Below are 130,601 nucleotides of genomic sequence, written 5' to 3' on the forward strand. Positions count from 1 at the left end.
GTGGCTGCTCCTCTATGTTATTCCCAAAAGCGTCGTACATTAGTATATATAATGGATGTTATACCATCAGCACCTAAGTTGTACCCAGATGTTCCCTATACTACACCTAACAAACTAAACGCCGAAAACTTTCGTCTGAATAAAGCGAACTTAATCTTGGCTTACTTGGAAGGGCAAACAAAACACTACGAAAAAGTTAGGAAGAAATACGTTAGAGCCCGGAGTACGCTACATAAGATTGCGATAACTTCAGGATCCATATCTGTTGTGTTAACGGGCTCTGGCGTTGCTACTTCGCTTACCGGACCGGGAATAATCGTTGGAGTTCCTTTGGCCGGCGTTGGGGCAGCCTGTGGTATTATTTCTGCTGTTGCTACGGGCATTATGAAACAGTTGTCAAGCAAAATATCCAAGCATGACACGACAATAGCTCTGTCAAGGGCTAAAGTAAATACAATTACCGATCTTGTCTCAAAGGCTTTGCGTGACAGAAAGATAGACGACGTAGAATTTTCGCTTATTCTGGCCGAAGAAGACAAATACGAGAAATTAAAGACGGACATAAGGAATAAAAAAACAGTCGTAAAAGATCTTTCCGAGGAATCTCGCAAAAAGATCTACCAGGAGGCAAAAGAAGAGCTTCAAAGAAAGCTTGCTCAGTAAACATCTGCTTTGAAAAAAGCGAGACAGGATTTCATTTACATATCGAACGTCAGTCTAGAAATTACGCGTAATATAAATTCAGTGAATTATTACGCGTAATATAAATTCAGTGAATTATTACGCGTAATACTAATTATTTGGCGAATTATTACGCGTAATATGAATCATTTAGCGAATTATTACGCGTAATATAAATTCAGTGAATTATTACGCGTAATATGAATTATTTGGCGAACTATTACGCGTAATACGAATTATTTGGCGAATTATTACGCGTAATATGTTATTGTCGCCTCGGAATCCATCCTAACAGGGGGTGGCTGGGGTCTATTTCATAAAATATTTCGTAGATTACGTTAGGGTAATAAGGAATATCCTTATCCAGCCGACAAAACATCCACTCGGCTCTGCACATATCAGAAACCTCGGGAATAGACTTACCGGTAATTTCAGACCAAAAATAGGGAATAGCTTTGTAATATTTCCCTAGTCTTAATTGTTTAAGCGTTTTCCGTAGACTTTGCGGGGTTGTCTCTTCTAAGTGGTCTATGATTTTCTTCCTTACTTCGTCGCTCAAATATACCGGTCGATAACCTTGGATATGACTCATCCAGTCCCTAAAGTATTTTATTCTTTTGTATGGGGTCTTCTTACGACCTCCATTGGCGTAATATTGCTCTCTGGTAGCATTTGGTACGGCATTACGAATATTCTTACCACATTCGTAACACTGTGCTGACGTGTCGTCTTCTATTTGCATTTTCTTACCACAACAAATATACTCATTTGGCTTAGTAGGTACAAACTTGGGTTTCAAGCACTTTACACAAAAGTCATAAACAAACTCTTTACAATCTTCGCACTCCATATATAGACTAACATATTTAACTACATAAACACGGGATGCGGGTAATCGCGGTACGAATCGAGGAATTCACTTTAGACGGGTAATCCTCCGGTGGTCGTTGCGCTGGAACCCCCATCCCCTATACTACTCAAGGAAAGCTGTCAACATAATAAAAACCAAACCTTAGGCATTGATTAATAGATTAAAACATTTCCCCACCGTATCTTTAGGAACTGGGCTTATCCTAAACTGCACTACATTTTTTTTCGAAGCCATAGTCGGCTTTTTATAGCAAGTAGGTGAGCCTGCCCACAACTAGTAAATCATTTTTTAGCCCCGCCCTTTCACATCTAAAAGAATAAGTGATACACTGACCAAAGTCTTTGTCCTGATTCATACATGAAAACAATGAACTCCGACATATAATAATACTTGTGTGACTTTTCCTAGTGAAATGACCATATTGATAGTTATTAAACCAGTAAAACCCCATAGGCTCAGGCCTTCTTTCCACACCTTGTACAAGGTATTCATATGTCTCTATCATTGCAAGCTCACCGTTTTTTTCACTTCGATGCAAAGGCACGGCTATCTTTCAAGATGGCGCAGGGAACTGTGAAGTGGACTATTGATTCAAAGACTTGTTCAAACACTTATCAACTCATTGTTATACATATTGATCCTGTAGTTGGATTCTCCGTCTAAAGCTTTAACAAGGAAACTTAAGCAACTTGTGGATCCTATCTACTAAAGTCTACTTACATTCGGTTTATGCTCCAGTTTTGAGTTCTCTGTTTCTCAGGGTTACACTCGATTTCGTGCAGAATTTACATGTGTTCCAGTCAAAGTCAGTGGAATTTAAAAGTGTATATTCTTGAGGTTTGTTATTCTCACTTTACCGTTGATATTTGTGAGTGTCGCGATTCACTAAATAGTCTCTTATATTTTTGAGACGACAATATTTTGTGGTATTATCGTTTCAAAATTAAGGTTTCTGGTTGGCTAACGATCGACGAAAACGAAAGCTTGAGCGCGCGCTTGTAGACACGAGTAAAAAACGTCTGCGCATGCTCTGAATCCGTATGGAAATCAGTCAAAACATAAGTAAATTTGACTTTCAAACATGCCTTATAAATTGGACTTCACAAAATGCCAAAACTTAGTGTCCATGCTTGAAACTTGGTCTGACAAAAGTATATTCTCGGCCATTTTCGTATACTTGGAGAAAACAAACATTTATTTTCTCACTCAAACTCTTCAAAATTCTTAGAAAAAGTGCTGAAGTGCACGCAAACGTTTTTCTCTGGTGTTGCGCGCGTCAAATTTTTACGCTAGTTGCATGCGCCATAGCGCGCGCTCATAAGGAGAATTTCGCCTTTAATCAAAGAAAATTGGTCAGTTTTTTTCCTTTTTTGTGTTTTAAATTCTTTAGAATCGCAATATAAAACTATTTACGATTTTGAAACGACAATACCACGTAATATAGCCGTCAATATTTCGTGGTATTGTCGTCTCAAAATTTTAATTAGTTTAAAATATTTAGTCACTGATTCGAGGCTAACCCTGAATGGATTAGTCTGCAATCAAGGAACCCAGCGGTAATTTGGAACTCAAAACTAGCCTTTTGGACGATAAGGTATTCAATATATTTTTCAGGTTCGTAACCCTGTCGTCTTACTGGTATTCATAAGGTTTTGTATAGTTGGGTTTTCATTCAGTCCTTTCGATCACGTTCAGTCTATTAGTAACAAGCTAAGACGAATATCATATTCTTTCTTGATTAACTGACATACACCTGATAGATGTTGTGTTGCTTCACTTATACAGCTCGGTGTACGATAACTAGTGGAAGAGTGACGTCAGAGTTCCAAGTGCACTCAAGATAATCACTTGAGTATGTATTTTTACCTGAAATATCGATTTTTGTCCTGCTTTGGCAAGGAAATCCAGTGGAGGTCCATCAGGATTGAATTTACGAACTTTGGTTTTGGGAGCCTTTGGTATTTTTTTTGGTTTTTTGGATGTGGTCCAAGGTTGGATAATTGAAGATGTAATGTTATTCATTGAAATGTTTGGAGCCAGGGTAACGTTGCTTTGAAGAGTAGTTATATTGAGGACCAGAGATTGAGTTAACCGTGCAGATAATGACTCTATAGTTGTAGGACTAACGGCCAGAGGTTGGGTTAGCATTGTAGAGGATGACTCTATCGTTGTAGCTTTGAAGGTCAGAGGCTGAGTTGGCAGTGTAGAGGATGACTCTATTGTTGTAGCTTTGGTTTTGAAATACTCCACATCAGGATTACTCACTATTGGATGATATTCATAGAATAATATATTTCAATATAAAGTTGAGCATTGGTAGTGGTCTGTGGGTTGATGGATGGGTTGATGGGTGGGTTGGTAGGTGGGTTAGTGGGTGTGTTGGTCGGTGGGTGGGCAGGGGGGTGGGTTAGTTGGTTGGGTTGGTTTAATTTTTATCATTATTATTATTTATTTTCATTATCTAAAAGGATTACCTATATGAGGGTTTAATAAATATATAAATCTAAACATATAAATACGAAAAGAAAAAAATACTCAAAAAAATCATTTGAGGATACGTTGGGATTCGACGTCTTCAAGCAAAAATGCACTTTAAATAATTCCAAAATTATTGATTCCCCACTGTGCCATACCCCCAAGACATCCGCAGATCTGAGGCGTCCATATAGAATACGGACCTGACGACAATTAAGCCCTTCCTTTACCCTTGTTTGTACGGATTAAGCAGGATGATGTTCAAGCCGAAGCACAAGAGGAGAGACTAGCCGGCCCCAACATTTTACGCACGCCACGGAATCGATGGTAAATTTGATGGCGAAAAGTCTAGTTTATCTGGTGCATTGTTTTCACGGCTATTGTTGTGCTAATTTCTTAAAATCTTGGTCAAGTGCAAAAAAAAATTCCAGGACATAGAGTAAAGCCCTGGTTGAGCGATGTCAGTACATGGATGGGTGACCTGAAACTAGTGCCTACTCAATCTTTGATTTGTATTTTATTCATTTCTTTTTTCTTTTTATTTAAACATATGTTTTCCAAATACATCAACCACGAGTGCGAAAGCGTTGGGGGTTCTAGGGGATTGTTATGAGTGAAACAGCGTCAAGATAAACAGAACAAGCCTTTTAATACCGACGCAATACGCTACAAAACAGACCCATCATGTCTTGCGCTTTAGCACTGGGTTTCCACACCTAACACCTTTCCCCTATTAAAATTAATTGACAATATATTTTACGGCAAATATATATCACTTAGGGATTTTAACTAGTGTGCTTCACACCTATCAATTCAGCTTGTACGACTTTTGTTTCGTAGCTTGTGGTGCTGGAGCTAATGTCTTGACCTGGGTGCTCTTTTTGCCAACAGCTGTTCCATGAGAATCTTTGTCCCTTTTTAACTGATTTTCTTTAGGTTTTTGTTTATGATTGTTATTCTTTAGTTGTACCCTGTTTCTCCTTAAGACTTAGCTATCCACTGCAACATCATATGGACGAGATTCATGTTTTCGTACTACTGTTCCTTTTTTCCACTCTTGGCCTTAGGTTAGGTCCTCGGGTTTGACTCTCACCACATCTCCAGGTTTCAGGTCTTTTAAGTCTTTGGCATGTCTGTCATAGTATTCCTTGGCTTTGTTGTCCTTTGCAATTTTTCTTCCACGGCATTCTCTGGAATCTCTGAGTTTAGCAGTGATACTTTAATTGGTATTTCTGTCCTGGTGCGTATAAATATCTGAGCAGGGCTTGTGTCCATGCCTACGGTTGGTGTATTTCGCTGGTCTAGTAAAGCTTCATATCGATTCACACCGCTCTTTTCTGACTGCTTTTCTGAACACTGACTCGGCTTTTCCATTGCTTTGGCGGTGATGTGTGGACTTGGCGTGTTTGATGTTCTTCTGTTTGCAGAATTATATGAATTCAGCTGAGTCATAATTCTTTCTTGAGTCACTCACTAATTCATCAGGAATTCCCCATCTTGCAAATCGCTTTTGCATTATGTTGATAGTTTCAGCAGGTTTTTACTCAAGTCATATTCAATCAAATCACTGTAATAGTCAACCATGATCTAAAAAATAAAATGATGGTCTTTGTTCCACTCGAAGATGTCTGAGCCAACTTTGGACCAAGGTCTGTCAGGTTGCCTGGTTTCTTGGTTGAAAAGAGTCGCAGACGTCGCAGCTGGCAATCAACTATCTGAGGCCAGTATAATGTGATTATCGTTCGCCTTACGATTGATTCTGTGCCCATGTGAGCTCTGTGCAAAGTTTGAATTAGTGAATTGCTTAACGCCCAAGGTACGACAACACGATCACCTGCGTAAATGAGAGTATGTGGACCGCGTGGCACTAATGAAATAGTAGAAGTTAATATAGGTAAGTTGTAGTGCTTGGGAACGAGGTTATTCCGGGCCGAAAGCCCTTGGAATTAAATTCGGAAAAATTAATTTCCGACCTCGCTGGGATTCGAACCCACGACCTTCGGAATTGTACTACCGATGCTCTACCAGCTGAGCTAGAGGTCAGACTGAGAGCAGGCCGGGGTGAAATAGATGTTAGGTCGCGGTAATTATGATGCAAAGATGAGAAGAAGTTAATATAGGTAAGTTGTAGTGCTTGGGAACGAGGTTATTCCGGGCGAAAGCCCTTGGAATTAAATTCTCATCTTTGCATCATAATTACCGCGACCTAACATCTATTTCACCCCGGCCTGCTCTCAGTCTGACCTCTAGCTCAGCTGGTAGAGCATCGGTAGTACAATTCCGAAGGTCGTGGGTTCGATCGCAAGAGAGGTCGGAAATTAATTTTTCCGAATTTAATTCCAAGGGCTTTCGCCCGGAATAACCTCGTTCCCAAGCACTACAACTTACCTATATTATCTTCACCTGCGTAAATGATTCCGTTGTTTATGGAAAGTCCATCTTTAATACTCCAGAAGGGTTAAATGTCAGTGGGGATGCTTTTTGTGTCTGTCCAACCATTGGCTATGTAACAGTAATGATAAAGGGGTAAATTATACACCGTGAAAAGATGAAAAAATGAAAAAACTTACTGAAATTTCGGACGCTAGTCATTCGTCGGAGTAAAAGAGAAAAAGGTTATGTAGCGGGCCAGTAACTGCAGTGTTTTGTCTTGAGTAGTTGCTGCGATGATATCTATTTGGAAGCGACTAGCTGTAATGTTTTCCGCTTCGTGATCAGATCCTTCAGAAAGAATGTTGGTGGTCTCTATTTCTTGTTCTATTCTACTTCTTGTCAGATTTATGCTGAGAGTATCAGCGATAAAAAGCTCATTTCTTTTCACATACTTGAACTCTGTGTCATATCCCATGATGATTTTGCATAACATTCTTTGTAATCTTATGGGATCCTCAACTGGCTTTCTGAAGACTGCTGCAAGAGGCTTGTGATGATTGTGAACTGTTGTTTTCCTCCCGTAAGTGTAGGTGTGAAATCTTGTAAAACCATATACGCAACACTTAGCATCTCTTTTTCAACCTTCTTTACGTACGTTTCGGTTAATGCTCTGGATACATAGGAGATAGGTTGGTTTTCCTGCATGAGACACGCTCCTAATCCACTTGAGGATGCATCTACTTGTATCTCTACAGGTTCAGATGGTTTGAAATATCTCAGCAACGGTGCTTAGGAGATTAGCATTTTGATCTCGTCGAAAGCCTTTTGTTCGTTTTCTTCCCAGATGAAAAGCGATTTCTTTTTTAGAAGTGCTCGCAGTGGTTCAGACTTAGTAGATAGATCTTCAGCAAATCTTGACAGATTTGTTACAACGCCCAGTAGTTTTCTGACTTCATCTTTGTTTGTTGGGGCTGGCATGTTTTGGATGCATTCTTGCTTTTTGCATCAAGTTTGATCCCTTGGTCTGTTAGAACCGCACCCATGTAACACAGCTCGGTTTTTCTTAGCCAAAACTTGTCTTTGTTGAGTGTCTAATGTTCTTTTGACGGCATCTGTCCATCAATGAGAGCAATCTTTGACCATGATTCTGTGTTGCTTTCTCTGTATCATTACCTTTCACCCCAGACAAGAATGTCATCTGCTATTGTTTTAACACCTTGCAGCCCTTTTAGATTATCAACTATTCAGTCTTCTCTGGAATTCTTCAGGCGCAATGCTGATACCAAATGGCATCCTGTTCCACCTCATTCGTCCCAGAGGTGTGTTGAAAGTAGATAGTAGGGAACTTTCTTTAGCAAAAGGTACATGCCAGAAGGCAGACTTGACGTCAGCAATTGAAAATTGAAAAGTATCTGGGCGTAACTTTATTATCTGATTTTACGTGTAAAGGTTATTTCTTGCAAGATAAATCAACGTCTAAGTCTTTTACGTAAGATAATGGATCTGCTCCCCTTGAATACACGTTTACTTTTTTACGATAGTTAAATTCTTCCAATTTTAGACTATGCAGATATTGTATGGGGAGACAAGAATAACATAGAAATAATGAAATTTCTACACTATATTACAAAATAAGTTTTCCCAGAACAAAACCAATAAGTTAAGTACTCAGCTGAGTGATTTTCCAGTATGCTTACAGCTCAGAAGACAGGTAGTTTCGAAGGTGATAAATCATGAAGCTTGGTTCGGAGCCAAAATCAGTGAGACACAAATCAATTAATTTCCTTGAAGAAGACAGGGATAAATGTGGAAATTAAAAAATCTGCCATCACCGAGGAAAAAACTACAAAAGACAAATAGAGATTACTTCATGGAAAGCGCGCGCGTACGGGATTTTCGCACGAGTTTGTGAAGTATCTGAAATCGAACGAGTGAGCGAAGCGAACGAGTGAGATTTCAGATACAAAACCAACGAGTGGGAAAATCCCGTACAAAGCGCTTTCCATGCTGTAATCTATCTATTTTATAGATACTGAGATTTTGTTGTTTTTATTTATTCATCTTTAATGGGTTCTCTAAAAAAATACAAAACTGCTGTATTTTAAAATTCTCATGGCGCAGAATGCCCGGACATATTGCCTTTGCCGCCTCATTTGCATACGCTCGTAATCACTGAAGCGCGCGGGAAGTTTGAAAATTTTGACTCGATTTACAAAAGAATGAGTCAATTTTGCGACAGACACGTTAATACAAGACAACTTTTCTTGGACTTGCGTTTACAAAATACCGGGCTTGCGGCTTGAAAACTAAAGTTGAAATATCAAAGTAATACTTCGCAGTTAAAAAACAGAAATTAGAACGACATAAATAGTATCCATTTGCCTTCGAAAACCGGTAATTTTTAAGAAATTTTATATGTAGGCAACTTTTGAACTAAAATTTACTTGTCTCATATGAAGAAATGTTGACGCTTGCGACCTGAATATTAAAGACTCTCTTGTATATTCAGCAACAAGCCCAAAATCATTATTAAACTATTTTGTTTAATAGTATCCATTTTCATCTAAAGATTTTAATGAGGATTTTGGTGAACATGGTTCATTATTATTCATAGAAAAGAGAACTAAGCTCCGCCTCCTCACTGCCTCAAGTGATCCATATGTACATTTTCGCTAAAGAACCAGCAGAATCATGAGTGATGTTTGGATTCATTTGTTTATAGTTTCTTGGCATCGAATGAACTATAAGATGCCGTATTCCAGTATGAGTCTAATCTTATAGATTACTAGATAGTATGAATCACTAGAATCATGAGTGCTGTTTGGATTGTTTATAGTTTCTTGGCAACGAATAAACTATAAGATGCCGTATTGCAGTATGAGTTTACTCTTAGTAGGTCTATGAATCACTAGAATCATGAGTGCTGTTTGGATTCATTTGTTTATATAGCTTCTTGACAACGAATAAACTATAAGATGCCGTATTCCAGTATGAGTTTACTCTTAGTAGGTCTATGAATCACTAGAATCATGAGTGCTGTTTGGATTCATTTGTTTATAGTTTCTTGACAACGAATAAACTATAAGATGCCGTATTCCAGTATGAGTTTACTCTTAGTAGGTCTATGAATCACTAGAATCATGAGTGCTGTTTGGATTCATTTGTTTATAGTTTCTTGGCAACGACTAAACTATGAGATGCCGTATTGGAGTATGAGTTTACTCTTAGTAGGTCTATGAATCACTAGAAGCATGAGTGCTGTTTCGATTCATTTGTTTATAGTTTCTTGGCAACGACTAAACTATGAGATGCCGTATTGGAGTATGAGTTTACTCTTAGTAGATCTATGAATCATTAGAATCATGAGTGCTGTTTGGATTCATTTGTTTATAGTTTCTTGGCAACGAATAAACTATAAGATGCCGTATTCCAGTATGAGTTTACTCTTAGTAGATCTATGAATCATTAGAATCATGAGTGCTGTTTGGATTCATTTGTTTATAGTTTCTTGACAACGAATAAACTATAAGATGCCGTATTCCAGTATGAGTCTAATCTTATAGATTTGTTTGGATTGTTTATAGTTTCTTGGCAACGAATAAACTATAAGATGAAGTATTCGAGTATGAGTTTACTCGTAGTAGATCTATGAATCACTAGAATCATGAGTGCTGTTTGGATTCATTTGTTTATAGTTTCTTGACAACGAATAAACTATAAAATGCCGTATTGGAGTATGAGTTTACTCTTAGTAGATCTATGAATCACTAGAATCAGGAGTGCTGTTTGGATTCATTTGTTTATAGTTTCTTGACAACGAATAAACTATAATATGCCGTATTGCAGTATGAGTTTACTCTTGGTAGATCTATGAATCACTAGAATCAGGAGTGCTGTTTGGATTGTTTATAGTTTTTTGGCAACGAATAAACTATAAGATGCCGTATTGGAGTATGAGTTTGCTCTTAGTAGATCTATGAATCACTAGAATCATGAGTGCTGTTTGGATTTTTTCGTTTATAATTTCTTGGCAACGAATAAACTCTAAGATGCCGTATTCGAGTATGAGTCTAATCTTATAGATTACTAGATCTATGAATCACTAGAACCATCAGCGTTGTTTGGATTGTTTATAGTTTCTTGGCAGAGTAAACTATAAGATGCCGTATTCCAGTATGAGTCTAATCTTATAGATTAGTAGATAGTGTAATATTCTTCCCCGTGCATTGTTATCCATGAGATGGTAATAAGGAATGGGGATAGCTCTGGCCTGGGACACGCCTAGGCCAAAGCGAGAAGTGCATTGAGGGTAATTCAAACCCGGCTTCCTTTGGGCGGGCGGGTGGGACAAAGACGATGTTTGACCGGCTGCCTCGAGTAGAGTGACACTATAGGACCACGTGAAGGGCTTTTATTATCTCATTTGCATAATCCCCGGGGACTCAAATTAGCAATGCAAATTGAGTTTGCATAGTTACTATATATACAATTAGGGTACTGGGTACTAGGTAACCGCCAAAATTTGAAGTGTTTAATTACAGAACTCATGGTTCTGGACACGGTACGGTCATTGTCCAACCCATGCAAAAACACTCTACTCCCCCAACACTACGTTAAAGCAAAATCTTAGCCTCACTAATCACCACCGAACCAAAGCATTCATTGCCTTTTAGGACCCTCAAAAGCCTGAGAGAAGCCTTCTAATGAATTTGCGCGTCTATACGTTTCGCCGGTATCAATAGGCAAATTCGCTAGTCTTGCTGCCAAAGTCTTTTGCGATGCCCGGCTACCCAAAAACTGGCTAAATTCGCACTCCAACGCTGATTTTTGCTTGGTATATCTTGACGAGTCCCGCTGGTTCTTAAGTTCCTGACGTCGTGCCACTATCAGCTCTTCATCAATCGTTAATTTTTCCCCGAGCCGTCGCACCGAGGTGTTTAGGGATGGCCTCTGATAACCACACTGTTGGCAAAACCTGAAGCTTTCATCATTAGGGTAGTTACACCGTGGACACGCCACTGCAAGAGTAAACAACTTGGGCACCCTTGGCAATTCCTAAGCACGTCAATGAAATACGACAATCAGAAGCGCGTTATCCGCAACACCCACATTGTAGCTGGACATGGTATGGGGCTGTAACCAGACTTAGACGGAGCTAGCAGGACATGACTATCTCCCTTTTCTCCTAGACACAATCTCCCTGAACAGCGCGCCATTAGCTCCGGCCACCAATACGGGTGAGGAGTGAGCGCTGGGACGATTGTAGAAAAAGGCCTCTTAAAGTTAGTCAACAATCGAAGTACAGGGCCTATCAGGTTAAAAGGAGGAAAGACATACGGATTCATCATGTTTGGTGCAGCATGCAGGTCTTGGGCAAATAGGTTTACACCCCTCGACATAGGGCTTGGGGCTGGTGAAAAATGGGGTAGAGAAATGTTGTTCTTGCCTCTCACTACATTAGAATCTAATGCCATTAGATCAAAGGAGTGGCCCGTCTTACCCCCAAACTCATCATCCACTTGCGCAAACGACTCTAGGGACAACTTTGTGTCGCTCCGCGACAACCTTCGGGAGGGGGCATCCGCTTTGTTAGAACAAGACTGGATAAACTGCAAGTTGAGATGAATATTTCGTGAAGAAACTTCCCAAAACAACTGCTTCGTGACTCTGACTAATTCGAGAGAGGTTTTACCCCCTTGAGACTTCCACGCTCCAATCATAACCTGACTATCAACAAGAGCGTCCACCCTAGAATTACAAATGTCATCGGGGAAAGCTCTTATAGCGTACACCAGTGCCTTCATCTCCTTGGCAGAAATGTTGAGCGTCTTGTCATTGACGTCCCAATAATCTCCAAAAGAGATGTCTCCGCACCCACGGTGAATGACACAACCCCAGCCATATCCGGAGGCATCCGTGGACAGAGAGAAGGTATGGTGTTTTTCGTCCCTCCAAGGAATGAATTCATCCCAGTTGTCAAGAAAGCGCCAATAAGACACTTCCTCTCTCTGAATCTCGTTCAAGATGACTGCATCCTTCCCCGCACGCTCGGGCCGAGCTTTACTGATCTCTCTGATAAACAGCTTTGCTGCTGGAACTGCCAATGACAAGGAAATGCATTTGCCTTGGAAACGCTGAAGCGTTTTTAGTGGTATGGGCTGTTTACCAGTGAGAATGAGTTCCCTTAACGCGGCAAAAGACTCCTTCTAGCGTTGTGGTATCAGGAATGACTGCTTCTCAGAGTCGACAATAAGGCCCAGGTATTCTAATGAAGTTGTAGGAACGAGAACAGACTTCTTTATACCAATTGTATAGCCCAATGCTATCAGCACGGACAGCACCACATAGAGGGCAGCCTCTGCTGCTTCGTAACGAAAAACTTTCTCACGCTCTTGTGGCAACTTAGCCCACCGACCGGTCGCAGTAATGAGCTCACCATTCAACCGATCATCTATGTACAACGAGCAAGGGACCCCTTGCGATCTCAAAAACCCTGTTGCTGCCCGACCGATGGTGTGATATATGTAGGGGGAGATTTTCCATCCAAAGGGTAGCGTTGTGCATACAAACCATAAGCCCCCAAATGAGAAGCCTAAATACGTTTGGGAGTTATCTGTGACCATCACGTGGTCATAGCCGGACTTGTCGTCACACTTTGTAATAAACGACGACTTGTAAACATACCGGGGAACATCCGCTAGACGATCTAATGAGAAGGGAGCATCTTTCATCCAGAGGTTCAGGAACCTCGCGTCCAGACAAAGCCGAGGTTTCGATGGCTCAACTATCAATGGCATCACCAGGTGCGGTGGGTCATCCGAACCCACCTCTCCCCATACTCTAAATGCACCAGATGTGAGACGCCCAAGTATCTCAGAGGAGATGAACTCTGAAAACTCTTTACAGGATGGGTGATTCGCAAACATCTTGCGCGGGGGTAACTCTGTCTTGTACCTCGACCCTTTGAAGGATCCCGAAAATGGCTGAGAAAATTTGAGGATGTCCACCTTGTTTTTTATCCACTCCTCAATTCGCTCCTTTTGTGGATGTTCTTGGAGCAGTTCCGCCCAAGCTTGAACATTTTGATGAACACCCCCGAATGAGAAATGTTTGGGGTCCCTAAGTTTGAGAGTATATAGATCCGGGACCACACCCGTTGAAATTACTGCTCTCCAGTAAACTGGAGTCTTTTCTCGCCCCTCCTGACCGGGAACGCCGTCGATATCCACCCACAATCGATTCACTTGGAATTGTCTTGGCTCGATTGCTTTTGCCATTCTACGGAATTCCCACCACTTGTCAACATCAACTGAAGGCTCGAACTTCCTCTTATGTCCCGTTGTCTGGAGAAAAACCGGTTCAAACCAGGATTCAAACACAGACAAGTGGATAAAGCCAAGACACATCGAAATAAGACAAGATATTTATTGACGCGATAGGATACCGACGGGTTCCCGATCAGGAGAGAGCAACTTCAACACGCCTGTACAGGTCGTCTGGTGGTTGGCCGTAGTGGACAACCAGCAGGAGTCGTTCCCCCCGATATGGAAGACCTAAAACAGTAAGTATCCACCTCTCTAAAGACAAGACGTATGCCCGACATGCACGTCATAATAAATTTTTTTTTTTTCTTTCGCATATCACACATCGGATTCCCTTTATTATTGATTGCATCCGGAGTATTTATAAGATGTCGGCCTGTTAAGTAGTATCTCCACTACAATTCCTACACGTCTTGGACGAGTTAAGCTTTCAAAAACAAAAACCAAGGGAAACCCCAAAATCCCACAATAAACAATATGAACTATAAATTGTTCAAACATGAACCAAGCATGTACATGTTTAAAACAATGCGACGATTGTTTGCTCATTAGTCCATTAAAGAACCACATTATTAACCCCCAGCATTCATCTATTATTACAACCATAGGCATTTCGTTACGTTTTAACTAAGCCATATGTTTTGCTAACAATATTCCCTCTTGCCACACAAACATTAACGCCCAACATGCAATATTTCCAGCCACACTGTCAATGTTCGAGTCTCACAGACAATATTTCACGCCTCACGGGCAGCATTCGAAACCACATGGCGATCTACAAATGTCACGGGTAAACAATTTCAAGCCTCACAGGCACTATTTCCACTATCGCGCGTACTCAATCTTTTAAGGGTCACAGAAAATATTATTAAAGTTCCACAGGCAATGTCTCAAGCCTCACAGGCAATGCTCAAGTCGCACAGGCAATGCTCAAGTCTCACAGCTTATATTTCAAGCCTCACAGGCAACATTTCAAGCCTCACAGGCAATATTTCAAACCTCACAGGCCAGGCAATATTATTCAAGCCTCACAGGCAATATATTAGTCAAGCCTCACAGGCAATATATTAGTCAAGCCTCACAGGCAATATATTAGTCAAGCCTCACAGACAATATTTCGAGCCTCACAGGCAATATTTGTCAAGCCCCACGGGCAATATTTTGAGCCTCACAGGTAATATTTCAAGCCTCACAGGCAATATTTGAAGCTTCACCAGCCAGGCAATATTATTTAAGCCTCACAGACATTACACATCCTTAACTGAAATACACCAGTTCATAAAGTTTATAGTGAATATGAAAACAAAATACAACAACAGCCGGAAAGATTAAACTTGGCACCAACGGCGATACCAGAATGCAAATTACGCGACTAGAAAACTTCGAACTAATATACGAAGCACACTAACTTAAAACTTCAGACCCAACGCTACGAACGACTAGGAACATAAACAACGCACTAGCGAAAGGAATATTACCTGAGGCGCTGCTTCCTGGACGTCAGGAGCAGCGGCATCTTGAGCGGGGTTTTGTGCTCCATCCTGCACAGCAGCATTCCGGTCCGCACCTTCGGGAGGATTTTGAGCAGCATTTTGAGCCGCATTTTGAAGCGGCGGCACATCTTCTACTGGTTTTAACACTCGAACAACTTCTTCTTGAGGTGGAACAACCGGAGCTTGTTCGGCCATATCACAGGAAGACGGGTTTGAAATACCAAATACTATAACAAAGACGATGTTTGACCGGCTGCCTCGAGTAGAGTGACACTATAGGACCACGTGAAGGGCTTTTATTATCTCATTTGCATAATCCCCGGGGACTCAAATTAGCAATGCAAATTGAGTTTGCATAGTATGAATCACTAGAATCATAAGTGTTGTTTGGATTGTTTATAGTTTCTTTGCAACGAGTAAACTATGAGATGCCGTATTCGATACTATGTACTTATTGACTGAGTGGGAGGGCCGTACGGGAAAATATTTGGCTCGAGGTGATGCCGTACGGACCGAGCGCAGCGAGGTCCGTACAAATGACCGAGAGCCAAATATTTTCTCGTACGGCCCGACCTAACTCAGTCAATAAGCATTTTATCATATGACCCTCACGAAAATAAAAATAATTAAAAAAAAGAAAGCGCGCGGATTCGAGCAGGGCCGGACGGGTTTTTCCGGCCCGCTTACGTCAACCCGTCCGGCCCCCATCACGTGACTTTTTCCAATGGTTTTATTAGAGCGCGCGAGCAGGGCCGTACGGGTCATATGATAAGTATTCGTATTAAGATACCTATGCCGTAAAAGTACAAGAATCTTGTCAATCATGAGATGATTGACAAGATACTAAATATTCTGTTTGAGTCATATGCAGTTCACGTGACGGCAATAACCAATAACAATGCGCTATTGGGATGCTTTTGTTTCAGCGCGCCTAATTTGAATATGTCCGTAAAACAATAGGCATTCTGCGCCACGCCTCCGAAAAGCTAAAAGCTTAAAAGCTACATGTAAAAATGTCACTATTTAAATCAAAAGACATATCTGGTACAAAGTAAATAGCAAAACGTTTAACTTCTAAAGCAAATATGAAACTGTTCTTTAGAAAATAACGAAATAAGCAACCAAAATCAGTGGTCAATGAAGTCTTATAAACTTTTTGTCAAAGCGGAGGGCTGTCTTCGTCTCGACGATTCAAACACACGCTTGATGCGTCATGAAGCTACGTGTTGACTCTGTTAATTTGAATGAGTTATCGGTGAAAGTCGGCGACTTGTTTAAAGTTTTTATTGTCATGTCAAACTGTCCTCATTGAAAAACTGCTCCACTGAATGGACCTGCTGCAAGGAAACTTGAACTTTTCATGAATGAAGATTCACGGCACTCGGTGCCCACTGCACTTTGTAAACTGTAAATTTTTGGAGTTGAGAAATTCAGTCAGCAAACTTGCATCTCTTCGTGTTTTGACAGAGTATTTCTGTTTTTGTTTTTTTTTTTTTGGTCTTCGATAAACTTGTCTATAGGTTTGTCTAGAGACACAAATCTTCTTGATTGTTCAGCCATCCTCACAAATATCTCCTAGCTCTTGATTAGATAAGTTTAATTTGAACTACGAACAACTTGAATACACTGAAAATATTTGAAAGCTGCTCGACAAAGCTACCCGCGATGACCGCGAAAACATGATTCGCTTCGACAGTGGTTTGCGATTGGACGAAACGCTTTTTTCACGTGTGACAAATCGTTTCGCTTTTCTGATTGGCTAAAAAAAGTCGCGAACTTGTTTTTCACACAGGGAAATTTCATAAGAAAATCTCAGTATGTATAAAATAAATTTGGTTTGTCAACTGCATGAAACTTGCTTGTCAACCAAAGATGCAAGGTTCAAACTGTTCGCGCGCGTTTCCCTTCCTGAATATTATTTGTTATATTAAAATGTGCTAATTTTGAAGTAAAAGTTGTTCGGAGTTTTTGCATCTGTATATTAACAAGAAATCATATATTAGCTTGAACGTAAACGATCGCTTCGCCGGTTGTTGCTAGCTTCATTTTTACAATCTGACCAATCAGAAATTACATAATAAAAATAGTTCAGGAAGTAAATGAGAATGCGCAAGAGCTAAAATCGATTTTTGAATGATTATCATAGGTCAAGGAAGTGTGGTCTCTTACTTCAAACTTTCTTGTTTTAGCTCATTCTATCCATGTTTATGTAATTTATACATGCTTTTAAAAATACCAGACTAAGAATGGGTATAATCAGAACAAACTAATAAATCAAAAGGGAAGCTCCATGTAGCGTGGGAGAAAGTTAAATTGTTTTGAATAACTCAAGAGGGTAATCAAAACTCTAGATATGGTCCAGAGAACGTTTTGACTTTTTTGGTTTTTGTCCTGCCGATGAGGGGGGAAGGGCTGAGGACTCAGACAGCCCAACGGCTTGTTGTGAAATTGGGTTGTCACTGCCGCCAGTCAAGAACATAAAAGGTACCATCTAATTACTTTTGATTGACGGCGAACTACTGAGTTCGCAGAACTTACAGAAAACCGCAGTAAAGGCTTGTCAAGTTATTAACTCTTTTTGTATCCCAATAAATACTCTATATTTTTGGTAGTGATATCTAAGCTCTAACGATAGAGAAGTATAAACGAATTGTATAGCTATTAATAAAAATACCCACCGCAAGCATAGATAACATTTAGGTACTTGTCCACGTCAGGGCAGTCATTACCAAAGTTTTCAGCATTAGCCACAAATTTACACTCTGGCTTATAATCGCACATCTGCTTTACTATGTCTTTTGTATGTAATATGTAACATGATCTGTCAGCATTCGCACCACTAGCACATATGACATCCATAGCACGGCCAAATGACGCTGCTTGGATCTCCAGGAGACTGGGACTAGGACAACTTAGGCTAATGGAGTCATTTTGGCAAACGTACTTTGAATTGACGTTATCCAGCTGAGGAAAGTCTAAAAGAATATGTGTTAGTATTATTCACTAAAATAGCTTAGTTATCTATTACGAAGAGGCTCGCAAAACGCAAAATAAACCTTGGCATTGTGCACCAGGTTTTTATCTAGTGCATATCACTTTCTGTTTTACTTTCTTAAAAATGTCCTATAGCAAGAGTGAAACTATGGGCTTCAACGTAGATGAATCCATTAGGAAAATAAATCCTAATAACCGTGAATAACCGTGATCATGTAATAAATGTCAGGAATTTCCGCGTAGCGCGGAATGGTTTCCTGAGGAAAATTGTGTCTGGACGGTATACTTGAAAGAATGTCCCTCACACAAGGATATAAAGAAGGGACTTATTCTACCAACAACAAGTTGAAGGCCAGCTAAACACGCGTTTCAAATATCAAACGCCGGAACAGCTTCGTAAGATAACTAGCAGCCCGTTCAAAACGTTGGCCATATACAATTTCTTAATTATATGATCATGTTTGCAGAATTGAAAATGACGCACTGCAGAAAGAAGTGTGTTAGCCAACAGACACATCTAATAATGATGTTTTGGGAGTGGACCAACAACAAGCCTGTGAATGTGATCATGATGACTAGAGCAAAAATAACCTTGAGTGCTTATTGGAACATCGTTTTTACGTGATGACGATGAATTGTATGTAGTGTTTAATGTAATATATTAAAAGGATTTCTTGCTTTTGAACGGCGCATCTTTTGCAGTGCATATCAAACCGCAGTTTCCAACTACACATTAGAAACACTTTTGTCTATAATCACTTATCTCTAATTGTGAAACGCACAATTGTCCAATCATGAGTGATAATGACTTTTGTCGCAAAAAGCCGAACCCTAAACAACTTCAACCCCAACATAAATCATTTCTAATTGCTGCTAATTCGTTCCACCCGAAGTATGAAATAAAAAAACCTGCTTTCAGACTAGGAAATGAATCGAGAGATAGTGATTGCTTTAGTTATTTTTTTAAGAATAACCACGTGACAGCAGCATGTTCAAGACTGAGGCCTTTTGCGCAGAAATGTTGGCAGCTTCAGAAAAAGAAATTTGCATAGCAAATAAGACATAAACTTAGTCTAGTTTTTAAAGATTCCTTTAATTTTTGGCTCGCTTTTCTTGCCTTAGTGCACAGTTCCAAAAGGGGGCATTTTTATTAACTCTGCCTAAAACTCGTTTTACCAGATTCCCGGCCAAAGTATCCGGTATCGAAAGACCAAAGCTAGCTTGGAGGCTCAAACAAAGCTTTTATGTCCCGCCTGAGATATTTATCTTCAAATTTTATCTGCATGTAATGAACGTATACAACGTTTCTAAAATATTCTTTAGATTATTTGCATGGTTAATATGTTTTACGTGCTGAAATAAGTTTAGAAATTATTTCTGTTAGATATCTTTGCAGGTCAGATGTAAACTGTAGATAAAGATCAAAAAGTGAAATGATTAAGGAAAACACAGGATGAAAAGTCTTTTTGAAATAAGGCCTTTTTTGTTGTTCGCTTTTCTTTCATTTTCGATTTAACCGTTTAGGTAGTTCCAGTTTCTTTTTATCTTTTTTATTTTATCTTAAGATCTTCCATTAATTCCTACAAATAATGCAAAAGCGAACATTGCTTTGCCTTATAAATTACTGTGTTTTCGTACACCCATATGACTCTCCACCACCTCTTGTCATTGATAATTAGTATTACACATATTTTATCATGACATGAAACACTTGAATTTGTTTCTTTTATCATGGGGTTGTTCCAGGCTTTGATAAGATAGAAAGTTTTATTTCTCCTAGCCACCATGTTTGACCGGTGATTCAGCACGGAACTGATTTGATTTTGGCAACACACTGAACTTAATTGTGAATTGGTTGAAGTTTAAAGCAGTCCCTGTAGTGTTTATAATCGAATGTTATTACAGCCATATTATGGTTACTTGACCAGAAATGTTTCACATTGTTTCGCTTTCGAGGTGAATTCCGTGCTTTCCTTTAAGTTAAATACTTTAAAATGTCACTATAGATTTTGGCTTTTAATCCACATTTACGATTTCATGTTTTGTATGTAATTCCCATAGAACTTATGGGCTTTGTCCTTTGGTTTTCTCAACAAAAAAACAGGTGGATTAGTGAAATTTATCGCACTAATTTTAGAATCCCATAAAGGCTTTATGTCTTTAAAAATCTAACTTTAAACCTTCGATTTTGAAAATTCCATGCAACAAATAGTTTTTAAAAAGTAGATTTGTTAGGAACTGTAGCCGGTTTTAACCGGCACTAATCTGACCGAATGTTTTATTGCTGTTATGTATGAAACCTCGAAATCTGTACACCGTTATTGACAAAACCCCTAAAAACATTGTAACAAACAACAACAACCAAATAACAATCATAGAAATAAATTCAATTTGAGATATTTATTTTTACCAAACGATCGTATCGCCAAAAAATATCATAAATGCAGCAAGTTTTTTCTCTACGGGTCAAGTTTTACAAAATCGAAAACTGAGAGTTTGAGTTTATTGTTACGGTTTCAAGGTGTAAGTAATCCTAGCATTTTTGATATTGTGTGTTTTATTTGCACTTATCACGAGCTTTTCAAAATAAGCTTCTTGTATAGCCAAAGGGTTTTACTTTAATCAGTTTAGCGTTCGGGTTTACTTAAGAAACCAAAATATTTGCACCTTCAAGGCTCTAGAAGTACCTTGAAGATAAAGAGCGCAGGATTTTTAATCTCTTGCGGAAAAAAAAACCCAAACAGCTGCGATTCCAGTTAAAGGCAGCAAAGGTTTCCCCTTTTCCCCAATTTTTACACAATTATTTAAGTGTCCCTTTTTATTGATCACACCATTATCATGGCTTGCTGGAATTAGAATATAGAACTTACCTGTTACTGCTGAGCAATCAAAGTTATTCACTTTCATGAAACTGACTACCACAATCAGCCAAACATATCTGCAAATCAGTTCCATGTTCGTTTTCCGATGTAAAATCGACAAGTTTGAAGTTTTTTCCTTGATTGTTCTTAGATCCAAAAGAAGTCAGCTCGCACTGCACTGTACAGCATAGTATTATATTGTTTACTGAAAAACTCTATTATCAAACCTCGGCATAAGCCTACCTTTGTACACTCTAATTGGATTTTTCTATGTAAATGGAAGGGAAGTTAATAATAGATGATCAAAGACTAGGCTTACTTTCTTGTTATCTCTCTCTTCCTGTAAGTACTGACAGTAAACCGTGTACTCATAGTGATAGCCGGCCGCCACATGACTGTATTTCACTTGCCGAAACCTTCAAATCTGAACGACAATAAATTCACAACACTAACTCTGATAAATCTCTAATAAGTTTTTTCGTACTATTAATATGCAATATTAAAAATTCGTTTATTTTCTTATCAAAAATTCGGTTTTAAATTGATTTAAAGTATTGATCTGACAGCATTTTTTAGCCAATTGAAACGAAAATCGAAAAGCGTATGAATGTCAAGAGTTCAGTTGTCACTTTATTCAAATCGATTTTCAAGCAGGTGTTCATTTTCCATCACGTTCAGTACGCATAAATATTTCCCCATAATTGTTTTCGATTAGTGGACAATATTTTTATAGCAAATAATTTTTTCTTGTGAATGGAAAGCTTTGTTGGTTGATGTTTCTGTTACCTCCAGCTGTGTGCGGAGTTCAAAGGCGTCGTACTTGATTGCATATTATTTCTGAGTAAACTACAATATAGCTCTTGCTTCAGAAACATCTTTTCAATTCTCGAAACTCGTTCTTCGTTGTAAAAAAAAACAAAAAAAAAAAAAAAAAACAACAAAAAACAGTAAACAAGCTTTACTAAGATCAATTCTATAAGTCAGGATACTCATTCTCTGAGTCTTTGATATTGATGGTCAGCATGAGATCGGCTATAAGCAATGACATCAAGATTTCTGGTTGTCACGCGCGTTTATACTATGTCGAAGAAAATATCTTTTTGCGAAGAGTTTTGGAAGAAAAAATTTTTCTTGGAAAAGCGATTGCGTTCATTTGATAAAGGACCAACAAGGGATAGGATACATGAGTTTATAGAAGCTTTTCTTGCACATAAAATATTGTAATGCAAAACTTGTAGTAGGTATGACCAAAATCTATACATTATCCAGATGAAGCGAGTAAAGTGAATTAGATATCTCCTGCGAAGGGACTCGAAAACAGGACGTAATTTGATCAGTCGTAGACGTGTTTCAAATGATCGTTCGTCATGTTCTGCATGATAAATAAAATACGATATATTATGATGCTGGCACCGTTAAGCAGCAGTGAAATCAGAAATACATGTTGCCATAAATAGAGACTATTGATCGAGAGGGAAATATCAGTGGACTTTTTCAAGAGGTAGGTGGTGGGGGGGGGGGGGGGGGGGGGGGGGAGAGGAAGAGGTTATGTTAACATTATTATTGCACCGAGTACGAGGTGAAAAAAGAAATATTCAAGATAAAAGATAAAACTTGAAAACTAATACTAGTCGAGAATGCAGGAATAAAACCAGCTTTTCAAGTGTTATATAAACATCCAAAGCGTGTTAAATTACGCTTTGAATAAATTTATAAAAAAATTAATATAGCTTTGATAACATTACAAATGCATATATAAAAAGAAAATACTTCTGGATTGATTTTTGTACGAAGATGCAAATTTAACCGAGCGCACCTGAAAAAGAAAACCTAATTAAAATGGTATTTCGACCAGCCAGAATGTATGCAAGTTATAATGCTTTATTTTAGTGCAGGGCTAGGTACAAATCATTGTTTTCAGCTGCATATCGTCACTGTACATGCGCAATAGGTGGTTAAACACACGTCGTTATATTGGATTTCAGTTACTGTTTTCTTTTTCAAAGTATACGTTATAACAACCAACATTTTTATAGCTTGGGTTAAAGTGACACATGCTTTGATTATAATTAACAAAGACTTTGTCAGAGTCGTAATAACATACATGAAAAAAATTACTCAATTCTGGTTGCCTTAGTGCAGTGTTGTTCAAAAGTAATACAGTGCAAAATGTGTAATTCAGTTGCATCAGTTTCAACTCTTTGAAAAACACACTCGTGCGAATTAATCCCAAATTTAACTTGAAACCGTATGATTACCTATACATAGCTTGCTTGATTTAAAATCTTGCTGTTTTTTTACTGCTTGATCATTTTCGCTCGTCAATCATTTTAAAATTAGGAAACTTTTTATGAAAATAACTTCCAAATAAAGATGGCTATAATAAAAGACAGAAAAGGTTTTGAAGAGGAGGCAGAATTTAAGTATACATCGTCCGATGACTCAGTAGTAGTATTACATTTAATAAGTGGTCTTGGTGTCGGCCATTTCTTACCATCCTCGTCAAGCTTATGTAAATCCATATACGGCTCAGCGGTTGGTTTAGTTGAAGTACCCGGTCGTGAGGTTCCCGTGTAGTATACGGGTTCGTTCGTTGATGGCTTCCTGGTTGATGGGATCGGTGGACGTTCTTAAAGAAAAGAAAAGGAATCATAAATAATAATAATAAAAAAAGGGATACGGTAAACCCTATTTGGATGTAACATATAGATAATATCTTTTTAACTAAGGTAGCTGTGCTTAAAAGAAATGTTATTATAAATGTTACCGTAATACTATATCCATTACGCTTCATCAAATTCACGCATCAAGTTTTACGCTTCTACAAACCCCTTCCGTCAGCGGGATTCCCTTTTAATCTTTAGTATTGAAAGTCATATAAGTCTATTTCTGGTTCAGTGTTATGAAATTGGTAGACTTTGTTGCTTGTTAATGCTTTCCCATTTCATATATTCATCGTCATGATCTTTACTTACGACATTTGTAGATAATGTTGAGGTATTTTGTGATGTTTGGGCACTTCTGACGATCGCCAAATGTATGGTCATTGGCGATAATGTTACAATGCATTTTACCATTACAGGCTTTTTTCAGATTATATAACTTCTCCTGTCAATGAAAAAAACATGCAAACAATTATTTATAGACACAAATGTCAAAATTGATAAAATCGATAAATTTAGATTGGATTTTCTGGAAATCCGTGTATCTCTTGAGCTGACAATAAGTATTTGCGGCAACCAAATTACAAACAAGGCCACGTCCACCACTACTAAAATAACAGGGTCAGAAAAACATGAACTTAGTTCTAGCTACTTTTTACAGAGCATGCACCAATTTTTTAACTATTATGGTATGTAACTACCTTTTTCTCATAAATCAGCAATGAAGGATAAGAAGCCGACTATATAAGTAAGTTTAGCAATTCAACTTCTCAACTACATATGTTTAAAATCACAAGAGTAATTATATATTGTGTGGGGTGTGACGTCGTATACGTGGTTTAAACCGGAACACATTGTCTTAAACTACCATAAAGACATGGTCAAAAAAATAAGCGATTACACAGGTGTTACGAAGTTCTTCAGTCCAATCCACCCTTTTTTAACTGATAATCTTACATAATTGATGTTTTCTCATTAGCCTGGTTTTCTCTTGCGACGAAGTTGTAGTCACAGGTAGTTCACGGATGAATCGAACTGCTCGAGCTCCGATACTCACTCCTATTCCGTCGCACGTGAAAACCAGCTTATGAAAAGCTCATTTTAAAGCTCATTATATTGTCATCGCAAAAATATCTAATATTTCCATTTTTATTTTTAGACTTGTAAATTTGTAGAAGGATATGATATGTCATTAATAAACCATACAAACCTCTTTGTCAAAGCCAATCATTTCACAACGACCTTGAGACGCACCATTCAGGCAGATTCCTAATCCATGTTCAGGGTTTCGTCCATAGAAAAGAGAATGTATTTCAATAGTTGTGTTCAAAGGACAAACTAGATCTGCCACGTGGTCTTCGCACGCAAACTTTGATATCGGGGATGCCTTGCTATCCGCATCTCTGACTGAAACAAATAAAAATCTCATGACAAACATGATGATGTACTTGGTATATCGACAATATCATTTTAAAGAGAATCTTATCATTATTTATAAATTCTCCCATGCAATGGCTAGAAATGACGAGGTAAAAACAAGGTATTTTGCGTGGAATTGCATTTTTTGAAGCTAAATCATTCACTGAAAATCGAGAGAACCTACGTTACATTTTGCAAGTGATTTTCAATGAAAAGTTTAAAAACTTTTGACTTTTCTTTCACAACAAATACGACATAAACACGGAAGTTGCGTAAAAAGCTTACTTCGAAAATGAGAGTATAATATTGGGAAGTGACAAATACATGCATGAGGCTCGCAATGGTTGTTTGTCCTCTTGCAGCAATAAAAAATAAGTCTGTTTTCTCTCTTTCCGCTATGGATTCAAGGAAAAGTTCATTCAAAAGCCCCTTAACCCAAAACTTGTAGCCCCACCCATAGGATAGTTGATATTGAGTCTATAGGAGAATGTTTAAAATAAAGCCTATAATGAAATAAAAACGTGCAAATATGTTGATAAAAAGACAAAACTGTCAAAACTGTCAGGATAATGATGATGTTTTCAGAGGGCAAAAGCTGAAAGTAAGTGTACTTACTGGTTTGTGAGGCAACTAGTACTATACAAGAGAAGAAAACAGCACAAGAAAAGACATCCGTACAATACATGCTGATGGAGTAGTATTCAAGCCTCCCAATTCCTCCGCTCACGCTTCTGTAACAGAAGTATCAGTCAGAAACAAGAAACACACCTTCTATACCTGATAACGTCTGATAGCGACTAGGTTGAGTTCAGTTATAATGCAAGTTGTCTTTCATAGGAGCTGTTTAAGTGTGTCAAAATAAAATAATGTGAATTATAGATATGTCGGATGTAATATTTTATTTCTTAATGACGTACAAAATTAATCTTTAATAGTAATGGTTTAGTCAATTGTCGTATCGACTTTAACCCTGAAGTACGGGATGAAAAGAATAGGAATTTTAACTTTTTCAAAGAATATTTTTGCATCATTATCATATAATATATATACAAGGCCACATATTGAACTACCCTCGCTAAAACTTTCAAATTAGCGGGCCAAATATTTAAACTTGGTTCATTCCAACGACGTCTCTAGAAACGTGTCTAGAGTAACCACTAATTATGTAATGCCTGTCATAGCAGTATAAGGATTGCAAAAACAATTTCGTATTACAATTGCTGTATATGCTAGGACAGACGGTTTGTTTTGGTTACTTGTAGATACTAAATAAGGTTTACTTTTCTTACATGTATTAAATTAATAATGATTAATTAAATTATAAAATGAATGAATTAAATTTACCTTCAGTAATGAATAAAACAGTCTATTTCATTGTACGGAGGGTAAATTTGATTAACTTATTAAGGAGAGTTAATCGCTAACGAAGCGACGCCGACGCTACTTGTCACTGATAGTACAGCGGTAAATGTTCATAGCTTGCGGCTTATTCAAAACAGAAAGGGGCGGGGAACATAAGAAGACGATGACAATAGCAACCATGATGATGCTGATAATGTAATGATAATGGCGTATAAGCCCTAGTCTTATTTAGTGAGTACATTCAAAACTGTTATAATTGTCTCTGTTGGTTTATTTCGTAGGTCCCTGCAGGCACCAATTTTCAGAAAAAGTAACAAACTCTTTGCTGAAGTTCTCTCACAATCTTTGTCTGTCGCTTTTCAACTCCCCCCCCCCCCCTCCCCTCTTAATTTTTTAAAGCCACCCTCCTTTTGTGTTTTTTCTTCGAAGACCCACTAATTTTCCTCCAGCCCTCTCACCCTCCAAGGCGTAAATAATGAACAATCCCTAAGCAATCTATCATGTTTAAAGAAATGTAAGCTGATTATGTAGGTATATTTTCCGTTCAATGAATGCGTTACATCCCTGCTAATGAAATATAAAAAAGTCAGAAGAAAAGTCTAGCCTTAACGTGTAGGCCCCATCTTTATTTGTGGAGAAAACTGTAGTCATGACCCTGGCGGCGGAGAATGAACTCGAGCTTTAGTTCTCTGTGTGATCGGCGTTAAATAAATTACTTTTACTCAAATATACATTCAACACAACAATGCAGTATCTACATACCCTCAAACAAATGATTGTACAGCTTTTCCTCATCAGTACGCAAAATGAGACGTTAGTAGTGAGAATCTAAAGACGTGGTTGCCAATATAAACTCGTAGTTTTACCTAAACCGTTTTTTTAAATCTAATCTCATAGATTGAAATGGAATTCAAGTCATTTGTTTAGTGTTGTACTGAGATGAAGCCACTTCGCTTACAGTTTGTAAAATGTTATAAATAATTAAGTGTAATAAACGTATGAAAATACTTGAAGTTAATCTACTTAATAACCTGTGGAGAGATAAGAAATCAATAGTCTCAAATCATCCAATCAAATCATCAGGAAGGTTATTAACATAGGAAAAAATATAAAGTAAACCCTCTCAAGACTCCTGCACAGCTTCTCGTGTTTAACCGATAGTGTTGTGTTTTTTTTTTGAGTGCATATCAGGGTTCGCTGGTTTAATTTCTGGAATAGTTTGTTCTAGTAAAAGGATTTTAAATTTTGAAATGTATATTAAAATTATATTGAAATATTTAGCAAAATATTCGTAGACTGAAAAACATTCAAAGATTAAGGTGGAGTTTGATTGTTAATATACCTGACCGTTGAGTGTCGGGGTTTTTGCAAACGAAAACAGCCGTGAGAACGGCATTTTTTTACACAGAATATCTTTTTTAAGATAATCAGCCCCTAGAAGGCATGACACTCTGCAAGAAGTGGATCGACTTTGGTTAAGAAGAATATTACAACACTATGAATGGTCTTATTTCTTTAACATGACCATTGTAATTTAAGCATACGATGGACTTAATAAAAGAAAAGAACACATTTGTACACAATCGAGGCTAAGACTGACCAAGGGCGAATTCAAAATGGGAGTGTCCGCCATTCTTGTCACGAGCAACTTATTTCCCGCTCTGAGTACATCTAGATTTAGCGAGTGTTCCCTGGTCATCTTTCAACCAATGAGAGTGTTCGTTATCTCGGAACATTTCGTAGCTCTAAACCAATGTATAGTGAAACATTTATTGTATTGAAGTTAGCCTACGGCTTCGGCCAATAACACTTGCCTCGACATCATTAATTCCGGATATCATCAAAACCTCTACTTTATATTTAGTAAGAAAACATTCAGCGCATATACAAACACTCGTTTTAAATATGAGTTGTTATGGATTTCTCAGTCGTTTTCACGTAGTACAAGACCACTCAAAATCCAGTAGAGAGAATAAGAGAAAAATATCAAATGCCCTTAGCAGGATTCGAACCCACGTCTTCGGTATTCTAATCCCATGTGTTAACACCGAACGCATAATTTATTACTACTATACTATGTCTGTTCTTTGCGTACATATTTACGGTGTTTAACTTATCTAAAGAGAAAAAATATCGCTCTGGGATCCTCACGAATACCCTACATTTCATTCTAGTCCGATGATGATATTTTGATATTTTTCTCTTATTCTCTCTACTTCATTATATACACACCGAACGCACAATTTATTACTACTATACTATGTCTATTCTTTGCGTACATATTTACGGTGTTTAACTTATCTATAGAGAAAAAATATCGCTCTGTGATCCTCCCGAATACCCTACATTTCATATTCTGCCTGTGTTACCAGCGTGGTTGGTCCTTGTAGTGTAGTGGTTAACACATCGGACTAGAATACCGAAGACGTGGGTTCGAATCCTGCCAAGGGCATTTGATATTTTTCTCTTATTCTCTCTACTTCATTATATACACACCGAACGCATAATTTATTACTACTACCACTGAAAATCCAGATCAGTAATGCCTGAGGTATACTACAATCCATTCGGACAAAAAAATAAAAATAAATAAATTATCGTCAGCTGCTTTACACTAATATACATTACTTTCAGTATTCTCCAAATAAGATTTGACGGATCTCTCACGATTCCTTGGAAACGTAGTATTTCTTTCTGGCGAACGAAGCACGTTTAAAAAAGTGAAAAGAAATTGCATAATATTCCAGAAACATGGTAGTCTTTTAGTGAATAAACGTGCGTCGCAGCTAGCCGTCGTAAGCCAGCATTAGTTAAAGAAACGATCTTGTCTGCAAACGATTTATCATTATCATTATCATTATCGTTATCGTTATCGTTGTCATTATATTTTCATTATCACTATCATTATTATTATCGTTATCACTATCGTTATCACTATCGTTATCGTTATCACTATCGTTATCGTTATCACTATCGTTATCGTTATCATTTACCTCTATATTTAAAATTTTTGTTTTTGTTTCTTTTTTTCTTTTTTGTGGTGATGACCAAAACATATGATTTTGCAATTATCAAAAAGGTCATTGAAAAAAAAGTCGTTAAAAAATCGTTGTCTCGTGATCTCATGAAGTTCACGTCCAATTTAGAAAGAGCTTTGTACTTTTTCAGATAAAGATCATTATCTGTTAATGCTGTATGCTGGCAAAAAATGTAGAGATCCTACCTAAAGCAAAAAATAAGAGAAAAAACTTGGGCTTTCACGACACTGAGTCAAGCACCATGTGGGAGATTAGTACTTGGATAAGTGACCTGAAATTCAAAATCACACAGCTCTTTTTTTGAAATGTTTTGAATTTTTTAATAAGGTGGCTGACAACTTTGGTAATAATAAACAGAAAATTAAAAATTGAAGAAAAATGGGGTGTCCCGAGCTTGTTTTTGAGATATTTTCACTCCGGAATAACATGCCTTTGTACAATTTTGGATGAAAAATGGCGAAAATCAAGCTCTGTACAAAAAAAAAAAAAAAAAAAAAAAAAAAAAAAAAAAAAAAAAAAAAAAAAAAATCATAAAACCGAAACTAAGGAAGAATTTTTCCGAGCGCGTAACTTACATTATTATATGGTAAGGTAATTTCACGCGCTATGATTGGTCAATTTGCGGTCCATAACTTACGGTACGGACCGAAAAATGAAATGGTTAACTGAGTGTACGTACTAAAAGTTTAAAACATTGAAATCTTCACTACAAAACATATTTCTGGATGAAAATCGTGGGGAAACCTTAATCAATTATTAAAGATAACTGAAAGTCACTGGCATTTAATGTAAACTTATAATACAAGCGACAACTTTTTCGATCAAACTTATCATACAAGCGACAACTCTTTCATACAAGCGACAACTCTTTCGATCAAACTTATCATACAAGCGACAACTCTTTCGTACAAGCGACAACTCTTTCGATCAAGGCTCTACAGACGCTCAGCAGCTGTGCATTTCTTTCTTCCGGCAACCTGCAGCTTTTGGAGTCAAAAAGTAAAATAATAATTCGAAACTTTAGCCTAGCTTGTGCTGTGGTTCTAAGAATTTGAAAATGGATTGACCACTTAACATGAAAGACGATTCATCATTTTTTGACGCGACAGCGCAGATCAGTATTTAGAAATAATCGGCCAGTTCAATTAGAATTTAAACGAAAATTCTAAAGTTCTTAAGATTGGTTTGCGGCTAAATAATATCCTCTGATTCACAAGGGAGGGCATGTTTCTTGCTTCTACACCCCTTAGATCTACAGGGCATTTGATCTAGAGGGTATTAGCATTGTAATAATCGTTATGATCGCATTTACAAGTGCATTTGATTTTAATCACTGGAAATCATTTTTTAAAGTGTCTTTGTTTTATTTGCTTATTCTTTCCCTTTTGCACTAAGAATTAATTAAAACATACAAACTCTTCAATTCACAAGAAAGAAATTGAACTTCAAATAAGGAAGGGAAATTTGAGTAGAACAAAAGTAAGGCACAATTTCAGTGCACATTCAAAAGATTGATATGCTGTGAATACTATATATTTTGGAGAGCAATATCTATAAATGCGAGAACTTGAGAGCGTTTTTTATGACATTCTATAATATCAGGTGGGGTAGTCTAAACAGAAAGAACCTAACTACAATCCTTTTAACTAGCCTTTAAACTCATCACAGTAGATGAGCTTGGCGTTGGTGCTTAGGTTGGAGGTGCCTAGTAGGCTCGGCGGTCAGCGACCACCCTAGCAACCCTGTCAAAACCACCTAGCACCGTCACATTGACAAGTCAATGGAATACTTACCACATTTAAAAACCTTACTCAAACAGCAGGGAATTAAAAACCCACACAGGAAGTTATAATAAAAAAACATGCGTATAGGAAAAGTTAAGAGTCAAAATACCATGATAAGCTAAGTAAATAATTGGTAATCACATCTTATGATGTCTGAGGGCTATTTTGGTGTGATTATAGCTGTCATCAGTAGAGAAAATTAATATGTCAATGGTAGCGTACAAACTAACCATTTTATTTGATTATAAAATATATTTATGACAACTAGTTTGCTCTTCTTGAGCAATGATGCTTGAAGTTATCGAAACGTATAGGACCAATCTAGTCGTCAGTAATTATATATTTCCTTTTCATTATTTATTGCTGTACGAAGCATTCACTAACATTCGCTTATTTAAACTGGAAAGAAAGAAATTATATTTTCAGACAAAGTAAGCTGGTTAGAAATGCGACACAATGCATCAATGTTCGCTCTACTCAGCTTACTTGCGACGAACACAGTCTATAGGTGTCGTTTTAAATAAAAGCGATGTCATTAATAAAAAAGAAATATTTCGAAATTCACTTAATAATATTTCAATGGTACAAATGATATCATTTATACATATATCATCATTTGTTCGGTGGCGACACGATAGCTGTTATAAGGTATTTACCAATTTATCCTTTAAGAAGAGCCTTTTTAACAGTTTAATGAAGAAACAGAAAACAGACCTAATTTTCCATTCATAATTATTCTAATTAACTAATTAACGATTAGTATTGACCAAGTGCGAAACTCACACTGGTGTGGGGCTTGGCTTGTGGACGGAGGGATCCGGCGCTAAAGTCACAGATCGCGCCGGATCGCTATGTTCACATGTTGAGCCTTGTATTGGTGTGGGTTTTCCATTTTATTAGGTTTCAATTTTTAAGATTTAGATTCTATTACCATTTTAGAATACTTTTATATATATATATATATATATATATATGTAAATAAATATTTAATATATAGAGAGTGAGTTAGAGTAAGAGTGTGTGTGTGAGAGAGAGAGTGTTAGATATTGATTTTTCTTTTATGGAGGGCCACAGGTTAGTCAGTTTTTAGTACTTTTACGTGTTTACCCTCTTTAAATAAAGTTTATTGATTGATTGATTGATTGATTGATTGAATATTATTGTTCGCATATATTCATTTAGCTTCATTTCAGTTCTAGTAAATAACGTGAACTTAAATCATGACCAATAAACATTTTTTTTGTTTTTTGTTTTTTGTTTTTTGTTTTTTGTTTTAAATCGCTTTTAAGAAAACGTTTCAATATATGAGGTTAACCAAAAGCTGTGGAGCCACCAATATTGATCAACAAAACAACTAACGTCCATCAAGAATGCACGCATGTTATCAAAAATAAAATGGCAAACAAGAAATACTGTTACAAAAGTATGTTCTTATGAATATCAAATATACCTGGTAAAAACGCATAATTCATTTACAGAAACAACCTACCATTAGTTAGTTGCTTAAACATCGCGTTGCACTTCCATCATAGTCAGTCCCTTTCGCATGCGACTTTATAATGGTCAGCATTTGATTTTTTAGCACCTTTTTTTACAGTAAGGATTAAGTCATGAGTCTCATTATCCTTTTAGCGTAACTAGATATCGTCGCAACCAGAGTAGGAATAATTCAAAAGTATGGCATTCTGATTGGCTATTGCTTGTTGTGAATACGATAATATAATTTAAAAAACTCATTAATAATTCATAAGCTTATGGTCCAATTGGAGCCACCATACACGTCACGTGCATGAACCTTTATACCCGATAAAGTCCTCTTCATTAGTATTCAAGTGATTTTATATAAAGACACATGTGTCTTTATATAAAGACACATGTGATCTTTATATAAAGACCACTCGAATACTATGAGGATGACTTCATCAGGGATGAAGTATGCATCCAAGTTTAGATGAAGACATAGAGCTTCATCAAGGTCATAGTCAACCCTATAAGGATCTTTGATTAACGTGCCTGTCTTTGCCTTGGCACGCAATATCCAACGTGTGGGAGCTTCTATTGAATCTGGTTGCGCATGCCCATGACGTCAAATCTCTATCGAAGTATAAAAATCCATGTTCGTGACGTGTATGGTGGCTCCAGTTGAACCAAAATCTTATAAATTGTTCATGAGTATTTTAAGCAGTTCAAAAAACTCGTAGATCGTGTTTTATCAGGTATAAAAGCACTCGGCTACGCCTCGTGCTTTTATACCTGATAAAACACTCCTACTCGTTTTTTAAACACTACATAAAACTAGAAGCCCTTCGTGGCGTGAACTCGGGCTACCATAGTGTATTTGATGAAGTATAAGCACTTGGAGACCCAGCAAAGTTTTTTGGTGTGTGGTTTGCATAATGATGGGAAACAGCAACTTCTCAAAGGAATACCATTGGTATTGATGGTTGCAAGCATTCCCAAGAGAGTCAAAAGACAAAGACATGGCAGCCATTGTGGTGCCGTTAACAATGGATGCTAATGAGAAATCGTTTGTTAAATGGCACCAACATGGCCGCGATGACGTAACGCGCAATCGAAGAATTATTGGCATTTGAATTTGTAATATTACTGTTGTTTCTTTGCTGATTATCATCTGCAGCTTTGCCAATCACTTCATTCTGTTCAGTGTGGGTTTGTGCATTAAAAGGATTTTCAGTAGCATTGCTCTGAATGCATGTCTCAGTAATACACTCTCCTCTGAGTTCAAATAAAACTGTTAAATTGTCATATAAACTTTGGAAGTAATTTATTAAAGTCATCAACATTGAGGAGTACACAAGTACCTTGAGGATGGGGGAGACCTGATGGATTACAAGCATGAGAGTCAAATATCCTAAATCTCCCATCGCCATTACAGCAAATAGATACTGTATTACATTGAATAGTTAACAGGAATGACTGGTAATTTTCTCCAATTAAAATTTGCAAAGCATTACCTAAGGGCATGTACTAGAGTAAAGGAAATCGACAGTAGATGAAATATCATGAATATTACCAGTGTAACTTGGGCTGTATTCCATCTGGTAATTAGTTTCTAAGACTCTTACCATTTGAGGTAATTCTGTCAAACGTAAAAAGTCTAGGTTGCGCAATCTTGACAGGACAGAATATAACTCATTCCCAGTATACATAATGCTTACTAAATCTGCTGAAGAACTTATTGAGTTCCTATGTTTATATATTAATGCACACAGTGACATGGCTACACATTGACGACCAGCATTTGCCCCAGATAATGCAATATTACCTTAAGTTGTGGAGCAGAAATTGGGATAAACATGGGATAAACTACACGAAGTACATTTTTGTGAACTTGGATTTGTCAACAGTAGAAGCGTGTTTTTCTGCTTTTGTGCAAAAGACCAGTGAGCTGTTTGACTGGAACTCTACTTGGTTCTCGCTCACGCGAAACAACACGAGGCTTGTGCTCAACATGATTAATGAATTTAGCATAACGATACCTGCATTGCTTTGATAAATATGACTTTTTATTGGGATGAACAAATACAGATACTTGTACAGCTTTTTTGAATATATCGAAGTTATGCTGTAGAGAGTTTGCCAAAGTCTTTGTTGCACATTTATGCATTTATGAAATGTTGTACAACCAAAACCATGCACAAGGCAACGATCAACACACTCGTTAATTGTGTTGAACGAACGATAAACTGCTAAAGAAACTGTTCAAAATTGCAAACAAAATAATAAACAAAAAACTTATCCTCACTGTTATTGATGTAAGTCCATTACTGCTTGATTATATTCTTCTGGAAACGCATTTGTTTTCTAGAGAAATTCCAATATGGCATCCATGTTGTTTTTTCTTATCAGACCGCCGAGCAGACCGCAGACCGCCGAGCAGCGCAGGCTTACACATTTTCGACAACGTCGATAGATAGATAGGTAGACTTATAGAAAACCGAAACCTAGACTCGGGCTTACCACAGGTAAGCTATTGCTCAAAGACGTTTCAGAGCATTTGCAGTAGGTAACCAGGTATGCGTTACACTATGACGAATTAAAAGATAAAAGAACATTTGTATTGTCTATCTATTCGAGTAACTTGGGTAACTATAAATTTCAGGTCACCCATCCAAGTACTAATCTCCCACATAGTGCTTGACTCAGTGTCGTGAAAGCCCAAGTTTTTTTGCACGGGGCCACGTTTTCAGGAAATTAACACAACAATAGCCATAAAAACAATGCACCAGATAGACCAGATTATTTTCCACTTCAAATCAACGTGCCAGTGCGTGGCAGAGTGCAAGGGATTAGCTGTAGATATGGTCTGGGGGCCGGCTAGTCTCTTCCCTGATGCTTCGGCTAGAACACTATCCTGCGTAATCCGTACACCCAAGTGCAGAGGGACTTAATCGCCGTCATGTCCGAAGTCCATACGATGACCCAGCGTATGTCTCGGGGTATGGCATGAAGGCACTAGTCTTTTTCTTGTTTATTTGAGAATTAATCATCTAATCATCTTTCTTTTAGTCGTTTACTCTAGTCTTTAGTTATATTTATTATATTTGTGTTTGTTTTTTTTTATAAGCGAATTTTTATAAGAAAATTGATTCAAGGAAATGAGTATTCTTATTTTATTCTTTTAGGATGTCTACTTTTTTTTGGCCAGCATACAGCATTAACAGATAACGATCTTCATCTGAAAAAGTCCAAACCTCCTTCTAACTGGATTTGCACTTCATGAGACCACGAGATTTTTTCACATCATTGAAATGACCTTTTTCATGATCGAAAAGTTATATGTTTTGGTCATCGCAAAAAAAGACAAATATGTACAAATACAAACAAAAAAACACTAAAAATATTAACTAGATAAAAATTGCCTGAATTAATTAATAAAGGAACACAAAACGCGCGCGACTGTTTCTGTACTGTAATATAAACGCGCTGGAAGCTGTAGAGCAAGAGAGAAGCAAGCTTGCATTTCGAGTACTCTACAGCTCCCAGAGTGTTTATAACACAGTACAGAGAAATAAACATCCGTTTTATAATGCTTTTATAAAATATTTTTGAAAGATCTTGCGCGATCGTGTCTTTGTCCTCAGCACGCTAGTTCAATCTCAAATATTTTATAATATGGTTTAAAAGTTGATTCGGAGCCTCAAAGGTCTTTACACTGGATGTAAACTTCATGAGATCGCGTGATATCGACCTTTTCAAAATTTTCCAACTTCGCATAAAGTTTTCATAAGGCCTGTTGAAAAACCCAAACTAATTTTTGTAGTTCGTGTTATTCTATCATTTGAACATTGTACAGCTTGAGTTTTGTAAAAATTGGAGAATGGCCACATGCGAAAAATCGCTTTTATAAATGTGAGGTAAAATCGAGACTGTGAATAACTGTGCTGGAAGAATGCAATTTTTTCTATCTAAAGTTTAGTTTAAAACGTCTAAAATCACCTGGAACAATTGTTCAACACCCCTTTTCTTGAATTCAGTTGCAAATTTGATTGTAACTTAGGTTTTCACTTGGAGCGAGAATGTTTTTGAACGCGTAATTCGCAGCCGTTTCTTGAGCAATTTTTAGACCGACACGGGGTGAAATCGTTTTTTTCAAAAAAATCCGGATTTTTTACGTAGATCGAAAAACCGACCCCAGTACGTTCATAAACTCATCTAATAGTGTCTACAGACCAAAAATGAAGGACTTTTATTTTTTTGATTGTGGCCACAAATTTTCGATTTTGCTCGATATTTCTGGACAGTCGCTCTTAATTGGTAAATATTTATAGGTGGCTTATGAATTTTTCAAGATGTGTCTCATTCAGTGACTTTTCCGGCGTTCAATGTTTACTTTTTCTTTGAGGTCCTTAAGCTTATTCAGTTTTAAAACTACTAGTAAAAGTACTAGTAAAAGCTAATTATTAAATTCGTTAGAGAGGTAGTTGAAATATGGGTGATTTTTTAAAATGAATTAATTGTGCTTGTGTGTTTTTCGGTTTTGAATTAATTCTGAGTTTGCAAGAAGAAAGTAACACATATGTTTCAGTATAACCAGTCTCGATCTTCTATCTTATATAGTTTATTTGTGAATTCATAATTATTAACTATAAATAACCCATTACTTATTATTATATATTATTCTATAGTGGGTGCCCTTTTTCAATATTTTTTGATTAAGTGACTTTTCATTCAATGTTTACACGTCCTTCTAGAGTTTTGTAATTTTGTGTGATTATAAATGTCGTCACGTTTTTCAATTGCAAAAGTTAATAATCAACTTCGTTAGAGATTTATATATTGCACATTTTTCATTAATAAATGCTGTGATGTGTTTCTTTCTTTTCTTTTTTGAGTTTATTCAGTGTGTGATATAGAGAAAGACCCAGGCCTAAAACTTAAGAGGATTTTTTTTTAAAATAACGAGCAATAATGGCAAAAAGCGCTAAAAACTAGACCTTTGTATGAGTTTTGATCCCAATTTTCGTTTTTTTAACAGTTAGAAACTGATGTACTATGACAAAATGCTTGTTTACAGCGGTATTTTCAATCGTACAAAGATGTTTTATTGCATTTGTGTTAGAATATGGTTTTGTCAGGCTTTTTTTATAGAAAATATATGGGAAATAAGCAAATGAAGGCCTAAACCTCATTTTCGATTCAAATTTTGCTTTGGGTTTAACACTTTGATTCCACTTTCTTCGGCCATCTCCACTTCTAAAGAAGTTAAACTTTCTAAATAACAAGATTCTAGCCTTGTACGACAGCCTTTCTTCAAGAAAATAGTTTTTGGCGCTCACCTCTTAAATACGAAAAGAATTCTCTCTTATATTAATAAGTAATATATTAGAGATATTAATATTATTTTGATAGTTGTATCTTAATTTTTATCAAAAGCTTTTCTTTGGATATACCATTCGTAATTTTTAGCATTTGAGGCAATATTGCGAAATATTGAGTTGGCTGCTGAGTTGGCTGCTAATTTCAGCGCGGTATTGAAAAGACCTTTAATGCTCCGAATCAGCCTTTTAACCAAATTGTAAATTATTTGAGATTGAACTAGCGTACTGAGGACAGAGACACGATCGCGCAAAGTCTTTTAAAAATATTTTATAAAAGCATTATAAAACGAATGTTTATTTCTCTGTACAGTAATATAAACACTCTGGGAGCTGTAGAGTACTCGAGACGCAAGCTTGCTTCTCTCTTGCTCTACAGCTTCCAGCGTGTTTATATTACAGTACAGAGACAGTCGCGCGCGTTTTGTGTTCCTTAATTAGTTATTCAGGGAATTTTTATCTAGTTAATATTTTTAGTGTTTTTTTTTTTTGTTTGTATTTGTACATATTTGTCTTTTTTTGCGATAACTTTTATAACTTTTCGATCATGAAAAAGGTCATTTCAATGATGTGAAAAAATCTCGTGGTCTCATGAAGTGCAAATCCAGTTAGAAGAAGGTTTGGACTTTTTCAGATGAAGATCGCTATCTGTTAATGCTGTATGCTGGCCAAAAAAAAGCACACATCCTAAAAGAATGAAATAAGAATACTCAAATTCGGGAATCGAACACACGTCCTCCAAACTATAATTATATGAATAATTAAAAATTAAAGAAGAAAAAAAATAGTGCCTTTTTGCCATACCCCGAGACATACGCTGGGTCATCGTATGGACTTCGGACCTGACGGCGATTAAGTCCCTCTGCCCTTGGGTGTACGGATTATGCAGGATAGTGTTCTAGCCGAAGCATCAGGGGAGAGACTAGCCGGCCCCCAGACCATATCTACAGCTAATCCCTTGCACTCTGCCACGCACTGGCACGTTGATTTGATGTGGAAAATAATCTGGTCTATCTGGTGCATTGTTTTCATGGCTAATGTTGTGTTAATTTCCTGAAAACGTGGCCCCGTTGAACTTGGGCTTTCACGACACTGAGTCAAGCACTATGTGGGAGATTAGTACTTTGATGGTTGACCTGAAATTTGTATATACCTGCATTTTTTTTTGAATTTTTTTGTTGAAGTTTTTTATTTTATTTCAAGATACTCGCTTGTTTTTAACCACAGAACTATCGTATGTTTCTCGTGCAAGAAAAATGCAGCTTTGTTCGCCTCCTATCGCGGGGTTCCATCTGCAAAACAAAGAAGACTTTCATTTAATAATTTTGTATCAAATATTCAACTGTTTATTAAGCTGTTCGAGCTAGTATGATTATAAAAATGAGCTTAAATTTGTTTGACTTTCCCTCGAAACTTTTGACATTTAACGCTCTGTCTCCATACGGCTTTCAAAACTGTCGTTCGAAATTGTGCAACTTATTTTTACTTCTCCTTTAGATTCTTAGAGACTCTGACACTAATAAACCGCCCTTACCAGGGTCTGGTTTATCATTACTTCGAGACGTCACGAAATATTTTATCAGTATTTTTGGAAGCTCAACCAACTAAATCCTCCATGCATGTTGAAACCAGGTCCTCCAGGTCCTCCAGGTCCTCCAGGTCCTCCAGGTCCTCCAGGTCCTCCAGGTCCTCCAGGTATCCCAGCTTACCCTGGAACCCTGATTCTTGCTCCAAAAATTGAACAAGTTGCGCAATAGTACCCAGGGGTCTTCAGGAACTTACCCAAGAGACCTTTGCGGGTATCTGCTATAGGGTTCCCGTCTATACTCCAATCAACTATTATGTACCAGATGTCGATCAATGTCACTATGTTGTCAAGTGATTATGAAAGGGCGGAGCTAGCAGATCATGTGGCAGAAGGTTGTGTCTACGCATGCTCTATTTGACTGCTGTAATTCAAGACAGCCGAACTAGAAATATTAATTTATCGATTTCGTAAAGAAGGATTTCAAGCCGAGAAGATAGGAACGATTTCCAAACGATTATTTCTAAGCATTTTCAGTGAACTTCATTAGCAATAGCTTGTTTTGGTTAACTCTTCATAAATCATCTACTCCAGCAGTATCTTCTGCACGAACAAGCGAAGATCCGGATAAGTAGAAAGGGTTTCAAGATAAGCGATAGTATTAAACACAAAATTCATTCAGCGTGACTTGTTCAGTATTCTCTTGAACTTGACAATATAGACATTCTTATAGCCTATATTTATGTATTTATATTAACTGTTTTGGCTTCAAAGGCTACTCACAAAGGAACATGATGTACATAGCAATATTTTTTTAAGCAAAAAAAAATAATAATAATAATTTGCTATGCACATTCCAGGGTTTGACCTTTGCCGTTTGAAGTGTTATGATCTTTTTTATTTATTTATTCTTTTTTTTCCCCCAAAAAGATGGTGATTCATTAAAAATATCGATAATTATAAAATTATAAAATGTAAAGCGTTTATGAGAGAGGTCTTGAGCAAACATTAGCCTGTATTTACGTTTTAAATGAAGCATTTTGATTTTAAAGCAAGCTATACAATTTTCGTGCGAATGTGCACGTTCATGAAACCTAATTACGTATGCCAAAATCCGGACAGGAACTGGAATTGGAGTTCCAGATTGAGTTGTTCGGTGACTTTGATAAGTATGGTTGGTTTTGATTTTTCTTTCTGAGAAAGTGTTCGCAAATAAATTCTGTATAGTTTTACTGCGCATTACTGATCGACTCAATTCAAAACGTCCACTTATTTATTTCATCAAAAACATCGATAAATCACAACACAGAGACCCAAAAGTGTTATTGTCTAACATAACGTCTCTAGATGCGCAACCTTTCCAGCAATCACATCACATATTTCGATGTCATGTCTAAATTTCATAACCAGAGGCACATCTTTACCAGGTATCCCAGCGCACCCTGAGCCCAGGGTCTTGTTTGTCCATAAAACTGTTAGGAAACTCCGAAATTTCGATTTCAATGACTGACATCCAAGGTAATTTTCACTAAACCTGATATTGTGTTGGATTGTCTGTAGTTATCTTTGCTTTTTTAAAGTAAAATTATTTAGGAATTCAAGGCTTAAAAATGTCGGACATGGAAAACTTAGTCGAAGAATCTTCCAAGAACAAAACTAGCTCCTAGGGGTGGTGGTGAGTTGTGTACAAAATTCCTAAGTGGGAGTGGAGTATACTCGCGCAAAGAAAACAACGTAGTGCATTTCGAATCGATTTCACTTCATGGTTTTTATTATGGAAGACAGTATCTTCATGTCGAATATAAAATAATTGACGATTTTTCCCCGATCTTATTTTAACCTTTCTGATTCATTTAAATTGGGCTATCGGTGACTTTCGTATCGGGAGCTCCGCTTTTAGGAACTGCCTAAATATATATATTACTCATTACGATTTAAACCTACTGACAAATGGAAGTGGATATACATATAGACTCCTGGAATCCCTGGGATAGGACCCTAGCGTCATCACTGATGTCACATGTCTTATTCGAAAACATTCCTTAAAATCTAGGTTATATCAAAGTTTTAAAAACAGTTAATTATTCTAACAAATGAAAAAATAGATTTTTTTTGTAGGGAGTTTTGTTCGACTTTATGAGATTTTTTATGACAAATCAATATATTAGTCTTGAAATATCCACGTATTATTGTAGCCAGTCAATAGAGTTTTCAGATCAAGAAAATATATCTGGAGCCTGTGGGCTAGCATGCGACATTATTAGAAAACGATTTACTAGTTTTATAAGTGTATGAAACATAAGGCCTATTATTCATAACGTTTGGGGCGTATATACAAATATCTATCCTTCTGAACCAAATTACATTAATATTTATATGATATCGATGAAACATTCAACAAAGGGTTGCAAATCCTTTTAATTAAAAGAAAGCTTGCGAAAGTCTTGACCAACAAACAGATGGCATCGAACAAAGTGGACTGAGACTTCCCGTCTCATGGGCTACTAGTAATGTCATCATTAACGGATACAGCGGTAGAACAAAACCCCGCCTAGATATGAGCCAATATTTAATTATTTTTGATAGTTTGCTATTTTATTCCTTTTTATTTTTGTGGATCTAAGGTGCTATTTATTGGTTTAATTTCTGCGTGTTCCTGGGTTCTTTTGATCGCCCTTTAGTATTGGTTTTGCTACAACGCGCCTTTTTCTATTCGGTTCTCTTAGGTACTTAGTGTATTGCTGGTTTTCACATGACGTCATCAAAACATCAAAATCTAAACTATAGATCGTATAAAGACATTTCTCAAGTATGTTTTAGAAGTCAGTGTTATAAGTCACAAGAAAAAATCTCGAGTCATTTCGATGTTTGGTTCTCGAGTTATGAAGGTTGAGTTTGTGTCACGCAATACCGTCACGTCTATCTAAATAGCGATGAAAATATTAAAATAAATTACTTTAGTTGAAAGATTTTTCCTTAGACACGTTTAAAATATCTATTTAAAGTATGTGAGAGTGAAAAATAGTCAAACATATTAAATATTCCATCATTTTAAGGCTTTGGAATTTTGTCCGCCATGATGGTGTACCGACTTGGAACACCAAGATGGCCGCTCCATACATTTTAACCAAAAATTGCGTCATGTTTACTCGCCTATAGTTCTGCAACAAAATGCTTTACAGCCTTAAACTTTTATTTCCATTATAATGCGAATTTACGCTTTTGAAATTCATGATGACGTAGGTGAAAACTTTGCAGCACTACTGTATCACTTGATGCCAGGAATAACACTCAAGAGGCAAAACAGTAGTCTCCTCTCCACCCCCCTGGAAAACTGAATTCTTTCTCGTATAAATCAGATTAGACTACATTCAATGAAGTTGTATTTTCTTACTGGTCTATTCCTTATAACGCAAATTGCGCGCGCATATAGTTTTTGGTTTATCCAGTGTCATAATACTCTAGCTCAATTCAGCTTAGTCTAGAACTAAACCCTATTTCTCACGAACTGATTAGTATGTCCCTCAAAAATAGAAATTATATCACGCGTAACGAAATACAATTCTTACAAGACTATTTCCCCTATAAACGTTTCGTCTTCGCCGTGCATGCATCCATAAAAGTGGGTTACGCTCTGGACTACCTTCAGCTTTGAAAATGCACTAGCAGAATCTTATTATAAAAACTTGACTATTTAATTTTTAAAAAACATGGAGAATCAAGACATACCGCAAGAGGATTAACATTCTAGACATAAAAGAAAGGTGTCACTTTAGTGCCCTCATTATTTTTTTCGCCTAGCTTAAATTTCCCCTCATGTTTAATTGCTATATCGGAGTCATTATATAACCACAGACAGCAGATCAAAAAGGGTAATGAATGTGGAATTAGGGGAGAGCATCAGGGAGCAGGGAATGAATCCAGAAATCCAGACGAAGCGACAACAGGATACATCGTATTCACATCAAGCAATAGCCAATCAGAATGCAATACTTTTGAATTATTTCTACTGTAGTTGCGACGATATCTAGTTACGCTTAAAGGATCATGAGACTTATGACTTCATCCTTACTGTAGTGCTAAAAAATCAAATGCTGACCACTATAAAACCGTATGCAAAAGCGACTGACTCTCGATAACATGATGGACGTGCAACGTGATGTTTAAACAACTAACTAATGGTAAGTTGTTTCTGTAAATGACTAATGCATTTTTACCAGGTATATTTGATATTTATAAGAACTTGTTTTTATAATAACAGTATTTCATGTTTTCCATTTTATGTTTGATAACATGCGGGCATTCTTGATGGACGTTAGTTGTTTTGTTGATAAATGTACGATCAATATTGTTGGCTCTACAGCTTTTGTTTAACCTCAGCATTAAAATCTTAAAAGCGATTAAAAAACACAAACAAACAAACAAACAAACAAACAAACAAACAAACAAAAAACCAGTTTATTGGCCATGATTTAAGTTCACGCTAAATAAATATATACGAGCAATAATATTGGTGAATACCTTATAACAGCTTTCGTGTCGCCACCGAACATGTGATAATACATGTATAAATGATATATCATTTGTATCATTGAAATATTAATTTTTCTTAGACGATTCACACTGTATGCAGTAAGCTACTGAGTTAAGTGAATTTCGAAATATTATTTTTCTTTTTAATTAACGCCATCGCTTTTATTTAAAACAACACCTATAGACTGTGTTCGTCGGTAGTAAACTGAGTAGAGCGAAAATTGATGCACTGTGTCGCATCGCCGTATATTTCTGGTTTACTTTGTCTGAGAATATAGTTTTTTTCTTTCTAGTGTAAATAAGCGCTAATGTTAGTGATGTTTCGTATAGCACTAAATGCGGAAGAAAAGGAAAAATATAATTATTGACGACTAGATTGGTCCTCAACGTTTCGATAACTTCAAGCATCATTCCCAAGAAGAGCAAACTAGTTGTCATAAATATATTTTATAATCTAATCAAATGGTTAGTTTGTACGCTACCACTGACTTTTTAATTTTCTCTTATCATGACAGCTATAATCACACCAAAATAGCCCTCAGACATCATGAAAACGTCATTACCAACTACTTACTTAGCTTATCATGGTATTTACCATGAATATAGGTAATCAAAGCTTTTTCACAGTAGGCATATTTTTTATTATACTTCATGTGTGGGATTTAACTTCCTGCTAAAGTTTTTAATATAATAGAATGTCACAAAAAACGCTCTCAAGGTTCTCGCCTTTATAGATATTGCTTTCCAAAATAGTATTCACAGCATATCAATCTGTTGATTTTGCAATATTATGCCCTACTTTTGTTCTACTCAAACTTCCCTTCCTTATTTGAAGTTCAATTTCTTTCTTGTGAATTGAAGAGTTTGTATGCTTTAATTAATTCTTAGTGCAAAAGGTAGAGAATAAGCAAATAAAACACTTAAGACACTTTAAAAAATAAATTCCAGTGTTTAAAATCAAATGCACTTGTAAATGTGATCATAACGATTATTACAATGCTAATACCCTCTAGATCAAATGCCCTGTAGATCTAAGGGGTGTAGGAGCAAGAAACATGCCCTCCCTTGTGAATCAGAGGATATTATTTAGCCGCAAACCAATCTTAAGAACTTTAGAATTTTCGTTTAAATTCTAATTGAACTGGCCGATTATTTCTAAATACTGATCTGCGCTGTCGCATCAAAAAATGATGAATCGTCTTTCATGTTAAGTGGTCAACCCATTTTCAAATTCTTAGAACCACAGCGCAAGCTAAGCTAAAGTTTCGAATTATATTTTTGCTTTTTGGCTCCAAACGCTGCAGGTTGCTGGAAGAGAGAAATGCACAGCTGCTGAGCCATTCATATGCCGCTCATTAATATTCATTCTTGGATGAATGGACTATTTTGTGAACAGCTGGTCCGGTTGAACGTTGCCTGGATATCACTATTCGGCGGATACACCCTTATACAGCGGATAAGTCGATGCTGTTACCCAATAAATATATCCACTGGATAAGATTTATCTATCGGATAGCGCTATCCAGGCTTCGTACGACCGGGCCCCGACAATATACAGCCCACAAGTCTATTGCATTACGCCTTTAGCTGTTCATTTACAGAAAATATTCATTCATTCGAGTCAATTCATTTGTAGCTGTTTCTTTAAGGTGAATATACTTTCATTAACGCCAAAATAAGCTTCATTTGCGCGGAAGAAACATTCAAGAACGACATTTGCATATGTATTAACATTCAATTGCATCAACAGACTATTTCAATGCTGTTCTTATAAAACTCATTGAAATCGTCACTGAATTAATCATTATTTTGCTGTTCTTATTCGTATCGTGACAAACGCTGAAGCCCGAATGTGGTTGTACCAGTTTCCACATTTCAGCTTTATACCTTTAGAACTACCTTGATTTCAAAAGCGATGAATTACACAGGCACTCCAAAAATCGTTATTTTAAATCGTTATTCGATCACGGAACGAGGGCCACGGGTTTGTTAGCCACTGGCTATTAAGTGCTACCCTCGTAAAAAGGGTAAAAAAGGATAAAATAAAACCGTCCTTCGTAAAAAAGGATGGTTTTATCGAAGGGGAAGACGTCGAAGTTGTGCACGAGTTTAAACACCTAGCCATCGGTGCCAGAATGTCTAAAGCTAGACGAACATTTGGCATGCCAAGTGCCAGAATGTCTAAAGCTAGACAGATATTTAGCATACATTATGGAAAGCTATGGGACTTTAAAGTCTTTAATCCCAAAGTAAAGTCAGTATGGGGTCGAGACGTGGAGACTGACGAAAGGCTTAGAGAAGAAGCACTAGGTGGGTGTAAACAAGTGCCAGGGAAGTATTCAGTATGGGAGCAAGATATCCTTAATAGGCCCTTTGCCTTTTGCAGTTTTATTACGATCTCTCGAAACAAAACAGGTTGTAGAAAGTTTGTTTGCAGTCCAGTAAATTTCACCCATGGGAATCAAAATGTTCATTCATTTGCTCTCAGCGAAATAACCAGCAATGATGAAAAGGTAAATTATACACCGTGAAAAGATGAAAAAACTTACTGACGTTTCGAACGCTAGTCCTTCGTCGGAGTAAAAGAGAAAGAAGTGGTAGAAAGGAGTGTATATATGATAGAATAAGACAAAAGAAACCAATGAGAGCAAGGTAGGCAAGGAAACAAAAACAAACAATCAAAAGACAAAAGAAAAGGTTAGTTGAAAATAAAGCGTTCATTAATCCCGTTGGGACTAAGAGTGCCCAGTAGGTGAATAAGCCGCATTTCTTTGGTCTTGCGACAATCATTGTTGCCGTTAAGCAAAGAAAGACCGAAAACAATGAAGTCAGAAAGAGAATGGTTAGCTAGATTAAAATTGCGGGAAACTGGTTTGGTGGGATCGTTATTGCGAATATCATAAAGATGATTGCAAATGCAATAACCAGCACGTGATTGCTTAGCTGCAAAGGGCCTATTGATAAACAATGAATAACTTTGGGAAAGAACAGACAAAAGAACAATGAGTGTTGTAGTGAAGGAGAGGGCTTGGAGGTGGATTGGACATGATACCCATTACGAAGGAAAGATGAGCACATACGTGCGTTGGAATGGAACCCACAAAGAAGAAGGAGAAAGGTGGGGAGGCCACTACAGTCACGCATGGCAGAACTGAAGAATACAAACATCGCATGGGAAAGGCAAAGAAAACAACAGAGAACGGAGTGAGGCGGAGGACAATGATGAAGGGCCTATGTTTCCAAGGATACGAATAAAACTAAGGGGCAGCACAACAAAATTCCCTCCTGTTTACAATTTGACAATTCTACAATTCTAACATGAAAAAATAGATTTATGTAGGGATTTTTATTCGACTTTATGAGATTTTTTAAAGACCGAAGCTACAAAATATGACAAATCAATGGATCTCTTTGTCTTTTTGTCGAAAATATCCACGTATTATTGTAGAATGATTGACTAGCCTTCATTCGTGCAATCATATAGTCTGCAAATAACTATTATCATATGAATCTTAATTTTCCCCTAATCACTTCCGTGGCGAAGTTTTGCTCCAAAAGCTCGTGCGTAGGCTTCCATTAATTGCTGATTATCTGGAAAACAAGCTCGGGACACCAGTTTTTGAATCAGCATCAAATTTCAATTCGAAAAAAAATCGAAGTTTTAAAAAAAGTTGAAATCGTTTTCCAAAAGTAGGCAGTCATCTTAAGAGTGAATGTTAGTAAAAATAGAACAAAATTCACAAAATCGCGGACAGAGTCGAAAAAATCGATTTTGCTCATATTTTGTGGATTGTTAGTGCTAGGTTCCAAATAGACGGAAATGACGTTAGTTTTTTCGAAATATCTTATTTAATGAGAAAAATCGTCGAAAAACTGCACAAGTCAATAAGGATAATTTTTGCTGCGACTGAACTCGAAATTAGGCCGATTTTGGTTCACTCTCCTGGAAATTCATGAAGCCTTAGAAAAAATCCAAATGTTCAAGTACATACAATAATGTTTTCTTTGATCGAAAAGCAACTTTTTTTTGCCTCAGCACTTTTCCTATTTTTTGTAGACCGCATAAGACTAAGGTACTCGCCACTCTACGCCACTCTACGAATTCATTTAGTCACTAAAAAGAAAGACGGTAACAGCACTTCGCGCGCGCGTGGATGGCGTCAGCACTGTGCTTCGTTTCCTAACTATATAATAAATTTAATAAAACTGGAAGAAAATTAAAATTCTATGTTACATCAAAGAAAACGCGTTTTTCAGAAAAACAAATCCAGTTCTTGATTGAACGATTTCTTATAACAGAAGAGAGTGGGATGACCCACATGATATCCCAAGGGCAATGGTTACACTGATGAGACCACAAAAGGGCACGTTTTTTCGTACGTTTAATTTGATTCAGCATTATTTACCACCGCGCGCTTGTTTATATGCGGCGATCCCCCGATTTCACGGGGTAGCATAAACGTCATAATTTCGAATTCTGGTCCAGATACGTCTTTAAAATAATAGATCTATATTTTTATACTTCAACTCAGGAAAAACAAACAATTTTTTTTGTACCTAGGAATATAGAAAATTTCAGCAGCAAATATTGGACAAATACTTCGATTTAAAATGTATACATATATATATATATATATATATATATATATACATTTTGTTGGTTTGACATTGGCGGATTTAGCCGAAGTTTCATTGGCGCTCAGCTCGAGAAAACGAAAAGAGGCAAACAACTAAAACCACAGAATTAAAGAATGACCTTTCTGGATTATGCGACAAAAAAGTTGGGAACTTTGAGGCACCTCCACGTAAATTATTTCTTGCTTATTTTGACTCAAGCGGTTTTTCGAAGATTTTTCTCGTTTAATAAGATATTTCAATAAAAACTAGCCTCATTTTCTTCTATTTGGTACCTAGCACTATCAATCCACAAAATATGAGCAAAATCGATTTTTTGACCGTGTCCGCGATTACGCGAATTTTGTTCGATTTTTACTGACGTTTGCGCTTAAGAACTTTGTTGGTAGGAATCTATTTTTATGCATGTTTTTATGGTATTTGACTAGTGATCTTTTATGTTTGACGTTCTTTCGGTTGAAGGACATTTTTTCAAGATTTGACAGTTCATTCAGCGGGATCCATGGGAAAGTTGCCAAATAATTATTGTTTAAACTCGGTGATCGGTGATATTCTTTTCTACAGAAGAAAACTTTGACGTATTATTGTCCAAGAAGAAGCACGTGTAAATTCTGAATACAATTCTTTTGAACTATAACTACATTTGATTTGATAGTTCAGAATCAATGTTAGCGTACGGGCATTATATTGGTTCAAAGACGGTTTTTTCGTTGAATTTTGCCCTATATATAATAAACGGTTAATCGTTTGGCTCCTCGTAAAATTAAGGGATAATTTCACCTGTTCACCTGTCGACAGTGAAGTGATAACTAACATTATCTTCAGTCCTCGATTTTAATAGCCTACAAGAAAAAATAATTAATTCCATATTTAGATTAAGTTATAGTCTTTTTTGATGTTTTTCATTTTTATTCATATCAAGAATATTAACTCATATTTGATATCTTTGATAATTTGACAACGTTCTTGCAATTTAGGCAAATGTACGATTTGCAAATTTATGTTCCATCAATTAATTCTACTGCTTCAGTAAATAAAAATAGATAGGATCTTTTGCCCATAAACCTCCTAATCAGATATTTTCATTGAAATATTCCGCTTCCTTACGGCTAACAGTACAAAACGTCTAAGACTTCATAAACATATATATTAAAAATCTATAACTTCAATTCCTAAAAAACGAGAGCAATAAGATGACAAAATAGTGATTAATGAAATTAACAGAGCACGCGCAGTGTAATAATTTCGCATTAATTTGGATGTTAACTTGTAGGCACTATTGTCCTGCTATATTTTTTTCACAAACGGAAGGCTGTATGAGATGAGAATACATCATCAATGGATGTGTAGTTATTGCCTATCCTACAACACGGCTAATTGGTTCCTTTGATAAAGTCTGTTGAAATAAAGTTTAGCGGCATTCACATCAGCATTGGAAGAAATTGCCCATACATTTGGAATATTTGCTTATTTCGTTCTTTTTTCTCTCTTTCCAAAGCAAAAGGTTGTTCTTAAAAGTAAAGTTATATAGCACAAGTAAACTGCGTGATAAAACATTCTAAATAACCCGTAAATCTTCTGTGTTTTTTTTTTTTTTTTTTTTTTTGCTAACTAGTGGTTAGCGTGTTTTCGAGGCTACGATACCTAAGAAACCATAAGAGGCGAATGTATAGGCCAACAGATAGTATGAGCTTATAAAATCATCAAAAATACGGTTCTAAATTTTAACAAATTCCTATGAATTATATACCAAAATATTCAGAAAAGCCCGGGGTTTTCAAATCCACTTCTGTTTTTTTGACAGGTTCTGTTTTATTTCAAGGAGAGACGATTTTCTAGCTTGACCTCGGTTATGTCATGCATTTTCTCATGTAAAATACATCCAACATTGTACATTCAACTCAAAAAGTACGGTGGTTTTTTTCAATAGAATTCAATCTAAACCATATAATACATTCCGTGGATAGTTGAACTAACTGAATCCACTTCTGTTGTTTTCCCAAGATAGTCATTATTTTAAGAAAAGATCCAAAAACCGTGTTTTTGAGACATAATTCGTATGGGCTTACATAGGGGGCGTGAGCTTGATATCGTAGCTGACCAAATGTTAACAGATTTTTTCTGATGTTGCATATAAAATTCGAACAAGACCCTGGGCTCAGGGTACGCTGGGATACCTGTTAAAGATAGGCCTGGTTATGAAATGTAGGCATGACATCGAAATATGTGATGTGATTGCTGGAAAGGTTGCCATGATATCTAGAAAAGTTATGTTAGACTTTTACACTTTTGGGGTCTCTGTGTTTTGATTTATTGATGTTTTTGAAGAAATAAATGTGGACGTTTTGAATTGAGTCGATCAGCAATGCACAGTAAGACTATACAAAATTTATTTGTGAACACTTTCTCAGAAAGAAAAATCAAAACAAACGTTACTACTCACCAAAGTCATCGAACAAGTCAACCTGGGACTCCAATTCCAGTTCCGGTCCGGAGTTTTTCGTAATTAGGTTTCATGAACGTGCACATTCGCACGAAAATTGTATCGCTCGCTTTAAAATCAAAATGCTTCATTTAAAACGTAAATAGAGGCTAATATTTGCTTAAGACTTCTCTTATAATTGATTTACATTTTGTAAATTTATAATTTATCGATATTTTTAATGAATCGTCATCTTTTTGAAGAAAAAGTAAAGCAGATCATAACGCTTCGAGCGGCAAAGATCAAACCCTGGAATGTGAGTAGCAAGTTATTTATTTACTTATTTTGTTTAAAATAAATATTGCTATGTACCTCATGTTCATTTGTGAGTAGACTTTGAAGCCAAAACTGTCAATATCAATGCATAAATATAGGCTTCAACAAGGGCGGATCCAGGGGGTGGGGGCAAAGGGGCCCTCCTCAGCAGAAAACAAAACAGAACAAAACAAAACAAAGCCAAACCAAACCAAACCAAACCAAACCAAACCAAAACAAAACAAAGCAAAACCGAACCAAACCAAACCAAACCAAACCAAACCAAACCAAACCAAACCAAACCAAACCAAACCAAACCAAACCAAACCAAACCAAACCAAACCAAACCAAACCAAACCAAACCAAACCGAACCAAACCAAACCAAACCAAACCAAACCAAACCAAACCAAACCAAACCAAACCAAACCAAACCAAACCAAACCAAACCAAACCAAACCAAACCAAACCAAACCAAACCAAACCAAACCAAACCAAACCAAATCCAAACTAAACCAAACCAAACCAAACCAAACCAAACCCAAACCCAAACCCAAACCCAACCCAAACCCAAACCCAAATCCAAACCCAAACCCAAACCCAAACCCAAACCCAAACCCAAACCCAAACCCAAACCCAAACCCAAACCCAAACCCAAACCCAAACCCAAACCCAAACCCAAACAAAACTGAAGAATAAGATGCTTTTTTTATTGTTTTATTGGAAGAAACTCAATAAGCGCCCCCTTATCTCAATTAGCCCCACCCCCCCCAACCCTAAAATTTTAACTGGATCCGCCCTTGTATAAGAATATATATTTTCAAGTTCAAGAGAATAAGGAGTCACGCAGAATGAATTTGTTTAATACTATCGCTTATTTTGAAACACTGTTCTCCTTATCGATCTTCGCTTGTTCGTGCAGAAAATACTGCTGGGGTAGATGATTCATGAAGAGTTAACCAAAAAAAGCTATTGCTCATTGAAAATCCTTAAAAATAATCGCTTCTCAATCATCCCTATCTTCTCGGTTAGAAATCAATTAATATTTCTAGTTCGGCTGTCTTGAATTACAGCAGTCAACGAAATAGACCATGCGTAGACACAAACCTCTCCTTATCTCATAATCACTTGACAACATAGTGACATATATTGATTGACATCCGGTACATGATAATTGATTGGACTATACACGGGAACACTATAGCAGATACCCGCAAAGGTCTCTTGGGTAAGTTCCTGAAGACCCCTGGGTACTATTGCGCAACTTGTTCAATTTGTGGAGCAGGAATCAGGAAAAATAAAACAAAGCCTTTGTTTTGTAGCTGGCATACCACAGGTATCCCAGCAATAACATCAAATGGACATCTTGGTTTCATATGTTTGATTGTTCATATGCGGTTTTCCTTATTCTCATCAGCGAATAACATCGAAAGCAATTTAATTTACTTGTTTTATTATTTATACTGGCAATTATGTACAAAGGCTGATCGTATGCTTGATAAATTAGTGTTTTAAAGCAGAGGCCTTCGGGCTGTTTGATCTAAAATTAGATTATAAAAGAACATAACGAAAAATATTTCTAAATACATCGCAGTTAGTAAAAAAAATTGAAATCAAAAACTTCCATTTCCTGTTTGATGCAAACCTCTGCTACCAAGTTCCTTTTTTTCTCTTTTGAGTTTATTTAACTCACTTTTCTTGTTCATCTTTTTTCCCTTACCCTTCCTCTTTTCCTTTTTTCTTTTCTTTTTTCTGTCCTCTTCCTCCACCATCAACACTATCGAGGCGAGTTATTGTTGACTGCCTTAATAATTAAAAGCACACATTTTACGTTGTTTTTGATATATTTTTGATGTCTTTAGATTTTTTCAATCCTATATTTCCTTTAGTATATACCAACATGCCAACCTTTAAAAAAGGTTGATTAACCTGTTCCTTTGTTTTTGTTGTTTTTTGTTGTTGTTGTTGCTGTTGTTTTTTGTTGTTGTTTTTTTTTTTTTTTTTTTTTTTTTTTTTTTTGTTGTTGTTTTTTTGTTGTTGTTTTTTTTTTGTTGTTGTTGTGTTTTTTTCCTCTTTTTTTTTTGGTTTATTTTTTTTTGAACGTAAAAAACGAGACAAATGTCAGCCTACAACCATATTCTTGAACGCCTCATAATTTACATATTAATTCATTGTCATTAGTTAAAACTTACAGTAATTATAGTGAATAGTTTGGCTCATAATGCAAGCTGACTGGACAAAATTAAAAGTGATAAAAGCGACAGATCTCTTTCAAGTTTAAGTTGTTTTCAAGTACAGCTGCAGTACAAGAGTCGACAAATTATAACCATGTCTTTTCAGGATAGCAAATTTTACCTCAGTGTAGCTTGAAGAATTTCATCACTATCTTCTTTGAATGGTACAAAATTTGAGTAGTTAATTTTCTCAAGACGGGTTGAAAGCTTAGGAGCAACGAAATTTTATAATTATAAATAGCTGAATTCGTCTCTCTAAAACTGCTCGACAATTAGCCGGTAAGACTTGCGTTTGTTGTGTGTTTTATTTTATTTTTCGTTTGTTTGTTTGTTTGTTTTTTTTTTTTGTTTGTTTTGTTTTGTTTTTGTTTTTTTTGTTTTTTTGTTTTTTGCTGAAAGAGTAGAAATTTCCCCTACACTATAGTTGGCTCTTTTCCTCCACATTCTATTCTGTTTTTGAATTAATTTTCTTGCAAAAACCACTGTTTTAAACTTCAGATAAACAAAAACATTCAAAGTTCCATAAGCTTTGAACTCATTGGCGAAAACTATAAAAAACAAATTACTTTCTTCCACAAAACATAGTTTATTACAAACTTGAATTTTTCTTAGAATCATATTTTCTGGCCTTCCTCGTGTTTCAACCAAGAGATGTTGTAGAATCTTTGCAAATTCACTCGAAAAAGCACTGGTAAAACATGAATTTAGAGAGGCCATCTTTGTTTCAACATTACTCGGAGTTTTGAATGTGAATATGATATGATATTTCGAGTTTTTTTAACCACTATTAGAGCGCGCTTTCTTAGGATGTTGGCAATTTGTTATACACAAGCTATTTATGCCTAAACGTTAGCAAACAATATAATTTATACAAAGTTATATTCGAGCTTTCAGAGTGACATCTTTAAGAATATCATAATTTTTTTGTGTCAGTGATATTCGAAATAAGTAAACACTGTCGTTTGGCACGCATGATTATTAAGATTACTATATATAGGGTGCAGCTGATTTTAACAGGAAGGATTCTTTTATTTTTCTGTGCAGGTCTCTTCCAAAGGCGGTCATCTGCAACTTAACACGTACAGACGATTGAGTATTTTTTCGCTGTCCTGCTCTATCAAACACCAATCCTAAGTGTTACGATCTAAGGTAATATTCTTTCTCATCAATGTAATATTTTTGAAGCTGTATTTCAGCCCAGAATTAATATTCGCCGCTGATTAAAGCTTTTGAATCGCAATCCTCATTTTTGTCTTAACATCAAGGCCATATCGTATTCGTGGGAAAGTAGTAACAAAATATTCGATAATTCAAATATGTTAAGTTTGCTTTCTTGGAGCGTAAACACAATCAATAGACGATCAAGATGTGACTGAAAGAAAAGTACGAAACAAAAAATATCGGCAAACATAAAAACCAATCAAGATGTGACTTAAACCACTTTGATGGAAAGGGAGAATGTAAATGAACAGCGTAGGTTTATCGATCAATGATGTTTACGGATACGTGATCCCACACACCGCGGCACTCGTTAAAATTTCAGTTAACATTTCGAGGACCAACTTTTTGGTCCTAAAAGAAGTCAGAAAATCGATTCAGTAATTAATAACTAGCCGATGTATGACATTTGCTATTTTCTTTACTATACTTTAAATCAAACAATTTTATTGCTCATGTAAAAGCATCTAAAATAGAATATATCAAGGTCTTGGTGTTCTTTTCTTTAAGTAATGACAACTGAGAAATATGGAAGTTCTTACTGTCAAAGGTTATTTTAAAAATGCTAGCTTTGTTAAACAAAATTACTTAGTATGAATTAAACACATCCATACCCAAACCTCAGAGTCAATCGGCGCAACCAACAAAAGATCGAGTATAAAAACACGGTGTAATTAAGTCACAGTTTACAAGACATCGATAGAAAACATGATGATTCATACTGGTTAAACTGAATGCATTAATGGCCGCCATTTACTTTCTGAAATAATAGCTATTCTTTAAAATAAACACCGCCATCAGAAACAGCAATATGTTTTTTAGAAAAGTTTTATGGCTACAAATCGAATTGCAGTGAAGTTATTTGGAATCAAAATTAACGAGGTTTTTTTATGTGTTCAGTAAACTGAGGCTGACTATCGCCTTGTTTTAGCGTTTTTCACATTTTTAGATTCTCATCACTGCTAAATAAAGAGTTGAATATTTCTACCTTAAACTGTTAAACTTGATCGTGTTGATAATGTTCATATTAACAGGGCGCTTATTTGCATTTGGCATGCGTTTAATCCGCTGAACCGTATTACATGGCCACATACAATATGCCATAAAAAGTTCTAAATTTAAGCTAAGGAAAGCGCGAAAAGTTCTTCGAAAAACCATAAACAACTATAAAAAGACAGCTGAAGGTTTTTATTAAATTTTATTTATTTATTATCAGAATTTCAACTTCTGAACGTTTATTATTGGGCTTCCTTTGTTGTAAATATTACATTTTTCTTCGCCAAAACACAAAGTTAAGCAACGTTCCCCAATTTTCAAAATAGTACATTTATATTATACATTACCCAAGTTCTTATAATCAGTTGAAAAGTGGTGGGTGTCGACACTTGATTTTGCGAAAACCATTAAAATGCTGTACATTTATCTGATTTGCACATTTGAAATAATTAGGTATGTTTACGATGAGTTATTAATCACTGAAATCATTCTGATTGCAAAATTTTCGATTTTCGGTAAGCTTTTGATGACTAAATTCAAAGAATATAAAGAAATAGAAACCTTCGCTACAGAGACAAATATGTAACAATAGAACAGTTCGTGCATAGTGCATGAATCATTGCATGGTATCTAGATGAGAATAAAGATCATGGTTCCCCAATTTTTAAAACAAATCGATTCCTATACACCTAAACGGCAAGCATAGCACATCATTTTAATGTGAATCAACAGGTGGATAAGTGTTTTGGAAATATCTGAATGGGAATTACATCACACAATTACTCAAATTTTGACATTCTATAGCTGTTGTTACAAAGCGTTGATTTCATTTATATCTTAGTCAAATAAATAAATATGATATCAAGATTAGGGAAATACAAAGTGTTCGTATTTTACCTTGCCCTACGTACCGCGTTGTTTATTGGTGATTCGAAACGATAACAAGCTGCAGCCTACTGTTATGAACAGATGTTCTTCGAACGTCTTCAGATAACCTTTGCGTTAAGCTTTTTCCTTCTAAATTCGTGTTGATATAAAAGTCAGTCCTTAACACTATATATCCTGCAGAAAAAATTTTTACCTAGAAGCATATTAGTGCAAAGAAAAACGTTTGTTTATAACAAACTGAACAGAGCAGCCATATTGCTCACTCTTTACATGAACGTGGACATGCGCAGTCAAATTAGCGCCCTGTTGTTAATATCATCATAATCTATAATTCAAATGTAGTGCCAAATTGCATTCGGTCTATTCGATGGTTGTTGTTATAAGTGTTTAGCAAACCTCATTTTTAACTCGTGGATACGCGAAGCGTAGAAACGAGTTATTGTGAGGGGTCTGATATGCAAATGTGTCACTCGCTCACTCACTTACTAAGGTGTTGGCAGATCGATAATTAAACGTTTATCGGTCGTCTTACGTCATCTGCTTACGAACGTTGCACGACATAACAAGCACATATCTCTTATTCAGTATAGACTGCTTTGATATTTATATGAGGAAATGAAATACTGATGTTCCATGTGGGATACTTGTGGCACTGTAGACCCACTCACTGTGCATGCACACACTCACACATAGTTTTATCTTCAGATTATTTAAATCAAAAGAATCAAGAGAGATGCAAGTTGAAGTAAAATAATACTATTAACGCCTAAACTAAAATTCCTATAAGTGAAACCTTTTCTTCCTGATGTGTTAAAGTAAACAGAAACGCTTATGCACAATCGTCAACATATTTACATTTTTTCAAAACACTCGTAGGTAGAGCCGGAAGCATCGAAAAAAGAACTTTTCATTAGATTTCAAAACAAGAGTCATGGAGCTTTAAAGAAAGTTCGGCTAGTTTTGTCATCCAAATCATAAGCCGTTCTGAGTAAAAAGTAGATTGATCGTCGGATATCACAAACAGCTGATGCAATGTATTTGTATGTTAATAACACTTGCGAAGGTACAAATCTAACTAACGAGAATTCGCTTCAATAAATAATCAGTAGTTTACAGACTTGAATGAAGTCAAATGAAATAATATTTCTAAATGAATTTCTATGAAATATTCGCTTTGTTCACAGTGTAAAATAAAGTGTTTCATGTGAAAAATTCAGGCATCAAATCGATTGTAAGCGCCGTGACCCTAGAAGTAGTCAAGATAAGTAGTAACGCATAACGCAACGCCATTTGTTAGCAACAAAGGCTTATGCGAATGATTCCTGACATTAAGCACTCGGCTCAACTTTTAAATTAAAAACAAAATCCAGGATATGTCTTTCAGAAGACTTAGCAAATAGAAGTCACGTCCGTCGAAATTGAAGTCCGTCTTTCGTAATTCAACACGGTACTTCAGAAAATAAATTCATCACAGAATTCGTTTCGCTTGTAAATGAGAATGAATTGCCGGTGTGTAATACGCTCACATGAAACTTCTAATTTTATTCAAAGTAAGTCTTTTTCAAGCCAGCCACCTTTTTATTTTATTTTCCAGATGAGTACCAATAAGACGATTTTTGTTTGCCTACTTTCGTTTTTGATGGAGTGCGGTTTTGCACCGGATGCCAAGCAGCCCCTTTACATAGGTTCTATTTCACCAATGACCGGCACGGGCAAGTGGTGGGGGCGCGGTATCCCGTTGGCAGCTCAGATGGCTTTTGATATGATAAACATTGATACAAGCATTTTGAATGACTATGAATTGAAACTAATTTCCAATAACTCAAAGGTAAGACAACTCGTTACGCACGATTATATATCCTCTTCCATTGTAATTTGTATTTGAAGGAGGGGTACCACTTTATAGTTCGAAGTAATAACTTCGGCATTGTTCAAATCAGTAAAGCTATCAAAGCTCTCCGATTCAAATCAGTAAAGCTATCAAAGCTCACCCGAGTTGTCAATTGTGCGAGACAAATACCCAAGTTAAAATTTGTCATCAGAAGGCTTATCTTTCTTTGGGAAGATGTCAAAGTGTTTGATATTATTGTTGTGAATGTCCTTTCTACGTTAATTATATCCATTTTGAAATCACTGGTGATTTCTGCAATCTGATTGGCTCTCAGCAGTGCCATTTGAACACGAATCGCACCATTTTGAGTTTTAAATGGCAATGTTTTGAAGAGCCAAAGGAATTGCAGAAAACTTGATATCAATCAGAATACAGAAAAAAGAAGCAATAAAAAAGCACGAGAAAAAAATGGAAGGGTTTTTGGGGGGGGGGGGGGGGGGGGGGGGGATAAAGACAGTTTTTTTCAATTTTATACTAAAATCAAATTTTTAATTTAGTATTGTAGGCGATTTGAAAACGGATATAATTGAAGGTAATTGAAATTTATTTTTAAATTTTATGATAACTAACGATATCCAGGAACAGTACCTATATGTACTGTTTTTTTAAAAGTCTGACAAGAATCGGCAATGGGGCTACACAATCCCATCCAAAGATGATTCGTTTTTGTACTTTTGGTCTTAAACAGGGAGAGACAGGTCGTGGAATTAGAGTACTGTATGGTTATCTTGTAAACAGGCAAATTCTGATGCTACTTGGTCCCATGCGTTCTAATGTAGCTACTGCAGTCGCTGACACAGCAAAGTTCTGGCAATTGATTCAGGTATTAAGATCGAAGGTCCACTAATATCGAGCATCGGCCGGTCACGGTCAAAATTTCGATTTTGCTCATTTTTGGTTTGCTGGAAGGTATTACCAAGTAAACAAACGTGGTGTAGTTAGTTTTCCAAAAAAACCGCTAAAAATCTGAGAAAATCGAGAAAAACTGTTGGCCTAGCGGCGATCTCAAAAGTATGCAAATTTTCAGTTGAATCAAACCGGTCCAAAAACATATAACTAGCTAAAAACTAGTGTGAGCTGCGTCGGTGTTTCTAATGAAACAGTAATGATGAAAAGGTAAATTATACACCGTGAAAAGATGAAAAAACTTACTGACGTTTCGGACGCTAGTCCTTCGTCGGAGTAAAAGAGAAAGAAGTGGTAGAAAGGAGTGTATATATGATAGAATAAGACAAAAGAAACCAATGAGAGCAAGGTAGGCAAGGAAACAAAAACAAACAATCAAAAGACAAAAGAAAAGGTTAGTTGAAAATAAAGCGTTCATTAATCCCGTTGGGACTAAGAGTGCCCAATAGGTGAATAAGCCGCATTTCTTTGGTCTTGCGACAATCATTGTTGCCGTTAAGCAAAGAAAGACCGAAAACAATGAAGTCAGAAAGAGAATGGTTAGCTAGATTAAAATTGCGGGAAACTGGTTTGGTGGGATCGTTATTGCGAATATCATAAAGATGATTGCAAATGCGATCACCAAGACGGCGGCCAGTCTCGCCCACATACAAAAGATTACAGCGGGTACATTTAATACAATATACAACATTAGAAGTGGTACAAACAAAATGGTCAGTGATTTTAATAGTTGATTTAGGACCGACAACAGAAGTGTGAGAGGCTATGTGAGGACAAGTATAACAACGTTTACGAGAACAGCGAAAAGTACCAGGTTCTTTGTTAGAGGGAAGAACTCCCTTGACCAAGAAAGAACGGAGATTACGATCACGTTTATAGGAAAAGAGAGGGCGGTTGTTGAAAATAGCAGAAGTGCGAGTATCAGAGTCAAGCAGAGAAAAGTTGCGGTTAACAATGGGTTTAATGGAAATGTTAATAGGATGATACGTAAGAGTGAAAGGAATGCGGTCATTATAGGGACGAGTGTGAGGAGTGAGAGCGGTGGTACGATCAATAGTAGAAACTTTACGAATGGCGCGATCAATAACATGAGCAGGATAATTACGCTTAAGGAAGAAGGAACGCATCTCAGAACATTTAACAGAAAAATCAAGATCATCACTACACAAACGACGAAGACGAAGAAATTGCGAGAACGGAATAGCGTTAAGAGTGTGCTTAGGATGAGAAGACGAGTAGAGTAAATAAGAATGAGAGTCAGTAGGTTTGTAATGGACACTAGTGCTAAGACGGTCGTCATTAACACTAAGCAAGATGTCAAGGAAAGTGACTGATGTTTCACTAACCTCCCACGTAAAGTCTAAGGCAGGGTGAAAAGAGTTAACAAAAGAGATGAAAGAATCTAAGTCATTACACGAACAAGAAGTAGCGCCAATACAATCATCAATATACCGTCCAAAAAACTCAGGTTTAGGTCCATTATATTGTTGAAAAACAAGGTTTTCGATATAACCAACAAACAAATTGGCATAACTAGGGCCCATCTTAGTACCCATAGCAACACCGTTTACCTGCCGATAATACCGATCACCGAAAGAAAAACAAAAAACTTACCATTTCCTTGCGGAGTTCCTTGATGATGTTCGGCATCTGAAATAGAATAAAAATGGTCGCAGTATATAGTAATAAAAAGATATAACTAGCTAAAAACTAGTGTGAGCTGCGTCGGTGTTTCTAATGAAACAGTAATGATGAAAAGGTAAATTATACACCGTGAAAAGATGAAAAAACTTACTGACGTTTCGGACGCTAGTCCTTCGTCGGAGTAAAAGAGAAAGAAGTGGTAGAAAGGAGTGTATATATGATAGAATAAGACAAAAGAAACCAATGAGAGCAAGGTAGGCAAGGAAACAAAAACAAACAATCAAAAGACAAAAGAAAAGGTTAGTTGAAAATAAAGCGTTCATTAATCCCGTTGGGACTAAGAGTGCCCAATAGGTGAATAAGCCGCATTTCTTTGGTCTTGCGACAATCATTGAATCATTGAATCATTGACGAAGGACTAGCGTCCGAAACGTCAGTAAGTTTTTTCATCTTTTCACGGTGTATAATTTACCTTTTCATCATTACCGGTCCAAAAACAACTAACGCATACAGAATATGAAAAAGATATGAAAACTATATGTTTATAAATCGATAGAAGAGATGTTTGAGACTTGATTGGGTATAAAATAATGATTTTAGCAATTTATTGAAAGCGGTCAGATGATATTTAGAATTGAGTGGTATTCACACATAGATTTGACCCTTGCTACGCCAAAAAAAAAAAAAAAAAAAAAAAAAAAAAAATTAATCAAGTGCGCAATTATTGGAAATCTGCTCTTAAGGATGCTAGATGCTATTTAGATTATCTCTCCATCAAGGCACGTGTAAGACTTGCTCGGATTATACTTGTTTTGATTTTCCTCAATCTCGTACCCAGAGCCCACGTTCCTCTTGGTCAGTACCGAGAAACGAGAGGCTCTGGTTGTAACCGATTTTTTGATCATTCCTATTGGTCCGGGGGAAAACAATAGAAAGAGTCGTTCCGGAAATAAAATGGCTAACAGACTCCAAAATATCAGGAAATAAGTGGATTTTTCAAGCACAAAATGGCTTGGATCGAACTCAAAATTGGCTAGAATGTGGTACGATAATCAATCTTTCGCATATCCGAAGTAGATGAGAAGGAGACTGAAATTTAAGCAAATTTTCACGAGGATTAGTGCGAGTCGAGTTGGCGGCCGATCGCTCTTGCATTTGTCGGGATGATTTGAACTCAAAAAAACCTTAAAAACTCACAAAATAGCACAAGCAATTAGTACCCGGAGGAAAAATTTACTAAATAAACTAGATAAGAAGGCACTATATCCAAGCTAAAAAGGTCAAAAATTGATTACCGTTTGTTCGAAACGATTTGGATTCCTGAAGATTAAAGGTAACCCAAACATCAGCTTACCTGTGATTAAGGCATGCGCAGTTGAAACTTCCGATCCGAAATTCACGGACCGGAAGCCAATTGAAAATCGGTTACAACCAGAGCCTCTCGTTTCTTGGTGCTGACCATGAGAAACGTGGGCTCTGGGTACGAGATTGGGTTTTCCCCATATGTTTCATTAGATTTAACCGATATGACGTCCAACAGCACAAGAGCTAAGGAGGACATTGTACACACTTTAGAAAAATGTTAATAAATGAAAAGAAGGCGAAGTGCATGTATATTTATAGTTTCAAATTTTCTTTTTTTCAGGTTTCTGCAGCAGCGGCATCTGGTGAACTTTCAGACTCTAAAAAATACCCCTATTTCTTAAGAACCATTCCTTCAGCATCGGCCATGAGTACAGCATTTATTGCCTTAGCGCACAAGTTTGGTTGGACAAGAGTTTCGATATTATATTATTCTCGAGAGATCCAATTCCAGGTAAACTATTTATCTTAATTTGAAAACAGTCTTCAGTGATTCTGGGAGTTTATCAGGAAATGTCTAATTAAAAACAGTCGTAGAAGTTGAGTAAGAGGTGTAATAATGGACGCTTTAGTCCCAGGATGTATTTGTCAGGGGACATGTGGCTGGTAGAAAAGACCCATATAAAAGAATTATTCTTCAAGTCACCAAGTAAACATAGTCTCGTCTGAAAATCAAAAAGTAAAAAGCAAAAGCCTCCCATGTAGAAGCATCCTAATTTAAGACCTGATTAACTTGTACGAACGAACGAACGAACGAACGAACGAACGAAGAACAAACAAAGAACGAATGAGGGAACGAAAACATTTGTACGTACGAACGAAAGAATGAATGAATTCAAGAACAAATATGATAATTTAAATGAGATGGATGCACGGATGCATGGATGCATGGATGCATGGATGCATGGATGCATGGATGCATGGATGGGTGGGTGGGTGGGTGGGTGGGTGGATGGATGGATGGATGGATGGATGGATGGATGGGTGGATGGGTGGATGGGTGTGTGGGTGGATGAATGGATGGATGGATGGATGGATGGATGGATGGATGGATGGATGGATGGATGGATGGATTAGATGGATGGGGGATTAATTAATGCATAATATGTATGCAGGGTTTGTATTTATTTTTTTCTTTTACAAAAGACAGCTTCGGATCTCAGAAAAAAGTGCGATGCAAACAACATCACGGTCAGTAGCTTTGGAAGCTTCTCCGATACATTTGATGCTCATACACAGATGCAACACATTAAAGTAAGAGTCAAGATATAGAGAGTCTGAAAAACAATTAGAAACTGCATAGTGCCATCCCATGTTAATAAATGCCATCAGCAATGGCTGCATGTAATGACGAGGTAAAAAAAATGTTTGGGAAGTACAGGTATTGTAGCCGTAAGAGTGCTCGCCTCTCACCAAGGCTATTAAATTTCAATTCACGGAATCGTCGTCGTGTGTGAGTAGAGTTGTCTGTAGTTTATCCCCTGTTCTTCGGTTGTTTTTCTCCAGGTTCTCCAGTTTTAAATCTCTCCGTAAAAAAAAAAAAAAAGAAAGAAAGAAAGAAAGAAAGAAAGAAAGAAAGATCAACTTTTAAATTTAAATTGTAAAATAATGTGGAATAACAGCCACTCTTTGCAACCACTGTTAATTTGAATGTAGTTTATATAATTTCTACGTGCTTTTATTAAGTAGATTTTAGACTCGCTTGCGGTATTCATTACATTGAAGATACTTTACGCTTGACTTAGCCCAATAGCGAACAAGTTAAATTTTTCTGTAGATGGAGAATCCTCTGTTATATATTTTTTGTGCTGCTTTTGAGCCGATGGAGCCAGCATAACACTGGTGCATAGAGAGACGGAGGCTCGATCATACTGGTTCAATTTGACCGTAAAAAAAATCTTGCCTCGAAAATTTACCTCAGAAAGGAAATATAACGAAAAACGTATATCTTTCCACTACGCTCTTTAGTAATTTTGCCCCCCAAACAATATGGCGTCGGAAACCGTGAAAGGGTTTATTGTAAGGTCTTTTTGTAGATCTCATCATCCTGCCACGTATGTAGTGTAAATGTTGTCGTGTTCAATAAACCAAACTGTGAAGTATCTTCAATTAAAAAGTTTTCCTTTATAGAAATTCTATTTTATTTATTGAGCATATTCATATGTTTATCTTTGTTAATTATTTGAATTTTAACAGGATATCGATTCAAGGATAATATTTGGTCTCCTTCAATTGACCACCTCCGTGATGTGTGAAGTAAGTAAGAATAGTTCAGTAAGTAATATATTAATAACGAGTTCAGTGTTTCATTAGGGGTTCGACACAACGAGGAACTATTGGTTTAAAATATGTAGCATAAATTATAAGACTACAAAACTATAAACTATAGGGCGTGGTATGTCGGTAAAATGGTAGAAAATTTAGATAGTCTAATCATATCTAAAATCTAAACAAATAATCCCTCAATTAAAGCAAGAGTGTTACTTTTGGCACAAACTCATTATTCAGTCACAGCTATCTTAACATACTTTAACTCTCTCGTTCTAAAAAGGTAAAGTCATTTATATTCAAGAAGTGGAACGTGGAAAAGTGGAACAATTTAAAGGCCATTTTAAAATTTATTAGATATTTCAGTGGAACGAAACAAGTAAAGTTAGAGAATTCTTGATGTGGAGACAGTAGTAGTTTATAGAGCCAACTGGTTTTAGTTTTTCTTATATCAGCTTTTATTATGAAAGCGTATTGCAACGAATCTCTTGATCTTGGGCGTTATATTTTCTCATTTCAGACCACATGCCATTCTCTTGAGTACTATTATTTTTTCACAGTTGCACATGAGAAGGCACATGAATATGGATACAACTCAAACAAAATATCTTATTTGCAATAGAATGACACGTGGTCTGATATGGGATAACATTACGCTCAAAGGTTACACAACGGCAGAGATGAGGGTACCCTACAGAGATCAGTACACTACAAAATAAATAATTTGATTATTTTTTATTTTCGTTATAAAGATTTTCAAACTTAAAATGTATGGAAGACAGTACGCATGGCTGATTGACACGCCAGATAAACACGGATGGTGGCAGCGGACTTACAAAAAGACAAATTGTACACAAGAAGAGATTAGTGAAGCTGCTAACCACGTGATCACAATTAATAACATGAATATTAGCAGATCAACAAAAAAAGGCATTTCGGGTCTGGTAAGTAAGTTATTCTAGTCTGTATAGGATTTCACAAAGTATTTCAGGGGCTTTTATAACAAGATAAAAATTAAAGTGTTTGTTGGTTGTGCTTATTTTCATACTGTTTCGACCGATTCTAGTTTATTCTGCATGCAAATTATTTTTGTTTTGGTAGAAGTATAAGCCTTGCTGCTGGTCAGTACTGACTCATTATGTCCCCGTCACTTGGGGAAATCTTGCGCCCAGAATGCTAATCGCCCAATGTCGTCGGTTCTTTATATCAACTAACGCTAAAAAGGGCGGACACTGTAGGTTAAGAAAGCATCTTAAACAGTTAAGATTGAATCTGATAGCACTTTGCAGCATTTGGGGGAGGGAGTTTAGTAAGAAAAACCGGCGGTTCAGCCGAAGAGCGGCATTCAATCAATAAGTTATCAATGGATGTTTAGTGGTGGTTTCCAAAAACTCTATTTAATTCATATTTCCTGCATTTTAAGGACAAACACTAGTTTTAAACAATTTTATTTAACTGAGCGTAAACTAGAAAGTAGTTTCACAAATGGGGGTTTCTATAAAAACAGAAGTTAAACACCTCTGGGATCCGCTTACTTAAAGCAGAAGTTCGTTTACAATTGCATTTAGCTCTAGTTTCTCTTAAGGTATGACTTTTTGTCACGATTTCTCATCAGACCCCAAAGCAGTTTCAAGACCGATACGAATTATACGCAAAGGAAAGGAATAGTATTGTGTCGGAATATGGAACCTTCGCATTTGATGCTGCATGGCTTATGGCTCTTGCCCTCAACAAAACTGAAAACGAGCTGAGACCAGGCAGAAATTTGAGTCAGTTCTATTACAAGGACAGGTCGATGGCCTTGATGATAAAAAAAAATCTTATACAAACTGGATTTCGAGGCGTTACGGTAAGAGAAAATCATTTGCTAATTCTTGGATGGTATGCCATCATGCATGATCACTAGGCTAAATTCGGTAATACTACATCTAGAAATTCAATTCCTAAATATGTTTTCGGAAATGAAATTTTAAGCCTACTTGGAAAATATCAGTTTAGTAATATGCTTCGCATTTGAGTTACGATGCTTTTTATTTCGTTGTAACTCCGCGGGCTCCCTGTGTTTTTGTCGTATCAGGAATATCCACTATTTGAACAAACACAATCCATTAAAATGTTATTTGAACAAACATTAACCTTAAAAAAGCAAATGTTATATAATACTTTATTAGAGAATAGTTAATATCTATACGTTTTTGTAAATCGTCGACCCACCATCTTACTGATGTCCAGCCATCCATCATCATGACGGGCATGTACATTTTTTCCAGAATTAATCATTAATTTATTTTGAAATAACACCTTGAGCTCAGCATATTGGTGTAACGGAAGGAAAATGTGACAAATTATTTATACTAGTCTGTCTTTTATTAGATTTTAAAAATAAGATCGTTCTAAATTTTTGATTTGAGAGACGCCGGTCCTGAAGAAAAGAATCCTTCTTACAAGTTTGTTCTAATGTACAACTTCTTGTCTTTCTTGTAAATAGATTGATATCAATGTTTGATCAGTCAAAACCCTAGATAATGTGTTTCCATTCAAAGCTTTAATCATTAATGTTAACGTCAATAGGGAACGGTGCAACTGCAAGGAAACGGAGACAGATATGGACATTTTGAAGTATCTCAAATCCAAGGTAAAGAATCATTTCCCTCTGATTGACTTTTTGCATTAGCAAATACGTACCATTAAAGCTTTTTTTCTAGTATCATATACAGCTCTTATATAGATTTGAATGTTTTACAAGATCATAAGTACGTACACTCAGTGAACCATTTCATTTTTCGGTCCGTACCGTAAGTTATGGACCGCAAATTGACCAATAATAGCGCGTGAAACTACCTTGCCATATAATAATAGCAAATACGTACCACTAAAGCTTTTTTCCGGTGTCATTTACAGATGGGATTTTGCGTGTGATAGGAACACATAACGTCTTAACCAACAATTTTACCTTGGATGCTGGGATGGACTTTATTTGGAAAGGTACGTCGTTAACAGAGGGGGTCTGTAAATCAGTATCGACCAGAGGTGTGCAAAATGAAAAAATTCTCAAACTTTGCCAGAAGATAGATCTCGGTGATTTTTTCATGAAAAAATAGAAAAAGGTTCATCAGATTTTTATTTTAAGCGAACGGTAACATTTTTAATTTCGCGACCCAAATAGCATAATTTACTGGCCTTTCACATGCATGCACAAAAAATAAAAAATAAATAAAACTCAAAGCGAAGACTTCGAAGTTACCGAAAGTCATCTCTTCAATATAATAATAATAAAAAGTACATCACTCACCCATTCACTCTTCGTGGTAAAATGACTGTGCGAATTGAACAGTATATTCTTTTTAGTGTAATATGTACTGATTTCACGAGTTTAGTGACTTCACTGTATTATCATTTTTATTCTTTCTTACTTTTAGGTGGCTTTCCGCCATCGGACCGATTAATAGTTGTTCCGCGATTAATCGGTTTTCCTGTTGTTGGTTTTATTGTAATTTGCTGCATTGCAGTTGGTGGAGTTATTTTGTCACTAGTGTTTCTCTATTGTAATATTGCTTATCGCCAAAAAAGGTAAGTGCTTATTTTAATTTGTAAGTTTATAATTATTTAATGACATTTTAGTGACCCCCGTTTAACTTCGAAATTAACACATATTCAGGATCAAGATAGATGTGGCAGTGCGCCGTGTGGGATGGGCTCGGATATCAAATAAGAACATGCGTAATAAGCACTGCCACATCTATCTAGTACTACTTTTTCGTGGGATTGCCAGCTCACTAGATACACTGTGCTGACGAGGCCCAATACAGGCCGAAACAGCTGTCCACAGTTTCTAGTTGAGCTGGCTCATTTTTTACGCGACTTGAAGTTGTGAAAGGCTTGTATGGCACTCTTCTTCAGTCGTTTCATCTAAGGCTCGTAATTTACTTATTACGCATGGTCATATTCAGGATCAATTGAGCTTTAAATAATCATTTATTGATTTATAAAACTTCAAATGCTATCAATCCTGCGACAACTGCACCTCTGGGTTACTTGACTTAAGTAAGTCAGGACATGGCTAATTCATGTAAAGTTCAGACCCTGACATAACCTCTGGGCTGATCAAAGGCAGGTCAAGGCTTACTCACAAATTGAATTGTAATTTTTCTTGAGGCATTTGATAGAATTAAACAAGTTTCGTTTCCTCTAAAAAGAATCAACTCCTGAATAGTCGCATTATTGAAAAGTTCGTCAATTCCAAGTTGGGATAGTAAACACTCAATAGGGAAACAAAAACTGGGGCCATCCTTACGATAACTATCGTAATTATAAGAAGGTGTTCTGGACACTAAAGAAAAACGTTTGTGTGTGCGTGAATTTCAGCAAGTTGTCTAAGAAGTTAGAAGGTTTGAGTGAAAAAATAAATGTTTGTTTTCTCCAATTATACCAAAAAAAATCGCGAGTATACTCTTGTTAGACCAAGATATTGTATAACAAACACAATATAAAAGAGTAAGTTTCTAGTATAAACACTTAAGTTAAGTTTTGGCATTTTGTGGAGCTCAATTTTTGAGGCATGTTTGAAAGCCAAATTTACATATTTTTACAATAGCATGAAGAAGTTTTGACTAATTTGCATATGCATTTAGAGCATACAGACATTTAGTCAGTTGTTTTTCTGTACTGTATTTGTATTTAAAAGGACCTCTCTGAAAAACACCTTGGTGATGTGAGCCTCCTGCTTAAACATTGTTACTATTTGTCGTAGGTTCATTAAAATGTCCAGCCCAAACATCAACAACCTGATCATAGCAGGTTGCATTGTCGCATATTTATCGGTCATATTATTTGCTGTTGACGGAGAACACTTAACAAGTCTAGTATGTCAGGTATGTTCAGTTCCTCTATTACTGATAGAATATTTAAGATATAATGCGCGCGCTGAAATTAGCTGTTGTATGAAAGGACAGAGACACGCTTGCGCAAAAATCGTTCAAAAATATTTTATACGCCTCGTGTTCCTAAACTTGCTTCTCTCTTGCTCTACAGCTCCCAGCGTGACACAGTACAGAGACATGTGCGTGCGCTTTATATTATTTCTTTACAGTGTTAATCGAAAAACCATAGGCAAGAATGTTTCTTAACCAATTAGAAGCGTTATTGTTATCTTTCCGTTATCTTGTGGTTAGAAAGTTTAAAATTTAGTTAGAAATATTTGTAGGCGTCCACGGTTTTTCGATTCGCACTGTAATGAGTAAACCCTCTAAATAGACATTATTACTGTTTTCCAATTTGCTAATTTACTAGTAATACTTTAAAGAGGATGAAACTAATTCAAGGCATCTCATTCAAAGGCGAATACCACGCGGTTTACAATATCTAAAACACAGTCATTAGGTTTTTTAGGGATTAATAGCAAGCAATTCCTTTCCAAAATAGTAAGAAAAGAATGGTTGGGGATTGGGATTTCAACGGTCGCAGGTTCAAATCCTGCAATATCCCGATGTTTGTTTGTTTGTTTTTCACTTTTTCATCCTACTCATATTTCTTTGAGCCATCATCACTTTACTGCTCGATCAAATTTGTTGTGAGAAACGGTACTGACCTCAAACACGTTAGTCCACTCGAGTTCACAGTTCCGCGGGACAAAAAAAAAAAACCATTAAGGTTACTGGAGACCTTCAGGGGTATGTTTCGTTTAAGACTCTCTCTTCACAACTGTTTAAACAAAACCCCATAAAAATATATGTCGTTTTAAATGTCATATAATAAAGATTTAGAAAATGATAGTATTTGAAAGCTGATTTTTAATTTGAAACAATGCCGGAGCCTTGAACACAAATCGGGCACGTTCAGTAGAGGTGAATTAATGGACATGGATTTAGCGCGTATAGCAAAAAGAATTTCACCATGTGAATAAGCAAAAGATAAACTACAAAAGGTTGTATGCAGATTCTTTTGGCAATACAAACTAACGCTATTTCCATTAATTCACCTCTACGGATCGTGCCCGTTTTGTGTTTAAGGCTCGGCATTGTTTCAAATTAGAAAATCACTTTGGAATAATATTATTTTCGAAATCTTTATCATATGACCTTTAAAACGATATATAGTATTAGGGGGTTTTGTTGAACGTGTTGCGTAGAGAGAGTTTAAGAGAAACATACTCCTGATTCAAGGGCAGTTCCACTTAGCTAGTTTTAGCGGCGGTCCTGTTTTTTAATGATTTGTATGTGATTCTAATAAGTTACAACCGGTTGTTTTCCTTAGGTCAGGCTGGTTACACTGAATATCAGTTTTACACTGGCTTTTGGAGCAATGTTTATCAAAACATGGAGAGTTCATAGAATTACAAGAAAAATACGCAACAAAAGAAGGGTTTGTATTCATTGACTGAAATCAGTTGACTTTTTACGTAGAAAATGAAAGAAAAACGTCCCGTGAAATTTCACACTCTGTGTTGACACCTCAACTTTTGGTTTAGTTGTATGAATTGATCAGGATGCATGGGCGCACAGAATGGTTCCATGCCAGGTGGTCTGCGTACTAAGCGTACTATGTATCTCCATAGTTGGTATCTTAGGGCGGGAACTAGCTGTTAAAAATGCACCTTTTCCACAATAATACACACTCATTTGTATTAAAGAGAATTGATTGTTTACCTACGCCTGTTGCGATTATTATCAACCTCTTGTGTGCCTTCAAACCTCGATATATTGAAAAGCTGATCAATTTCATCAACAGGTTATCCAGGACATTCATTTAGTTGGCTTGGTGGTTATATTTCTAATAATTGACATCGTTATCTTGACCACTTGGCTGATCATCAATCCATTACAAAAAGATTACAGATGGTTTGATCTAAAGGTGAGCAGCCAGAATAATTGAAGAAGAATACTACTGAAGCAATACTATTTAATAGACCTCTTTAGCTTGGGCGTAATGATTTCTCATTTCAGACCATGCATATGTCATTTCCTTGATTATAAGATTATTTGAGACCTTTAAGCAAAGAAATGATACTCTACTGGCTGACACGGAAAAAACATCACGCCTAAGCTAAAGAGGTATATTTAAAAATCATTAAGAAGCGTCTTGGTTTTCAACAATAAACAAATATCCCCATAAAACAAGTACAAAAAAATCTAGGTGAAGTACGAAGTTATTTCCTCTGAAATTCAGATAAAATTTATCGTAAAACAGGCACTTTAGAAGAGCATATTCAATAATCATAGCTGTAAATAATGATTAATCAAGCATTAACGCCCAATACTCAATAAATATTATTGTTTAAAAAATGACAACAACAAAAAAATGAGAAAGATCATGGATCATTATGGATCATGTATGATTTTTACACCATCATAATGGTCAATACGTCGGAATGCAGCTCAATTTGGAGGAAATAGGTATAGGTTTCCAATTTTCATATTGTTAAAATTTCTTCAGTTTTGTTTTCCAAATTGAGCTGTATCTGACGTCACATGCAAATGGTCTATAAAACCGTTAACAGACACGGCAACATATTACCATTCAAACCATCATTGTTTATTAAACCATCACAATTTATTGAACTTAACCTTATCTTTTAGCAGGATACCAAGCCAAGCAATTCTGCTGTTATCTACAGACAAAAAATAGCTTACTGTCGTACGACAAATGTGCTTCTATGGCTGGTGGTCGTGTATGGCTCTAAAGCTTTGTTGCTTTTATTTGGCTTGTTTTTGGCTTGGGAGACAAGGAAGATAAAGATCAGCGCATTAAATGACTCCCAGCATATAGGTAAGTAAAATATATATAAAAGGTTCAGTCAGTCAGTCAGCAATTTTTTCATATTTGTAAAAAGCTGAAAGGATTCCTAAAAAAACAAAAGCTTGATTACCAGTAACGTTTCGTAGAAAAAAATTTTATCGCTTCTTTTTCTTCAAAAGCTGGCATTTTTGTTGTTATTCCTTAGGTATGGCTGTCTATAATGTAGTCATAGTGTGTATTGTTGGAGTACCAATCATTCAGCTTCTTAACGATGATATGTACGAGGTGTCCTTTATCATCACCACCTTCTGCATCATGTCCTGCACAACTTTGACCCTTTGCTTGGTTTTCGTACCAAAGGTATATTTTATGCAATGAAGTTTTGTTTTTAGTTGGAAGCGTACATTTCCTCATCAGAGGCATTTTTAGAAGAGGGTCGAAACGACAGACGTTGTCTTAGTTTACATGCCCAATTCGTTATTTGTATCTCATTTGCATTATGATAATTTTAATGTTTATATCTCTGAAAAGAGAAGACCACATACAAAAGTACTGCAACCATACTACAACACTGTTCACAAATCAGTGATTTTGACAATATATGTTTCCTTGATATACACTTTAATTTTAGTCAATATATCGCATTTGTGTAGATCTGATCACGTGATAAACCAGTACTAAGCAAGATGGCGGACCGGAGTGTAGATAACGTGAAAATGTTTATTGAAATTGTCAACATGTCTAAGTAGCTTGCTGCGAGTGCTTTCATTGTTGAGTGGAGAATGACCTTTACGGACTTGCCCCATTCATTGGATGATTATGTCGCGTTTCTACATTGATGAGACCAGTAAAATAATGTTCGATTTAAAGATATCATATTTATTTTGTTAATTAATTAATTAGTTAGCATTTATAGTTAGTGTTAAGACATCATAAAGATATCTTTATCACGAAGGCATGTATTTTTGTATATGAAACAAGGTAAGAAAGCTTCTCAAGTCAACCGCTGATGAGATATTCTCGGATAATGGCATATCTTTCGCGTCACGCATGGAGAGCAAACGAGCTAATTGTACCTGTGATTGTCATGTTCAAGATCTTGTTAAGAAAAGCCCACGCATCCTAGGAAGCAACGCTGTAAAACAGGTATGCACACTTATCTATGCGCAAATTGAGAATGGAAAAAAAGAGAGAAGGAAAAAAAACCAAACAAAGAGACGGACAGGCAAACAAACAAACAAACATTTACACAGACAGACAAATAGACAGACAGACAGGCAGGCGGACAGACAGACAGACAGACAGACAGACAGACAGGCAGACAGGCAGGCAGGCAGACAGACAGACAGACAGACAGACAGACAGAAAGTAAATATTCTTGGCTTCTGTAGTATCCCTGAATCAGTTGTGTTGGCTCACATTACCTGCTACTATATCATGAAACATATGTCCAGTTTAATTTTTTTTTTAAATATTATTTTTTTATAGAAAAAACAAGAGACAAAAGAGACAAATATCCTCGATCACCGCAACATAAAAACCAAGCCAAGTTATGTTATCTAAAACCAGCCTTTGCAAAATGGTTATATCATTAGTATACACTGTGTTTAGAATTACTAGCTAGAGATATTCAAAAGGCTAACTAACAAGCAGAAGAAAAGAAGAGAAAAATTTAAGAAAATGAACAATCGTGAAGATGGATATTTATTTAAATAGTAAATAGTTATTTAAATAGTTTAATAGAAGATCATAGTGCATGTGATATGCGGTCAAAAAAGAAGCACGAACTTTTCAACAACAAAAAATTAAACAACAATAGCAACGTAAAAAATGCCCAATTATATAAAGGTTGCAACTTTGATTAGAGTTATTAGTTATCAAGCAAACCTAAATAATGCCAAACATACTTTTAGGAGTGAGTATAGTGATTGTGCAAGACATTCCTTCCAAAAGTCATTGAGAGGGTAGATATACACTGATTTATGTCACTATAATAATGTTATTGGATAATAACGAAATAAATAAACTCTATTCCGCTCCAAAAACTACAAACAGTTCCTCTCTTCCTAAAACCTAACTTTCTAAATTCCAATTCAGTCGGTGAGTTAGCCATGCCGACTTAGATCAGCCCAGAGCTCGTTTCAGGGTATGTATCAATAAATTTTGCAGGACCGAAACTGTTTCGCTGTTAGTTCGAATTTTTTTTCTTTTTTTTTTTTTTTCTTTTTCCATTACTGAGCCTTATGTAAAAGCAAAATTAAAAATAAATACAGCAAAAAAGGAAAAGCAGCAAAACAAGCAAACGAAAAACTAAAAGCTAAAAACAACAACAAAACAACAACAAAAAAGATAAAAGAAAAACAAACAACAAAAACACATAAATCGCCAGTTTTACGATAAGTCTTTAGTACAGGCGGGATCTCTTATGAAGGGACCAATTTTTAGGTTAATTGTGCCCCTTCCAAGCAATCCTGTAAGCAGTAATTAATTCTCGATTGAAAAATGACGTCTACCAGGGGTCAAAAACAAACATCGTTTTGGTGTTACTTTCTTTATTCGGGACAATGGTCCAGGTCGTTGTTTATTTAAAAAAATATTTCTAGTTTTGGCTTTGCCTAGAAGTGCAGAAAACCTGGCTTTTGGCTCATAATCTATATTTATAGTGAGGTTTCATCTTTTTTGATGTAATAATGTGAACATTCACTAATTGATTGTAGTAAGAAAGCAGTGGCGTATCTACAGACCGTTTTTTCGAGGTTGCGTGCGCATCCAACAGTTTTATATTTAAAGAGGAGAAAAAAAAAAAAAAAAAAATCAAAGCAATGCATGATAATACTCGTGTTCTAGTATCGTGGGCCGTCAAGTTCCTTAAAATTGGATGCACACGCAACTTTGAGAAAACGGTCTATTCATATATACTTAAGTTTTTGTACGTCCTTATAATCATAATTGTGCAACCCTTCCTAAAATTCCTTGATCCGCCCTTAGAAAGTAGCCAAAAAATAATCTGATTGTGGTAAACAAATGCCTCATTTATAGACAATCAAAAAAAGACGAATGACTTAAAAAAGGTCGTAATAAATTCCTAACCTTTGTAATTGATGAATTTGTAACAGCTCACCTATTTAAGTAGATCAGTGTCAAAATACTTCTAATAATTGTAGTTTGCAGTTGCACTTGTGTTTCAGGTTTTGTTTTTCTATGGCCATATATGCAATTGCCCAATAAAAGATATTATGGCCCATTTTCCAGCTACCATTAGTTAACAAATTGTTTGCATCATTGAACCGATCAGTCCCAGCAGCCAGTTCTCAAATAGTACGCGTCAGGGTTTAAAACTGCTTTTCCAAGTTGGTCTAGGTCTAAGAACTGACGCGCGTGCCAACATAGTTAATGGCCGTGGAATAATTTGGAAACTCAATTGAATAAAGGTATTGTTTTGCTTTTGAGGTTGAACCTTACCATCACGTGATACTGACCGCGCACAACGAACCAAAGCAAGTATAGCTGAAAATACTGATTTCCTTATTATTTTCATGTTCGAACATTATGAAAGTGGAAAAAAACATTAACTATGGTGCCATTTAAGAACAAACCGCTGGAACCGATTGGTTCGCTTAATAGAAAGCGTTCTATGTCAAAATTCAATCCCCAAATGGACATTCCCAGTAATGCATGTAACAATAGATTTTATTCCCCGTAGGGGTGAATAGAGTTGACACTCCTTTACAGATGCACCTATATAGGATATTACCAGTGGTGTTTAGTTTACCGAAATTATATTCCGCCGCTCCATTTGTTGAACACGTTGAACCAACAATCCTTTTTCCCTATAATATTATACACGCAAATGTTAACGTTTAATGCGTTACAAACAATCAGAAAGTCATTATCCTTTCTGAAGTTGAAAAATGCTTAGCATCGTGGGGTTGTTTAGGGGACGCATAAATACTTGTATATATATGGCGTCGTTTGCTGGTAGCGAAAATATGAACAAACCTTGATTGCCGTGTTGATTTAGTCAAAGTTTTTTCGTTTTTTGATTCATGAAATGTCATCTGACTGATGAAGCGCTCCACCCCCCCCCCCCCCCCCCCAAACATAATGCAACGCATTTCTACGACACCAGAAAGGCTGATATTGTTACCAAATATACCTTGGGTTCTAGTAGTGAAACGTCTACCTCTATTGCACCTCCCGAACCATCGTTGGTAATTCCTTGGGAAGCTAGCACCTTGTACTGACATTGGCTAAAATTTGCTGGCGGTCCTTTCACTCCTGATAGACCACTTGATCCAATGTACCCTGTGATTGGATTTATGGGGCTTTTCGTCATATTCTTAATCTTTGTTTAAAAAGTCAAAATCAAAATCAAAATCAAAATAGGGACGTTCAATACTTTTGTCAGTAAAAATGGTATATTTTAGACAGCTTTCCATGTCTACGTTGTTCGGTCGGTCGTTTTTATCGTAAAAAGGGTGAATTTCCACGCACACTGAAGGCTAAACGAAGTTGGGGGCCCCCGTTTTTTGTTTTGTTTTGTTTTGTTTTTGTTTTTGTTTTTTTCACTTGCTTATTTTAATTGTAGTATGATTTACTTTCATCAAGCAATTGTTTGTAAAAATCTGACGATGGGAACTTTTCACCATGAACGTCCTTGAATATAATAATCAGATAACATCACCTTGTTTAGCAAAGTTTCATTGAGATCCTTGATGGAGTTGTGCAGCATACTGCGTGAAGCTTCTATGCTTCTCTTTGTATCATTCACCTGTCAGATGGCAGGAACAAAGCAAACTTCAAAATATACTTATTGAAAGGCTTTTGCATTTATAAACTTTCGGGAAGGTAATTAGTTTTAATTCTTGAAAGTGACTGATAGTCACTTGACTTCCTATGATATCATACGGTATGCGAATAAAAACAAATTAACGAAAATCAATCAACTTACCCTCCCACTAACAGCTAAACCAACATACATAATCAACCAACCAAATAATCATCCGATAACGAAGCCGCCTGACATGAATGCAAGGCAAGCGGCGCAGCAAGGTACTGAATCTCTGACTGACTTACAGCACGGCACGTACACGGTACGACATCCCGTAACATTGAAATGGCTTCTCATTGTCTTCCAGTATTTCATTCAATCACGACGCATAGTTACGGCTACAGCGGGTAAAATACGGTACGAATTTGCTGAATAAGCCATTTCCACTTATAAGAAAACCGCTCTATCTGTGGTTCAGGTTGTATCATCTGAACCGACAATCTATGAAAATAAACATTTTCGTTGAACAAACCTGTTGGGTGAGATACGTTTTCATTTCCAATAAATCAGATGAAATCTCTCCCAATGACGAGTTGATTTCATCCTTCGTCAAATTAAGCTAAAAGAAAGAAAGTTAAAATAAATAAAGCCATGGATATATAATAATTAAAAGAAGAGAGACCAAGGCAACAAAATATTGCCAACCTTATAGTTCGTGGTTTTGTTCACTTTTTCAAGTTGTTCTTTTTGTCTGGTGGTAGTTTCGTGGAATGCTTTGATTGTTACATTCAATTTTGTCTGTAATTTGTAAACTTTAGAATTCATCTGAAAGAAGCAAGGCATATGTTCAGAAAAGTGGATTAGTATTTCAGTATTTGATTAGTCTTCCTTGAGATATTCGTTTTAAATCAGATAAGTAATCGAGTAATCGACTTTATCAAGAGAGTCGGGTGGAAACTTTGGTGGGGTGACATTATTAGTCTATTTGAGAATATCAACAGAGGTCATAGCTTCAGTGAATCGTCCACCTTTATTGACTAAGAAACGATAATATGTACTTATTGACTGAGTGGGAGGGCCGTACGGGAAAATATTTGGCTCGAGGTGATGCCGTACGGACCGAGGGCAGTTTTATTAGAGCGCGCGAGCAGGGCCGTATGGGTCATATGATAAATTCTAGTATGTTTCTATCAAACTGTTTCAGTAAACGTTGAATTCGTCCAACTAAAATTCTAAATGAATATCGTACATACTGGGACCAGTACTTCATATGAAACTGTGAAGCTAACTCGACTGGTCGTGTTTTTCGCGCGATATTCACTTAGAGTCTTAGATGGAGTCAACTTTTAAATATGGAGTAGAATATATCGTGTTTGAGTTGATAACGGTGGAAGATTCACCGATTCACATGTCCCGATTAGATATGCACCTTTGCTCGATTTCGTGCTTGTGCGCATTTTTTGCGAAATACTTTGCATGTGCAAAAGACATGCCTCTATAAGTACCGAGAATCCCCGGACAGTCACGGAAAATCGAATTTCTTTTTATTTCTTTTTATTCAAATTTAGTATTGAAAGTTTCCTCAGATTTTTATTTCCTTCAAAATCGAAAAGTTGTCGAAATGACCACGAGACAGGCACTGTGAATAAGCGAAAATCCTGCACTTTTGTTGCGCCCGTTTACAAAACCCAAAACGCGGACGGCATCAACCTTTACCCCTATGGAAACTTGTTATTTCTTCTTTCCAAAACAATGAAAAATATAACCGATTTTTGCCTGGGTTTTTACTATTTTTTTGGAACACTTTGCCGTATACTGTGGAAGCGCTGGCGAAAAAGTAAAAAAAAAAATCCATTTCTTCTCAATAAAGGGGTAAGAATATTATTGATGGCGCTCAAAGCATCTTTAATTACGAAGCGTAAACGCGAAGCGTTTTTCAATAAATCTGACGTACAACGGTTGCCGAGGTCGCATATTTTCCGAAACTTTACTTTCGCGATTTTGCCATAAAATCAAATTCTAAATCACTTTAATTTTATTATTTCTGTATAAATTTGAAAATAATTGTCGTTTACAAATATTTAAAAAATCGCGTTTGGTTCCGTTCTAAGTCTTGATGACTAGGCTGGAGTTGCAAGTATATGGTTCTCAATACAGTCATCAATTCTTTATTTTTTCCAATATTTGTCATTATATTTTTGCGGCACCTATATTTCGTGTCATTTTGATTTCGCGATTTTTTTTGATGAATCGCAACAATTCGCGATATTTAACTGTCGCAAAATTTCCATTTAATAAGGTACATACAAGTAATAAAAATTCAACCTTTTTGCTGTGTTTTGTGCGTAAAGCAATTTTGGATTCATAGAACCCCGAAAAAAGTTGCATGCATTTCTATTTCTTCACTTTTGTCCCACTTCATCTATTGTTGCTGTTGTTTTTTGTTTGTTTGTTTGTTTGTTTGTTTGTTTTTGTTTTTGTTTACAAAAATAATTATATTCGTAAAGGATAGATAAAATGATCAAGTATTTGATGTGTAATAATTCTCTATTGAGTTGAGAGGTTCGTGCTTAGAATATTAAATGTAGTAAAAATATGAAGACTCGGATTTCAAATTTTTCATACACATAAATGCCAGTTCTATCGCATGAAGATACACACCTTTTCTAGCTTCGTTTGGATTTGAATATAGTTTGTATTATAGTCCTGTTTTGATTCGTTGTGTAGTCTCGTCAGGTTCTCATATAACACAGAAACGTCAAGAGTCTGAAACAAAAAAAAATCTTCCATGATCATTGGTACTGGAATTGAAGAAGTATATCCAAAACAACGATCTCCGGGCTTTACAATAATTTTTTTCAAAAGCAGAATTTCCTTTGTCCCTAAATAATTTGTTTTCTCGGTCATCTGACAGAAATCCCTTTTATTGAGGAGGAACGAACGGGAAAATAAGATATCTTGTTGGCTGCGCGCAACAGGCAGTATTCTTTATAGATTATCATGCAACGTTCTTTGTTGCATGGCAGTATACGAAATAAATACGCTCGCCCTCACTGGGACGCCCTACTTAGCGTGCTTGTAACATGCACAAAACTAATTAAAACATTCACGCGGGCTGGAACTCTCTATTGACGGTCATACCTTGAACTAGTTTCCTTACTCAAAGCAACTATTGTTTTAACTATTTTTAAAATACCCTTAAAAATTCGTTCCATCAACACGGTATCTAGATTTAAATTTTTGTTCTAAGCTTTCGGGTCCTTAAAACATTGGTTCAGGGAAATGATGTAATTAACTTCAGTTTGTTTTTAAAATGTTGGCTTATTTTATAAGCTTAATACTCCCATTTGGAGTGAACCTCTAACTGCTCAGTCTTAGTCTCGATTGTGTACAAATGTGTTCTTTTCTTTCAAACGGTTTGAAAATAGTACAAACTGTGCACATGATGGTTACAATTCTATATAGGGGGGATTCCTTCTCTTAGTTCATTTTCTCTTGTTAAGGTCCATTGTATACGAAGGAATGAACGTACTATTGAACAACACAAGTTTATTAAAACTCCATGGGTGAATAGCTGGATATTTTATCGCACAACTGAGGCTAAGATGAGCAAAAGAGAACACGAAACTGGAGTATTCGTCGTTTAACTGACTGACTACAAGAAAGATAGAGGAATAAAGCGGAAGGGCAATCATGATTCAAAGCATCAAATTACCTTAAATTTTAACCTTTTTTCAGTATCGCCAAGGTCTTGCCTGAGCTTGTCTATTGCCTCGTTCATTTCTACTGAAGTTGTATTCATCTTTATCAAGAAAAGGTTGAAATAAGTTTCAAGAGTTCAGATCTATAAAGATTCTCGCTGTTAATCACATCCTAACACTTTCTAGTCATATTGGAATTCTGTAACACAAATTCCGCTCGGTCAAGGCTACCCATCTTTATCAATCATCACACTAATGAAGGATATTAGGAACCTTCGTGGTATAATGTCTATTATTACATTGTTGGATGTTTCTTGATCACCTCACAGCATCGTGGATCGATTATGGCATTGTTTTACTAACGAATGTCACAGGGGTTACATGCCACATGGAAATGTGTTCAAACCCATGAGTATACATATATTGTGGACACATGGATGGATGAATGGAGGTAGGGAGGGAGGGAGGGAGGGAGGGAGGGAGGGAGGGAGGGATGAATGAATGGATGGATGAATGGAGGTAGGGAGGGAGGGAGGGAGGGAGGGATGGAGGGAGGGAGGGAGGGAGGGAGGGAGGGATGAATGAATGGATGGATGAATGTAGGTAGGGAGGTAGGGAGGGAGGGAGGGAGGGAGGGAGGGAGGGAGAGAGGGAGGGATGGGTGAATGGATGGATGGATTGGATGCATGGATGAATGGATGGATGAATGTGTCAAGGTCCATCAAATAACATTTTGTAACAAATACCATAAAAATTATTTACATACATGAGTTATTGCTGCTTTCATCATTCTAATCTTTGAATCCAATTCATTCTTCGTTTCGTTTACTGACTCTTGAAGCTTCTTTTCGTTTTTCTAAGGCAGGAAATTTTGACAGACATTTTAGGCAAGAGAAATTAATCAATTCGGTTCAACATGAATTTCATGATTACTTACTTTCCGGTTTTTATTCATCATATTGAAATCGACTTTCAGTTTGTGAAAATCACCTGATTGGTAATCCTGTGGAATAAGTTAAAAGGCAACTTTATAGTGAGTCCTATTTTTCAGATACTTTTTTCAAAAGTCATCATTGCAAAAACAACTGGTCTACTACTGCTAATTTACTACAGTAAATTTTAGTCAATACCCTAAGATTTACACATGCATGTGCCCAAGACCAACGATAGAGATTTACAAAATCAGAGATTATACGTGATTCATTTAATTAAGTGATTATTATACCATGATAGCAAACAAGGGAAATATTGTAGGGTTTATCACAATACACTATTCATAGTAAAGAAACCATTAACTGAATCGCTTTTTTTTTTTTAACTGCAACGTGTAAGAAGCTGAAAACTAACCATCTTTTCTGTAATGTTACGAAGTACATCTATCAACCATTTTTGGAAGTCGGTTTTAGCTTCCTGCTTGCCTTGTGAAAGACTGAAATTAGTAGTTCGAATTGGTTTGCTGCGATCTAAACATGAAAAGCAAATCAGCCTGTTTAATGAATGTTGCAATTAAGCAGTGGCATGAGCAGTAGCAGTACAGTAAAAACTTGGGGTTCAGGCTTATTTTGTTCTAATATTTTCTAGTGTTTTCTAGTGTGTTCTAGTGTTTTCTGCAAAATCAGCCTGAAAGTGTTTTAAATTAAATACTGCATTGACTTACAAACAGATGAAATCAATGTGCAAACACAACATTTTAATTAAGTAATGGATGGAACTAACCTCAACTGCATTAATCAAGGCAATTAAATATTACATTGGGGACTGGGTAGCAGTTCTAGCTATAAACAACCCGAAACTCATCAAAAGTCAAGCAAATGTTTCAGGCTGAATGTGTTCTTATGTATATGGTAGTAATAATAGTAGTAGTAGTAGTAGTAGTAGTAGTAGTAGTAGTAGTAGTAGTAGTAGTAGTAGTAGTAGTAGTAGTAGTAGTAGTAGTAGTAGTAGTAGTAGTAGTAGTAGTAGTAGTAGTAGTAGTAGTAGTAGTAGTAGTAGTAGTAGTAGTAGGCATAGTTATTGTGGGAACTCGACCGGTTTTTTGGGAACCCGACCGGTTATTTGGGAACTCGACCGGTCATTTGGGAACTCGACCGGTCATTTGGGAACTCGACCGGTCAGTTGGGAAGAAGACCGGTCATTTTGGGAATATGACCGGTCATTTTGGGAAGAGCACCGGTTATTGTGCGAATATGACTGCTCATGTTAAATATAACCGAGAAAAATGATTTGCATTATATATTTAGATTTTAAGGTTTATCTAATTTGTACTAAATGTATTTTTAGCCGTGAGGGAATACCGCTTTCGAAATTTCTCGTTAAAATTTTACAAATAGGCTTTACGAAGCCGTAAAAAATATTTGCGTAAATATAACGTGATTAGGGAATACAAAATACGTACTTTGGGTTCGTGTTTTACGTTCAGGAATTACGGTAAGGATATTTCTAGATAAGAATGTAATAAACCTTGTAATCCTACACTAGAAACACTGCCTATTAACTTTAGACAGTTTATGTAATGATTGTGCTGCGTGTAACTCTTTGCTATAAGCTGTTTATTAACTATATTCTGGAATCAAAGAAGTTATAAACTGATCGTCTGACCTCAAAACTCTTAAACTCCTCAAAGCTATTGTAACGAAGTTAAGTTAAATGTTATACGTGAAATTCTAGTTTGATCTTTACGTGACTTTGCGTGAGCAATCAATTAGTTCCAGTCTTGAAGACGTCATCAACACACCTCTGGTTATGTACATTGTAGTCCTAACTATCACGTTTGTAACTAAGTAGGGTCTATAATTCTGATAAATAGAGTTGGATTGTAACTCATAGATAGTCTACTTGTGATCTAGTAGTGAGCAATAAACATCTTTGGAGCTAAACAAGTCTCTCTGAGTCATTACCTCAACACGTTACACTATCTTGCTTTCATCGATTATCAAGCGCAGGACTAGCTAGCGCAGGACTGATATGTAAGTTGTATTATTATTTATGTAATTAGACAAGTTTAACAAGAATTTTAAATGATTCACCAAATCACGCGAATCAATTGAAAGTTTGCATTGTACATGGTACAACTATGAACTCCATTCGTATCTATTTGTACGATACATATGTTATGATTAATCAGATTATTATTCTTACATTTGTTGAGGTATCCTTTAGTTTAGTTAATTGAATTGCGTTACCGATTATGTTTATGACTTAGCCCTTTAAACTCTTTAAACGAACATAGTTAGATCCCACGTGCTAGCCGTGTAACATAACATTGATAGAGGCTCAGGTGTTGCTTTAAGTATTTGCAGTTTACTAATATATACCACAAGTTGGTTCGTTGTCTGGAATATTAAATACAGAATTAAAAAATAAATTCCATACGATAATTCACCGAGGTCTTACTTTTGTCATATGGTATAACCAATGCAAATAATTTTTCTCATAGCATATTCGAACGTCAATTTAAAGTTCACCAAAATGAATGACCTATTTGCTTGCAATCCTGCTCAAATCAGTGATGAATACTCCGAAATGCGTGACAAGGAATGGGCACAACTATGTACCAAGTATATAAACGAGTTAATGATGGAGCAAATTGTCACTGAGGACAGGGAGCCAAGCCTCTTTTCTCGAGCCGACTTCCTTATATCAACTCTGAGAGCTCACCACTTTTGCCGCACAGGAAAAGAGATTGCAGTCCTTCCAAAAGGCAAGGATGACGGATTCAATGCCAAAGCTGTTGTTAAGCGAAGAGCCCAGAAACTACTAGATGCTATTGGTGAAATTGAAGACGAGTGTGGCCCTATTCATGCTGACAATATACAACCGGAGCAAGCCCCAAGAACATATGAAGAGCAATCTACAGCCTGTGTCACAGGTGCCACTTATGAAGAGCCTCCATCAGATGCGTCGATGGAAGCAGAGACTTCTCAGGAAGTGGTAAAAATATCCAGAGCCAAGGAGACCGGAGAAATAACTCAGCTTGATAAAGTAGAAGATCCTGAAAAAGAAGTTATGGTCACGTGTGTAAAGAAAAGACCCCTTCTTTCCACAGGCGAATGCCCCGTGTGTGGCGAGAGAAGGAAGCACCTTCGTGCGCACCTTGCAACCAACAAGCCAGGGCATGGCTGGTCTTCCGAAAAATATGAGCAGTGGCTTTTCCAAAAACAGTCAGAACAACGGAAAGACCGGCATCGCATACGTGCTTGCCCTGCAAAGGGGTCAGGGGTGAAATTGGAGAGACATCTTAACGTCCATCACGACATTGATATTGGAAGTGAAAAAATGGCAAGGTTAAAAGCAAAGAGTAAGATCATCAGCAAAAAAGAAAAAATGATAACCACAACCAAAGACACTCCAAATAATACTCAAGATGATCAAAGCAGTAAATCGAAAAAACAAGAAGTGGATGGAAAAAAGCCATTATCCAAGTTCAAGATGGCTTTGCTAAAACTGGCAAAGGATGTCGAGACAAAGAAAAAATGCCCTCTGGCTTTAGATAGCGAAAGCGAAGAGCAAGAAGGTAGTGAATGGGATGAGCGTGACGAAAACGACGAGAGTGAAGACGAGATTAGCGAAGACAATAAAGACAGTGAAGAAAACGAAGCGTGTAAAGAGCAAGAGATGGATGAAAGTATCGGCGACGATGTTAGTGATGACAATGATAATGTTCAGGGAAAAGAGGCAAACCTGGGACCATATGGACCAAATTCAATGCCCACTAACATCTTTGAGTCATTAGTTAGGGGCTGGAACATCTATCTTGCCACTCCAGATGGCACTGAAAAGACACCAGCCATGATTCGTCAAATGTGCCAGCACGTTGTGACCATCGCCAAAGCTGTAGATCCGAACGTTCGGGACCTGGGTGTCTTTTTGGACAAAGATCGGCTTTACAAGCGCTTTTTTAAGCGTCAGATTGAGTTGCGAAAGCAAGAAAAGTCACAAGGCCTTTGTAGTAAAACTTTATCTTGCTACTCTTCAAGTCTTGAGCGCTTTCTTACCTATGCCATCAAGAGTATGAAAAGGTCACTTTCATCTGACAAGAGAGAGGCGCTGGAAGAACTGAAAGACACCCAAAGAAACTGGAGAGAGTCATGGGGAAAGACGATTGCCAAGCAACGAGCAGATCAAGAATGGAAGGCCCAAAATGTCCTTCCTACAGTCCAAGAAATCCGCAGCATAAATTCGTCATCTCATGTTAAAGAAATGAGAGAGATGATCATGCATACCAGCAATTACAGTCTCACCCCCGAAGATGCTGTGAATGTGCGAAACTACCTAATCTTCCTGATAAATACAGAAAATGCCAATCGAGCAGGGCCTTGTGCCGAGATAAGCCTCGCCACTTTCGACGACGGTAAAATTGTAGATGGCAAATGGACTATACATATTTCGAATCAGAAGACGACCAAAACGTTAGGGGGGTTAATCCTTAACTTCTCAAATGACCTTCGCCTGATGATTATCAGGTACATCAAGTACTTCAGACAACTGCTGATTAAAGATGGTTTTGAGACGGATGCCATGTTCCTAAACTCGACCGGATCGCCTTATACTAACTCGCATGTGCACCATGCCTTGAAGCAGTTTGTAGCCAAGACTGGTTGTCTGCGAGAAGAGAGTGTATCAGGCTTTTCCTCAAGCATGATCAGGCACTGTATTGTTACGAACACAAGGGGTTTAAGCTCTCCAGAGAAAAACAAACTCGCAAGCAAGATGGGACATTCGCGAGCAACAGCCGACCGCCACTACAACTTAATAAATAAGATGCAGGCAGCCTCTGATGCCCATGACACGATCACCACTTTAATGGATGGCAAATTAGAAGAAAAAGCCTTGGAACTCGAAGCTGAAGATGAAAAGGATGAACCTGAAGTGGACGTGAAGTCATTCCAGGAAACTGAGAAGGGTTCGGATGTCATACCACCATCAGAAAACGCCGATGTTGGACGATCCTCGATCTGCTACAAAAGGCGCCAGTGGTCAATAGCAGACACTAAGAAGATAGAAGATGTCTGCAGGAATGAAAGCACCAGCGTGAAAGTGCCCACGAGAGATATGATTATCCGAAAACTAATTAATAACAAGGAAACCTTTGAAATAACTCAAAGGGAGGGTACTGAACGTGCCTACCAAAAGGTAAAGCATATGCGTCGAAATTATCAAATAGAAAAAAAGTAGTATGATATATATCTACATATAGCTAATAAAACGTTTTCTTTAAAGTGCAATAGTTTATTTAGCATCAATTAACTTTTACCCACATGAGTTGTACCATTGTTATGTAGCTACCATGCAGAGGATGATATGTAAAATCATATGAAATTGTATACCATTTTATATAGCGATCATACAGAAGATGGTAAATTATAAAATCAACTATAATCGATGTATTTGTGACAAAATAAGCCCACCGAGCTTAATGATGCACTGATATTTGTTTCCAAGTAAAAATATAAAATATTAAAATATTACGTGTGCGATCAACAATTAATTATACAATCAATTTTCCCATTTCCCAATTTTTTAAAGTATATGTTTAACAATTAAAACTGCATTTTCCCGCATGCTCCCTTGAGTAATAACGAAGCAATAATAAAATTGCTGTTTCAATTGTTATATTATACATAAAAGACAAAAAAAAAGTATTCTTGTGAGACCCTGACCGGTCAGTAGTGCCTCAGTAAACCCCGTCATAGTTGTAAAAACGATATAAGCTCATTTTAAGGGCTAGGGTTTGTCCATTTGAAAGAAACTTTAATATGTTGAGGGGCATGTAAAAGAGTATTGGTATTATTTACCTTAAATTATGTCGCTGCTTTTGTACATTTTTTTTTTAATTTTAGAATTTTGATTTTCAAAAATTTCCCATGGCTGACAGCTTAACAATGAAAACAAATGAACTCCATATTCATACTCTTGATGCATTAACTTAAATCATCCTTAATTTTCTTCTGAGTTCTCTAAATGATTCTTTGTCATTCTGAACAAAACATTTATGATTGTGGGAAGACCACCGGTTTTTTAGACTAGATTTACAGATAAATTACTTATCTCGGCTATGACGTCATCGATTGCGCAACCCAACTTGCCATTGTGCAAGTTTCGGCAACTATAATCACTTGCCATAAGATGGCTTCAATTGATTAACCCTATGTGAAGTTTCTGGACATGCACCTTTTTGTACTCAACTTAAAAATCATATCCACCATGATTCTGCAATATGCTAACTGGACTTGAACTTCTTAACTACGCCGCTCCTTTCGGATACCAGGCTAATAGGTCATACTTGGCCAGATCAAAGCCCTAACCAAGCTCTATTGATCCTATGAATAGCTGTGAGTTTGGTTGTCATGGTAACGTTTCCCGTGATTTTGAAGGTTCCCGACCGAAAACACCGCCTCCAGGAGAAGTGTTCTAATTCTTAAGGAAAGTTGTTAATCTTGAACGTACGTTACTTTGCTATGTATCACGTGTCCCTCCCAATATATCCCGAGTTTCATGCTATTGACTTGGGATTTGTTCAAGCAATGTGTCTTCTAATTTCAATCTAAAAGTGTACCAAATGACCGATAACTATAGTAGTAGTAGTAGTAGTAGTAGTGGTAGCAGTAGTAGTGGTAGCAGTAGTAGTGGTAGCAGTAGTAGTAGTGAAAAATTGATAAGAAGAAAATCATCATCAGTGTCCAAATCATCATCATATACTTGATATGTGAAATGAACAATTAAACTATCATCCTTATCCTTTGCGATCCTTTCTCGGAACTACGAATAAGTTAATAATTGATGTTAGTCGAAACCTTATCGGGCTTGTTCCAAAGTGATGGCCTTACAAGGTTATCTGGAATATACAAAAGGTGCATTCAGCATAAGCCAAAAATACATAAGGTACGTGTATTTATTCAGAGTATAAGTAAAGTAGTATATCTATTTCATAAAGATTTAGACGATTGATGCCCGGTAGAGGTCACAATTAACCAAATAGATAGAATTTCCTCACGGACACTTCTTTGTTCAAGATACTTTAACATAAAGTTAACTAAGATAACTAAAACTAAACCATTTTAGAAAGACTGATATTTGTGAGTTTTGCTGGTAAAATACTTTGGCAATGCCAAAGCGTTTTCGCGCGTTTTTGTTAAATCTAGAGGCGTGCCATAGAATTAACAACTGTCTGCACTATATGCACACTCGCAATTTCTAAACAAAGTGGCTTTAATCAGTCGGTCATTTTGCGCAGTTTGGTCATATTTAACATTTGTTTCCGAGCAAAAAAAGATTTTTTTCGATTTTCAGAAATTGTGGCTTTATTTACTTCGATCAAGGGAAAGCAACTGATAAATAAAAATAATAATATTTAATCACTTATACTGCGAAATATCCATAGGAATGATCTATCGCGCATTACATTTATAATAAGATGCTACATATAAACTAAGTCATATAGTATTATTTAATACAAATTACAATATATTAAACTAATCTAACATTTAAAATAAAGGATAGCATCAGCGTAAAATGAACTAGGGTATAATAATAGTAATAATATAATAATGAATATAATAATCCTATTAAGGCTTGAATAATGCCTTGCTAGTCTTGTAATAGGGATGAAATGTTTGCATGAGTATGCGACTGTAGGAGCTGCAAATATGACAAAATGGAACTATGTAAATAGATCCAGGATATTTCCGAACTACAGCTTAAGAAATTTTTTTCTTTTTTTCCCCTTTTTAAGTGAAAACATTAAATAAATTGGCTCTTTTATTGTCTGGTCCGGAAACCATCTCTTGAAACAACTTTGAGAATGGTACTTCCTGATACAGCATTTGATTGGCTAATTAAAGGTGGTAAGACAACTTGATACCAAATTAGTCTATTGCAAGTGTACCAAAAGTTTGCAAAATTTTTCAAAAATTATGCGGCAAGCATCTACTTATTTTTTCTTCCATAAATTATTGATATAGAACCCAGTAAACAAAAAGAGTTATAGACATAACAGCGCTGAGTTCAAACATTTCTTTGCACCAGTTTAGTTAAGTATTAGTTACTATATGCACATATTAACTGTCTTCACGCTATTTATCTTCGATGTATAAATTAAGTGATTGCAGAACAGGCGGCAAGAACAAAGCAATTAATAAATGACCCCATTTTAACTTCGTTTTAGGGAAGTCATTTATAATAAGTATTAGAAAGCCATCATCATCACTTATTTCTTTGCTGTTCTCTTTCACTTGCTTAACAAGATCGATTATTGTTTTTTTTCTTCATAATCAATAAAGTAGTGGGAGTGGTAGGCATTTGACGATATGCCATGCGCAGACACCATAATCATTTAGGGATAAAAAATGTGTTTTTTCAAAAGAATTAATTGTAAGGATACATTTTCAGTTATTTTACCTTTGACGGAGGCACAGCTACATCTTGGGTTAACATTACCAGTTAACATTAGGAGCGTAAGAACCAAGGAGATGAGAGAAACTACAAACACCACAAACATTAACACCGCAGAACATGACAAAACTCGACGCTGCCTTCCTTCCATCTTCTCTTCTTCAACAGTACTGTTGCCAAGGTTTTCTATTGTATTTTGACAGAGGCCATCCACGTTAAGGTGGTGTTGATACTGTGATGTGTCTGCTGTTTCTCGCCCTGACTCAAGTGCTAAATCGTTTTGATAGTGAGACTTTACTACCAAACGTGTTCTTAATGGAAAGTTGCATCCTGTTGTCAGGTTTTGTCGTTTGCTAGGACTTTCCTTTGGCGTAACCCTAGTAAAACTCATTATAAACTTTAACAATTAGTCTGAAAATTGTAGAGAAATATTTAAGGATTAAAATGATCGTTAGAAAATGATAAAACTATGAGCGTGGTGCCAGTGCGCTGGTTCGATGTTGAATGTTTCTAAGTATATTGGGTTCTGTTACTTTCTAGGAAGCCAACTGGCCCGTGAAATGTAAACAATACTAGTTTTACAAGACGCATGACCCGACCTGTGGCAATAAGCGGCAAGCAAATCACATAGGAACCTATTAATATATCCCGTGACGTTTTGCAAAATCGCATTAAAGTAGGTACCCGGTTCCAAAAGAAAAAAGCTGATTTTTTTAAGCTTATAAAATTTGCTCGAAGATATATAGTATATAATTACTCTGTAGTTGTTGACGTTGCTGCTTTCGTCTTTTGCAAATAGGTCTTTATTCGTAATGATGCAGACCTCGTCTCATTCTAAAGATCTAGATTACCATTTCTTATTTAATAGCTGTACTTGAGAAGTCACATGCATATGGATACAACTCGAATAAAAAAATCTATTCTCTAGCTGGCGTTGCGCGTACTTAATTAGAAAACATTTCATCAAGACGAATAAGGTCTATTGGTCGAATATTGGCGGCAAGTCAAGTTAGTCGGTTATCGTGCTGCGACATATGTTAACAGTAAACGTTTGAAACTGTGTTAGGTTTGCTTCAGTTGTTTCAAGTGGACCTTAGGAGAAATAGGGGATCTGGGATGAAAGGAAGAAATGTGGGTAGTTTGGTACGTACTCCTAAACAGCGCAGTTGGCTAGATACATAGATTTATTCATTATCATGCTGGATGGAGTCCAGTAAAAAGGATTCTGCTAAATCGATCTTAACTTGTGCCAATCTTATGTCAAAAGGCACCGATCCAAATGTGTGAATCGCTGAGCCCACAAGCTAAGTATACATATCACATTTCAATTCTTACACTTACATAGACGATAAGATCCCCCCCTTTTTTTTTTTGTTATTTCATTATTTTTTCTAATATTGTACTACTATGTTGTTGTATCGCAGCTACTTCAAAAAATAACGTATTTCACAACTAGAATGAAATTTGTCAAGCTGAGATATTTAAAGGATTATGAAAAGTGCATTGTTACACATCAAAAATATGATCATACTGCTGCGATAGCTCAGCTTGCCATTTGCAATATCAAAATTAAATCACGTACGCTACGAATACTGAAGTCCTAAGCTCTATCCTTGAGAGTTAAATAAGGAAGCAATAAAGAGGGAAAAGCCAGGTGCGTCCTAGGGGGCGCAGAAAAATAAATCTATTTTATTGCATACCTAATGAGCTTTTCACAACACGGCTAATCCCAAGACAAGGTGATAATGTTGACCGGCGCACTCTTGACTGCCTACTTTTGGAAAACATTTTAAACTTTTTCTAAAACTTCGATTTTCCGGATTGAAATTTAATGCTGATCCCAAATCTGGAAAGAAAAATTGATTTCCCGAGCTTGTTTTCGAGCCAGTAATCAATATTTCATAGAAGCCTACGCGCGAGCTTTTGGAGAGAAAAAATTCGCCAGCGGAAGTGATTAGAAGAAAAATAAGTCATAGCAGAGTTTGCCTAATGGTCGTGGGTCGTGGGTACGAAGTCGTGGGTTCCAATTTTTTTTCCAAATTTATCATTTCTTCACTATACTTCCAAATCGAGATCATCGCCAACTATTCCGGTCATGCGCCCGCGTACAAATGCAGCGGTGTCGCTTGAAAGTGTTAGGCGAGTTAAGTCAGATTTTACAAAGAAATGTATAGAGAGTCAAGATAGTTTTCGATTTATAAATTTCTGTGTAAACAGTTTTCCACTTGCCGGGGCGGAAGATCAATATATAACATTAAAGCATTTGATTTTTACCAAACATACTTTAATTTGCTTGGAAAAACCTTTTCGTCTCGATAGTCAGACCCGGGGGGGTACTCCCCTATATTTGCTATACGGGTATGTGCCGCCCTATAGGGTATGGTTTTTCAGCTTTTGGGTCTGGGGTAGGGTATCATTTTTTGACATTTTGTCTGGGATAGGGTATCAATTTAGTCTGGGATAGGGTTAACGATTTGGTCATTTTTGTCTGGCGAAGAGGCTACGCTTTCTGCCGGCACAAAACAATAAAAACATTAGTAAATATTGATTACAATCGCTTGTAAGACCGTATTTTCTGTCTTTTAGTCTGGGATAGGGTGTACAATTCTTAGTTTTAGTCTGGGGTAGGGTATGAAAAATCAAAATTTTAGGTCTGGGATAGGGTCAGGGTTTTGAGGTCCTGGCGGCACACCCCTACCCAAGTTGGGGTGGTAGTACCCACCAACCCCCCCCTCCCCCCCGGTAGTTAGATTTTAACAGCCTTCTTGCCGTATGTGCTTTGTTAAATTCCAAGAAAAGCACAAAAGGTCAAATATTATAAACAACATTTCTCAAAATCAGAGCTAGTTACCTCATTTGCCGGGGTCGATCTTTAAAATACACACATTCTAAATTACTGATGTCGAATCTGTGGTCGATTAAACGAATTTATACTTTTCGTTTTTTTACTTTCAAAAGCTCCGATTTGAGACGAGTATTTGTGAGATCCTTTCTTCAAGAATAGGCACTTTGTGAAGTAAAAGCCTTGAAAATTATTCGGAAAATACGGCATGTTTGGTACCAAAATAAAGCTTGAATCCTCCGCTCTCGTTTGCCATCATTTGTAATAGGATACCTATTAAAGCACAGGAATACCGTAGCAAAAAGTTTTGTTTCTCTAAGTCCGGGCCTGAGAGAGCTTGAGCTTCCCGTAGTTTTTATTTTATACATTATATCCGCTGACTTGCCGAGCGGCGCATGGCCGGAATAGTTGGCGATGTGTGTAGATTTGTTCCTATAAATTCGGTGCAATTGTGGGTTGTGCAAGGTAGTCTGTGTCTATTTGGCCTTTAAATATGGGCAGAAACTAAAGCACGACTTTTAGGGTGCTTTTCAATGCCTTGGTATTACAAAGCACTATTTGACTTTAAATAGAGAATGCGCAGGATTGAAATCAGCGTATATTTCAAGTATTTAGTTCACTAATATGTTGTTCAACGTCAGGCAATTCGGACACAAGGTCTTTAATCAAAAAGGTGTTGACAACTCTCAATTTGTTCAAGTAAACACTTGACGCTGTTTTGGACTGCTGCTTGTCAAGAGCTCTTGCCACTTTAACCAAAACAAAAGACCGACCGAAGACGTCCAAACAGATCTGTTTAGAAGTATACCCGTCTATGAATGGCCTATCGTCTATTAGAATATAGTCATACTCGACCAACTTTAGAGCTCTATATAACATAAAGAAACGAATTAGTTTTCCCTGTTTGTCATTGGTAGTTAAAAGCAAATATTTTGAGTTTTGGCGTGATAATAGAAAACGAGAGGAGAATCTTATCAGATATTTCCATAAACTTTACACCAACAATCAGAAGCAAAAATAGACTATGTGAAAAGCGATCGAATTAGAAGTGTGTTGAGAATGATTCGAAATTCATAAAAACATTTGTAGTGTCCACACACCGTGAGCCATGCAGAGTAAAACATCCCAATCTATGGCATAGCTAGGCTCTTTCCAGTCGCACCCAATACGAAAAGATACTAGATCTCTCGTATACATTAGGACATAAAATTAAGATTTGGTTCCAATAGAACTGAATATAAGGTTTGAGACTGGTGATGAAGATTAAGATGGAGACACGTGTTGGAATCTCCTAAACCGGCGATTATTCATCATTCCATGTAGTTGGTGGACATGATTTTTTAAAGAGCTGCGACTCTATTCGAATTTCTACTTTCCTTATAATTTAGGTATGGACTACCCTGGGGCCCAGAGGTTATTGCATTCTCGCTCCGGCATTTACTGTGCTGTGTTGACGAGTAGTCGCAAGGAGAAATAACCTCTGGGCGCAAGCGTTAATCCTTTGAATCCGCCGAACCAATCAGAGACCTTTATTGTGTTTCCGAGTCAAAATCTGACCCTAGCCTTCTGATTGGCTAACGTGTGATAGAGCGTTTTGATTGGCTAATAAGATCAAACCGGTTTTTCGAGTTTGTGACGTTCTGTGACGTTTAGCCCAGACAACATTATACGAAGAAGTGAATAATATGGCGGACGAGAAAGATAGAGTTTTATTAGAGATTTCAATCGCTTTGGCCGAGACTTTGACAGAGAGAAATTTCCAGAAATAACAAGTCTGAGAGCTTCTGTAGCAAATAATCGAGGAAACTCCATCGACTCTGGTGACAGGGATTCCCAAGACTTTACTTAACTTCTTCGCGAGTGTATCGTCGAAGAAGTAGTGGTTTTACCAGTCGTTTTACCATCAAATAGATTACACTTCCCTCTTCCTAGAACAGCAGGACTGCAGCGGCAAACTCTACAATAATTATCAGGTCTAATAACTTTAGTTTGTGTTTTTTGAATTAATACATTCGCTGATTTCATATTTTCTAAGGACGCACATGGCTAATACTCGGTTGTAAACACCAGTTTGACAGATATCAGCTTACACAGCTAGCGAAAACCGGTTTGACCGACTTTCCAAATAAGGCGATGTCTATCAAACGGCATGGAAGTGAGATTCTCAGTGGATGCGCCCAGAGGTTCCTTTCGCTCCCTCGCGCCTTCGGCGCTCGCTCGTTCAATGTTCTGGGAAAAGCGAATAGAATCTCTGGAGCCCAGGGTAGGTATGGACCCGCAAAATCAAGAAAAAAACATCGTTTTGATTATACTTACATCAAATCGGTTCTTTTCTAAGTTACTGAATATAACTTCTTTGACCTTCTTGGTATTTAAGCCCAACTGATACGCTGCCGCTGCATAAAAGCAGTCCTCATCAACCTTGGAGTCGTAGGTAACGGTAAACCCCGCACTTTCAAGTCGTTTACTCAGGATTTCCATATTAACACAAAGAGAGCTACTAAGGAATAGTGAAACAAGCTTTCTCGCAACGAAACACATAGAACGAGGAGAAACGTAATGCCGAACTAAACGCGAATTTGCTGTCCATCGACTTCACACGTTTGCAGCGCGCGGCTTGTCGCTCCAGTTTCTAGGTAACATCCGGATAAAGTCCATTGAAGACTCCTCGTTTAAGCGAACAAGGTAGACGACTAGTGGTTTTTGTTTGTTCGTTTGTTTTTTCTTCTTTTTTTTTTTCTTCGCTAAATTTATGTTTAAACAGCAAGGCCAATATACTTAAATGAAATGTAAGAAAGTGCTAAAAGGTTTTCCAGGCCCCCAATTTTGGTGTATTTTAAAACACTGTCACGCAAATCAGACATCACTACCTTGCACAACCCACAATTACACCGAATTTATAGGAACAAAGCCACACGATCTTGTTTTGGAAGTATAGTGATAAATTTAAATTTATAAATGATAAATTTGGAAAAAAATTGGAACCCACGACTTCATACCCACGACCCACGACTTCATACCCACGACCCACGACTTCGTACCCACGACCCACGACCCACGACCATTAGGCAAACTCGCCATAATATAACAGTGATTTGCAGACTCTATAATTGCACGAAATACGGCTAGTCAATCATTCCACAATAATACATGGATATTTTCGACAAAAAGACAAAGAGATACATTGTCATATTTGTCATATTTTGTAGTTTTGGTGCTCTTAGAAAATCTAATAAAGTCGAACAAAAATCTATTTTTTCATGTGTTAGAAAAATTGAGGGTTTTGCCCTCTTGAAGCTCAAAACGCGTATGATTCTTCAATAAAATCTTGTAAATTTTTCAGCGCACAGCTTGTAGGTTTTGGAGCGCGCACACATCATGGGCTCAAATCGAACGTTCAAAAGTAGGCATTACCTTAAGTAATCATACGTAGATTATAATTTATAGCGTTCGATATTTTCGCACATCCCACATGGAAGAGTCAAGATAGATTATATAATGCACTGATGAATTTTCAATGTCATACTTTTCAAATCAGGAGTTGGCTATTAGCCGTTTCGAAGTTGAGAAGAAATCTGGGTCGAGTTAGCATCGCAGTGCATTGTGGGGCTGGTTTAGGAAATAAAATAGACATATTCTTCTTTAAAAATTCAAGGTTTAACTATTAGGTCTATTTGATAATTAGAACCGAATTCGGCAAAACAAGACTAAACACTTTGTAGATCGTCCCATCGTAGCGCAAAAAAATACCATATTTTTTTCTTCCTGACGAGTCAATAGCAAAGCTCTACTTTAGATATCTACTAAGAATATATTTCTTGAAAGAAAAGGGGAGTTTTATCGTTATTTTGTACGCTCACCTTTTATTACCAAAAATCTACCCGAATCCGCCATCTTTTTTTACATTCTCGCATAGCTGAAATCCTGTAGAATGCCAGCCACAATGGCCGATTTGATCACATGACCTCTTAGTGCAAGTCGCCTATTGAACTACTGAAACCATCGAACAAATCTTATTAGTAGGTGACAAAATGTAATTGCCCTTGAAAACGGAGATATACAGAATGCAGACCCAATTTCGGTATCTTTCGCCATGGTATGATTATACATACTCGCATTGACTTGTTCGAAGATGATGTTCAAGAAGCATTTACTTATGAAACAAAGAGCAAGGTTGTAATCAACATATTGTCCAAAACCAGTTGACTTTATTTTATGACAATACTTTTATTTCACGTTTACGCACCGTTACCTATATATTCTCCTTTTCGAAAAACTGATATTTTCACATGTGAAAATATCGTTACCATGCTATTAGTTTATTTATAGTACACTCAACAAAATTACTCGACTCTGATTGGTCGAGAGGAGTATAATTATAGCGTTAATTGTACTCCGTAGGAGTACCAATTAAGTCGCTATGGAAACACGGCCAAAGCAATGTCAACAGCGGCAAGTTTGAGCGTAAAAATGGCTGACAGTCGTTTCGCAGTTCTTGATGAAAATGCTATAGAAACGTTAAGAGTAAAAGCGATAAGCATAAACACAAAAAAGTCGCATTTTTTACTGAAATTTTGTTGAGTGAACTATAAACAAAAAATCGAACGATCTTCTCGTACTATTTGGAATTAATAGACACTCGCAATGTTTTGAAAGTTAATTCTTTAATTGCACTCGCCTTTTCCTATACAAATAAAAACGTTTTATAACAATAAAAAGCTTATTAAGTTGATTTTATGGATAATTGTAGTAATAAACAGAATATGATCTTTTCAACACTCGAAGATAAATTTCGTATCTCCGCGCTCCCATGTAATATCCTTTATTTCTTTCATAGCCAAAAACTGTTTCAGTTCTTGGCTAAATAAATCAGTTCTGATTTATGTACAATGTGCTCACGATGGAGCTCAGCAGCACTTCACTTACAATATGTAAGACTAGTCTTAAGCAGTTTTCTAGTCTGTCTTATGCCGTGTTCATTTGTCCATAAAAAGTACTAGGAAATATTTGAAATTTGGATTTTAAGGAAAAACTAAACTTTCAATAAACTTAACATTTTCTTGGATTTTCTGTAGACATATTTTGTTTTCCGAGTACTGAATTAACCAGAAATTCAAAGCGTAAAAATGTTGACAATGCAAAACTTTGTCAAAGAATTTTTGAAGATCAAAACTAGCCCCTGTGTTGATTGGTAATGAGTTGTGTAAATGTGACACAATTCCTAAGTGGGAGAGTATTTAAAGAGGCAGTCTCTGTAAAAGTGGCCCACTGCATTTCGGGTCAGAAAATAGTTTTCCCTCAAACTTTTACCATAGAAAGGTAATTACTAGTAAGTAATGAAAATGACTTTTTTTTCTCGAAATTCATCAAAACTGATTTTTTTACAGCGCATAAATCATGGACCACCGTTTTCACTAAATTTGCATTTATTATAAATTGAAAATTGCCCATATTTAAGTCGTCACTGCTCGCAAAATTTTAAACGCTTGAACAAACTATTATTTTTCCTGACTTTCACATTCATTCTAGTGTCAAAAATAAGCAAAATTTTGAATGTTAAGCAAAAGGGAAAAAAGGTGAAAAATAAGTATTCATACCCATTTGACGGCTTTTTGAAATCACGACAAATCCCCCCTCACTAAAAAGCTTTTTTCTCTCAAGTCCAGAATGGGTTACTTAAGTTTTTTACTTCAATCTACTGATCAAAGGTTGATAAAAGTGGATTCAAAAACAAATTTCGCGCTTTTTATGTATCTTCTTCACAGCAACCTCGGACTTTTTCGTGTTTTTACCAAAATGTCTCATGAAATATGCAAATTAAATACTGAAATAAACTATAACTAATCATTATTACTTGCTTGAATTTTACTATATCCGGTGTTAACACACTAAATATGATCTTATTTTCCATTTTAAACGACTTTGAAGTAAAATCGTCTCCAAAAAATACGTTATGATGGCGTTTGACGCGGTCATGAACTGTTTTAAAGTTTATGCAAATTACTTATTGATAATGTAAACTAATTTTTCTAAATTATATTTTTCAAAACTATATTTCTTCTCTTTTATTGTCTTGAAATAACTTGAAAAATTGTCAGAAAGCATCTATTGTAATATATCTGATCTTCTTAAACAGCCCAAACTAAGGAAAATAGTCAAAATACAAATTATCTACCACGGCGAAATGAACAACTTAGTTCAAAACAAGTGATTTTAATAATACGAAGTCCAAGATTTTAGTTAATTTGGTAAAAATGTCGGAATTCAATTAATTTAGATATGCCCAAGCGAAAAAGGCCCCATAAAATATAATGTTATAATGCGTTTGGCGAGGCATATGAACTGTTTTGAAAAAACTGTATGCAAATTACATACCACTTATTAACCGAGAGTGAGGTCATTACAGGGAAATCTTAGACCGAGGTCTTGACAGTACGGCCCGAGGTCTGAGATTTCCCTGTAATGACTGAACGGACGAGGTTAATAAGTTATTTATTATATGGCCTTTTTTAGTGTTGTATTTTTAATAGATAATATACCTAACTATGAACACCGGAAGTAATTTTCAACATCCGCTTGCGCACGCAAGGTCAAAGTTGAGGTCGTGTTCACTGAGCCAAGCGTTCCTGGCGAATTTATTGAAATTCACAGAGACGGTTTTGTTCAAAGCGAGAACATTTTTGTCTTTATTATGGCAGGATCTAGGAAAATGCGAATACTTTAATTTCACAAAACACAGATACCTGTGTTTACAAGTGTTTGAACTCTTAAAAACTCAAAAATTTAGAAGAAAAATAGACCCAAATTGTCAATGAATTTTGAACACGTGCGGAGAACTGGCAGTGATTTCAGTGAAGTGTTATTCTTCGTCGTCGCTCTCAATAACATAACGTCGCTTTGCACCTTGTTGGATTAACTTAACTGGGCCACTGAAGATCTGGAACTGACATTGAGAGATACTGCTGATATTCGCTCCAGGAAAAACAGCATTTAAAGCTGCTGGGTCGCTTGAATTATTCACAGCGAGCGAATTCGTCGTGTTTAGCAGCAGTAAGGGGGACTCGCGAAATCCGAATCGCTAAGCATCGAATTTCACGGGTATTACCTGCGTTTCAGGCCCCTCTAAATGTATGCGTCGGCAGCAGGTATTACCCACGCGATGATTCCCTTACTGCTGCTGTGTTTGCGAAATCTATGTATTAAGTTAAAATATTTGTGTCGCAAACGAAGGTTAAAATATTTCCTAGATATAGATGGACAACATCGCGCGCATTCAAAACAAAGCTGTACGCAAGCTGCGAACCCAGGTATTGGATCGTTTGGACGCCGACTTCGCCTTCACGACATTTGCAGAGGGAGACACAGAAGAAATTATGGACGAAGAAAGAGCCGAAAGGATAATAGATTTGATGCCGGAAGGTGACTACCGTCTTGAATTAACGTTCATAAAGTATTACGACGGTGAATGGATAATAGAAAGGGGTCGCAATCCTATTTGGGCGTCTGGTAAGCAGAACCTGTTTGTCTTAAACAAGCACACCAGGCCCGGAGCGTTGGTAGGAATAGACATGCTGTTCTACGAAGTTGCTTACCCGGTCACAGTGGTTATCTACGGCGCGTATGAAATCAAAAAGCCGGATGTTGAGAAACTCAAACCAATGCGACATCCCGGCAACTGTGTTGGGAAGCTGGTAAGGGAATTCTTTGAGGATTCCTCTCGTGGTGGTAAGTTAACCCCAAAGAGAAAAGAAGCCATATGAAAATGGGAAAACTCCACCTACAAGGCTGGAGCGACGATAAATAACATCAAGAAGCTAGAAACCCTCTTAGAAAGGCGCATACATGTGAAAGATATCACGGATGGGTACATTTATCCTGGGACGCACAAATACGGGGGCAGAGGCGCGCCTATAGTCATTTACCAGCATAATGGGCATGCCTGGAGAGAGCTAAGATTCCCAAAGAAGAAGGAGACAAAAATCTACAAGGCCTCGCCATTGGCAGAGCTAATACATGAGAATTCCATTTGGTTGATGGATCCCGAAGGAAGTCAGTTTATTACCCAAGATGGTACCCTATACCGTCCGGAGGTAGAGCATCGGCGCATCCAAAGCGCTTGTGAGACCTTAGGTGAAGACTTCTCAGATGAGGTTCTTAGCTCTCGCAGCTTGGACTTTCTAGCCGCGAAAAATAGAAACGGCTGGAGACCAACCCCAAAGGAATTCAAAGAAATATCCAAAGCGTGCGTAGAACATGGTCACGGGGGCCTGTGGAATATGGAGCACGACGAAGACGAATACGTATCCCTAGACATGAAGCACTGCTATCCTGCGTCATTCAAAGGCCTGGGAGATTGTAAGGAGTATTACGACCGCTACGGGCACCCAGACTCTCAGTTCTTTCGCGTAGCTTTGGATGGTAAATACGACGCCCCAGCTACAGGATTTGTTAGACTGACCAGTTGGAAGTTAGCAAAGGGCTTACACCCCATAATCTACGCGTGGTATGGTAAGCATCTGCAGGAAAAAGAATGGATACCCGTACCATTGTTAAAGTTCCTCGAAGAGCGCCAATTGCTAAAATACACAGCGCATGAAGCCATACTCTGTCATAGCGCCTTCACTAAATGGTTACCAGAACACAACCCAACCGCAAGAATCGTCATAGGAAAGTTTACACAGGGCGCTAAGGAGGGCGAGAAACACATGCAAAGACGCCTAATAACAGACGAAGGCGAACTAAGCTTCCTTATCAAGCGTGCCCACGATCAAGGAGCGATGGTCGCCGTGGAGAAATGGGATTACCTCGTAGATGATGAGCTGCATAAATGGAATGCGCTGTGTTATTACCAGGACCATCGACCGCAATATTATCACCTCCGCGCCAGTATGCTCGCATATGCGCACATTAACCTTCTCGCAATGCTCTTGCGGTTTGACAAAGAAGATGTTCCACGCGTAGCCACGGATTCTTTGTACGTTAAGACGAGCGTATTAGAAAAGATGAAAGAATTCTATACAGCCGACGAACTCGCAGAAAGTGGCCAGTGGCGCGTCAAAGATGAAAAAATAAAAGCCTGGAGGGCACGCGTGGAATATCACGGCGAGCATACCCGCGGTTCCACTACGCCGACGGAAGAGCCTCTACCTTCAGTTGCGGACCCAATCTCTTACCAACGATTCTCTTACCTCTACGGTACGGGAGGCAGCGGTAAGACGACGCGTGTGTTAGAACTCTTTCCTAAGATAAAGGTGCTAACTCCAACGCACCGTCTGGAAAGGGAACTCCGCGAAATGGGCCACGACGCACAAACCTACCACAGCTTCTTTCGCTGGAATGGCCAAAAGTAGGTGCCGAAAGCCATCCACGACATACCTCCCGTGATACTTTGGGATGAAATCTGTACCGTGCCCTTAGAAATCCTGCAGGAGTTCGTAGACTTCCTCCGCGGAAAGTGCCAAGTCGTATTTGCCGGGGATCCATGTCAACCACCTCCTATAGCCGGAGAAATACCAAATGAATGGTTAAAAGAAATGGTAGACTATCATGAAGAAATTAACGCAGACTACCGTAGCAAGGACCAAGTGAGGAAATTAAAGGCAGAATTAAGGGGCCTTAGCGACGCCGAACAATCTAAGGTGTTACGAAAAAGAATGCGAGCGAAGTCGTATGAAGACTTCCTGTATTCTTGGCATCCTAAGGATCTGGTGCTAAGTAGTAAGCGCGCAGCACAGTCGCGCATACAAAAAGATCTACTGAGAATACACCAGGAGCGGTTCCCTAGTCATTTGGTGCCCGTTTGTTATAAGCCGCGTGACACTCGCAAAAAAGAGATGTCTTAGTACCAGGCACGGACATCCAACTGCAGAACGCAGTAACGCACGATAAAGTCTGGGTACCCATAGGAAAGGTGGAAAAAATAACCTCCCATCCAGACTGGCGCTTAGGCTATTGCATGACAGTCCACAGCGCGCAAGGGCTTACCATAAAAGAAACCTTATGGATCATAGACCAGCGGCTGTGTTGGAGCAACCTTATCTACACCGCCGTAAGTCGTGTGGAGTATGCCAAACAGTTAAAAAGAGCCTGGGGTCCGCAACTGCGCTACGATAAGACGCCAGAGGACGTAGCCAAAGAGAACATTGTCAAGAAACTCCTTCGCTACAAGCGGCACGACGAAGAAAAAGATATGACGTTCGACCTATGCGTGGACGACGTCTATGAGAAAGGGGCAAGGTGTGCCAAGTGTAACATACCACTACTATGGAGGTTTGACCCAAATGACGATCAGCAGTTCTCCGTGGATCGTATAAATAATAAACGCGGGCATTACAGAGGCAACGTAAGGCTGACATGCCTAGAGTGTAATCGGGCGCGTGGAGCAGCACTACTCTGAGTCTTTGGGGACTATGAGCAGCTCTTCCTTGACGAATCCACGACTTGGGCCATTTAGGTAATACAACACGGGTTGCCCTTCCTTGGTGACGGACTTCAAAATCTCATACGTTTCCAGGGACCAGTTAGGATCCGTGGCTCTCTTACTGCCACCTTCGAGTTCCCCCGGCTGATAGAGGTATCTGACCACTATGTCGCGGGGGAGCTTTTTTTCCTTCAGTCCGACCGCCCTCGAACTTCTGACGTAGGACTTGTGTTCCACGTGTTTCTTTTTCATAGCATCCTTGGGTCTCATTCCCGTAGCCCTGGCCGCCTCGTTATTTAAAGCCGCGACGACCTGGGGGAGCCTCTGAGTCCATTCCCTGTTGCGTTTGGAGGGATCTTCCAGCTCTTTCCGATACTGGTACCCAAAGAGACGCTCGGCCAAGGTCTTATTGAATCTTTCAACAATGCTCTGACCCCTGTGGTACTCTGCTTCGGCTCTCCTAATCTTAGTGCTGTGGTCTTTCAGGGTCTTGGTAACCACGCCCATGAACTCTGTTCCCGCATCCACTTGCAGCAGCTTGGGCCATTTCAAGACGCGCTTATAAATCCTACCTAGGGCTTCTGCGACTTCCCCAGAATCCTTGCTGGTTATGGGTTCGGCGTCCTTATATCTGCTTGCGATATCAACTACGGTCAAAGCGTACTTATAGGTCTTTCTTCTCACCTTGTCGTGCGGTAAGAAAAGCAAATCTGCCTGATGGACTTCGTTGGGGGCATTTACGGTAAAGCTGGGCCTGGGAATGTACTTGGGCACGGGAAGATAGACCTGCCAGAGGGTTTGTTTTTTTAACCAGTTCTTGGCCGTTTCTTCTGATACCCTGGCCGCGGCTGCAAGTTTCTTAATAGCTGACGCTATAGCCTTCGGGCCCATAGTAAATCCTCTTAAGTTTGTCCTCTACGCGACCCATTATATGAATTCCAAAACAAGATTGATCTTACGTCCGTTAAAATCCACCGTCTTTCCGTCCACTTTAATGGTGATGCTTATGCTTTCTACCAAATTAGACAGATCATAGCACAAAGAAATGGGAGTGTATTCTACCAGGTCAAATGGATTACCTTTGGGCAGAAACTTGGACATAAGAGAAGACTTTTTCCCATTGTTGTAACTATGGACTAAATCGCAATAGACTTCGTAAGAGGATGCGACTTTCCATTTCACGGGTATGGCCGTGTTGGTAATCGTCTTGCCCGAGGCAATAATAAAGATCCCAATGGGTCAAACTTTCCAAAAGTTACTGAATAGTTTGGCATATTATGTTTGAGGGTCATTTCGTGTGGTAATCCCGTGGTGAGAGTATAACCGCGCTTGGCGAGCTCCTTAGCAAGGGTGATTGGCGTGTAATGTCCATCGGGCAGCATTACGCCTTGATAATTGCCGCTGCCTTTATGCTCAGTGACCAAGGCATTGACTAAATTATACCAAGAATTGTACAAAGAGCAACTTATGAGCCTAACCTTATGGGCTTTGATGGGAGGATTTAAATACGTGGTAAAGTCATTCTTGTCGCTTTCCAAAAAGACGATCATATATTAGACTAAATACGACAAAGCCGCGCCTCCTGCCAGCCCTGCAACTCCTACAAATACCAGCTCATTGTCTTTTTGTTTCTTAGAAGGTTGGTAGTAATTCTTAAACTGAGGCCTTTTTAACCCCGTCGATGCCGCGGGGTGTGCTTGCGCATAAAGTTTAAAGGCGTAGTCTGTGTTTTCAAAGTTCTTATCCGCCTGCATCTTGTCTTGGTAATTCTTGTCTAACCAATCCCTGTACGCTTGTCTTTTTTCATTCCAAGCCGCCACTTCCCTTTGATACTTTTCCAGCGCTAAGTCGTGTCTCTTCCTTTCGGCTTCGAGACTACTTCCGCCAGTTACCGCTTTTTCTATGTACTTACCCGCGTAACTAGCACCAGTGAATGCTAAAGCAGCAATTATTGCGCCTCCCAACGCATCCATTATACATTAGGGATGTACTTTTCCTTCCGCAGGTAATCCTTTACCATGATAGCCCCGCCTACGGCAGCGGTCATCTTAGCGAAGTTAGCGAAGCTCTTGCTTGGGTCTTCAGTAAAGTCTTCTTTGAGCACCTTTTTACCTACCCAACCAATACCCGCAACGATGGAAGTAATGATAGCTGCCTCTTCAACAGTTTTCAATAACGCGGTTGACATTATATTACAAAGCGAGAAGGTTATTCCATCACGGGTATTTTGTTTCTCTTAGGAGGCTCCTGCGTCACATGTACGGGTTCTACTTTTGGCTTCGTAGCCCGCCATTGTAAGTAGAGGCTGCCTGCTGCCAAAATGACTCTTAACGCGCCGATGACGTACCCAGGATTAATGAAGGATTCCTCTTCTTTCTCTTCCTCTTTTTCCTCTTTCTTGGCTTTGTTCTTCCTGTTCATCTCTGCGAGCTTCTTACCGGCAGCAACTCTGCCTGGAGATTTAGCCTTGGTGATGTGTTGCTCCTCCCGAGGTTGCTCTACCTTCGACTCTGGTTCACTCATTTATACTAAGGACTTGAAGGACTTGACCAAGTAACTTAAGATGACCTGGGTAAGTACTTGGGAATGACTTAACTAAGTACTTGAGGCGACCTGAGTAACTCCCGCGGATGACTTAACTAGGTACTTGACTAGGTTCTTTGTCGACCTCGGCAAGTGCCGCCTCGAATACCCTTTCGACTTCTCTGTCCTTCTTAAAGTCCTTCCAAGACACCAGTACCTCCTTCAGGTCGACGTGCTGAGCTACGTGAAGTGCCGCAGAGGCGACCGCCATTAACTTACCGCACTTCAAAGACAACCACCCACAGGTTATCTTAAGTTCTTGGGCGATGATATAGTCCTCGCTTATGTCCTTCTGTAGTTGCTCCACGTCGTCTATGGGCAGCGCAAGTCCGAGAAGCTTGGTGGCAAGTCGGATGGCGGAGTCTGCTACGGCGTCCGTGGTCTTACTTGCAAGGGCGGCCTCGTACCTCTTATGGAACTTCTTAACTTCCTCTTCTGACAACTTATTAACTTGCTCATGGGTAAGTTCCTTGCCTATCATTTTCTTACACTTCCCAGATGACACCAGGATGTTAAGTTGTTCCTTAAGGTTACTTTCATCTAGCTGTGTGGGGACTTCATCTATCAACTGCTCAATCTCCATATACATTAGGAATCAAAGATTCCAACCGTGTAGGGAAACCTCAAAGAGAAGATCATTTTGGAATGTTGGTGCGTCTTTAGATGCCGCATGTATTCGTGTAACTGTTCCTTGGATATCTCGCCGCCGTAGTCGCTTAAGATGGTTTCCAGATCAGACTTGCTCGGAGTATAAAATACTACGAGAGATCCTATGTTTTCCCTAAAGGGCTTAGAGACGCTGGTAAGCTGCTGCGAGAGCAACCAAACGCTAATATTGTCATGCCTGCCGCTAAATGCGAATTTAACGAGCTCGGAAGTGCGTCTTTTTACGTCGTCCCCGCAGGCGATGTCATCTAATATGAGCAAGGTTTGCGTATCCTTAGGGAATTGTTTGTGCCAGAACTTAAGATGTCCAGATAACTCGTTAGGGTCTAAGATATCTACGAAGAAGTCGTCATCTTTCGCGCCTACGCCCGTCCAGGTGCGGTTATTCACGTAGGTGGGGCAAAGTAGCACGATATAGTCAAATCGGTATCTAAAGGGTCCTAATAGCTGCTCTACCACGAACTGGGTCTTTCCGCAGCCGGTGGGTCCTACTATCAGAGCGTTACAAGGCATGTGATCTGGGTTCATTATATTTTAGAAAATCACAGGGATTTTCACTAGTTGCCTTTTCTAGAAGGCAATTTATTGCCTGATATATATGGAGCCCGTGGAAGCAGTCAAAGCAATGGTTAACGTCGTCAAAGAAAAGTCAGACCTAGGGAGGACGGTCGAAATGCAAAGGGAGGAGATAGACCGGCTAAATGAACGCGTAAAGGAGCTATATGAGGAAATGTGCGGTCTGAAGCGCGCAGAACGGTTTGGCGCGCTGGTAACGATGGCAACGTGGGCCAAGGAGTCGGTCGTGGACTTTATGAGATATCCCATGTAGAATGTTAAGATGCGGTTAAATTATTGTTAAGGAAGGTCGGAAACTCCTTCAAAAGATGCCTCAGAATGTTAAATAGGGGTTAAAATATTGTTAAGGTTACCACCAAACTTCTCCAAAAGATGCCTCGGAATGTTAATATGTGGTTAAGACTTTGTTAAGGCAGGTCGGAAACTATATCAGAAACCCCCTCAGAATGTTAAGATATGGTTAAATTATTGTTAAGAGGCAGTTGAATATGTGTTTCTCTTCTCTTACACATCCACATCTCTCACATTGCTGCCTCCAGTATTCCCTGCTAGTCCATGGGTCACCTTATAACTCGTCAAAACGGGGTATCGTTCTGCTGATCTTCCTAAAGTAGTCTATTCGATTCCTTAGGTAATCATTCTTATGCTTACAACGGCCCATCAAATCCCCGCACTGGTAACAATCCACTCCTTCAAGGTTGTACTTCTCTGAAAGGTATCGATATGCTCTTTCGTGTCTTTTTTTATGCGTCTGAAGACGTTGGCGGCTATTAAGAACCTTATCACAGTAACTACACTGCGTAGTTCTACGGCAAACCCCTTTCTTGACATGTTGCTGCAGCTTTTGAAGAGTGCTGAACTCCCTATTACAGTCATTGCAGGCCTTACTAATTGGCTTCTTTGTGCAAACTCCATGCCAAACATGGTATTGCAGTCTTTGTTTGGTACTAAATACCTTCTTACATTTCAAGCAGTCCATATATACTTAACAATATTTTAACCTCCATTTAACATTCTGAGGCATCTTTTGGAGGAGTTTCCGACCTGCCTTAACAATAACTTAACCATATCTTAACATTCTGAGGGGGTTTCTGATATAGTTTCCAACCTTCCTTAACAATACTTTAACCACATCTTAACATTCTGAGGGGCGGTTCCAACTTTAAGTATATATGGACTGCATTACGTGCGAACTCCCTGCTGACTGCGTTAAAAAAGAGTCGCCGACCCTCATTGTCGACGAACCCCACTTAAACGACGCTTTAGACGCGCCTAACCACATAGGACCGAAGGAAGGATGCACTTTGCGACGTCAAAGGCCCAGCGGCCATCCTTCTTACCATACGACCTCAGATGCGTAAACTCCTGTCCTTCGATGACGTAACGAACGCGATCTGGCGCCCACAGGCTGTACGTGACATCCTCATGCGCCAATAACAACCGTAGCCTGTCTTCAAAGGCTACGTAGTTTTTTATTTCGTAGGTAACGCCCTCCTTTAAGTCTCGCCAGTGTATCTGCCTCACAGCATTAAACGCCATATATTCTATGAAATATCTTTAAGTGCGTCTTTAAAGTGTCTGTGTTCCTAAAGCGCCTACAAGCCTACAAGGCAGGCGAATTCCTCGCGCATACTCCGCGATGGCTCTGCAGATGCTGTCGTAGTCGTTGCTTATCAGCACTTTAAATCCATTTTCCTCGTAGCCGTCTAAGAGGCGACGTTGGTCCTCAGACAATACCCCATTGCCTTTCGGGGTCTTCAGCTCGATGCAGAAACCGTTGTACCGCACATGCGCATTAAGGATGAGCAGATCAGGCTGGCCGCGTTGGTAGCCCTTTTGCCAGCACTTTATGCGCTTGCCGTCCGAATCCTGCAGTTCGCCTAGACCAGGGGTCACGAGCATTTGGGGGTAGAACCTGCGAATGTAATTTACCACCTTTTTATGTAAGTCAAACTCATTCTCAATCTTAAATACCAATTTGTTGGGGCCGTCAAAGCGCCGCTCTATCTCGTACTTGCCGGTCTTCCATAATGCGGGAAGGACTTCCTCAAAGACCCAATCCTGAAACTCCACGGCTTTTGGCAGCCTGGAGCTGAATATCAATTGATACAAGCCGGGCTCGGAGATAAACACGGAATGTGGGTGGATAGTAGAAGGGGAACGGTTTGGGACCCCTTGCACGTCAGCCCATCTTTTCTGGTACTTCTCAGAAACATGGTCTCTAATAGCCTTCTTGGTGTTCTCATAATCCAACGCAGCCGCCACTTCCTTCGCTTTAAAGTACAAAGTTTCGCCTTGCACTATGCATTGCAGTTTGGTGTTGTTGTTTTCAAAGACGCGTAACATGGTATATTAGACACATATTTTATCTTTTTGAATGGCTGAGGCAACGAAGTTGTTAATATGCAACGCTCTTTAGCTGATTCATTTCTACGCTTAGCTGCGCGTCCGACACCACGAAGACGTAGCAGTTTATCTTGTCGCCGTCGCCCGCGGAGGCATTCTTTGTGCGCTTGATCTCCAAAGTAATACCGTCTTGGGTGTTTACCAGCCGCAAACCCTGACCGTGCATAGATTCATCGTTGGTAGTGCGCATGTCGATCCACAGCGCATACTTATCATTAAAGAATTCCTCAGGGCTAATTTGGTCGCCAAACTTGCGCATGGCCTCTCTGTACACGTCTGCGGGCTTTATTCCCTGGGAGTAGACCTTGTTTGGAACGCCGCTGACATTTATCCCCACGTTAGTAATGTTGGGGTTAAAGAACGCTTCGGAGTCGCGCTTACCGGCCTCGTAGGGCTTAGCAAACACCAGCAATAACCCCGTGAGACTTCTTCGGGGGAGGTTAATACTTTGATTGATAACCTCGTCCCACTTGTCCAAGAAGCTGAACGTCTTATACATCACCACGTGGTCGTAAAGGAATGCCTTTCCGGCGCTATATTCCATGCCAGCACTACGGGCCAGCTCTTCGCTGTACACCGTTTCGTACTGCAGCTCTAAGTTAGTGATAGAATAGGGATGAATACTTCCAGTAAGTGCCGCCTGTGATGTGTCCATCTGTAGGATGTTTGTGGTATCTGCTAGGGTCACTTCAAACTGTAACTCAGATAGCTGCCTTGGGTAGTATGCACCGTGATTCGTAATCACTTCAAAGTCTAGTGGTATGACATACTTAATACCATAGGCGGTCTTTACCCTCGTCGCGTCTGCTACTGCGGTAGAAAAGTATAAATAATTCGTTCCTACTTTTGGCAACGATTGCTTCTCCGTTGCACCGTGTAGACACTCTTTGCAACTTGTCTCGCAACCTTTAGTCCGTGCTGGGTTTCGTTTTTGCGTTTTTGAACTTTGCGAAATTTGTCCCAATACAGGGATATCTCTATTAAGTGATCTATTGATGGTTTTCAACCATTCCCAAGAGAATTAAATGACAAAGGACACGGCGGCCATGCTGGAGGATATAACAAAAGAATTCATTGACAATTCTTTTGTTCCTCCAACAATTCTTTTGTTTCTCCAACATGGTTGCCGTGAAAAGCATCTATATATTATCGAAAATTTCAACCTAACAAAGAGAGACTTCGACACGGTCTTTTTTTAGCATTTTTAGCTCTGCCAGTAAATCAAATTTCAAATATGGAGCATTTTTAATTCGAACCCTAATAACAAAACGTTTGGTATATTCAATGTCAAAAAAATCTAGCGTTGTCTTGTAGGTTGGTGTCATAATATTCATGGATAGTAATATTCTCTGAACATGGGCTCTAAGGCTGCGTTCAAAATGTATGGCAGAGGGGGGAGGGTGGATAAGGAAATGTTGTTAGGAAAAAGGGGCAAATTTTTATCAGAAAAATGGGGGGATGCACAATTTTTGGAAGAAGCTACAAGCCTTGCTTAGGGGTGATCGTATATTTTTGCATGACTTTAAGGGAGGTGTTAAGAATTATTCTGGACATTTCAAAGTTGAAGAATCGTCTATTTAATGTAATATGGCGAACAATTTGAATAACTATTGTTCTGGACCTAGCCTCGCGTTAGCGATGAAATAAATACAAAAGCGTGTAAAACATGTAAGACATGTAAGAACAGTAATTATTCAAATTGGTATATATTTTGTTTATCTGTTGAAAGCCTTCAAGGTCTGAGTCAGGCTGATCATGATTGAAATGATTAATTTAGTAGAGAAAAAATGAATAACGAGAGCTTATAGAGAAAGAACTTGGAAAAAAATTGAGTTGCAGAAGAGATAGGATTTTTATAGGATGCTTAAATCATGTGATAATAGGATATTTATTCTGAGGTTTTAAACTCAACCATTTTAGTATGATTACCCAGTTGAGTCTATTCTATTCACCTGGGTCCGGTTGTAAAGAGTGTGGATATTGGTATTCGACGCGGGTGGACAAATCCTTATCCAGTGGATAAATTGATGCTGTTGTCCAATAAGATTTATCCACCGCATAGCGGTATCCACCCTTCGTACAACCGGGCCCTACCGAGAAACACCTGCTATCATATTTATATCTCAATCGTTACTAAAAATACATACATGCATGAATTAGAACACGATTCTGCTATGGGGTAGAATTAGAGGTGTTAATAAGGAACTTGACTTTGAACTACTACTTAATAACACAAGTACAATCGCTACTAAAACTACATACATGCATTAATTAGAACACAATTCTGCTACGCGGTAAAATTAGAAGTGTTAATGAGGAGCTTGCCTTTGAACTACTGCTTAATAACATACATAAAATACAAATGATAGGGCGAGAAACCAGTGCTAGCTGAATATTATATTTGTAACGTTTTGATGTTTATTTGCCTCACAGATGCCTGTTATCACAGTACTGGACTTTACTCGGGAAATCCGGGAATATGAAAAACTAGTTCATAAGGACATGGTTAAACAAGAGTGTCAATCAAAATGCAGCCAGACGTATTCTTCACCATTCAAGAAGATTTCATTCAATTCCAGACCAAAAGCACTTGAAAAGGAAAATACTAGTTTGCCGAAGGGAGACGAGATGGAAAAAAAGAATCACAATCCAAAGAAACAAAGACTGGGCATCAAAACCTGTGAAGCTCGCTATTCGAGTAGGAGTTGTGTTACGATAAACTCTTCAGAAAGGAAGGCTGTGAAATGTGGGGCATATAATGACGCAAGAAAACGGCCAAGCAAAGCAGGTGTCATGAAGAATGGGAATGAGGAAATGGCGGGAGTAACAAAGTCATTTATTATTATCTCTAACGGCGATGGCTCGAAATACAGTGTTATCAAAAAGAAATAAAAACAAGCGTCAAAACTGAAGACAAAAATGTGTGTGGGAAATATTCTCGTTTATGACAAAGTGTACTCGACTTAGCACGTGTTTGTACCAAGCAGAGATAACAGCTACTAATAGTTCCATCTATATATTTGGCCATCTTTTCGAGTCAAATCTCTAAAACATTTATATAATATATCGTCATAATAGCGTAATTAATATGTGAGAATCATAACGAGGATTCTCCAAACTTACTAATTTTGTGTTAATTTTTCTACTTTTCAAATGGTTGCCTTTTTAGCTTTTCCATGTCCACGGACTGGTCTAGTGAACTACGACTAAGCGCCCAATTGTAAACGTTGTGAAAAAGTATGGTTAAATAAAAAATATATTTATATTTGCAAATTACAATTAAGAGGAAATTTTTTTCAATAACGAGCAATAATGACAAAAAGCGCCAAAAACTAGACTTTCGTATGAGTTTTGATCCCAATTTTCGTTTTGGGTTAACACTCAAAACCTTTTTTAAATAGTTAGAAACTGATGTACTATGATAAAATGCTTGTTTGAAGCGGTAATTTTCAATTGTACAAAGATAATTTGTTGCTTTCGTGTTAGAATGTAGCTTTGTCAGGCTTTTTTATAGAAAATATATGGGAAATAAGCAAATGAAGGCCTAAACCTCATTTTCGATTAGACATTTCCGATTTAGCGGCATAGGGAAAGTATATTCCGCATTCTATAATCCGACCGGAATAGCATAAATTAAAAAGAGCTATCATTATTTTATTTCAGATTTAACCAATAGAATTTTCAAAACTCCTTATCTTACTGTTTTCTCAGCTAGTACAATGTATTATTAGGTAAATAATAACTGAGAAAGAAAGTTTGTAACTATTGTTACTGACGTTACTCCTTCGTCTTACTACTATGGTCCATACGAAGAACTAATGTCCCAAACATCATATACTTATGAACTTTATTATACACCTGTTGTGTTCAACGCACCAAAACAGTCACAACTGACTAGTAAGCGCTAGTAGTATCAACATATCTTGAGATATGTTTACAGTATTAAGCTAGGAATTTTTCTGCTCCGCTCACTAATATAAACATGTGTTACGCCAGTTTGTTTTACTTTTCCGAAAAGTATATCAAAAAGAACATATATAACATTACAGTGTTTTTAGAATTCTTTTCCTTCTATTAGGAAGAGCACCACAAGTTGCTATTACAAAGGGTTGAAATGGCCTCATGTGTCGAAAAATATCCGAGGTCGCTGAGTAAAATTTCAGGAATCCAATGGCGTGCTCTACGCGGATACGAAGCGACCTTAGCGCTCTGTTGGCATTCTGTTGTCGTCTGTTGTAAGCAATACGCCTTGGAGTGATAAGAGGTGGGGCGTTAGCGTATTCCCCATCAGCTAGCAGCCTTGCTCGTCGTGGTAGATTCCTTCTTCTTCCATGGCCTATAGCAGGAAGTCGTCTGTATGACTCCGCATCGTTCATATGCCCCGGAAATCTGCAAGACGTTTGTTTACTATGAATAAGTGTAGTACTAAATTTTGCTTATGTTTGTGTTTGTTTATATATGCAGTAAAATAGCAGCTAGATCGAAATACTTAAGCACAACATGACAACGCTACTATATAGCAAACTTACCCAGCTACAAGGAGTACTACCAAATCATCTGCGTCAACAATTAGTTGTGTACTCATAAAATGATACTTTTTGTCACCTCTATAAGTCAAGATTACAAGCTCTTCTTCTACCTGTAGTTGGCACCCGAGGTGTGTGTCTTGGACTGGTAACTTCTATACCAATTCTTCGTACAATAGCATCAAAGGATTCTGGTGTTTCCCCGGTCATGTACCAAAAGATGTGTGGATGTCTTCGTACTAAACAATAAACAACTCTACCACTGTTACGATGGTTAAGCAGCTGATTGCCAAAAAGTCGGGCTAGGAGATTAGCTCCCGTTGGTGCCGTAGAGACAAGCGCAACGAGTGTGATGAGCAGGTTCCCTATTACATGCATAGGAAATAAAGGGACCAACCAAGTTGTGGTCTTTGAAGACTCAAAGGCTGCAAAGATAGACAGCAGGGTTACTACAATAAACATTGGGAAAGGTGGGACATCCATTGTTGACTGACGCGAACAGATAGTGTATTAAACATATATGCAAATTTTTCGTTCGCAATCACGAAACCAAACAAAAATATTTAAAAAAACATTACGACCAGTGCACGTGTGCACGTGCCTATGTATGCAAATTTTTAGGGCTCTTTTCACTTTTCTTAATCCTGTGAGAAAGGCGCGATGGACAACAACAAGCAAAGAAAACCAAGGAAAAACTACACTTAAGTCGAAGATACTCTTCTTCTTCAAGCTGTGCAAGCATGCGGAAGAGAGTGGAAAAGTGTTTTGAGTTTTATGAGAAGGCATGTTGAGGTATTGGGAGAAGCAGGTGATCAGTATTTGGCTGAAGGAAATTCCAACAAAGTGTTGCAGGAGCGATTAAAGAAGAGAGCTACTAAACTGGGTAACAACGCTCTTCCTTCAAGGTAAGGATGCTGTTGACCAAAGAAGAAAGGACTCTCAATAACGGTATTATATGGAGTGTGATGATTCTTTTATTTCCTGGTAGGAATGCCAGTGAAGCAAACACGTCAAATAAAATAATTGATGAAGAACACTCGTCCGCATCCAGTGTGGAAGAAACTTGTAATAAAAATACTGAAGAAGTTGAAGACATTTGCAGAGCTATCAATGACCGCGAAACAAAGTATGTGTTAGATGCAGAAAAGAACGAACCAAATGACGACCCTGCTGACATCCTTACACAAATCAAGAAAACAAGAGAAAGCGAGAGGATGGAAGACAGGTAATTTATAAGCAGACAGAATTACTTTGAACGTTGCTCATACCTATTTTATAATAAAACCTCGTTAATTTTGCTATTATCCTTTAAGGAAAGGACCTCTCAATGAAAGCTCAAAGTCAAGTAAAAAGCTGAAGTCATCTAGGAACTCCCAGGTCACCAGAGAGAAAAAACTGGACAGCTTACTCGAAGCAATCCCCCCCCCCCCCCCCGTTCTTGATGCGGCCCAAAGTGCTGCACGAGAGCACCAGAAAGCATTAAAAAACTGGAGGGCAGTCCATGGTCTTGACGTGACAGATTCTTCGTCAGATGAAGACTAGCACCTTATAGGCTTTATGAGGTCTGTTCTCGTTATTAATAAATAGACATTAAGCATCACGTTTTTTTCTGGCCGGCATAAGCACGTTTTTGTTCTTTCCCTGTAATTTAACTAGTACCTTTTTAGAAACCTTCTCAGCAAAGACAAAGGTTATTTCATTATTTATCTATTGCTTCTTGAAAAGCTTTTCAACTTCTTTTTACTTTTTTTTCGTTTGCGTAGCACAAATGTTTGTCGAAAACACGAGATGTTTACTGAATCTCTCAAATATCTTGTTTTGTTCTGAATTTCAACGCATTGGTTATGTGCACAGCCTTTTCCACTATAGAAGAACTAACAGAGAACTTGAATAAAATCCTGTTTTTTCCCGCAGAGGAGAGGGTACAGAGTTGGGAAGTAAGTATTTACAGGCAGTGAACAATCTCAGTAGGCATCCACATTTCAACTATATGTTAGCGATACGTACGTGTCCATGCAGGAGGAAAACTTCTCGAAAATACTAACCGTCGTGGTATTCTACATTATATGCTAGCATTCTTAAATTTAAGGGCGAGCATTTACATTAGTATATTATAAACGCAACTTTTTTATATAAATGCGTTTCAACGGGACGAGATCTTATTCTCGAGCATACTGCTCGTCAGTTAAGCTAATAAGTAGTATAGGGGATGGGGGTTCCAGCGCAACGACCACCGGAGGATTACCCGTCTAAAGTACCCCCTTTGATTCGTACCGCGATTACCCGCATCCCGTGTTTATGTAGTTAAATATGTTAGTCTATATATGGAGTGCGAAGATTGTAAGAGAACTTTTAAGAAAGAAGTGGACTTGAAGAAGCATTTGAAGATGAAGACGAAATGTATGAGCAGCTATAATTGTGGATGTGGTAAGAAGTTTGAGACTAAGGTTAAATTGTTTTGGCATTGTCAGGATTGTGAGTATGACTACGACGATCTGAAAAGGGTCTGGAATTAGGTATAAGATATCTCCTATTATATAGATGGAATCCCAAAGCAATTTCGAAACGGTGTCAATACCCGGTAACGGTGAGATTGATGTTAGACAGTTTTGGCGTCAGTCAGAAAGGAAGGTCAAGAGAACGCTTCGAAAAGGTATAGAAGAATTAGGAGCCCTGAAAGCGAGTATAATGGTAGAAGTAAGTTTATCAAAAGATGAGGCAACGACGACAGCAATGCTGCGATCAAAGTCGTTAGTGATATTAGAGTCCACGAATCTGGATAAGTCACTAAGCGAAGCCTTAGAAGCAATAATGGAATCGCTGTCTAACTACACGAAAGAAGGATCAGATTGGACAGTGGAGGAGGTAGAAGGTATGGAGGTTAGCATGGCAAGGTACGTGCCGATACGAGGAGGAAGTTACGTACCCTTGCCGGTGTGGGTAGAAAGGAAGAAAGCCATAGTGAACGTAAAGAATGACGACAACCGCTGCTTTATGTGGGCAATACGATCCGCACTGTATCCAGTAGATAAGGATCCCTGTAGGACAAGTAAGTATCCCACAGACGATTTAGAGTGGGATGGTGTGGAATTTCCCATGCAGTTGATAGACATCCCCATATTTGAGGAAATAAACGATTTAGCAATTAACGTTTACGGAGTCAGAGACCAAACGATAGTACCACTAGTGTTGTCAAAGAGTAAAGGAGAACGAATACACCTTTTCTACCACGACGGACATTATTCGTGGGTTAAACATATTAGCAGACTATTTTACAGACACACCAAACACAAAGGTAAGAAATACTTCTGCGATTGCTGCTTATTATCCTTTACCAGCGTTAAAGCTCTAAAGGATCACGACGAAATATGTCGCGGAGTCGAAGAAGTGGCGCAACGGATCCAGATGCCTACAGATAAGAACCTATCCTACTCAGACCATCAAAAGCAGATGCAGGTGCCTTACGTGATATATGCAGACTTTGAAGCGTTGATAACTAAGGAAGAGCAGAAAAGTGGTGCTACGAATAAGGTGGGATTACATGAGATCTGCTCCTTTGGTTACATAGTAGTCAGATCAGATGGTAAGGCCGACCCTCCTGTAATTTACCGAGGTAAGAACGCAGCTAATGAGTTCCTAGAAGCATTGCGAGAAGAGGAGGAAGAGATAAGAGAACAATTAAGACGCCCAAAGAAGATGGTATTTACCAAAGAGAACCAGGAGGCTTTTACCAAGGCAAAGAAATGCCACATTTGTCAACATACGCTTCTCCAGTTTGGAAGACGAGCCAAGAAAGCGTGGGATGAAGAAGGAAAGTATTTAGGAGAAGCTCATTTTAAATGCGGGAAGTATGCTAAGAAGGGTGAGAAGTCGGGAAAGCCCTCCACGCATTGCATTCACTGCCACAAAGCATTTGTTGAGGATTTCTATGTGGATAAGGTTAGAGATCACTGCCACATCACGGGTAAATACAGAGGAGCGGCTCATTGGAAATGCAATATAAACTTCAAAGTAGATCCAGAAATGGAAATACCCGTATTCTTTCACAATTTAAGGGGTTACGACAGTCACTTACTTTTACAAGGAACAGACGGCTCCGAAGTAAAGAGCATACCCAACAACAAAGAAAGGTACATGTCTTTAACCGTGGGCAAGCTGAAGTTCTTAGACTCGCAGCAGTTCATGGCGGACTCCTTAGCAAACTTGGTTAAATACAACACGGAGTTCCCCATTTCCAGTCAATACGGCGCGGAAAGGAAAGGAGTCTACCCATACGAATACATGGATTCCTGGGAGCGATTCGAAGAACCCCTACCACCCAAAGAGAGATTCTACAGCACCCTAAACGAGTCTGGTATAAAGGACGAGGAGTACCAGCATGCGTTAGATGTGTGGGAAAAGTACTCCTGTGAGAATATGGGAGAATACCACGACATCTACCTACGTTCAGACGTAGTGCTGCTCGCAGATGTTTTCCAAAGCTTTCGAAAGATGGCAATGGAATACTACGGGTTGGATCCAGCGAACTTCTACACGGCTCCTGGGCTTAGTTGGAGTGCGCTGTTAAAGAAGACAAATGCGCAACTGGATCTCCTAACGGAATACGACATGTACCGCTTTATGGAAGACGGTATCCGCGGCGGTGTTTGCGGGCCCAGCAGACGTTACGCCCGCGCAAACAATCCCACGGTGGAGTACGACCCGGAGAAGCCAACCACATACATCTTCTACTTAGACGCAAACAACCTCTACGGTTGGGCAATGTCACAGTACTTACCTGTACGCGACTTCGAATGGGACAACATAAAGCCCATAGAGTTTTACCTAAACGTAGGTAAAGAGGACGACAAAGGTTACGTGCTGGAGGTGGACCTGGAATACCCAGAGCACTTGCACGACGCGCACAATGAGTTCCCATTAGCACCAGAAGCAATAGAAATACCATTTAAGCAGCTGAGTCCGCTGCAGAGGGAAATGTGCCCTGGCTACAAGCCATACAGGAAGCTAACGATGAACCTAATGGACAAGCGAAAGTACGTGTTGCATTACCGCAACCTGCAGTTTTATGTGCGCCACGGCTTACGCGTGAAGAAGATCCACCGCGTTTTGAAGTTCACGCAGGAACCATGGATGCGCTCCTACATTGACTTTAACACACAAAAGCGTACGCAGGCAAAGAATGACTTCGAAAAGAACCTGTTTAAACTAATGAACAATAGCGTATTTGGTAAGACAATGGAGAACATCCGCAAGCGCGTAAGCATAAAGATAGCCAGCACCAGAGAGGAAGCAGAAGCATACGTATCACAGCCTGGATTCGTTAGATACGTAGAAATGTTAAACTTCTACGTGATTCACATGAAGAAAGCGAATTTATTCCTGAATAAACCCGTATACACGGGGTTTACAGTGTTAGACCTATCAAAGCTGCTCATGTATGAGTTTTACTACGACAAGCTAAAACCGAAATACGGTGATAAGTGTCGCCTCTTATACACCGACACCGATTCCTTGATACTAGAGGTGCAGACGGAAGACATTTACGAAGACTGTGTTCCCGACATCGATGAATACGACACCAGCGATTACCCACGCGACCACTTTCTTTACTCCCCTAAAAACAAGAAAGTAATCGGGAAAATGAAGGATGAGATGAAAGGAAAACCCATCGTGGAATACGTGGGCCTGAAACCCAAGATGTACAGCGTGCTAAAGCTGGACGGTGTAGAAAAGAAAGCTAAAGGCGTAAAAAAATACGTGGTTAAGAAGGACATTACGCACGAGTCCTACTTAAAGGTCCTGCGTACGCGTAAGGAACAGCGACATAAAATGAACAGCCTGCGCAGCTACGGACATCAAATACACAACGTTACACAGGAGAAGGTGTCACTGTCTGCATTTGACGGTAAGAGGTGGATGTGTGATGATGGTATCCATACGATAGCATTCGGACATCACACGATAAGCAGTTCTTCTTTGACGAACCCACGCGTGGGACCATCATGAAGATAATACAAGATGGGCTGACCCTTCTTAGCTATCGCACTTCGGATCTGGTAAGTTTCCAAAGACCAATTAGGATCCGTAGCTCTTTTGGATCCTCCTTCTAATTCACCCGGCTCATAAAGATATCGAACCGTGACATCACCTAATCTCTTTTCCTGGGGGAAGACCGCCCTCGAACTTCTGACGAAGGACTTGTGTTCCACGTGTTTCTTTTTTATGGCATCCCTGGGTTTTATTCCCGTAGCCCTGGCCGCCTCGTTGTTCAAAGCCGCGACGACCTGGGGGAGCCTCTGAGTCCATTCCCTGTTGCGTTTGGAGGGATCTTCCAGCTCTTTCCAATACTGGTACCCAAAGAGACGCTCAGCCAGGGTCTTATTGAATCTTTCGACGATGCTTTGACCCCTGTGGTACTCAGCTTCAGCTCTCCTAATCTTAGTGTTGTGGTCTTTCAGGGTCTTAGTAACCACGCCCATGAACTCTGTCCCCGCATCCACTTGCAGCAGCTTAGGCCATTTCAAAACGCGCTTATAAATCCTACCTAGGGCTTCTGCAACTTCCCCAGAATCCTTGCTGGTTATGGGTTCGGCGTCCTTATATCTGCTTGCGATATCAACTACGGTCAAAGCGTACCTATAGGTCTTTTTTCTCACCTTATCGTGCGGCAAGAAAAGCAAATCCGCCTGATGAACCTCGTTGGGGGCATTTACGGTGAAGCTGGGCCTGGGAATGTACTTGGGCACGGGAAGATAGACCTGCCAGAGGGTTTGTTTTCTTAGCCAGTTCTTAGCCGTTTCTTCTGATACCCTGGCCGCGGTCGCGAGTTTCTTGATGGCTGACGCTCCTTTCCAATAGCCTTCAGGTCCATAGTAAATCCTTTTGAGTTTGTCCTCTACGCGACCCATTATATGAATTCCAAAACGAGATTGATCTTGCGTCCGTTAAAATCCACCGTCTTTCCGTCCACCTTAATGGTGATGTTTATGCTTTCTACCAAATTAGACAAGTCATAGCTCAAAGAAATGGGGGTGTATTCTACCAGGTCAAATGGATTACCTTTGGGCAGAAACTGGGATATAAGAGAAGACTTTTCTCCATTGTTGTAACTATGGACCAAATCGCAATAGACTTCGTAAGAGGATGCGACTTTCCATTTCACATCATATGTACTGCCGCTATTTATCGTGGTACTAGTAAGGCCCAGGAGTTCTACCAATGAACTGTCCTTTAAGTTAGCACTTCCACTATTTTTCTTGAATGTCATTTCATGGGGTAATCCTGTGGTAAGAGTATATCCATGCTTTGCTAGCTCCTTAGCCAGTGTTATAGGTGTGTAATGGGAGTCTGGTATTTTTGGTTTGGTGCCGGAAGTTCCGATGACAAAGCCATTAATTAAATTATACCAAGAATTGTACAAAGAGCAACTAACCAACCAGACCCTTTCCGCGCGGATGGGGGGATTCAGATAAGTAGTAAAGTTATTCTTATTGCTTTCCAAAAAGACGATCATTATATTAGATACGCCAAAGCTACGCCTCCCGCCAGCCCTGCGACTCCTACGAAGACCAATTCGCTATCTTTTTGTTTCTTAGAAGGCTGGTAGTAATTCTTGAAGTGAGGCTTTCTTAACCTAAAGTCGGGGTGTGCCTGCGCATAAAGCTTAAGGGCGTAGTCGGTGTTTTCGAAGTCCTTATCCGCCTGCATTTTGTCTTGGTAATTCTTATCCAACCAATCCCTGTAAGCTTGTCTTTTTTCATTCCAAGCCGCCACGTCTCGCTGATATTTCTCCAGCGCCAAGTCGTGCCTTTTCCTCTCAGCGACCAAATCTCCGCTTTTGTCGCCTTTGACTAATCTATCTAAATACTGACCACCATAATTAGCTCCAGTGAATGCTAAAGCTGCAATGACTCCACCTGCGACTAAGCTAACCATTTATATGTTAGGCAGGTACTTTTCCTTCCGTAGGTAATCCTTTACCATGATAGCCCCGCCTACGGCAGCGGTCATCTTAGCAAAATTAGTGAAGCTCTTGCTTGGGTCTTCAGTAAAGTCTTCTTTGAGCACTTTCTTACCTACCCAACCAATACCCGCAACGATGGAAGTAATAATAGCTGCTTCTTCAACAGTTTTCAACAACGCGGTCGACATTATATTACAAAGCGAGAAGGTTATTACTCCATTTCAGGGATCTTACTTTTTCTAACCTCCGCAGGTGCGCGATATGTTGCGACCTCCCACTTTACTTTTGGCTTTGTAGCCCGCCATTGTAAGTAGAGGCTACCTGCTGCTATGATGACTCCTAACGCGCCGATGACGTAGCCTGGATTAATAAAGGATTCGCTTTCGTCCTCCACCTTTTCTTCTTTTTTGGCTTTGTTCTTCCTGTTCATCTCTGCGAGCTTCTTTCCCGCGGCGACTCTGCCTGGAGATTTAGCCTTGGTAATCTTCTGCTCCTCCTGAGGTTGCTCTGCCTTCGACTCTGGTTCACTCATTTATATCTAGGACTTAAAGGACTTGACAAGTAACTTGATGACGACTTGAGAATGACTTAAGGACGACTTGACTAAGTACTTGAGAATGACTAAAGGACGACTTAACTAGGTACTTGAGGCGACTTGACATGATCAGGTACCTCAGTAAGTGCTGCCTGGAAGACCTTTTCGACTTCTCTGTCCTTCTTGAAGTCCTTCCAAGATGTTCCGAAGGAACCTAGTACCTCCTTCAAGTCGACATGCTGAGCTACGTGCAAAGCCGCAGAGGCGACTGCCATTAACTTACCGCACTTCAAAGACAACCACCCGCAGGTTATCTTAAGTTCTTGGGCGATGACATAGTCCTCGCTAATGTCCTTCTGTAGTTGCTCCACGTCGTCTATGGGCAGCGCAAGTCCGAGAAGCTTGGTGGCCAGCTTAATGGCTGAGTCTGCTACGGCGTCCGTGGTCTTACTTGCAAGGGCGGCCTCGTACCTCTTATGGAACTTCTTAACTTCCTCTTCTGACAACTTATTAACTTGCTCATGGGTAAGTTCCTTGCCTATCATTTCTTTGCACTTCCCCGAAGACACAAGGATGTTAAGTTGTTCCTTAAGGTTACTTTCGTTTAACTGTGTGGGGACTTCATCTAAGAGCTGCTCAATCTCCATATATATTAAAGATCGCAGATTCCAACTGTGTAGGGAAACCTCAAAGAGAAGATCATCTTGGAATGTTGGTGCGTTTTTAAATGCCGCATGTATTTATGCAACTGTTCCTTGGATATCTCACCGCCATAGTCGCTTAAGATGGTTTCCAAATCAGACTTACTTGGAGTATAAAATACGACCAGGGAGCCTATGTTTTCCCTAAAAGGCTTAGAGACACTGGTAAGCTGCTGGGAAAGCAACCAAACGCTGATATTGTCGTGTCTGCCGCTAAAGGCGAGTTTAACGAGCTCTGACTTGCGCTTTTTTACATCGTCCCCGCAGGCGATGTCGTCCAGTATGAGGAGTGTCTGAGTACTCGCTCGTCGAGCCTCGCGAGATGAGAACTGTTTGTGCCAAAACTTAAGATGGCTGGATAACTCGTTAGGGTCTAAGATATCTATGAAAAAGTCGTCGTCTTTCGCGCCTACGCCTTCCCAGGTACGGTTATTCACGTAGGTGGGGCAAAGCAGCACTATGTAGTCGAAGCGGTATCTAAAGGGTCCTAATAGCTGCTCCACGATGAACTGGGTCTTTCCGCAGCCGGTGGGTCCTACTATCAGAGCGTTACAAGGTATGTGATCTGGGTTCATATATAGATGGAGTCAGTGGAAGCAGTAAGAAGGATTGCCGCCGACGCAAAAGATAAAAGAGACACCATAGAAATGCAAAGGGAGGAGATAGACCGGTTAAAAGAGCGCGTGCAGGAGTTGTACGATGAAATGTGCGGTCTGAAGCGTGCAGAACGGTTTGGCGCCTTGTTGACGATGGCGACGTGGGCTAAGGAGTCCATTAAGGACTTCATGCGATATCCCCTGTAGGATGTTAAGATATATGCTAGCCTACGCAGCTGCCTTTCTGGGAGGATTTCTAATTACCCTTTCAATATATGGACTGTATTACATGTGAACCACCTGCCGACTGCATAATCCCTGAAACCCCCGCAATTCGTGAGGAGAAAAAATACACCTGCCTTCATTGCGACAGGGTATTCTCCGAAGGATCCTTTGTGGGGCATTGGTGCTCCGCGGATCCTAAAGCACAGCGAACTTTAGCTGACACCTACAAAGAGGAGTAGCTCTGCAAGTTGGTTTCAAGTACGCCCTTAATGTTTCTTGTTAAATTGTTAAGATGCCTCTAGGTAATACCAATGAAGGGGTTTAACAAAATAACAATAATTATTAAGACTCTTTGGGAGACTCCTATTTTACTTTAACAATTTAACAAGAAAAAATAAGGTATATATAATGAACTGTGCGCAATGTGAGAAGACGTTTAGCAGCAAGCAAAGACTCCAATACCATGTTTCCAGGAAGGTGTGTAGTAAGGCACCCATTACTCTTTGCAGCCGCTGCGATAAGGACCTAAGCAGCCCTCAGGCGCTGAATTACCACCTCAAACATCGCGTTTGCCTTCGCAACATATGCGTACGCTGTAATGAGGACTTAAAGAGCGACTGGCATGTACATCGTTGCCGGCCTTACCACCTCCAGGGAGTTGCCTGCATGGAACATGGCGACGTAGCCGCACGGTGTTGCCCCGTCGAAACTGCCAGGCGCCTCACGGAGCGTAAGAAGGAAATCGACGTCGGATTCGTAAATTTCGACCATTACGAGGGCAGTCCTTGGGAGAACCAGGAACACTGGGAGGCTATTTGCGACCACTGCGGCTGTCAACGAAGCGGCCGACATATCTGGGAATGCCTTTACGACCCCAACGAGCATAGGAGCTTTGAGCAATACATGCAGGTAGTCCGCAAAGCCAAGGAAGAAACCCTACAACATCGCATTAATATATGTTTGCAGCAGCAGCAGCTTTCATAGGTGGCGCCTTAATTGCCGTGTCAGCATTTGAAATTACCGAAAAAATGAGGTCCGCCGTAGCAGACCAATACCTTACCGCCCACGAAGATGACTAATCGCAAAGAGGATTAGCATCCGTCCTACGTTCAACGTCGAACTTCCATCGACCGTTAACCTTACCATAGCTGCGTATGTGTGTGAATTCCTCACCTTGAAGGATGTACCGTACGCAGTCAGGCGCCCACAGGGTGCACTCTTTACCTTCGTGTTCGAGGACCAACCTTAAGCGGCTGATGTCTTCGAAGACGACGTAATTTTTTATTTTGTATGTGATGCCTTGGACTAATTCACGCCAGTGTGTCTGTTCAACGATCATTATATCTATGAAATATTCTTTGGTGTGTCCTTAACGTCTCCTGCGTCTTAAAAGCCTTGACACACCAAGGACAAGGCACGCGAATGCCTTCCGCGTAGGAGTCAATCTCCCTGCAAATGAGGTCGTAATCGTTGCACACCATAGTTAGGTAACCATTTGCCTCGTATTGTGCGACTAACGCCTCTTGTTTGGGGGATAATACGCCGTTGCCCTTAGGTGTCTTCAACTCCAAGCATAACCCATTATATTTTTTATGTGCATTGAGAATTAAGATGTCGGGTTGGCCTGCCTGGTAGCCTTTCTGCCAACATACTATTCTTTTAGAGGCGGAATCCTGTAATTCTCCCAGGCCTGGCGTGAGCAATAGGATAGGGTGGAACCGGCGTATGTAGTCGACGACTTTCTTATGCAGGTCAAACTCATTCTCAATCTTAAAGACTAACTTGTTGGGGCCATCCAATGCATACTTACCCGTTTTCCTTAGCGCAGGCAGCACCTCTTCAAACACCCAATCGCGGAACTCCACGGCCTTAGGCAGCTTTGAACTGAATATTAACTCATACAACCCGGGCTCGGAGATAAACACGGAATGTGGCTGTGCGTTAGCAAGGGAGCGGTGATTTGGAGCCCCCCTTAGATCAACCAACCTTTTCTTGTATTTATTAGAAACGTGATCCTTAATTGCATCTCTGGGGCGCTCATAGCCCAACGCTAAAGCCACCTCCTTTGCTTTAAAGTACAGTTTATCACTACGCATTGCAGTTTGGTGTCGTTGTTTTCGAATACGCGAAGCATATTATACGTAAGGGATATTTTTTATCAAAAAAGGATAAGTGAGCACGAATCAATACGCAACGCTCTTTAGCTGATTCATTTCCACGCTCAGTTGCGCGTCTGAAACCACGAAGATGTATGCGTTTATTTTCGTAGTGTCGCTGGCATGTTTGGTGCGCTTGATCTCCAACGTAATGCCGTCCTGGGTATTTACCAGGCGTAAACCCTGACCATGTAGGTCTTCGTCGTTCGTTGTGCGCATGTCGATCCACAGCGCATACTTATCCTTAAAGAATTCCTTTGGACCAATTTGGTCGCCAAACTTACGCGCGACTTCCCGGTACATGTCCTCGGGCTTTATCCCTTGTGAGTAAACCTTATTAGGCACTCCGTTAATGCTAACGCCTACGTTAGTGATGTTAGGATTAAAGAACGCCTCAGAGTCACGCAATCCTGCCGTGTATGTCTTTGCGAACAGCAACATTATCCCTGTGAGGCTGCGCCTGGGAAGGTTAATGCTTTGGTTGATGACCTCTTCGACGTTGTTCGTAAAGCTGAACGTCTTGTACATCACGACGTGATCGTAAAGGAAAGCCTTCCCGACGCTGTATTCCATACCGGCGCTACGTGCCAGATCTTCGCTGTATACCGTTTCGTACTGCAGCTCTAAGTTAGTAACGGAGTATGGGTGGACGGCTGAGGAACTTACGTCCTTTCCCTGCAGGATGTTCGTAGTGTCTGCTAGGGTTACTTCGAACTGCAGTTCGCTTAGCTGCCTTGGGTAGTATGCACCGTGGTTCGTGATAACTTCGAAATCTAATGGAATGACATATTTAGTACCATAAGCCGTCTTTATTTCGTCTTCTCCTGAGGCGCCAGAGGTTGCGCTCCTTACCTTGCGTATGGCATCACTGGCGATTCCCTGCTCTATCCTTTGCGCACGGTCAAAGGCCGTTAGCCACAGATCCTTATACGTGGTGTACAAATCGTACCTGTTTAAGTCCAGCAATGATTCCCCGGCGAACTTTACACGTATTTTGGAAACGAGGTTTCCACCCGCGTTATTGACGACGTAACGCACATCCGCAGTGCTTGGTTGTATTGCTAGGTCAAACCTTAGCGCCAGGGTGCCAGGAACCAACACTAGGTTATCTGTTAGGCGGGGTACGCCTACATACAGCGTCTCCCCCGGCTTTGCGCTAGAAGGCGTAAAGGTGACCCGGTGAAAGGTGCGTTCTGCTTTCAGTCCGCCAACCTGCTTAGGTAATACGTTGGGGTTTAACTTTGAGCTTATCATATATAATGGAAGTAGAAGGAACGGATTTTGACCCCACCACCGAAGAAGGTCAAGTAGACATTAACGACGAAGAATACGACGCATGGACTAAAGGCGCGGAAACCGACCCCCTAATCTACGACATGGCTTTACAAGACAAGTTCGGTAGTAGATGGAAAAGCTTCAAGACGGCCTTAAGGGACAAGTGGCAATCGAAAAACCACGGCAGTCCCGTTCCTGAGTACTTGGAGCTTCAAAACATAGAGCAGCCTGAGGCAGCCGCGCGGGAAACTGTAGAGTGGGCAACGCAAGAGCTAAGGCAGCGTTATTCCCACCTTGACGCCGACGCAATAAGACTCACAGAAAAAGGAAACAAAGTCCTCATAAGCGTCCAAGACCTGAGATTTCCTGACAAAGACCGCTGGACGAAACCACAAATCCTTTTCGATGAAAATGGCTCGGTTAAGGTTAACGTGGCAAGATTAAGAGGCTTTCAAGTGGCTACACGAAGTGCGTTGGAAAGGTTGGAAGCCCTAAATGAGAGGGTTGCGTTAGAAAAACGCGCCGAGGAACTACAAGAAACGTTGAAAGAAAAGGAAGCAAATTACGAAAAACGAATACGACAGCTAACCGATGCTCAAAAGGAAGAAAACAAGAGCAAAGACGAAGTCATAATGCAAATCAGGCGAGAAGCTGAAACGGCTTTAGACGAAAGAGACAGCGCCCAAAGGGCCTTCAGGCTTGCCCTGCAAGACCTAAATATGAGTCAGGAAGAAGCTAAGACCTTACAAATCACCATAGATGGTTCCTTAGTGGAAGTGCGGCAATTAAAGACTAAGATCAACACCATGGAAGAGCAACTCCGGCAAAGAGATCAGGCCATCGAAGACCTGGAAAGAAGCATGTCTGAAAAGCAGGAGATAATCGATGATCTAACTCGCCCCGAAGAGGAAAGGGAAGCAGCCCAAAGGGAATTAGAAGCTATGAAGGTTAGAACTGCAGAATTGCGGGCGGAAAATGAGGTGTTGGAAAGGAAGCTGGGGCTTACCACCAAGGAAAAAGTAAAAAGAGCTTTAGTGAAGTATGGCATTCCACTGGCGTTTGCAGTTGCTATTGCAGGCGCAGTAGGTGCGATCATGGCTTCGCTTAAGGCTTTAGGTGGTGGTGTGAAGGCCGCAGGTAAAGGTCTATCAGACTTGGGTAAAAAAATAGCAGCCTCTGTACCTGGGCTGCTCGGCAGTGTCCTCTCTTTGGTGTTGAAGACCGGCGGAGAAGTGCTAAAGTTCGTTGGTAACAACATCTGGATATTAGTCGTCGCTATTGGAGTGGTACTCCTGAAGAAGATGAGGGGTTGATCTTATCCTTGTGTATTACTGGTGGCTTATCGTCGTCAGGCGCCCGAGGTGTTCTCGACTGGGGATAAGTAAAGACAGTATTCACGCCGCCTTGATAATGTGGAACTAGCGGCAGCACACTCATGGTGCTAATGGGCTTATGATTCCAAATAGCATCAGTCGGAGGATTTTTTGACGGGGCGGCATTTATCTGAACGCGACCCAGCTTACCGGCATCGGCGCCCGACGTCATTTTATCACTGGGGCGAATCTGTAACTTCGCATATTGGCAATTGGCTATCATGTGAAAAGTTACCGGCGTTAAGTCTTCTGCGCTTGTTGGATAGGGTTCAAATGAGAAATGAACTGGGTTCCTCTTGTTGTCTTTTTTTCTGTAAGGCTGTAATGGTCGGTTGTTTTCATCAGTGATCCTAAACCCAACATTACATGACCACCCCGCTGAAATACTAATAGTACACATGATTAATCCCAGACCTCCAACCTTTACCCACAATTCGGTGTCAAACCATTCATCATTTACGTAGTCCTTCTCCTCCAAGTAATGAAGGAACCAATCTTCCTTTACATGTGGGTTATTCATATATTTAAAGGCTAACCGCCGTAAGAGTGCTAATGCTCTTGTGATTATAAACGTAATCTCTTTGATCCTCTATGCTATTTACCGTAACCTTTCCCGTATCGTCTACTCTTATCTGCAGCTTTACCTTCCCGTGGCAATCGGCAACCATGTGAAAAGTCCAAACGGAATGATTTTCAAGGCTATTCGCTGGCGGCTCTACGGAAAAATGCGCAGGCTCCCTGTTGTTTGTCTTCGCGCGCATAGGCTGCAGTATGCCGTTGTCGTCGCAGAAACGAAATCCTACGTTTGCATGACTACTCGCGCCAATGCAAATACTACAAAGGATTAACTTCTTTCCTGAGTAGTTCAAATTCACGGACATCCCCGTGACGTCCACCCAAGCTGCTTGGTTGTATTTTTTCTCACCTGTGTAGGTTGTGTAAACGCAATCTACTCCAGCTACGTAGGGGTTATTCATCGCCATATCCAATAACTCAGACCAACACCCACGACTGCTAGGCCGGCTTTTAGTAAGTTGTGGTCATATTCTTCTTCTTTTTTAGGCGCTTGGTATGCTTCTTTCTTAGGCGGCACCTTCTTTGCGGGTAGTTTCGTTTCATGCTCCTTCTTTGACTTCTCCACGAAATGGGGGA

The 130,601-nt window shown here is 38.4% G+C and overlaps 6 protein-coding genes across 18 annotated transcripts; 3 read left to right on the plus strand and 3 right to left on the minus strand.

Annotated features, from left to right (window-relative positions):
* Nucleotides 1-1,496: 1,496 nt before the first annotated feature.
* LOC116294598 (uncharacterized) lies at nucleotides 1,497-21,445 on the minus strand. The gene is made up of 3 exons (XM_031702230.2): nucleotides 21,080-21,445; nucleotides 17,894-18,190; nucleotides 1,497-3,816 (listed from the first exon to the last, which is right to left on the minus strand). Exons 1-3 carry the CDS (start codon nucleotides 21,162-21,164, stop codon nucleotides 3,353-3,355), a joined length of 846 nt encoding a protein of 281 aa, XP_031558090.2. The 5' UTR covers nucleotides 21,165-21,445; the 3' UTR covers nucleotides 1,497-3,352.
* A 1,490-nt stretch (nucleotides 21,446-22,935) lies between these two features.
* Nucleotides 22,936-32,887, minus strand: LOC116294591 (protein eva-1 homolog C). Of its 2 annotated transcripts, none has more exons than XM_089038250.1 (5): nucleotides 32,826-32,887; nucleotides 25,768-25,883; nucleotides 24,944-25,140; nucleotides 24,046-24,178; nucleotides 22,936-23,699 (listed from the first exon to the last, which is right to left on the minus strand). In XM_089038250.1, the coding sequence occupies exons 2-5, from the start codon at nucleotides 25,835-25,837 to the stop codon at nucleotides 23,419-23,421; spliced, it is 681 nt and encodes a 226-aa protein (XP_088894376.1). In that variant the 5' UTR covers nucleotides 25,838-25,883; nucleotides 32,826-32,887; the 3' UTR covers nucleotides 22,936-23,418. The 2 variants fall into 2 exon arrangements, with proteins under 2 accessions (XP_088894376.1, XP_031558082.2); XM_031702222.2 differs by lacking the exon at nucleotides 32,826-32,887 and adding an exon at nucleotides 27,277-27,428.
* Nucleotides 32,888-43,597: 10,710 nt separating this feature from the next.
* On the plus strand, nucleotides 43,598-75,563 carry LOC116294588 (gamma-aminobutyric acid type B receptor subunit 2). Of its 10 annotated transcripts, XM_089037367.1 has the most exons (20): nucleotides 43,598-43,881; nucleotides 51,554-51,606; nucleotides 54,882-54,986; nucleotides 58,534-58,767; nucleotides 59,519-59,653; nucleotides 63,026-63,196; nucleotides 63,889-63,996; nucleotides 64,939-64,998; nucleotides 65,763-65,954; nucleotides 66,626-66,859; nucleotides 67,582-67,645; nucleotides 67,912-67,995; nucleotides 68,430-68,580; nucleotides 69,761-69,881; nucleotides 71,263-71,370; nucleotides 71,737-71,859; nucleotides 72,585-72,774; nucleotides 72,950-73,104; nucleotides 73,726-73,890; nucleotides 74,233-75,563. In XM_089037367.1, exons 4-20 carry the CDS (start codon nucleotides 58,534-58,536, stop codon nucleotides 74,305-74,307), a joined length of 2,370 nt encoding a protein of 789 aa, XP_088893493.1. In that variant the 5' UTR covers nucleotides 43,598-43,881; nucleotides 51,554-51,606; nucleotides 54,882-54,986; the 3' UTR covers nucleotides 74,308-75,563. The 10 variants fall into 10 exon arrangements, with proteins under 10 accessions (XP_088893493.1, XP_088893491.1, XP_088893490.1 ...); XM_089037365.1 differs by lacking the exon at nucleotides 51,554-51,606; XM_089037370.1 differs by lacking the exons at nucleotides 43,598-43,881; nucleotides 51,554-51,606 and adding an exon at nucleotides 46,506-46,543.
* On the minus strand, nucleotides 75,280-91,465 carry LOC116294589 (uncharacterized). Of its 3 annotated transcripts, none has more exons than XM_031702220.2 (11): nucleotides 90,613-91,454; nucleotides 82,564-82,679; nucleotides 82,154-82,219; nucleotides 81,983-82,072; nucleotides 81,231-81,317; nucleotides 80,177-80,281; nucleotides 78,221-78,340; nucleotides 78,048-78,134; nucleotides 77,429-77,515; nucleotides 76,901-77,089; nucleotides 75,280-76,574 (listed from the first exon to the last, which is right to left on the minus strand). In XM_031702220.2, the coding sequence occupies exons 1-11, from the start codon at nucleotides 90,995-90,997 to the stop codon at nucleotides 76,389-76,391; spliced, it is 1,518 nt and encodes a 505-aa protein (XP_031558080.2). In that variant the 5' UTR covers nucleotides 90,998-91,454; the 3' UTR covers nucleotides 75,280-76,388. The 3 variants fall into 3 exon arrangements, 2 of the variants coding, with proteins under 2 accessions (XP_031558080.2, XP_088893501.1); XR_016121248.1 differs by having other exon boundaries at nucleotides 76,417-76,574; nucleotides 76,901-77,049; nucleotides 90,613-91,465; XM_089037375.1 differs by lacking the exon at nucleotides 82,564-82,679 and having other exon boundaries at nucleotides 90,613-90,788.
* LOC148906375 (uncharacterized) lies at nucleotides 83,178-87,683 on the plus strand. The gene is made up of 2 exons (XM_089037363.1): nucleotides 83,178-84,182; nucleotides 84,653-87,683. The coding sequence occupies exon 2, from the start codon at nucleotides 84,685-84,687 to the stop codon at nucleotides 87,388-87,390; it is 2,706 nt and encodes a 901-aa protein (XP_088893489.1). The 5' UTR covers nucleotides 83,178-84,182; nucleotides 84,653-84,684; the 3' UTR covers nucleotides 87,391-87,683.
* Nucleotides 91,466-91,673: 208 nt separating the features above from the next.
* Nucleotides 91,674-113,331, plus strand: LOC148906376 (uncharacterized). Its single transcript, XM_089037376.1, has 2 exons — nucleotides 91,674-91,749; nucleotides 112,533-113,331. Exons 1-2 carry the CDS (start codon nucleotides 91,723-91,725, stop codon nucleotides 112,989-112,991), a joined length of 486 nt encoding a protein of 161 aa, XP_088893502.1. The 5' UTR covers nucleotides 91,674-91,722; the 3' UTR covers nucleotides 112,992-113,331.
* Nucleotides 113,332-130,601: the final 17,270 nt, after the last annotated feature.

The sequence above is a fragment of the Actinia tenebrosa genome, unplaced genomic scaffold (genome assembly GCF_029948245.1).
Source record: "Actinia tenebrosa isolate PJP-AT-01 unplaced genomic scaffold, QUT_ActTen_1.0 PGA_scaffold5__44_contigs__length_20552954, whole genome shotgun sequence".
Taxonomy (NCBI): Eukaryota; Metazoa; Cnidaria; class Anthozoa; order Actiniaria; family Actiniidae; genus Actinia; species Actinia tenebrosa.

What these genes read in the sequence shown, in the direction of transcription:
- LOC116294588 (XM_089037364.1), top strand. An exon ending in TAATTTCCAATAACTCAAAG is followed by an intron (nt 58,768 to 59,518) that starts GTAAGACAACTC and finishes GGTCTTAAACAG; the next exon opens with GGAGAGACAGGTCGTGGAAT. An exon ending in ACAGATGGTTTGATCTAAAG is followed by an intron (nt 71,860 to 72,584) that starts GTGAGCAGCCAG and finishes CTTATCTTTTAG; the next exon opens with CAGGATACCAAGCCAAGCAA.
- LOC148906376 (XM_089037376.1), top strand. Translation starts at nt 91,723, where the DNA reads ATGAAAGGAAGAAATGTGGGTAGTTTG. An exon ending in GAAGAAATGTGGGTAGTTTG is followed by an intron (nt 91,750 to 112,532) that starts GTACGTACTCCT and finishes TTTGCCTCACAG; the next exon opens with ATGCCTGTTATCACAGTACT.
- LOC116294591 (XM_089038250.1), bottom strand. Translation starts at nt 25,837, where the DNA reads ATGTATTGTACGGATGTCTTTTCTTGTGCTGTTTTCTTCTCTTGTATA. An exon ending in ACTAGTTGCCTCACAAACCA is followed by an intron (nt 25,141 to 25,767) that starts GTAAGTACACTT and finishes TATTTGTTTCAG; the next exon opens with TCAGAGATGCGGATAGCAAG. An exon ending in CAACATTATCTACAAATGTC is followed by an intron (nt 23,700 to 24,045) that starts GTAAGTAAAGAT and finishes CTTTTCTTTAAG; the next exon opens with AACGTCCACCGATCCCATCA.
- LOC116294589 (XM_031702220.2), bottom strand. Translation starts at nt 90,997, where the DNA reads ATGAGTTTTACTAGGGTTACGCCAAAGGAAAGTCCTAGCAAACGACAA. An exon ending in TGAAAGCAGCAATAACTCAT is followed by an intron (nt 81,318 to 81,982) that starts GTATGTAAATAA and finishes TTCTTGATAAAG; the next exon opens with ATGAATACAACTTCAGTAGA. An exon ending in TCCAAACGAAGCTAGAAAAG is followed by an intron (nt 78,341 to 80,176) that starts GTGTGTATCTTC and finishes TGCTTCTTTCAG; the next exon opens with ATGAATTCTAAAGTTTACAA.
- LOC116294598 (XM_031702230.2), bottom strand. Translation starts at nt 21,164, where the DNA reads ATGGAACTGATTTGCAGATATGTTTGGCTGATTGTGGTAGTCAGTTTC. An exon ending in TGATTGCTCAGCAGTAACAG is followed by an intron (nt 18,191 to 21,079) that starts GTAAGTTCTATA and finishes ATATTCTTTTAG; the next exon opens with ACTTTCCTCAGCTGGATAAC. An exon ending in AAATGTTATCTATGCTTGCG is followed by an intron (nt 3,817 to 17,893) that starts GTGGGTATTTTT and finishes ATCATCCAATAG; the next exon opens with TGAGTAATCCTGATGTGGAG.
- LOC148906375 (XM_089037363.1), top strand. Translation starts at nt 84,685, where the DNA reads ATGAATGACCTATTTGCTTGCAATCCTGCTCAAATCAGTGATGAATAC.